This window comes from Henckelia pumila, chromosome 4 (assembly GCF_033568475.1).
Source record: "Henckelia pumila isolate YLH828 chromosome 4, ASM3356847v2, whole genome shotgun sequence".
In the NCBI taxonomy this organism is placed as follows: domain Eukaryota; kingdom Viridiplantae; phylum Streptophyta; class Magnoliopsida; order Lamiales; family Gesneriaceae; genus Henckelia; species Henckelia pumila.
Window position 1 is genome coordinate 141,580,678 of NC_133123.1, and position 144,179 is coordinate 141,724,856.

At 35.6% G+C, this 144,179-nt stretch overlaps 7 protein-coding genes across 12 annotated transcripts; 3 read left to right on the plus strand and 4 right to left on the minus strand.

Moving 5' to 3' along the window:
* Positions 1-41,780: 41,780 nt before the first annotated feature.
* On the minus strand, positions 41,781-42,662 carry LOC140861916 (uncharacterized). Its single transcript, XM_073264917.1, has one exon. The coding sequence runs from the start codon at positions 42,660-42,662 to the stop codon at positions 41,781-41,783; it is 882 nt and encodes a 293-aa protein (XP_073121018.1).
* A 2,835-nt stretch (positions 42,663-45,497) lies between these two features.
* Positions 45,498-48,125, plus strand: LOC140865857 (FBD-associated F-box protein At2g26860-like). 5 transcript variants are annotated; one of them, XM_073270680.1, is made up of 5 exons: positions 45,498-46,122; positions 46,326-46,368; positions 46,456-47,354; positions 47,425-47,568; positions 47,660-48,125. In XM_073270680.1, exons 3-5 carry the CDS (start codon positions 46,473-46,475, stop codon positions 47,948-47,950), a joined length of 1,317 nt encoding a protein of 438 aa, XP_073126781.1. In that variant the 5' UTR covers positions 45,498-46,122; positions 46,326-46,368; positions 46,456-46,472; the 3' UTR covers positions 47,951-48,125. The 5 variants fall into 5 exon arrangements, with proteins under 5 accessions (XP_073126781.1, XP_073126782.1, XP_073126779.1 ...); XM_073270681.1 differs by having other exon boundaries at positions 46,461-47,354; XM_073270678.1 differs by having other exon boundaries at positions 45,498-45,895.
* A 7,599-nt stretch (positions 48,126-55,724) lies between these two features.
* LOC140861917 (uncharacterized) lies at positions 55,725-60,886 on the minus strand. Its single transcript, XM_073264918.1, has 3 exons — positions 60,679-60,886; positions 59,580-60,533; positions 55,725-56,437 (listed from the first exon to the last, which is right to left on the minus strand). The coding sequence occupies exons 1-3, from the start codon at positions 60,884-60,886 to the stop codon at positions 55,725-55,727; spliced, it is 1,875 nt and encodes a 624-aa protein (XP_073121019.1).
* An 8,478-nt stretch (positions 60,887-69,364) lies between these two features.
* On the plus strand, positions 69,365-73,337 carry LOC140863385 (eukaryotic translation initiation factor 3 subunit B-like). Its single transcript, XM_073266779.1, has 11 exons — positions 69,365-69,602; positions 69,722-69,959; positions 70,154-70,300; positions 70,447-70,575; positions 70,890-71,018; positions 71,089-71,172; positions 71,248-71,366; positions 71,503-71,701; positions 71,796-72,325; positions 72,458-72,566; positions 72,765-73,337. Exons 1-11 carry the CDS (start codon positions 69,481-69,483, stop codon positions 73,095-73,097), a joined length of 2,139 nt encoding a protein of 712 aa, XP_073122880.1. The 5' UTR covers positions 69,365-69,480; the 3' UTR covers positions 73,098-73,337.
* A 6,453-nt stretch (positions 73,338-79,790) lies between these two features.
* LOC140866564 (probable calcium-binding protein CML41) lies at positions 79,791-80,594 on the minus strand. Its single transcript, XM_073271582.1, has one exon. It carries the CDS (start codon positions 80,519-80,521, stop codon positions 79,919-79,921), a length of 603 nt encoding a protein of 200 aa, XP_073127683.1. The 5' UTR covers positions 80,522-80,594; the 3' UTR covers positions 79,791-79,918.
* Positions 80,595-81,632: 1,038 nt separating this feature from the next.
* On the minus strand, positions 81,633-85,859 carry LOC140860742 (uncharacterized). 2 transcript variants are annotated; one of them, XM_073263747.1, is made up of 10 exons: positions 85,745-85,859; positions 85,568-85,602; positions 85,235-85,286; positions 84,999-85,163; positions 84,192-84,280; positions 83,642-83,816; positions 83,340-83,468; positions 83,116-83,271; positions 82,539-82,633; positions 81,633-81,843 (listed from the first exon to the last, which is right to left on the minus strand). In XM_073263747.1, exons 2-9 carry the CDS (start codon positions 85,579-85,581, stop codon positions 82,598-82,600), a joined length of 816 nt encoding a protein of 271 aa, XP_073119848.1. In that variant the 5' UTR covers positions 85,582-85,602; positions 85,745-85,859; the 3' UTR covers positions 81,633-81,843; positions 82,539-82,597. The 2 variants fall into 2 exon arrangements, with proteins under 2 accessions (XP_073119848.1, XP_073119849.1); XM_073263748.1 differs by lacking the exon at positions 85,235-85,286 and having other exon boundaries at positions 85,745-85,857.
* A 25,732-nt stretch (positions 85,860-111,591) lies between these two features.
* LOC140861918 (vacuolar lysine transporter YPQ1-like) lies at positions 111,592-115,934 on the plus strand. Its single transcript, XM_073264920.1, has 12 exons — positions 111,592-111,824; positions 112,078-112,120; positions 113,065-113,091; positions 113,243-113,332; positions 113,424-113,536; positions 114,555-114,747; positions 114,847-114,930; positions 115,069-115,158; positions 115,266-115,286; positions 115,423-115,481; positions 115,663-115,753; positions 115,836-115,934. Exons 1-12 carry the CDS (start codon positions 111,592-111,594, stop codon positions 115,932-115,934), a joined length of 1,143 nt encoding a protein of 380 aa, XP_073121021.1.
* The last annotated feature ends 28,245 nt before the right edge of the window (positions 115,935-144,179 follow it).

Below are 144,179 nucleotides of genomic sequence, written 5' to 3' on the forward strand. Positions count from 1 at the left end.
TAATGGGCCCTAAGGTGTTAGTGGCCTGCATTATAAATAAGTTATTTCAGTACAGAAATTACACACAAAAGGTCATTATTTTGAGAGCAATTTTTCGAAAACCCTAGCCTCTCAAAACGTTTTTTTTGGCCGCCCCCTCCCTACTCTGTCAGAGAAAATTCCGGTCTGTGATTTTGAATCGCAGTAAGGAATAACGAATCAAATTCGTGTATTCTCTTCGCAGAAAACTTCTGATAGATTTTCTAGTGCAATCTATCAGAGGGATTAAACCTCTGTTCGTGGACCTGATTGAAGGCGTTCATCGGTTCCAGGGAGAGACAACAAGAGCAGAATTGTTCTGTTGGTGTCCATTAATCTCGTTGCGAGATTTGAGGTAAAATTTATTTAATTGTTATTTAAATTTTACACACACATAATTCAATCGATGAACGGTTGATACCCATACCATGGAAACGTTCCATGAAAAATTTTTTAAACTTCCGCTGCACCGGGTATCAATCGTAATTGGTCTGGGAACTCGCCAGTTTTCCAACAGTGGTATCAGAGCCAGGTTGCTCAGATCAATCGATTGAATAATCAATTGTACAAAATTTTTGAGTCTCGGTTTATGAAACAAAATAAATATTTTTAATAAAAAAAAATTTTTTCGGGGCAAAACCCGGGCAGCGATTGGATCGCTGCCCGGTGGGGCAGCAATTGTTGCTGCCCCGGGCGGCGCACGGCGCCGCCCAAAGGGGGCGCACAGCGCCGCCCAAGGCGGCGACCGTCGCCGCCCAGGGCGGCGCACGGCGCCGCCCAGGGCAGCGCTGTGCGCTGCCCAGCGCAGCGCTGGGCGCTGCGCAGGGCAGCGCTCGGCGCTGCCCAGGGGCGGCGCTCGGCGCCGCCCAGCGCAGCGCTGGGCGCTGCGCAGGGCGGCGCTCGGCGCCGCCCAGGGCAGCGCACGGCGCCGCCCAGGGGCGGCGCCAGGCGCTGCCCTAAGGGGGCAGCCGGGCTGCCCCCGGCCCGCGCCCCGGGTGCGGGCCAACCCGGGAGTGTCCCGGGTGGCCCGCGGGAAAAATTAATTTTTAATTTTTATTAATTTTAATATTTAAAATTTTATTTTTGGTCCGGTCAAAAATTGTTTTTGATTGGTTCACGAGATTTCGGATCGAATTGTTCGAGTCCGTAAATTTTAAAATTGATTTTGGATAAATTTGAATTTTTGGAAAATTTTAATATTTTATCCGTAAATTGAATTTTGAAATCAATTATTTTGGTACAATTGATGATAAGATATGATCTTATGATATATTAGATAAAATATGATTTTATTTGTAAAATTGGATTTTATAGATAAAATATGATTTTATTTGATATGGAGATAAAATATGATTTTATATGTGAAATGTGATTTTATATATAAAATATGATTTTATCTTGTTTAAATTTGAATTGCCACAGCATGTTATCCAATAAATTAATTTTGAATTAAATGTTATTGGATAAGGATGATCGATTGCCATGACCAATTTTGTAGGTGTATGTTAGGAATTTACATTTTGTCTTTATTGTTGTTGGTTTTATTAATGGGCCTGGTTTATGGCCCGATATGAATGTCATATGTAATAAAAGTGGGCTTGGTTTATAGCCCGTTCCCACCCCCTAAAAATGTATCCCCTACTTGTCATTGTTATTTAATTGTAAATACATTAGATTTAGTGGGAGATCAAGATTTGAAGATGGTGGGCCCAGCAGACAATGAAGACTGAAGAAATGTAAATTGGAAGCATATGTAATAGGATTGCATTTGCATACTGCATATTACCTAGGATTGGACTAAGACCCGTGATTGGCAACCACGGGTCAATTAGAAATGGAATCGATCATCCTATATAATATGTGATATTATGATTGTATGCATGTTTAGACATAAATTGCATGAATCCGGCAATGCATGCAATAAATTAAAATGATGAGACAAATATTTTTATAAATAAAATCCCTCATTTTAAATATGATTTAAAATTTATATCAAGATAAATAAAGGAAATTTAAATATTGTTTAAATGTTCCTACCTTCCATCAACGGTCAATGTATGTGATGCTACCCGCGGATACGGTCCGGCTCATATTATTGGGGGGGCCCGTTCGTCGGAAAGCTGTACATTGGATCGACAAATGTTGTAAGTTGGGTGGAACTCCCATGGGATCGGCTCATATTATTGGGGGATCCACATGGCGACCGTCCATCACAACTTAATATTGATGGGTCATCTTGACATGTCACTTTAAACGGCGTCATATTATTGGGCCCTTATTGGACATGAGGTAAATACATGGGGGTTGCTTTGGAAGCAATTGGGCTCTACCTTTTGAGAATTATGGTTGGCTGATATTATTCGGGACCATAAGTTTGTCAATTGGACTCCATGTTCTCACTAAGGAAAAAGTTTCCCGTTTTCACTAGAGGGTGGTGAAATCGTTAAAATAGTGGGAGTGAGATTCATAAAATTAAATTCGCCTATTTTATGTCTTAGTAAATTGTTAAACAATCATTGATATATGTCTGTTTTTCCTTTTCAGTATTTCATACAATGAATTCGCGAAATCCTTTATTCTCGATCCTCGAACAAAACAAGCTGACTGGCGCCAACTATACGGAATGGTTCCGGAAGTTGAAGATTGTCTTAACTTCGGAGAAAATGCTCTACGTGTTAGAGAAAGCACCTCCGAAGGAAGCACCAGCTGACATAAGTCCGGAGGAATTGGCCAAACTTGATGCATGGTGCGACCATGACATCAAGACCAAATGCTATATGCAAGCCTCGATGTCTGATGAACTCCAGAGGCGATTTGAGGACACGGTGAATGCTGCTGACATTCACACGCAACTCAAGGAACTTTTTGGGGCTCAGTCGAGGGCTGAAAGGTTCTCTACTGTTAAGGAGTTGATGACGTGCCGCATGCGTGAAGGGACTTCGGTCCGTGATCATGGGGTACGAGTGATTTGGCTCATACAGAAGTTAGCGACCCTTGATTTGGTGTTGGAGCATGAACTCAATGTGGACTTGCTGCTTCTATCTCTTCCTTCTTCATTTGATGGATTCGTGATAAATTTTAATATGAACAAGATAGAGGCCACCCTTGAAGAGATGGTCAATATGCTCGTTACATATGAATCCACACTTAAGAAGGATAAGCCAGCTTTCTTGGTGGGCTCCTCATCTTCTGCTAAGAAGGGGCCAAGTATGAAGGGCAAGAAACGTTCTGCCCCACCCAAGAAAGTGGAACCCGAGAAGAAGCAAAAGACAAAGGCTTCAAACGATGGAAAATCCAAGGATGTTTGCCATTACTGCAAGAAGCCGGGTCATTGGAAGCGCAACTGCAAGGAGTATCTTGAGCAGTTGGGAACTGCAAAGGGTATGTTCTATATCGAAATAAACATGTCACTTAATACAACTTCTTGGGTATTGGATACCGGATGTGGATCTCACATTTGCAATGATTTGCAGGTGATGACAAGAAGTCGCAGGCTTAGAATGGGTGAGACCCAGCTGAGGCTCGGGAATGGTTCCAGAGTTGAAGCTACGGCCATTGGAGATGTTTGTTTGATTTTGCATAATGGTTTTAAATTATTGTTGAGAGATGTTTTATTTGTGCCAGATTTAATTAAAAACATTATTTCTATTTCTATGCTTGATAGAGATGGTTATTCTTGTAATTTTGTGAATGGGATTTGCAATATTTACAAGAATGAATGTTTAATTGGAAATGGACAACTTGAAAACGATCTATATAATTTAAAACTAAAAGACGTTCCAGTGAATTGTATTGACAAACCGGCGACAACAAACAAAAGGAAAATCGATAGTCAAAACCCGGCAAACCTTTGGCACGCTAGACTAGGTCATATTTCCTCAAGGAGGATGAACAAGCTAGTGGGAGAGGGCATGTTTGATATGTCTGATATTAACTCTCTACCTACTTGTGAATCCTGCCTAAAAGGGAAAATGACTAAATCTCCTTTTAAGGGGAAGCCTGAGCGTAGTCAAAATCTGTTGGATTTGATCCATACAGATGTTTGTGGTCCATTTAGAGTAGGGACTCAACATGGCCACACCTACTTCATTACCTTTACTGATGATTATTCAAGGTATGGGTATTTATATTTAATGAAATATAAGTCTGAAGCATTTGAAAAGTTCAAAGAATTCAAGGCTGAAGTAGAAAACAAGCTAGGTAAAAGTATTAAAGCACTTCGATCGGATCGAGGTGGAGAATACTTGAGTACCGAGTTTTTGGACTATCTGAAAGAGAATGGGATTCTCTCTCAGTGGACTCCTCCTATGACACCACAGCTTAATGGTGTATCGGAGCGTCGTAATCGAACTTTGTTGGACATGGTTCGATCTATGATGAGCTTCACTGAGCTTCCACCTTCGTTTTGGGGCTATGCGCTTGAAACGGCGGTATTGTTGTTGAACAACGTCCACACTAAAGCAGTGGACAAAACACCATACGAGTTATGGAATGGCAAAGCTCCTAAGTATTCGTACTTGAGGATTTGGGGATGTCCTGCTTACGTGAAGCGGACAGTGGGAGATAAGTTGGATAGTCGATCCAGCTTGTGTTATTTTGTGGGGTATCCGAAGAATTCAATCGGATATTATTTCTATTATCCTGCTGAAACAAAGGTGTTTGTTTCTAGGAATGCCACCTTCTTGGAGAAGGAATTCTTATTGGATAAGAAAGGCGAGATGATGGAACTCGAAGAAGTTCGAGAAGAACCCGAAATACAAAATAACGATCCCACACCTCAGGAACCATTGCTGGACACGCCTGCACCTAGAAGATCCGAGAGGACTTCTAGACCTCCAGTTCGATATGGTCTTCTTCTTGAAGAGGGTCAAGATGAACCCGACATTGGATGTGATCCAAGAAGCTTCAAGGAAGCAATTTCTGATGCGGATTCGAATTTATGGCTTGAAGCTATGCAATCAGAATTGGATTCGATGCATACTAACCAAGTCTGGACTTTAGTGGATCCTCCCGATGGAATTGTTCCAATAGGGTGTAAATGGATCTACAAAAGAAAGCTTGGGCCTGATGGTAAGGTATTGACCTACAAGGCGCGATTGGTGGCTAAAGGTTATACTCAAAGGCAAGGAGTTGACTATGACGAAACTTTTTCACCAGTTGCAATGTTCAAGTCCATAAGAATCCTTATTGCCATAGCTGCATGGTATGACTATGAGATATGGCAAATGGATGTGAAGACTGCTTTTCTTAATGGAGACATTAAGGAAGAAATCTATATGAAGCAGCCTGAGGGGTACACATCCATGGGAAGCGAGCATAAGGTATGCAAGCTTCAGAGATCAATTTATGGTCTAAAACAAGCATCAAGAAGTTGGAACCAGAAATTTGATGAAACAATTAAAGACTTTGGTTTCATCAAGAACCCGGAGGAACCTTGCGTGTACAAGAAAGTAGTTAAGGATGCTGTGACATTCTTAGTACTTTATGTTGATGACATCCTACTCATTGGGAATGATGTAGGGATGTTGCAGTCAACAAAGATATGGTTATCAGGTAGATTTTCGATGAAGGATTTGGGTGAGGCATCCTACATTCTTGGGATACAGATCTATAGGGATAGATCTAAGAGAATGATAGGACTCACTCAATCAACCTACATCGATACCATATTGAAACGGTTTTCAATGGATGGGTCCAAGAGAGGACATCTACCCATGTGTCATGGAGTTTCTCTATCCAAGTCTATGTGTCCCAAGACTGATGCAGAGATAGAGAATATGACACATGTACCATATGCGTCAGCTATAGGTAGTATCATGTATGGGATGATATCTACCAGACCAGATGTAGCATTTGCTCTGAGTGTCACGAGCAGATATCAGTCTAATCCTGGTCAGATGCATTGGAAAGCCGTGAAGGACATTCTTAAGTACTTGCGAAGGACTAAGAATATGTTCATGGTTTATGGAGGACGAGAACTCAAACTGGAAGGCTATACCGACTCTAGCTTCCAAAGTGATGTGGATGACTCGAAGTCAACCTCTGGATTTGTGTTCATGCTCAATGGCGGTGCTGTCTCTTGGAAGAGTTCCAAGCAGGACACCACAGCGGATTCCACCACTGAGGCTGAATACATTGCAGCATCAGCTGCTGCTAAAGAGGCCGTTTGGATGAGGAATTTCGTCCAAGAGTTGGGCGTCATTCCTGAATTTGTTGGTCCAGTCCCGGTGTACTGCGACAACACGGGTGCCGTTGCTCAAGCAAAGGAACCAAGGTCTCATCAAAGATCCAAACACGTACTGAGGAAATACCACATAATCCGGGAGATTTTGGAAAGAGGAGACATCAGTGTCGAACGAGTGGCCTCTGCAGACAATATCGCTGATCCACTTACTAAGCCTTTACCAGGACCATTGTTTGACAAACATCGCGAAGCAATGGGTCTACGTAGTATGACTAGTTGGCTATAGGGCAAGTGGGAGATTGTAAGAGTGGGTGCCCAGTGAGCCAACTGTGTGGCTATGGGCTTTGTTGACTCTTTGTATAAACAATCTTTTGTTTAATATTATTTACACTTTTATGGCAATGACTTTATATTACTTCATATTGTTATATTGTGATATACTATTGTTGTTTTGATAAAGACCTTGAATATACTATAGTGTATGTAAGATGTGGTAGAACATGGAGATGTCTATCATGAAATACATCTTATAGTCACTGTATATTCTAAAACCGTTCCTAGTCGATTGAGCCGTCCGATAATAAGGATAAGGATCGCTCGAGTTTGAGACTAGCATTTGCGATGCGGAGTACCACGTTTCATTGGTAGGGAACATGGAGATATTCGAAGCATGCAAATGGATATTCATAGGATGAATAGTCGAACTACCCTATCCGGACTTTCCAAGTGGTTATCACTTATCGAGTGGATAAAGTCCGCGGTTTTGGTTGTACACCATTAGTCCTTACGACTTGAAACATCATGGAGACTCTATATGCTAGTACTGTGCTTTGACTCGTTTACCGACTCTGAGGGGGTCATCAGGTGTCGAGATTGGGTACAGTTACGACACATATAGGAGTCAATGCATTGTTGTCAAGGATTCACCACATACTTGCGAGTGTGGATATCCTATGCGATCTGAGGAGATATTAGTGTGACAAATCTCTGGCCAGAGTACTTGATGTGATTTAAGAAATGGTTTCTTAGTAGCACATGCGATGTCACTAATTTGATCTTCAAGATGCATTGCATAGTTATCGAATCTTGAGCGACTCTCGATATACCAATGGTTGTTGATTCGATCGGGATATATGGATGAAGGGACCGTACTGTACGCTAACCAAAATCTACTGGTTCTTGTAGGCACTATCAGTGATACCTAGGGAATCATGGGGCGATGTTGCTAGGCGCTTTACCATGATTCGTTGGGCAAGTCGGAAAGTGTTGTTCCGAGTCACAAGGAGTTGTGAGCCCACGGCTAGCTGTATCCCTGAACCATTGAGGGTCACACAGTGTAATGGAGTTTTAATCCCCGTTGAGATAGTTAAATTTAAAGAGTTAAATTTAATGAACTAAGGAGTTGGACTTCTTAAATAAGAGTAAGGGAGTAGGATTTCCTAAAATGACATAGGGATGGACATTTTTGGAAACCACTGAATTCGGATTCAGGAAAATTTATTTTGACTTTAAAACGTGCAGAAATGGTTTCTGTGCACATTGGTGAAATCGTTTCATCAATCGGAGTCACGATGAATTTTATATTAATTTCTGAACGAGCGGGCTTTGCTTGTCGGGCCCCAGCTTATGACTAATGGGCCCTAAGGTGTTAGTGGCCTGCATTATAAATAAGTTATTTCAGTACAGAAATTACACACAAAAGGTCATTATTTTGAGAGCAATTTTTCGAAAACCCTAGCCTCTCAAAACGTTTTTTTTGGCCGCCCCCTCCCTACTCTGTCAGAGAAAATTCCGGTCTGTGATTTTGAATCGCAGTAAGGAATAACGAATCAAATTCGTGTATTCTCTTCGCAGAAAACTTCTGATAGATTTTCTAGTGCAATCTATCAGAGGGATTAAACCTCTGTTCGTGGACCTGATTGAAGGCGTTCATCGGTTCCAGGGAGAGACAACAAGAGCAGAATTGTTCTGTTGGTGTCCATTAATCTCGTTGCGAGATTTGAGGTAAAATTTATTTAATTGTTATTTAAATTTTACACACACATAATTCAATCGATGAACGGTTGATACCCATACCATGGAAACGTTCCATGAAAAATTTTTTAAACTTCCGCTGCACCGGGTATCAATCGTAATTGGTCTGGGAACTCGCCAGTTTTCCAACACAAGAAAGGCAAAAGATAATAAATAAAATCTTTTTCAAAATAGGATGATTTTAAGAAATAAAATATTCCTTTCAATATGAATCTCCTCTAATTCCTCTTGTTCTCTTTGGACTGACTTCAATTTGAAGTAAGCACCAATAGGTGTGCTAACTTCCTTAGCTTCTGCCATCTTGAAGAGTTTAAGTACTTTATTTATATACTTTTCTTGAGACAAAGACAGAATTCTCAGCTTCCTATCTCTCCTTATCTTTATTCCTAAAATTTGTTTTGCTGCCCCAAGGTCCTTTATTTCAAATTCAGAATTAAGTTGATCTTTTAGCTTCTGAATTTCCTTAAAGTCTCTACATGCAATAAGCATGTCATCCACATAAATCAACAGATATATGTAAGACTGATTTTGTAACTTCCTGAAGTATACACAGCTGTCATACTTTGATCTCATGTATCCTTGGTGTAGCATGAAGTCATCAAAACGCTTATACCACTGTCTAGGTGACTGCTTTAGACCATAAAGTGACTTTTGCAGCAAACAAACTTGTCCAGCTTGTGAATTACTTTCAAAACCTTTTGGTTGAGTCATCATGATCTTTTCTTCAAGATTTCCATGTAGAAAAGCTGTTTTAACATCCAATTGCTCAAGTTCCAGGTCTTGTATTGCTGTGATTGCTAACAAGATCCTAATGGAAGAATTTCACCACAGGAGAGAACACTTCATGATAATCAATCCCTTCCAACTGTGAGAACCCTTTTGCAACTAACCGAGCTTTGAACCTTGGACCTTCAACTCCTGGGACTCCTGGTTTCCTTTTAAAAATCCATTTACAGCCTATCACCCTTTTGTCCTTTGGTTTATCAACCAATGTCCATGTATTGTTTTTGATCAATGATCTGTATTCATCTTGCATGGCTTTTAGCCAATGAGCACTATCTCTACACTTCATTGCCTCTTCAAATGATGTTGGTTCCTCCAATTCTATCAGGTCTGCCACATTCAAGGCAAAAATAGTATACTCAGAAGATGCAAATCTAGATGGCAGCTTTATTTCTCTTCTGATCCTGTCTCTAGTCAGCATATAATCATCTAGATTCTGATCTTGACTATTATCCACACCATGTTCTTCTCTGTTTATGTCCTCTGCATCAGTGTCTTGGTGTCAATACTGATCTTCTGCATTGCTTATTTCATAAAAGTCTTCTGGTATATTAAGATCAGCTCCACCTTCTTCCATATTCTTTTCCTTTCCTTTAATTTTTGACTGAGAGTTTTCCTGAAAATTCTGCTCAGCTTGTTTGGAGCTGGCTAATTCTGAGATATGCTCTTTAGTTTTATAAAACTCAGATTCATTAAAAATAACATCCCTACTTATGATGCACTTAAGCTCATCTAAAAGCCACACCTTATAGCCCTTTACTCCAGTAGGATAGCCCAGAAAAATACCCTTCTTAGCTCTAGGATTAATGTAAGGCTCGGGATTAATTAAAAATTAATCCAAATTTAATTTGATTTTAATCCGAGTATATTTCATTTGAGAATATTTAGAGTTTCGATTTAAATTCTAATATTCTTACATTATTTAGGATTAAAATTGAATTAAAATAAGGGCTGAGGACTGAATTGCAATTTACGAAGTTCTAGGGACTAAATTGCAATATGGGCTGAAGTTATCTGATTTTAATTATAATTATCAGCATGATACGTGTATGAAATATAATTTCTTCAGCAAAGTTGAACAGAGATCCGAGTTCCTTCGTTTTTGTTTGAAATTGTGATCTTCAATTTGCTGTAACTTTTGCTCCGGTTATCCGATTTCGATTCCGTAAATTGTTCTGGAATCCTTATGAAAAGGGCTTCGATCTTGTGTAATTTTTATGTTGTATTATTTGGATTTCGAAATCAGTATGGAGCAGATATCAGATTTTGAGTTCTTGATTATGTTTATCAACGTATATGCGATTCTATGTCGAAACCGAATTGAGAAGTTTGTATTACATGTATCCAATCTTGATTCCAGCATGTTAATCGATTTTTATAGCTATTGAGATGAGGATTTTAATGATTTATCAGTTGGTTATTGAGTTGAATATACGCATGATTGGGTTTTGAAGTTAGAAATAGTTTCGGGATTACGTCGGTTACCGATTTTCAATCGCTACGCCGTTTAATCGAGTTTTTGGACTGTTTTGATATTCGATAGCTAAGCTGAAACACTTATCTTGATGATGTGAATGTTATAGAATTTTATTCTTCAGTTTCAGTTGAGTTTGGAAGGCCAACGACTCGAGACAATGACTTTGAACCGAAGAAAGTGGATTGAGGTTTGAAATGCAATTGATTGACGATGTTATGATGTTTTCGACTCGTTTTTGATACGATTGATTGAAATGAAGTTTGATATATGTGTTATGATTGTATCTTTCAGATTTGAAGAGTTCAGAATCGAGATAAACGAAGGTATAATGACGACATCACGAAGTAGGGACTTTGAAACTCAAGAACGACTAATCTTGAGTTGGCCCGCAAAAACCGCATACTTGTTTATGTTTTTGATTTGATTGTGATGTTGTCGATCCATCTCAGTAGTGGATCTTTATATTCGAGTTGATATGATTCTATATTGAATCGATTCTATGCCAAGGTTGCGGTTAACCTTATTTGCGAGTCGTTTACGAACTCGTTAGATGGATATCCATGTCAAGATCATTTACGAATCTTGATGGCACGAAGTTATATGAATCAATTCTTATTCGAAGCGTTAATTTACTCTATTTGTTGAGTCGAGTTTTAAATAGAGTCGATATGATTTATTTAACGCCTTCTATATGTTGGTTATACTGAGAATATTTTCTCACCGGAGTTTATCCGGCTGTTGTCTTGTTTTGTATGTGTGCATGACAACAGATGGGGCAAGAGCTGATCATCGATGTCATTGACAGCTGGGAGAGAGTCTAGCATGTGAGGACTCGGGTTGTAGATGATGTCTTGAACTTTAGAAGCACTAAACCTTAGTTATGTTGGTTTTGGATTACATGTATGACACTTGAGATAATTTGTGTCGTTTATCGATCTTTAGCGACTTGTTTGATGTAATAAATGCATGTATTGATGTTCAAGATTTCAATTATGTATGTATGTATATTTCCAGATTTTATAGCATGTGTAGAATCCATGTTGTTGAAGATTTATGCTTTGAACCAAGCCTTGACAGCAAAAACACTTCTGCAGAATTTTTGGAATTTGGAGGCCACTCGATCCGCAGAAGTTGACGGATCGAGCGAGCCTTGTAATTTTTCAAACAGAGAATTTTAGTTTTTGGCTCGCTCGATCCGCAGAAGTTGACGGATCGAGCGAGGCCAAATTGTGTTCCATCCGAGAGTTGAGCAATTGTGCTCGCTCGATCGGGTGTTTTTCACCGATCGAGCGAGACACTGATTTTTTTTTTGAAAATTTTTTTTTGCTTTACTTTGCTCTTGGTTTCTTAATTGATGTTTAATGAATGTTAATTGTTCATTAATTGCCCTAAGATGAGATTAGCAACCCGAGGTCCCCACAACAGGTGGTATCAGAGCATAAGTTTCTTGGACTGAGATTAGATGAGCGGGGTAGATCGAGTCTTCTATTCTGATTTATTTATTGCTTTCATAATTGTATGGTATATGATTGATTGATTACAGATATTAAATTTTCACATGATGCTGTGATAATTTGCGAAGAATATGCTATACAATGGTTTGAATTACATGCTATCTGGTTATTTGATTGACGTACTAGCATGTATTATGAGGATGAATCGAAACTCGATCTTTTTTTAAGGCAATGTGGACTGCAATAGACTTGTTGTAATTGAGATTGAACTATATACTAATATGTTTGATTATCAGATATGCCTCCCCGACCAGCACCGAGAGTTAGAGAGACGTTGGATACGAATCAGTCTGAACAGACGAATGCTGCACAGGTCCCAGTGACAGTGTCTGAACATGGACAGGGTAGTACTTCTACTGATGAGTTCAGTGATGCTAATCCGATGGAGAAACTTCTGAAACGATTCCAATCATTCAAACCACCGAAGTTGCAAGGAACTGAGAATGCTATAAAGTGCGAGAACTGGTTGGAAGATATTGAGCAGTTATTCGAGTCTATTGATTATACAGATGATCGTCGTGTGAGACTGGTAATTCATCAACTGCATGGTATTGCCAAGAGTTGGTGGATAGCAACGAAGAAAGCATTGGAAGATCAAGGTACTGTTATTACCTGGTCTGTATTTCGAACTGCTTTCTACCAGCGTTTCTTTCCTGTGTCTTATCGCAAGGACAAAGGAGCAGAGTTTGCAAGTCTGCAACAGGGGCAGTTGAATATCGAAGAATATGTTGCAAAATTCACTAGCCTGTTGAAGTTTGCTCCACATATTGCTGTTAGTGATGAAGCTCAAGCCGATCAATTCATCAATGGCTTGAATCCTGATGTATTTACACTTGTGAATTCGGGAAGACTGAATACCTTTGCTGATGCTCTAAATCGAGCAAAGGGTGCAGAAGCAGGGATATTGAAATAACGAGGAGCATCGTTTGTGCCACAGCCAGTGAGACAGTCCCAAGAGCAGCCACAGATTCCACCGCCACCTCGATTTGAAGCTGGAGGTAGCAGAAGTGGAAAGAAGAACTTCTTCAAGGGCAAGAGTAAACAGTTCAAGAGATCTGGTGGTAGTAACTCTTCGAGTTTAGGTAGCTCCCGACAGTCTAGAGCTGGACAGAAGTCTGAGGTATATTGCACCAAGTATGGTGGACTTCATACCAATGAACAATGCCGAGGTGTATTTGGAAGCTGCCACATATGCAACAAGGTGGGACACTTTGCGAGAGTGTGTCCACAACGAGGTCTTGAGGGTGCACAAGGTGCGGGATCATCGAGACCGTTAGGTCAATCTACATCTTCTGTTCACTCTTTTCAACCACAGCCTGCAGCACCGAGTAGAGGAGGAGGTCAGACTGTGAATCAACCTCCGAGGCAACAAGCACGAGTGTTTGCATTGACAGAAGAGCAAGCACAAGCAGCACCGGACGATGTGATTGCAGGTAGCTGTTCTCTTTATGGTTATCCTGCTTATGTCTTATTTGATACTGGTGCGTCGCATACCTTCATATCTGAACAATTTGTTGCATTGTATTCATTGCCTGTTGAGTCATTAGCTACTGTACTGTCTATATCTTCACCGTTGGGAAAAGGTATAGTATCAGTGAAGTCTGTTAGAAACTGTGTACTACATTACAAAGTTAATGAAGTTGAGCTTGACTGTATTGTTCTTGGTTTATCTGATTTTGATTGCATAATCGGTATCGATATGCTAACCAAGTATAGAGCAACAGTGGACTGTTTTCAGGAGATTGTGAAGTTCAGACCTGATATGACTGATGAGTGGAAATTCTATGGTAAGGGATCACGAGCCAGAATTCCTTCGATATCTGTTCTTTCTATGACTGATTTGTTACATAAGGGAGCAGAGGGATTTTTGATCTATGCAGTTGATATAATGAAGTCTAGTCCGAAATTGACTGATATACCGGTGGTGAGTGAGTTTTCAGATGTATTACCTGATGAGATTTCAGGATTGCCACTATACAGAGAGGTAGACTTCGGTATTGAATTGATGCCATGTACACAACCGATATCTAAAACACCTTACCGTATGGCACCAATTGAACTGAAAGAACTGAAAGACCAACTCGAAGATTTGTTGGCCAAAGGATATCAGACCGAGTGTATCCCCATGGGGTGCTCCGGTATTATTTGTTAGAAAGAAGGACGGATCGATGAGATTGTGTATTGACTACCGGAAATTGAACAAAGCAACGGTAAAGAATCGATATCCTTTACCTCGTATCGATGATTTATTTGATCAATTGCAGGGATCGTCAGTATATTCGAAGATTGATCTACGATCCGGATATCATCAACTGAGGGTTAGAGACGAGGATATTCCTAAGACTGCATTTAGAACCAGGTATGGCCATTATGAATTCATAGTCATGCCTTTTGGTCTAACGAATACACCGGCAGTTTTTATGGGATTGATGAATAGAGTATTTCAATGATATTTAGATGATTTTGTGATTATCTTTATCGATGATATTTTGATATACTCTAAGAACCTGTGTGAACATGCTGATCATCTCCGAACTGTATTGAGAATATTAAGAGAAGAGAAATTGTATGCCAAGTTATCCAAATGTGAGTTTTGGTTGCAGCGAGTTATTTTTCTTGGTCATGTAATTTCAGGAGATGGCATTTCAGTGGATCCGAGTAAGGTAGAAGCTGTGATCAGTTGGCAGAGACCGACATCTGTGCCAGAAATTCGAAGTTTTATGGGCTTAGCTGGTTATTACCGTCGTTTAATTCGAGATTTTTCATCGATAGCGAAGCCTATTACACAGCTTACACAGAAGAATGCACCATTTATTTGGTCTGAAGCATGTGAAAGAAGTTTCGTCGAACTCAAGAAGAGATTGACTACAGCATCGATTTTGAAAATCCCTACAGGTACTGGTGATTTTATTGTTTATTGTGATGCTTCTCACCAGGGTTTGGGATGTATTTTAATGCAGAAAGAACATGTTGTCGCATATGCTTCTCGACAACTGAAACCACATAAAGTCAGGTATCCGATTCATGATCTTGAATTGGCTGCAATTGTCTTTGCATTGAAGATCTGGAGACATTATTTATATGGCGAGAAGTTTGAAATCTTTTCTGATCACAAAAGTTTGAAGTATCTGTTCTCACAATCTAAATTGAATATGAGACAACGACGATGGCTTGATTTATTGAAGGATTTTGATTGTGAAATCAAATACTATCCGAAAAAATCTAATGCAGCAGCGGATGCCCTAAGTAGAAAGGTATGTTCTTTATCCTTGTCTACGATAGGTGTATCTAATTTGATTGAAGATTGTTGTATTTCGGGATATGTATTTGAGACAGATAGAAGGCCGATGAGAGTGTATGCAATCAGTGCTGAGCCAGAGTTATTGATTCGTATCAAAGAAGCACAAAAAGCCGATCAGAATGTGCACAAATTGATTGAAATGATTCGATCAGGACATCAGTCTGAGTACAAGGTTAGTGACGATGATATCTTGTATGTGAATGACCGAATAGTTGTTCCCAATATTGCAGATTTGAGACAGAATATTTTGAAAGAATCCCATTGCAGTCGCTATAGTGTTCACCCTGGAGGCAGAAAGATGTACAACGACTTGAAGATTCAGTACTGGTGGAAACAAATGAAGTCTGATGTGACTGAATTTGTATCTAAATGTTTGAATTGCCAACAGGTAAAGGCTGAAAGAAAGAAACCAGGTGGCTTATTACAGAGTTTATCGATTTCTGAATGGAAATGGGACCACATTTTCATGGACTTTGTAGCGAAGTTGCCACGATCATCTCGAGTATGTGATGCTGTTTGGGTGATCATCGACAGATTGACGAAATCTGCGTGCTTTATTCCTTATCGAATGACTTATCGTCATGATCAAATGGCGGACCTCTATATTCGAGAAGTGGTAAGATTACACGGTGTGCCAAAGTTGATTGTATCTGACCGAGATCCGAGGTTTACTTCGCACTTTTGTCATAGCCTACAGGAAGCTCTAGGTACGCGTTTACATTTGAGTACTACTTATCATCCTCAAACTGACGGTCAATCCGAACGAACTATTCAGACGCTTGAGGATATGCTCAGAGCTGTAGTACTTGATTTTGGTGTTACATGGCAAAATTCTATACCACTTGTGAAATTTTCTTATAACAACAGTTATCAGACGAGTATAGAGATGACACCATTCGAAGCATTATATGGAAAAAAGTGTCGATCGCCTTTGTATTGGGATGATGTTTCTGAGGTACCTGAGTTAGGGCCAGATATGATCAGACATATGACTGAGAAAGTGAAATTGATACAGCAGAGAATGAGAACAGCGCAGCATAGACAGACGAGATATGAAAATGTACGACGACGGCCGTTATCTTTTGATCAAGGAGATAGAGTGTTTCTGAAGATTTCACCGTTCAGGGGCACAGTTCGATTTGGCAAACGAGGAAAATTATCTCCGAGATATATTGGGTCGTATGAGATTCTCGAGAAGATAGGCAATCTAGCTTATCGACTCGCTCTTCCTATGTCTTTATTTGGAATACATGATGTTTTTCATGTATCGATGTTGAGGAAGTATATATCTGATGCATATCATGTGATTCGATCTGATGAAGCTGAGTTGGATGACACTCTTAGCTATTTCGAGCAACCTATTCAGATTCTTGATAGGAAGACAAAGCAACTCCGAATGAAGACTATTCCATTGGTGAAGATTCAATGGGTTAGACACGGAGTTGAAGAAGCAACGTGGGAAGTCGAAGATGATATGAAGCAATGTTTTCCTTATCTATTCCACTGATGTGAGTTCTTATTCAGTTTTCAGTTATTCTTTATTCTTATGAGCATGCAGTTGCATATCTATACTGTTTATGAATTCGAGGACGAACTCATGTCTTAGTGGGGGAGAAATGTAAGGCCCGGGATTAATTAGAAATTAATCCAAATTTAATTTGATTTTAATCCGAGTATATTTAATTTGGGAATATTTAGAGTTTCGATTTAAATTCTAATATTCTTAAATTATTTAGGATTGAAATTGAATTAAAATAAGGGCCGAGGACTGAATTGCAATTTACGAAGTTCTAGGGACTAAATTGCAATATGGGCTGAAGTTATCTGATTTTAATTATAATTATCAGCATGATACGTGTATGAAATAGAATTTCTTCAGCAAAGTTGAACAGAGAGCCGAGTTCCTTCGTTTTTGTTTGAAATTGTGATCTTCAATTTGCTGTAACTTTTGCTCCGGTTATCCGATTTTGATTCCGTAAATTGTTCTGAAATCCTTACGACGAGGGCTTCGATCTTGTGTAAGTTTTATGTTGTATTATTTGGATTGTGAAATTAGTATGGAGCAGATATCAGATTTTGAGTTCTTGATTATGTTTATCAACGTATATGCGATTCTATGTCGAAACCAGATTGAGAAGTTTGTATTACATGTATCCAATCTTGATTCCAGCATGTTAATCGATTTTTATAGCTATTGAGATGAGGATTTGAATGATTTATCAGCTGGTTATTGACTTGTATATACGTATGATTGGGTTTTGAAGTTAGAAATGGTTTCGGGATTACGTCGGTTACCGATTTTCAATCGCTACGCCGTTTAATCGAGTTTTTGGACTGTTTTGATATTCGATAGCTAAGCTGAAACACTTATCTTGATGATGTGAATGTTATAAAATTTTATTCTTCAGTTTCAGTTGAGTTTGGAAGGCCAACGACTCGAGACAACGACTTTGAACCGAAGAAAGTGGATTGAGGTTTGAAATGCAATTGATTGACGATCTTATGATGTTTTCGACTCGTTTTTGATATGATAGATTGAAATGAAGTTTGATATATGCGTTATGATTGTATCTTTCAGATTTGAAGAGTTCAGAATCGAGATAAACGAAGGTATAATGACGACATCGCGAAGTAGGGACTTTGAAACTCAAGAACGACTAATCTTGAGTTGGCCCGCAAAAACCACATACTTGTTTATGTTTTTGATTTGATTGTGATGTTTTCGATCCATCTCAGGTTGTGGATCTTTATATTCGAGTTGATATGATGCTATATTGAATCGATTCTATGCCAAGGTTGCGGTTAACCTTATTTGCGAGTCGTTTACGAACTCGTTAGATGGATATCCATGTCAAGATCATTTACGAATCTTGATGGCACGAAGTTATATGAATCAATTCTTATTCGAAGCGTTAATTTACTCTATTTGTTGAGTCGAGTTTTAAATAGAGTCGATATGATTTATTTAACGCCTTTTATATGTTGGTTATACTGAGAATATTTTCTCACCGGAGTTTATCCGGCTGTTGTCTTGTTTTGTATGTGTGGATGACAACAGATGGGGCAGGAGCTGATCATCGACGTCATTGACAGCTGGGAGAGAGTTTAGCATGTGAGGACTCGGGTTGTAGATGATGTCTTGAACTTTAGAAGCACTAAACCTTAGTTATGTTGGTTTTGGATTACATGTATGACACTTGAGATAATTTGTGTCGTTTATCGATCTTTAGCGACTTGTTTGATGTAATAAATGCATGTATTGATGTTCAAGATTTCAATTATGTATGTATTCATATTTCCAGATTTTATAGCATGTGTAGAATCCATGTTGTTGAAGATTTATGCTTTGAACCAAGCCTTGACAGCAAAAACTCTTCTGCAGAATTTCTGGAATTTGGAGGCCGCTCGATCCGCAGAAGTTGACGGATCGAGCGAGCCTTGTAATTTTGCAAACAGAGAATTTTAGTTTTTGGCTCGCTCGATCCGCAAAAGTTGACGGATCGAGCGAGGCCAAATTGTGTTCCATCCGAGAGTTGAGCAATTGTGCTCGCTCGATCGGGTGTTTTTCACCGATCGAGCGAGACACTGATTTTTTTTAAAAAAAAATTTTTGCTTTACTTTGCTCTTGGTTTATTAATTGATGTTTAATGAATGTTAATTGTTCATTAATTGCCCTAAGATGAGATTAGCAACCCGAGGTCCCCACAACAGGTGGTATCAGAGCATAAGTTTCTTGGACTGAGATTAGATGAGCGGGGTAGATCGAGTCTTCTATTCTGATTTATTTATTGCTTTCATAATTGTATGGTATATGATTGATTGATTACAGATATTAAATTGTCACATGATGCTGTGATAATTTGCGAAGAATATGATATACAATGGTTTGAATTACATGCTATCTGGTTATTTGATTGACGTACTAGCATGTATTATGAGGATGAATCGAAACTCGATCTTTTATGAAGGCAATGTGGACTGCAACAGACTTGTTGTAATTGAGATTGAACTGTACACTAATCTGTTTGATTATCAGATATGCCTCCCCGACCAGCACCGAGAGTTAGACAGACGTTGGATACGAATCAGCCTGAATAGACGAATGCTGCACAGGTCCCAGTGACAGTGTCTGAACATGGACAGGGTAGTACTTCTACTGATGAGTTCAGTGATGCTAATCCGATGGAGAAACTTCTGAAACGATTCCAATCATTCAAACCACCGAAGTTGCAAGGAACTGAGAATGCTATAGAGTGCGAGAACTGGTTGGAAGATATTGAGCAGTTATTCGAGTCTATTGATTATACAGATGATCGTCGTGTGAGACTGGTAATTCATCAACTGCATGGTCTTGCCAAGAGTTGGTGGATAGCGACGAAGAAAGCATTGGAAGATCAAGGTACTGTTATTACCTGGTCTGTATTTCGAACTGCTTTCTATCAGCGTTTCTTTCCTGTGTCTTATCGCAAGGACAAAGGAGCAGAGTTTGCAAGTCTGCAACAGGGGCAATTGAATATCGAAGAATATGTTGCAAAATTCACTAGCCTGTTGAAGTTTGCTCCACATATTGCTGTTAGTGATGAAGCTCAAGCCGATCAATTCATCAATGGCTTGAATCCTGATGTATTTACACTTGTGAATTCGGGAAGACCGAATACCTTTGCTGATGCTCTGAATCGAGCAAAGGGTGCAGAAGCAGGGATATTGAAATAAAGAGGAGCATCGTTTGTGCCACAGCCAGTGAGACTGTAACACCCGGAAATTTTAATACGTAAATTCGCATGCATAATTAGGGTAAATTAATTTTAAAATAAGGGTTAATTGAATTTATGTGTTATTATGTGATTTATATGCATGATTTAAGTTATTTTAGCATTTAACCCAAAATTAGTGATTTTTGTGATTTATAGAAATTAATTGGTTTTGATCGCGTAGACGGGACCGTGGACGGACGAGATACCAAAATATTTAGCCAAAAATATTTTATGAGTTTTACGAGCCTTAAAATAATATTTTAAGGTATTTTGTCAAGAAAATTTTAGTATTTAATTATATATTTATTTAAGGGTTTATTTTTAGCAAAAATAAGTCATTTTATTGACTTTTATTAATATTTAAAAATTCCCAAAGTTATTATTTCGGGATTTTGGTTTAATATCAGATTTATTATTAATTTTATTAGTTTAAAAATTTATATTTTATGCCATATTATCTACCTAACTATATTATATTAATTAATATTCCTTTTTAATTCTATTTAATTTATTTAAAACCTAAACCTACCCTACCACTATATGATTGAGCCGATAACTCTTCTTCCACCCTCCTTCACGCCTCCATCATCTTCCTTGACAGAAAACTCCATAGCCGATCCAACCAAGCTCCACCTTTGAAGATTTTTGGTCCGTTCGTCGTCCCGGAGTCCCGTAAACGCATCGTTCGTTGTCAAATAATTATCAAGGCATGTTTAATACTTCCTTTCAACACCATATAAGCTATGTACACTTTCTTTCTGTCAGATTCATACGTTTTGCACTGATCTTTGTGATTTCATAAGAGATTGTTGGATGTTTTTTTTATGAAGAGCAACCTCACGTTTCCATGTTGTATGTCATTGTCTCACGTTTTTCTTGCCATGGGAGGGTCCAGCCGGTGGTCAGGCGTGTAGGGGCTTGTGTGAGGGTCTCTAGGGTCTGGTAGGCTAAGTGGTTCGAACCAAGAAGGGGCAGAAACGAAGCTGGGCTAGCTGGAGTGGCTAGTGGCGCACAGTTTAGGGTTATGGGGAAGAGGGGCTCGGCTGGTCATGCTAGGGCATGAACCAGCCGAGCACCTGTTGGGTTCGAACCGGCAGGACCCTGGGAAGGTCCTGCCGGCGGCGGTCCGGCCAGTAGTGGCCGGACCGAGGCGGCAGCAGCTCCTGAAAGGCTGCTGCCCGAACTGCACGCGCAGCATGGGAAAGGAGAGGAGAGGGGATCGGGTAGGTGGGTTCTGGGTGGTTCCGGGTCGGGTCAGGGTAGTGGGTCGGGTCAGTAGGGTCTAGGGTCGGGTCAGGTAGGTCCGGGTCCGGGCTAGGTGGGCCGGGCTCGAGTATTTTAATTTTAAAATGTTTAATGGTTTAAATGGGTTTTTGGGCCATTTAATTAGAAATAAAATTATTTGGGCTTCCAAATAATTTTATTTGGGCTTTTTAAATTATTTTTAAGTTAACCCAATAATTTTATGAGCCCGTGGGCCCATCGGAATTTTTGGGCTAGTCAGCGATTTTATTGGGTCAGTCTAGGAATTTTTATGAATTAATTAGTTATTGGGCCTAAATATTTTTATTTAAGCCCAATAACATGTAAGTATTTTATTTTAGTAAAAATTATAATTTTTAAAATTAGTTATTTAATTATGAGCTTTAAGTTAGTTAACAGGCTTTAAGTCAGTTAAGGGGTTTAGTAGAGAGACCAGCAGTCTGGACCAACCCATGAAAATAAACTAAGTCCGGAATATATATTTAATTATTTTTATGCATGAAGTCTATTTTAAGTAAAAGTATATTTATTATTAAAATTAATTAAATATATATTACGGACATATTTTAAGTGCATGCATACATGAAATATTTTATGATGTGTTTATGATTAAGAATTGAGCATGAAAAATATTTTTATGGAAATTGAAGTGATGTGACAGCATAGAAGTGGGTTCTACCACTGACACAGAGGTAGTTCTACTACCGGCATAGAAGTGGGTTTTACCACTGGCACAGAGGTAGTTTACTACCAGCATAGAGGTGGATTTATCCACCGCCACGTACGATGGTTCTTTAGACTGATCAGTCGGCACAGTTATTAGTCACATTCATGGATATGACCATACACAGTTTTTATGTTTATGACATGCTCAATTATGTTATGTATGATGAAGAAAGTTATGTTATGTATAAGATTTATGATTAAGCATTTATGTTATGAAAAATGTTTCCACGCATGCTCATTTACATGTATATGTATTAGTATTTACGTGATGCATTATTTTTAACCTTGTTATAAAGGATTAGACATGTTGAGCCTCTAGGCTCACTACGCTTATATGGTGCAGGTGAGTATGATGTAGCTCCTACCGGTGGCAAGGACGTATGAGCGAGCATGGCAGTGGCCCCGTGACCGTCTCGCTAGGATTTTATTTATGCATGAGTTATTTATTTAGGATATTTTTATGTTTTCAGTGGTTATGATTACTTATTGATTTTTCATGATTTTAGTAGACATAAGCTATAAATTTTTATTATAGACATTATTTTATCTATTGCATGACTCAAGATTTTATCAAATAAATGTTTATTATTTTATTAAGCGAGTTATTATTTGTAATATTATTTTTAAAGTTTATACATATATGTATGGGCGTATATGTATATAGTATAGTATAAAAAAAAAAAAAAGTTTTTCCGCATTTAGTAGTTCTAGGGCGTTTCAATTGGTATCAGAGCACGGTCCTCGGAGGGTGTCCATCTGCCACGTGAAGCTCAGAAATCCTGCTACTGGTCTGTAAGTTTTAAATGTTTTAATAAGATTTAGAAGGAGCATATGTATTAATTTTAAGTATTTCATGTTCAGTAAGACTTTTGAAACCCTTAGTTATGCATTGCGATTTACGTAAAGAAATATGTGGTGGTGCAGAATGCCTCCCAGACAGATTCCGTCGAATTTCGAGGACGAAATTCAATTTAAGGGGGGGAGAATTGTAACACCCGGAAATTTTAATACGTAAATTCGCATGCATAATTAGGGTAAATTAATTTTAAAATAAGGGTTAATTGAATTTATGTGTTATTATGTGATTTATATGCATGATTTAAGTTATTTTAGCATTTAACCCAAAATTAGTGATTTTTGTGATTTATAGAAATTAATTGGTTTTGATCGCGTAGACGGGACCGTGGACGGACGAGATACCAAAATATTTAGCCAAAAATATTTTATGAGTTTTACGAGCCTTAAAATAATATTTTAAGGTATTTTGTCAAGAAAATTTTAGTATTTAATTATATATTTATTTAAGGGTTTATTTTTAGCAAAAATAAGTCATTTTATTGACTTTTATTAATATTTAAAAATTCCCAAAGTTATTATTTCGGGATTTTGGTTTAATATCAGATTTATTATTAATTTTATTAGTTTAAAAATTTATATTTTATGCCATATTATCTACCTAACTATATTATATTAATTAATATTCCTTTTTAATTCTATTTAATTTATTTAAAACCTAAACCTACCCTACCACTATATGATTGAGCCGATAACTCTTCTTCCACCCTCCTTCACGCCTCCATCATCTTCCTTGACAGAAAACTCCATAGCCGATCCAACCAAGCTCCACCTTTGAAGATTTTTGGTCCGTTCGTCGTCCCGGAGTCCCGTAAACGCATCGTTCGTTGTCAAATAATTATCAAGGCATGTTTAATACTTCCTTTCAACACCATATAAGCTATGTACACTTTCTTTCTGTCAGATTCATACGTTTTGCACTGATCTTTGTGATTTCATAAGAGATTGTTGGATGTTTTTTTTATGAAGAGCAACCTCACGTTTCCATGTTGTATGTCATTGTCTCACGTTTTTCTTGCCATGGGAGGGTCCAGCCGGTGGTCAGGCGTGTAGGGGCTTGTGTGAGGGTCTCTAGGGTCTGGTAGGCTAAGTGGTTCGAACCAAGAAGGGGCAGAAACGAAGCTGGGCTAGCTGGAGTGGCTAGTGGCGCACAGTTTAGGGTTATGGGGAAGAGGGGCTCGGCTGGTCATGCTAGGGCATGAACCAGCCGAGCACCTGTTGGGTTCGAACCGGCAGGACCCTGGGAAGGTCCTGCCGGCGGCGGTCCGGCCAGTAGTGGCCGGACCGAGGCGGCAGCAGCTCCTGAAAGGCTGCTGCCCGAACTGCACGCGCAGCATGGGAAAGGAGAGGAGAGGGGATCGGGTAGGTGGGTTCTGGGTGGTTCCGGGTCGGGTCAGGGTAGTGGGTCGGGTCAGTAGGGTCTAGGGTCGGGTCAGGTAGGTCCGGGTCCGGGCTAGGTGGGCCGGGCTCGAGTATTTTAATTTTAAAATGTTTAATGGTTTAAATGGGTTTTTGGGCCATTTAATTAGAAATAAAATTATTTGGGCTTCCAAATAATTTTATTTGGGCTTTTTAAATTATTTTTAAGTTAACCCAATAATTTTATGAGCCCGTGGGCCCATCGGAATTTTTGGGCTAGTCAGCGATTTTATTGGGTCAGTCTAGGAATTTTTATGAATTAATTAGTTATTGGGCCTAAATATTTTTATTTAAGCCCAATAACATGTAAGTATTTTATTTTAGTAAAAATTATAATTTTTAAAATTAGTTATTTAATTATGAGCTTTAAGTTAGTTAACAGGCTTTAAGTCAGTTAAGGGGTTTAGTAGAGAGACCAGCAGTCTGGACCAACCCATGAAAATAAACTAAGTCCGGAATATATATTTAATTATTTTTATGCATGAAGTCTATTTTAAGTAAAAGTATATTTATTATTAAAATTAATTAAATATATATTACGGACATATTTTAAGTGCATGCATACATGAAATATTTTATGATGTGTTTATGATTAAGAATTGAGCATGAAAAATATTTTTATGGAAATTGAAGTGATGTGACAGCATAGAAGTGGGTTCTACCACTGACACAGAGGTAGTTCTACTACCGGCATAGAAGTGGGTTTTACCACTGGCACAGAGGTAGTTTACTACCAGCATAGAGGTGGATTTATCCACCGCCACGTACGATGGTTCTTTAGACTGATCAGTCGGCACAGTTATTAGTCACATTCATGGATATGACCATACACAGTTTTTATGTTTATGACATGCTCAATTATGTTATGTATGATGAAGAAAGTTATGTTATGTATAAGATTTATGATTAAGCATTTATGTTATGAAAAATGTTTCCACGCATGCTCATTTACATGTATATGTATTAGTATTTACGTGATGCATTATTTTTAACCTTGTTATAAAGGATTAGACATGTTGAGCCTCTAGGCTCACTACGCTTATATGGTGCAGGTGAGTATGATGTAGCTCCTACCGGTGGCGAGGACGTATGAGCGAGCATGGCAGTGGCCCCGTGACCGTCTCGCTAGGATTTTATTTATGCATGAGTTATTTATTTAGGATATTTTTATGTTTTCAGTGGTTATGATTACTTATTGATTTTTCATGATTTTAGTAGACATAAGCTATAAATTTTTATTATAGACATTATTTTATCTATTGCATGACTCAAGATTTTATCAAATAAATGTTTATTATTTTATTAAGCGAGTTATTATTTGTAATATTATTTTTAAAGTTTATACATATATGTATGGGCGTATATGTATATAGTATAGTATAAAAAAAAAAAAAAAGTTTTTCCGCATTTAGTAGTTCTAGGGCGTTTCAGAGACAGTCCCAAGAGCAGCCACAGATTCCACCGCCACCTCGATTTGAAGCTGGAGGTAGCAGCAGTGGAAAGAAGAACTTCTTCAAGGGCAAGAGTAAACAGTTCAAGAGATCTGGTGGTAGTAACTCTTCGAGTTTAGGTAGCTCCCGACAGTCTAGAGCTGGACAGAAGTCTGAGGTATATTGCACCAAGTGTGGTGGACTTCATACCAATGAACAATGCCGAGGTGTATTTGGAAGCTGCCACATATGCAACAAGGTGGGACACTTTGCGAGAGTGTGTCCACAACGAGGTCTTGAGGGTGCACAAGGTGCGGGATCATCGAGATCGGTAGGTCAATCTACATCTTCTGTTCACTCTTTTCAACCACAGCCTGCAGCACCGAGTAGAGGAGGAGGTCAGACGGTGAATCAACCTCCGAGGCAACAAGCACGAGTGTTTGCATTGACAGAAGAGCAAGCACAAGCAGCACCGGACGATGTGATTGCAGGTAACTGTTCTCTTTATGGTTATCCTGCTTATGTCTTATTTGATACTGGTGCGTCGCATACCTTCATATCTGAACAATTTGTTGCAATGTATTCATTGCCTGTTGAGTCATTAGCTACTGTAGTGTCTATATCTTCACCGTTGGGAAAAGGTATAGTATCAGTGAAGTCTGTTAGAAACTGTGTACTACAGTACAAAGTTAATGAAGTTGAGCTTGACTGTATCGTTCTTGGTTTATCTGATTTTGATTGCATAATCGGTATCGATATGCTAACCAAGTATAGAGCAACAGTGGACTGTTTTCAGGAGATTGTGAAGTTCAGACCTGATATGACTGATGAGTGGAAATTCTATGGTAAGGGATCACGAGCCAGAATTCCTTTGATATCTGTTCTTTCTATGACTGATTTGTTACAGAAGGGAGCAGAGGGATTTTTGATCTATGCAGTTGATATAATGAAGTCTAGTCCGAAATTGACTGATATACCGGTGGTGAGTGAGTTTTCAGATGTATTCCCTGATGAGATTCCAGGATTGCCACCATACAGAGAGGTAGACTTCGGTATTGAATTGATGCCAGGTACACAACTGATATCTAAAACACCTTACCGTATGGCACCAATTGAACTGAAAGAACTGAAATACCAACTCGAAGATTTGTTGGCCAAAGGATATATCAGACCGAGTGTATCCCCATGGGGTGCTCCGGTATTATTTGTTAGAAAAAAGGACGGATCGATGAGATTGTGTATTGACTACCGGCAATTGAACAAAGAAACGGTAAATAATCGATATCCTTTACCTCGTATCGATGATTTATTTGATCAATTGCAGGGATCGTCAGTATATTCGAAGATTGATCTACGATCCGGATATCATCAACTGAGGGTTAGAGACGAGGATATTCCTAAGACTGCATTTAGAACCAGGTATGGCCATTATGAATTCATAGTCATGCCTTTTGGTCTAACGAATGCACCGGCAGTTTTTATGGGATTGATGAATAGAGTATTTCAAATATATTTAGATGATTTTGTGATTATCTTTATCGATGATATTTTGATATACTCTAAGAACCTGTGTGAACATGCTAATCATCTCCGAACTATATTGAGAATATTAAGAGAAGAGAAATTGTATGCCAAGTTATCCAAATGTGAGTTTTGGTTGCAGCGAGTTATTTTTCTTGGTCATGTAATTTCAGGAGATGGCATTTCAGTGGATCCGAGTAAGGTAGAAGCTGTGATCAGTTGGCAGAGACCGACATCTGTGCCAGAAATTCAAAGTTTTATGGGCTTAGCTGGTTATTACCGTCGTTTCATTCGAGATTTTTCATCGATAGCGAAGCCTATTACACAGCTTACACAGAAGAATGCACCATTTATTTGGTCTGAAGCATGTGAAAGAAGTTTCGTCGAACTCAAGAAGAGATTGACTATAGCATCGATTTTGAAAATCCCTACAGGTACTGGTGATTTTATTGTTTATTGTGATGCTTCTCACCAGGGTTTGGGATGTATTTTAATGCAGAAAGAACATGTTGTCGCATATGCTTCTTGACAACTGAAACCACATAAATTCAGGTATCCGATTCATGATCTTGAATTGGCTGCAATTGTCTTTACATTGAAGATCTGGAGACATTATTTATATGGCGAGAAGTTTGAAATCTTTTCTGATCACAAAAGTTTGAAATATTTGTTCTCACAATCTAAATTGAATATGAGACAACGACGATGGCTTGATTTATTGAAGGATTTTGATTGTGAAATCAAATACTATCCGGAAAAATCTAATGCAGCAGCGGATGCCCTAAGTAGAAAGGTATGTGCTTTATCCTTGTCTACGATAGGTGTATCTAATTTGATTGAAGATTGTTGTATTTCGGGATATGTATTTGAGATAGATAGAAGGCCGATGAGAGTGTATGCAATGAGTGCTGAGCCAGAGTTATTGATTCGTATCAAAGAAGCACAAAAAGCCGATCAGAATGTGCAGAAATCGATTGAAATGATTCGATCAGGACATCAGTCTGAGTACAAGGTTAGTGACGATGATATCTTGTATGTGAATGACCGAATAGTTGTTCCCAATATTGCAGATTTGAGACAGAATATTTTGAAAGAATCCCATTGCAGTCGCTATAGTGTTCACCCTGGAGGCAGAAAGATGTACAACGACTTGAAGAGTCAGTACTGGTGGAAACAAATAAAGTCTGATGTGACTGAATTTGTATCTAAATGTTTGAATTGCCAACAGGTGAAGGCTGAAAGAAAAAAACCAGGTGGCTTATTACAGAGTTTATCGATTCCTGAATGGAAATGGGACCACATTTCCATGGACTTTGTAACGAAGTTGCCACGATCATCTCGAGGATGTGATGTTGTTTGGGTGATCATCGACAGATTGACGAAATCTGCGTGCTTTATTCCTTATCAAATGACTTATCGTCATGATCAAATGGCGGATCTCTATATTCGAGAAGTGGTAAGATTACACGGTGTGCCAAAGTCGATTGTATCTGACCGAGATCCGAGGTTTACTTCGCACTTTTGGCATAGCCTACAGGAAGCTCTAGGTACGCATTTACATTTGAGTACTTCTTATCATCCTCAAACTGACGGTCAATCCGAACGAACTATTCAGATGCTTGAGGATATGCTCAGAGCTGTAGTACTTGATTTTGGTGTTACATGGCAAAATTCTATACCACTTGTGGAATTTTCTTATAACAACAGTTATCAGACGAGTATATAGATGACACCATTCGAAGCATTATATGGAAAGAAGTTTCGATCGCCTTTGTATTGGGATGATGTTTCTGAGGTACCTGAGTTAGGGCCAGATATGATCAGACATATGACTGAGAAAGTGAAATTGATACAGCAGAGAATGAGAACAGCGCAGCATAGACAGACGAGATATGCAAATGTACGACGACGGTCGTTATCTTTTGATCAGGGAGATAGAGTGTTTCTGAAGATTTCACCGTTCAGCTTCGATTTGGCAAACGAGGAAAATTATCTCCGAGATATATTGGGCCGTATGAGATTCTCGAGAAGATAGGCAATCTAGCTTATCGACTCGCTCTTCCTATGTCTTTATCTGGAATACATGATGTTTTTCATGTATCGATGTTGAGGAAGTATATATCTGATGCATCTCATGTGATTCGATCTGATGAAGCTGAGTTGGATGACACTCTTAGCTATTTCGAGCAACCTATTCAGATTCTTGATAGGAAGACAAAGCAACTCCGAATGAAGACTATTCCATTGGTGAAGATTCAATGGAGTAGACAGGAGTTGAAGAAGCAACGTGGGAAGTCGAAGATGATATGAAGCAATGTTTTCCTTATCTATTCCACTGATGTGAGTTCTTATTCAGTTTTCAGTTATTCTTTATTCTTATGAGCATGCAGTTGCATATCTATACTGTTTATGAATTCGAGGACGAACTCATGTCTTAGTGGGGGAGAAATGTAAGGCCCGGGATTAATTAGAAATTAATCCAAATTTAATTTGATTTTAATCCGAGTATATTTAATTTGGGAATATTTAGAGTTTCGATTTAAATTCTAATATTCTTAAATTATTTAGGATTGAAATTGAATTAAAATAAGGGCTGAGGACTGAATTGCAATTTACAAAGTTCTAGGGACTAAATTGCAATATGGGCTGAAGTTATCTGATTTTAATTATAATTATCAGCATGATACGTGTATGAAATAGAATTTCTTCAGCAAAGTTGAACAGAGAGCCGAGTTCCTTCGTTTTTGTTTGAAATCGTGATCTTCAATTTGCTGTAACTTTTGCTCCGGTTATCCGATTTCGATTCCGTAAATTGTTCTGGAATCCTTACGACGAGGGCTTCGATCTCATGTAAGTTTTATGTTGTATTATTTGGATTTTGAAATCAGTATGGAGAAGATATCAGATTTTGAGTTCTTGATTATGTTTATCAACGTATATGCGATTCTATGTCGAAACCAGATTGAGAAGTTTGTATTACATGTATCCAATCTTGATTCCAGCATGTTAATTGATTTTTATAGCTATTGAGATGAGGATTTGAATGATTTATCAGCTAGTTATTGACTTGAATATACGTATGATTGGGTTTTGAAGTTAGAAATGGTTTCGGGATTACGTCGGTTATCGATTTTCAATCGCTACGCCGTTTAATCGAGTTTTTGGACTGTTTTGATATTCGATAGCTAAGCTGAAACACTTATCTTGATGATGTGAATGTTATAGAATTTTATTCTTCAGTTTCAGTTGAGTTTGGAAGGCCAACGACTCGAGACAACGACTTTGAACCGAAGAAAGTGGATTGAGGTTTGAAATGCGATTGATTGACGATCTTATGATGTTTTCGACTCGTTTTTGATACGATAGATTGAAATGAAGTTTGATATATGTGTTATGATTGTATCTTTCAGATTTGAAGAGTTCAGAATCGAGATAAACGAAGGTATAATGACGACATCGCGAAGTAGGGACTTTGAAACTCAAGAACGACTAATCTTGAGTTGGCCCGCAAAAACCACATACTTGTTTATGTTTTTGATTTGATTGTGATGTTGTCGTTCCATCTCAGGTAGTTGATCTTTATATTCGAGTTGATATGATGCTATATTGAATCGATTCTATGCCAAGGTTGCGGTTAACCTTATTTGCAAGTCGTTTACGAACTCGTTAGATGGATATCCATGTCAAGATCATTTACGAATCTTGATGGCACGAAGTTATATGAATCAATTCTTATTCGAAGCGTTAATTTACTCTATTTGTTGAGTCAAGTTTTAAATAGAGTCGATATGATTTATTTAACGCCTTTTATATGTTGGTTATACTGAGAATGTTTTCTCACCGGAGTTTATCCGGCTGTTGTCTTGTTTTGTATGTGTGCATGACAACAGATGGGGCAGGAGCTGGTGATCGACGTCATTGACAGCTGGGAGAGAGTCTAGCATGTGAGGACTCGGGTTGTAGATGATGTCTTGAATTTTAGAAGCACTAAACCTTAGTTATGTTGGTTTTGGATTACATGTATGACACTTGAGATAATTTGTGTCGTTTATCGATCTTTAGCGACTTGTTTGATGTAATAAATGCATGTATTGATTTTCAAGATTTCAATTATGTATGTATGCATATTTCCAGATTTTATAGCATGTGTAGAATCCATGTTGTTGAAGATTTATGCTTTGAACCAAGCCTTGACAGCAAAAACTCTTCTGCAGAATTTCTGGAATTTGGAGGCCGCTCGATCCGCAGAAGTTGACGGATCGAGCGAGGCTTGTAATTTTGCAAACAGAGAATTTTAGTTTTTGGCTCGCTCGATCCGCAGAAGTTGACGGATCGAGCGAGGCCAAATTGTGTTCCATCCGAGAGTTGAGCAATTGTGCTCGCTCGATCGGGTGTTTTTCACCGATTGAGCGAGACACTGATTTTTTTTTAAAAAAAAATATTTGCTTTACTTTGCTCTTGGTTTCTTAATTGATGCTTAATTGCCCTAAGATGAGATTAGCAACCCGAAGTCCCCACAATTAAGCTTACCTTGATTAGCATGAATGTATACTACACAACCAAATGATTTAAGATGTTTATAATTTGGTTTTATACTGGACCATTTTTCTTCTGGAACCTTAAATTCAATGGCATAGGAAGGTGATAGATTAATCAAATAACAGGCAGTGAAGGCTGCCTCTGCCCAAAATTTAGGTGGAAGTCCACTCTCACTAAGCATGCACCTTACTTTGTTCATGATAGTTCTATTCATGCGTTCTGCCACACCATTTTGTTGTGGTGTATAAGTACATGTCCTATGTCTAGCAATGCCATTCTTAGCACAAAATTCATCAAACTCATGGTTGCAAAATTCCAACCCATTGTCTGTTCTTAGAGTTTTAATTTTATTTTCAGATTGATTCTCAACTAAAGTTTTCCATTCCATAAATTTACTAAAAGCTTGATCTTTTGTTTTTAAGAAGTAAATCCAAACTTTTCTGGAATAGTCATCAATCAAAGATATAAAATATTGACATTTAGAGAGTGATAAGGGTACCTTAGAGGAGCCCCAAAGATCTGCGTGTATATATTCTAGTGGAGATTTTATTTTGTGAGTTGCTATGTTGAACCTTAGCCTATGTGTCTTGCCAAGAATACAGTTCTCACAAAATTCTAGTTTGGTGATCTGCTTGGATTCCAGAAGGCCTTGTTTAGATAGCTCCTGTAGACCCATTAGACTCATATGTCCGAGTCTTTGATGCCAAAGAAGTGTACTGTTCTTATCTGATGTGATTACATGGGTTTCTGATGACAAGGTGGATCCTTGAAGGACATAGAGGCCCTGCTTTAGAATTGCTTTCATAATAACCAGTGAACCTTTAACTACTTTGAGAGTGCCACCTTGTGCTTTGTAGCTTAGACCCTTCTGATCTAAGGTGCCTAAAGAGATTAAGTTCCTCTTTAGGTCATGTATGTACCTCACATCGGATAATATCTTCACTGATCCATCCCACATTTTTAACTTCACTGATCCAGCACCTTGAATTTTACATGATTCATTATTTCCCAGTAGTACATAACCTATTTTTGTCTCTTGAAAATCTGAGAACCAGTCCCTTCTAGGAGACATATGATAAGTACATCCTAAGTCTAGAATTCATTCTTCTTTAGGGTCATCAGTAGAGATTGTTAGGACCTCAGCTTCCTCATATTCTTCCAACACATTTGCTGCATCAGTAGCAGGGGATGTTTCCTGTCCTTGATTGTTTTTTCTTAAAGGGCAAAATCTTCTTATATGACCTTCCTTCTTACAACACCAGCATGTTCTCTTTGGTCTTGACTTTGATCTCGATCTTGATCTCCATTTATTATTCGAACTCTTCCTCTCAACAGATCTTCCTCTCACAGTTAGACCTTCACCAGCAGGCTTTTGAAGTTTACCATTTGCTTTTAAATCCAATTCTTTAGAGTAGGCAGCCCCTGTCACTTCTTCAAGTGTGAGAGTTTCCCTGCCATACTTCAATGTATCCCTCAATTGGTCATAGTCTTTTGGTAGAGAGTTCAGTAAGAAGATTGCTTGATCTTCTTCATCAATCTGTACATCCATGTTTTCAAGATCTGATAGCAGCTTAGTGAACTCATCAACATTCTCATCAATTGATTTGTTTTCATCCATCTTAAAGCTGTAAAATTTCTGTTTCAGATATATTTGATTCGGCAAAGCTTTTGTCATGTATAATTGCTCCAGCTTAGTCCACATATCAGCTGCAGTCTTTTCCCTTACAACTTTCCTGAGAATTTGATCACTCAAGCTCAGGATAATCGTATTTCTTGCCTTCTTCAATATATCTGGTTTGTTTTCTGTGGTACTTGTGATTTTAGATTCGCCTTGCAGAGCCTCATCTAATCCTAGATTGCCTAGATGAGCTACCATCTTTTCCCTCCAAAGATTGAAGTCATTCTTCCCATCAAACTTCTCCATCTCAAATCTTGACGTGGGCATTGCTAAAGAATATCCCTGGCCAGTAGACATCCTTATCCCGAAGTCCTCAAGAGAATAAGGGGTTGAAGATTTTTCCAGTAAATGAGAAGAAAATAAATCGGCAAGATCAAACCCTCTTTGTGCCCAAGACCAGAATCTTGGGCTCTGATACCACTTGTTGTAATATAAACACCAGAGAACAACCGATCCACAGAAAATACTAATCACACAGCCGCAAGAGAAAATGCACAATCTCAGAATAAAGAACTCACGCAGAAATAAGAACAAGAACACAGAGAATTACTTGGTTCGGATTATCAAATCCTACAACCAAGGTTCTGGGATTCTTCCCATATGAATTCACTATCACAAAACAGTGTTCCAATCATTACAACTCTCAATTAATCACAACTCACGCTTTTGACAGTTGTATCTGTCGAATACAATTTGAATCAAATCCACCGAGATACAATCTCCAAGTTTCCAGCTCTATCTTGATCTGCCTTTTAGCCAAGCTCTTGTTGTGATTCAGAGAAAACGATTATCGAGAGAATTGAATAGCATTCGAAGCCCTCTTCTTGATTTTAACTCCTTTCTTGTAAGCTCGAGATCAAACCCCTTTAAACTTAATCCTGCTAACTAACGGCCCATAACTAACAAACCCTTTAATCATAGCCGTTAGATCAAGTTTTAACTCAAGAGTTGATCTAGACCGTCCAAATCAACTAATGCAAGTCAACAGAAAAGTCTTCACATATTCTAATATCAATTTAAAGATAATATCAAATCTTGGATTCATAAGATATTGTCCTTATCTGTTGATGATCTTCATGTGCCCGAGAGTAGTGGAAGGTTCCAGATATTGGACCCTTCTTGGGCTCGGGTCGGGCTCCAACCGTACCAGTTAGGGCTCAAGCCCATGTATTCATGATTACGATCTTATTCCCTAACAGGGCCATTTCAGACTGGGCTTCTCATAAAATAAGACTAAATGGGCCTCAAAAGTGTATTTCCAAAAATATGGATTATTGGGCTCGGGTCGGGTTAGACCCGTATATTTTTTAGGGACATCAATAGTACCTCCCCCTACTGGTCTAAAGAAGTATGAAATTTAAACCATATAGTCCTCTGACCGGATCCCGAGCCCCATATATCGTGCTTGTAATGTAATATACCACAATGTGTTTTCTGTGAACGGTCCGGATCTCGATCCTTGTCATGTGCTTTCTCTGGATGGCTGAGATCTTGCGACGATACGATTTTCAAGAGATTCCCTGAGTGACGTGGTTCATCCCGGACCGCTGATCGGGATTATCATCCAACGGTCGAGATCAATCCAATCCTTCTATAAAATAGGATAGTAAAAATTTCATTTTTCACTTTTTACAGCGTGGGCGTTACTCTGTCAAAATTTCGAGAGCTCACCCGACCCGTGCCGCGACGACCGATCCTCACTGGTGCCTTCCAAACCTTATTACCTTTTTTTTTTCCTTCTGTGTAAGTTCTATCCTTCCTATAAGAATTAAGATGTCTTCCCCAGACGAGAACATAGTCCGGGAAATGATAGCCTTTATAGAGGGTTCTCCTCCCCCTGATATGCCCGAGCGTAATGACTCTTCGGGGTCAGACGCCGACCCGAGCCCTTCTGAGACTCGGGAGGCAAAAATGCAAAGGCTTTATGCCCTTAGGTCTGACGAAGCTCAGTTGCGAGAAGAGGGTAAACACTGGTTTGAGGTTCTAGCTTCCCATTTAAGTCCAGACATGGGCCCGATCATCAGGGACAGATCGGGAATGCCTGACACTTATGAGCTCATACTTCCCGGTCGACGAGACCGGGCTCACAAACCCCCCACGGGTTTTTTAAGTTTTAGTTTAGACCAAGTCAAGATGGGTCTTAGGTTTCCCATCCCCGAGATGATCTTATCCTTGTGTCAATATTTCTGTATATGCCCGAGCCAGCTGACCCCTAACTCCTTTAGTTCTATCCTCTCTTTAGGAGTTTTATTTTGCTTTTTCCGAGTTCCTTTAGATGTAGGGAATTTTACCAAATTCCTTCAAATTAAGAAAACAGCCCCGGGTCGATTTTATATTTCTATCCGATCCGAGTACAAATTTTTAAAGGGAAAGCCGAGCTCTCATAAGGGCTGGAACAATAGATTCTTTTTTGTTCGTTCTGAGCCCGAGCAACCTTGGAGGTGTCGATCCAACTGGGCAATGAACTTTACTTCCCCTGATTTTCCTGCCCAGCCCAGCCACAATTTCACCAAATTCCTTGCTACCCTATCTGAAAAAACCTTTCACATCGAGAGCCTAATCAAAGAAGACCTACTTTGCAAGTATGGCTTTTGTAGAAAGGGGATAGAGGTCCAGGGTGACTTAGGTGGGAACACTTAACCTTTCATTCACCTATTTCTTTATATTCTCGTGCACTCGTATTAACTTTGTCCCTTTTTTCTTTTCTTTTTTTATTTACAGACGAAAGAATAATCGAAGCTGAAATGACGGCTGACTTCTGGGCTGCAGCCAAGAGGTTGAAATGAAAGAAATCCGAGGCCTCTGCGGAATCTGCCACTGAATCCGATCCGCATATTCCCGAGCCATGATCCAAGAAAACTTATAAGCCAGTTCGGGGGGATGAAGCCCCTAGTAAGCTTGAGCCCATTCTTCCGTCCAGTACCACTGTTCATGGAAAGGGAAAAAATAAAGCATTCATTGATCTCAGCTCCCTTCCCGAGCACATGGAGTGAGGTGATCCCCACCACCCCTATAGCCCAGGGATTTCTTTCTTTGCCCGGCCAGATCATCCTGGGAGCTTGAATATTGTGCAGCACATGGTCTCTACAGAGGACCTAGAGATAGTTCGGACGATGCCGGATAAAGAGGCTAAGGAATCTCTGGCCTTGGCCCTCATGCAGGTAATTTTTGGGTTAATTATAAACTTGAAAAATTACTTTTATCCTTTTTCCTATAAATAATACCTTATATTTCTCTTTCTAGGTCGTGGTCTGGTCGGGGGAGATTACTGCCCACTCCTATAAGGCCCGTACTGACCACTCTTTAAACCAAGATGCCTTGGTGAAACGAATAGCTGCATTGACTGGGCAGATTCGTGATATGAAAGCTGCTCATGACCAGGAGGTGTATGATATGAGGTCGGATATTGAGACAGCTCAGGACGGGTGGGATGAGGCCAAGAAGCGTATTACCGAGCTCGAGGCTGCTCTAGCTGCCAAGGACCAAGAGTTCGAGGTCGGATGGTTTAAAAAGAAGAAAGATTTTATCAATTCCTCTGATTTTGCCGACCTTTGTGCTGAGAAGAATGTGGCCTTCATTGAAGATGACTTTAAGGGGTGCCTAGCTCAGATCCGGGCTGAGGGTTATTCTGAATCCAAGCATCCTTTCTCCTCCCTTGAATCTGCCAAGGCCCTGGATGACTTGCCTGACGAGGAAGAGAAGTCCGAGCAAGAAGAGCCTGTGCAGGAGGGAGAAAAGTCCGAGCAGAAGGAGGGTGCTGCCCCTTAGTTTTCCTTTTTTCTTTTTGAAAACAATGTTTGACAACATTCTTTTCAGACCCTGTGTGGTCTTTTCTTTCTTGCCCACCCCGGGCCATGTACTCTGTTTTGCCAAACAAAATTAGACTTAGATCGGTTCATTAATTCCCAATCTCCAGAAAAGAATGAGTTCTTGGTTAGATTAATTACCCAATTTGAGACTTTGGTAAATGCTCAACTAATTATGAAATAAGTTCCCTCGCAAATATTTAAATAATTGGTAAGTATGAAATGAATTCCTGAGTTGGAACTAAGTATAAGATTTATTCCCGATCTGGAAACTTAATAAAATTTTACTAAGTATAATATTGTTGCCCGAGCTGGTATTATGGAAAAATTTTGCAAAGTATAAAAGTGATTCCCGAGCTGAAATTATGACAAACTTTTGTAAAGTATAAAAGTGATTCTCGAGCTGGAAATCTATGATAATTATTGAGTTTTAATTTGATTACAAAATACGTGGTAAGTGCCGAGCTGGTCGGGCTTTAATTTGACCACGTATGACGTGGTGAGTGCCGAGCTGGTCGGGCTTTAATTTTGACCACGAATGGCATGGTGAGTGCCGAGCTGGTCGGGTTTTAATTTGACCATGAATGGCGTGGTGAGTGCCAAACTGGTCGGGCTTTAATTTGACCACGAATGGCGTGGTGAGTGCCGATATGGTCGGGCTTTAATTTGATCACGAATGGTGTGGTGAGTGCCAAGCTGGTCGGGCTTTAATTTGACCACGAATGGCGTGGTGAGTGCCGAGCTGGTCGGGCTTTAAATTGACCACGAATGGCGTGGTGAGTGCCGAACTGGTTGGGCTTTAATTTGACCACGAATGGCGTGATGAGTGCCGAGCTGGTCGGGCTTTAATTTGACCACGAATGGCGTGGTGAGTGCCGAACTGGTCGGGCTTTAATTTGACCACGAATGGCATGGTGAGTGCCGAACTGTTCGGGCTTTAATTTGACCACGAATGACATGGTGAGTTCCGAGCTGGTCGGGCTTTAATTTGACCACGAATGGCGTGGTGAGTGCCGAGCTGGTCGGGCTTTAATTTGACCATGAATGGCGTGGTGAGTGCCGAACTGGTCGGGCTTTAATTTAACCACGAATGGCGTGGTGAGTGCCGAACTGGTCGGGCTTTAATTTGTGATGTTTGACAAAAATATTTGGTTTTTTCATTAATAATTTCCCAAAAAAACATATCTTAAAAAGAAAAGAAATAACAAAATAATCTAACTACTACTACTATCAAATTTAAAAAACCCAAAAATAATAAAATAAATCACAACCATTTACCCTCATGAGGCCTGGTGATGCAACAGGTCTGATCGGCCCCCTAAGAGTAATATTTCTTCAAGTGTTGAGCGTTCCATGGCCGTTTTCCTTGTTTCCAAGTGCATCTTCCAAATAATAAGCGGTCACTCCTGACTTTCCTATCACCTTAAAGGGTCCTTCATACTTTGCATCCAGCTTCCCTCTCTCTCCATGGTGTTGAATTTTCCTCATAACCAAGTCTCCTTCTTGGAAAGCCCGAGGGTAGACCCGTTTATTATAGGCTCGGGTCATTCTTTTGCGATAAGCTGCCAACCAAACTGCTGCTCTATCTCGACTTTCTTCAACTAGGTCCAGGTCCATTGCCCTTAGCTCATTGTTGTCAAGGCCATAGGCGATTATTCGAGCACTTTCTTGTCCAATCTCGGCCGGAAGGACTACCTCAGTCCCGTACACCATATTATACGGTGTCTCATCCGTTCCGGACCTTGTTGTAGTTCGGTAAGACCATAATACGGATGGAAGTTCATCCACCCATTTTCTCTTAGCTGAATCTAACCTGGTCTTGAGTGTTTGCACAATAGTTCTGTTAGTAACCTCTACTTGTCCATTCCCTTGGGGGTAAGCAACAGATGTAAAAATTTGTTCAATTTTCATCTGTTTACACCAAGCTTGGACCTTGGAGCCGCAAAACTGTCTTCCATTGTCCGATATGAGTCTGCGAGGTATCCCGAACCGGCAAACAATATTTTTCCATAAGAAATTCAAGACTTCTTTTTCTGTGATTTTGGCCAAGGGCTCGGCCTCGACCCACTTTGAAAAATAATCAACTGCCACCAACAAAAATTTCCTCTGACCCGTACTGATTGGGAATGGCCCAACAATATCCATCCCCCACTGATCGAAAGGACAGGCGGCTACCACTGCCTTCATAAACTCTGCGGGCCTCCACTGTAAATTAGCATGCCTTTGGAAATTGTAGCATGAGTTGACCAGGGCAGATGCGTCCTTCTTCATGGTGGGCCAGAAAAACCCGGCCAGTGGAGCCTTCCTAGCTAAAGCTATACTTCCCAAGTGATTGCCACAACAACCTTCATGTATATCTCGTAAGACATAATTAGCCTCGTCTGGGCCAAGACACTTGAGAAGAGGTTGGGAGAATGACCTCTTGAAAAGTATTTTATCAACCATCACAAAACGTAAGGTTCTTCTCTTAATTTTCCAAGCCTTCTTGTTATCATTCGGAAGCTCATTCTTGATTAGGTATTTGTGTATGTCATACCTCCAATCTCCTTCTAATACATCCGTTATTATGTTATCTAGACTTTCAAGTTGAGATATCATTTCTTTTCCCTTCAGCCCGGGGTCCGATGGTTCCCCTATTGAACTTTCCAGACGGGCCAAGTGATCGGCTTTTGTGTTTTCAGTCCTCGGGATCAACTCCATAGTGAGCTCGGTAAAACCTTCCTTGGCTTTGTCTAATTCTTGAGCATATTTTATCATCTTTTCACTCTTGGTTTCAAACTTTCCCTTGCTCTGTTGTATGACCAATTGTGAATCTGAATAAAGGGTAGCTCGGGATACACCCAGATTCCGAGTAGCCTTTAGTCCGAGCAATAGGGCTTCATATTCTGCTTCATTATTAGATGCTCGGAAATCCAACCTTATTAAGATGTTGGTTTCCTCGCCCCAAGGTGATATTATCACAATCCCAACCCCGCTTCCTGTTTGACAAGATGATCCATCTACAAATATCTTCCAATGGTCTTCTTGTTCTAACTGAACAGTCTCTGCCAAGAAATCAGCTAGGGCTTGAGCTTTGATGGCAGTACGGGGCTCAAACTTTATGTCATACTCACTTAACTATGTAATCCACTTGATCAATCTTCCGAATGAATCTGGGTTGGCCTCGATTTTTCCTAAGGCGCTGTTGGTAAGAACAGTGATCGGATGTGACAAGAAATAGGGCCTTAACTTTCTGGCGTAATAACTAGGGCCAGAGCTAACTTTTCCTGTGTCATGTAGTTAAGCTCCGCTCCTTTCAAGGCGTGACTGACAAAGTAGACGAGTAGATGAGCCACCCCCTCCTTCCGGACCAGGACCGAGCTAGCAGCACGGGGTGTGACCGCTAGATACACAAAGAGCTCTTCTCCCTATACCGGTTTGTTCAACACCGGTAGCTTTTTTAGATATGTTTTCAACTCCTGAAAAGATTTTTCGCTTTGTTCATCCCACTCAAAGTTTTTAGTTTTTCTGAGTGCTTTGAAGAAAAGAAAACTTTTATCCGCCGATCTTGAGATGAACCGAGCCAATGCGGTAATCCTTCCTGATAACCTTTGTACTTCGTGAATATTCTTAGGCGATGTCATAGAGATAATGGCTTGAACTTTTTCCGGATTAGCTTCAATTCCTCTCCTTGTGACCATGTACCCTAGAAACTTCCCGGTTTGAACCCCAAATGTGCACTTGCTCGGGTTTAACATTAGTCGATATTCGCGTAGTGTCTGGAATGTCTAATTCAGGTCGGCAATGAATTGTTTAGCTGTTCGAGTCTTGACCAGAATGTCATCCACGTACACCTCAATATTTTTGCCTATCTGTTGTTTGAACACCTTTTCCATTAATCTTTGATAAGTGGCCCCAGCATTTTTGAGCCCAAATGGCATAACCACATAGCAATAAGTTCCTGTGGAGGTGATAAAACTTACTTTATTCTGATATTCCTTGGCTAGGGAAATTTGATGATATCCCTGATAGGCGTCCAGGAAGCATAACAACTCATGCCCAGATGTATAATCCACTAGCTGATCTATTCGGGGCAAGGGATAGCAATCCTTTGGGCAGGCCTTGTTCAGATTCCGAAAGTCTACACACATGCGCCATTTACCCGAGGACTTGGGTACCAGGACCACATTTGATAACCAGGTCGGAAAGTATACTTCTTGAATGTGTCCAGCCTTCAAAAGTTCCTCAACTTGCCCCTGAATCACAGCGTCTTTTTCGGGCCCAAAGTGTCGTTTTTTCTGAATAATAGGGCGATAGTCCCGTATAACATTTATCTTATGCTCCATTACTTCTCTCCATACTCCCAAGAGATTAGATACGGACCATGCGAAGGCGTCTTTGTTCTCCATTAGACACTGTATTAACTGCTCTTTAAGAGGGGCTTCTAGCGCCCGAGAAATCTTGACCGACCCGGTCGGAGGGCAAATCAAAATTTCTTCTCACTCTTCTTCGGTAGTAGGAGGGGTATCTTCTTCCAATAAATTTACTTGTTCCCGACCTATAGGCCCGGGTCGGTCATCATGATTAATTTTGACTGCTTTTTGTTCTATCCGTACCTCTTCTACGTAGCACTTTCGAGAAATCTTCTGATCTCCTTGAACCTCGCCAATTTCATTACCCACAGGAAATTTGAGCTTTTGATATAATGCTGATGCTACGGCCATGAAGATAGTCATGACCGGTCTTCCCAAGATAACATTGTATGCAGAGGGTGCATCCACGATAATAAAGCTGACAATCCGTGTTTTACTCGTACGGTCCTTTCCCAAAGTGAGCGATAAATTGATCAATCCAGTAGGTCGGATGGCATGGCCGGTGAACCCGAACAACGACGTCACCATTGGTTCTACCTTATAATCCCCTAAATCCATCTGATTTATGGTTTCTTGGAATAGCACATTGACCGAGCTTCCCGAATCAACAAAAATCCGGGCCACATCATAATTAGCGACCAGAGCTCGAAAAACCAGTGCGTCATTATGATTAGTATCTGACAAGCCTTTAAGATCATCTGGGCCAAAGGAAAGGGTCGTGCCTATCCTAACCACCTGGTCGGCTATTTCCATGTTGCTCAATTTCCGACTGCTTGTCTTCCTTGCCCTATTGGAATCTCCATCAGTCGGTCCCCCAGATATCATGTTGATGATACCTTTTGCGGGAGGGGGTGGTCCTTGATTATTCCCAGGTTGATTTTGATTCGAACACTGGAAATTTCCCTGTGGCGGCTCAGGTCGGGGTCTTGGTGCATACTGATCGGGGCCTTCGCGATTCCTTTTATTTGAGGGATATCCTCCTTTTTGTCTTGTCAACCTATCCTTCATCCCTGGCTCCTGTTGAATTATCCTCCCAATCTCTTGCTCCAGCTGACGACAATCATTAGTATTGTGCCCTTAATCATTGTGAAAATCACAATACTTATCAGATTTCGGCCTGCGAGGCCCCTGCTCACTCCACGGAGGCCTCTGTAGAAGTCTCTTTTCTTCACATATTCGCATGGCCTGAATCCTACCCATCCTTAGCGGGGTGAAAGAGGTGAATTGTCCCAGGAGTTCGGGTCGGGGAGATGGTCCCATCCTCCGAGGTATGTTAGGGATCCTGGTGTTCTTCGGACTTGGTGGCCTGTCCATCCCACTATTCAAATGGGAAACTTGCACCTCCTCTAGATTCACATATTTCTCGGCCCGAGCAAGCAGTTCATCGTAGGTAGACGGCGGTTTTTTGATAAGAGATTTAAGAAAATCCCCTGTAGTAAGTCCTTGGGTAAACGCACTGATGAGCAGATCAGTAGTGGCAGTAGGTACTTCAAGGGCCAAGGCACTAAATCGACGAATATATATTCGCAAATCTTCTTGACCTTGCTGTTTGATAGCAAAAAGACTGAGAGTGGTTGTGGGGTGCTTCTTGCTACTAGCAAAATGGTGTAGAAAGGCTCTGCTGAAATCTTTGAATTCCATGATATCTCCTAGACGCAGTAGGTTGAACCATTGTTGTGCTGGTCCTATCAAAATATTGAGGAAGACCCGGCACTTGATCGGGTCAGAATACTTATGCAATAACGCAGCATTCTCAAAACGGGACAGGTGCTCTTCCGGGTCTCCTTTCCCATTATATTCCCCAACATGAGGAAATTTAAAGTTTTTGGGGAGTTCGGACTCCAATATTTCAGCAGAGAAAGGAATATTCCGAACTGGCGTGGCTAGATATCCTGACTGCTTCTTCTTCAAGAGCTCCATCTCTTCTTTCAATTTCCTGATCTCCTCTAATTTCGCATTCTGATCTGGTGGTGGGGGAGGGAGATTAGCAGCCCTTGCAGCCATAGCCTTTTCAACAGCGGCCACAACCATTTGTTCCATCTGTGCGTCTACTCCATTCGTGCCAACCATCTTAACTCTGTTTCTTCAAATTCCCACGGACGGCGCCAATTGATGATGTCGATTTTTTCCTCCGGGTTTGGTCTGGTAGAGCGGATCTCCAAATCCTCCACAAACTGGGTCGGGTCGGGCACGACGGATTTCTGCACAGACTGAAGCCAAGTTAGGGGACGCTGAAGGTGTTTTCGGCGTGACCTCTCTGATGCCTAAGTCAGTGCTCGAAAGTGAAAGAGCTTGACAAAAAGTAAGAACAAAGAGAATATGTGTGCGTGAGTGTGTGAACAAGAAGTGAATAGAAGAGATTAATGAATAAATCATGAACCATACCTGTATTTATAGGGGCTTGAAGGGGTAGGTTACCTTGTCAAGGTAGAACATGTGTTAGAGTAGGATTCTACTCGGGTAAGAGCCCTGACCAAGTAAGATTCTAATATCAATTTAAAGATAATATCAAATCTTGGATTCATAAGATATTGTTCTTATCTGTTGATAATCTTCATGTGCCCGAGAGTAGTGGAAGGTTCCAGATATTGGACCCTTCTTGGGCTCGGGTCGGGCTCCAGCCGTACCAGTTAGGGCTCAAGCCCATGTATTCATGATTACGATCTTATTCCCTAACAGGGTCATTTCAGACTGAGCTTCTCATAAAATAAGACTAAATGGGCCTCAAAAGTGTATTTCTAAAAATATGGATTATTGGGCTCGGATCGGGTTAGATCCGTATATTTTTTAGGGACATCATATTTATAGAAACTGAATAATTGTTTAACTAAACTTTTTAAGGTGGAATTAACCACAAAAAATTTCTTGATATATGTGCTCTCTAATTACGACAATCATTTTAAAATCAATTTAATAATGAATTTGAATACTAAGTTATATAGTAACCAAGTTTTAGCTTCGTAATTAACCTTTTTTTATGATGATATATTTTTTGAAGTATTCCCCCATCATATTATTATATTCTGAATATGCCAACTATTGGAATGCCATTTGACTTTATTAATTTTTCTAATCGCTCGATATATACCTCTACACGGTTACTGAACGCACATTCTTTTATATATAATTTTTGAACCATTCTTTTAAATATATAACTTCGAAATTCATTTATCGTACTTTTTAATGCATTTCTAGTTTTCTTCGACAAAAAAAAGTACTAAAAGCTTAATTAAATAAGTTAGTGACAAAATTTGAAAACCCAATCATGTGTCGTAAAATAACACGAGCATCCGAAAATCATACGTACAGGAAATATAATCATTTTCTAGCTGATCAAATAGTGAAAAAAATGGGCCAAAATATTTGGGAATTTCATTGGATATATATAATCTGTCGGTGGGACCGTGGGAGAAGTGAAATGAATAAGCAACCCACGTAAGAGAGTTTTGCAAGTCCACATCCTCATTAATTAGGTGGAAAGACTTTTGGAGGGGGTAATTATTTTGTCTACCAAAATAAAAAAATCAATTTCAAGAAAACAGAACATATTGGTATTGTTTATCGAGAAAACAAACTAATAAATGGAATGTCGCCAATCACATCGTTTAAATGGAATTTATATATATATATATAAATAATATTACCATACTTTTTCAACATTCAAAATTTTATCTTCGTCCCCTTAAAAAAAAATCTATCTTCATTTGTTAAATAATAGCTTACATAAAAAAATTTAATTTTTGTAGACCCAAGCACTGCCAAGCACGTGGCTCAGACCCAAGTGCTTTGTAAGCTTGGGTTTTCCTAATTAAAATAGAAATAACTCCCTCCCTTTAAATTCCCCGTTCCTTTTCAATCCTATAACCTAATTCTTCGGAGTGAAGCTGACGGCAAAGGATTAAGCACAGATCCGCCACCGTCGGCGTTTGAGGAGCTGAAGTGTGCACTCATTGTTGAGTTCGTCGCGGGCGTTGGTCTCGGAACTTCATCCTTGTCTACTACCCAGCTACACCAAAACATAAAGAACCACCCATGCAACATATGGCAAAGGATTGCGTAGATTCGCCGCCGTCGGCATTTGAGGAGCTGAAGCGAGCACTCATTGATGAGTTCGTGGCCCACTGGAATCCCGTGGGCCTTGGCTTGGCCTTCATCCTTGTTTACTGCACTTCTTGCATCTCAGATACACCAAAACATGACGTGCTACCGCGGAGACAGACGGCAAAGGATCGATGACGAAGGTCCGTCTCATTTAATTTTTTTGAGTTAAAATTACTTAGTTTTTTTGCAAAATTCGTTTCTTTCCACTAGATACAAGAGAGTATTTAGCCGCTTAAAATTTTTAAAAAAAGATTATTTTCATATTAACCTTCTTTTCAAATCAAAACCCACACTGAGGGTCTCGTTCCATTTTGTTCATTGCATTCTCGAGGGTCTATCCATTCCTGTTCTCCATTCTTGAAGAAAGGTACGTGAATACATGGGATTTTTTTTCCTTTCTTCCTCATGATCCTTCAAAAACTTTCTTACTCTGATGAATTTTCTTGAAAACCCTTCTTTTTTATCGATGAATAATTTTTGGAAACCCTACCCCTGAAGAATTTCTTGTGTCTACGCTTCATTTTTTTGAATGGGAATAAGGTGATACTATTCTACCCTATTCTTGAACAGGGGGTCTACGCTGCTGCATTCTTTCCACTGGTCTTCTGTGCAGGTATTATTTGATTCTTTTTTCTTTCAGTGAAATCCCATTCTTGATTCTTGATCAACTAACTTTTCATTTTCTCTGATTAAATAATAGAGCAGGCTGCCAATCAAATGATCACCACAATTTCTGGTCTGTCTGAAGATGACATATGTTGTATTCTATCCATGGCTCCAACTGTTGATTCTGTACGCACTTCAATTCTTTCGAAAGATTGGGTGCCCAGATGGAGATGGACGCTGCGTATCAATATTTCAGACTCCAGCTTGTTTACTAATTCTTCCAATAGGTTGAATAGAGTCTTAGAATTTGTGACTAGTGCCATCCGCCTAATTCCTACTTTCTCAGAATTTGAACTACTACTTTATGATAGTCAGTATAGCGCTGAGCAGATTAGGAATTGGATGTTAGAAGTGTTGCAAAGAGATATTGTTAGCGTTCGTATAAGATATCGTGGTGAAACTGTGGAGTTGCCTCCCGGCCTTTTCCATTGCAGGACTTTACGCAAACTGAAATTGGAGGTGACTTCGCATTTTCTATCCCCTGCCATTGGTAGTTTTGACAATTTAAAAACACTAAAACTATCTCGCATCGACATAATATCAACCGAGAATCCCAATAACCTCCAACTTCAGTTTCCTATGTTAAAGAAACTTTGCCTAGATGATTGTAACTGGGTAAATGCTGCTTCTGTGGCGATCAGAGCTCCTGCCTTGATCAAGTTCCGAGTGAGGCAGTTTTTGGTGCCTCCTCCGGGCTCAGTTTATCTTCTAATCCAGATTTTAGCACCCAAACTCGAACTCTTTGAGTTCTGTGGGTACCTCTTGTGGCGTATGGACCTACTACAAGCGTTGTCCGTCAGCACCTTAAATATTTCTCATCGCGGTATTAATGGTTCTCCAGATTATTTGAGTTGGAATGCATCCTGTACCCAAAGGATCTTGAGTCAATGTTTGATGGTGAGGAGTTTGAAATTAGAAGGTGAAGTCGTGGAGGTATGTATGTGAATAATGAACTTCATTGTGTATTTTTCATAAACTAATGACGTTTAGTTATTTGTGATAGATGATGTTCAAATCTGGACAGGTGCATCAGCTTCGAGAATTGAATTTGTTGAAACACTTAGAATTTCACTCAAGTTGCGACCCGAAATCCTTTTTACAGTTTCTGGAGGTCACGCCATACATAGAGCATATTCGTTTAACTGTGGTAATGTATTTTCTAAATCGTCACGGATCCTTTACCATTTCTATTTTTTGTGAGAACATTTGTAAAACTTTCTTATTTTTTTGGTTGACAGTGTGGCTGGGATACTTTTGATTACGATTCATTGGAATCTCTGCCTTCGTGTGTGGTTTACCAGCTGGTTGAAGTGGAGTTTCTTGGGTTCAAGGGGACAGCTCCCCAATGTCTTCTAGCATCTTTTTTTCTGGAAAACGGCACAGTGCTGCGCAAAATGTCGGGTCTTTATAGACAAAAACGAGAAGAGAGACACGAAGAGCGGACTCTTTGGGAGGAATTGAGAAAGCAGAGTTTTTGGGAGGAATTGAAGAAGAAGTCTACCCATGTTGATTTTGATGTTGGAGAATGATTTCAAATTTTTGGTTGAAACACGATGTTTTGGTTTTAAATTGAACGTCTGTGTTGATGTTGTGGATAACAAAACATTATGGATGTTAATTTTTTTTTTTTTTTTTTTTTTTGTTGAGATTGAGAATGTTAAACTTGTTACCTAGGCACTCTATTCTTAGTTCTATTTGGTACTTGGTGAGCAATTAAAAAACTTATTCCGATATTCCAATGTTATTTTTGTTCTTTTTTTTTTTTTTTTTTTTTAGTAGAAACTTTTATTTATAAATTTGTATCTTTATTTGACTTAAATAAAACCTAAACAGAACATAACAAGTTGATCACGTTTAATTTTTATGTGTGCGTGTGCTTTAGTTTTTTTTTTTCCCTATCGCAATAGTACATGCGATGCGTATACATAAAATAAATTATAGATTGTGTTATGTTTATAAACATATAAGTAAAATTTATGATACCACATCATCTACATTTTCAAAAAAGATAGTTTTAAAGCGACAGTAACATATTAAATACAATATTATCACTCTCTCACGTCAAATATAATAGAAAAAGATTATATAATAATGATCCAAAGTCGCATCCAAAATAGCTATGCGACATCGTTCGACTATTTTTGGTTTGCTGAACACCGTAAGAAAAAAAATCCGTTCATTTGTGATTTGTGTGTTTTTTTTTAAGCAAATACAGAATTATTACTTATTAGCTTATGTAATTTGCTCGAGATGTTCAGATATTAGATATCAAAATTGATCATCGGTCAAGGAAATATTTTTTAATAACTATTACGTACGTGTTGCATAAAATTAACATTAATTGATTTGTGCACAAACTTTTTTTTAATTAAAATTAGTATTCCATCCGTGCGATGCACGGTATGTTATTTTTATTAATTAGTTGTGAAAAATGAGGGTTTGAATAAATAATTAAAATAAAAATAAATTAAGGTTGAGTTTGGATAAAAGGATTTAAAATCTATAAATTTAAATTTATCTTCATTGTTTAGAAAACTTACACACACACACAAAAATTCAAAGTCATCTTTATATTTATTTACACTAATGTTTTCATAACTGAATGCTGATCGAACCGGTCTTCTTAAAAAAATGATCCGACCGATCGTACACTATAATTGAGTTAATTACAACGGATTTCAAATCCTTAGAATATTGGAATCATTTGAAATTCATTGTGGTTAGAGTATGTTTGACAGATCTTATAAGCTCTTTAAATTTGATGAGATGACTTTTTTGAAAAATTTTGTTTCACCCCTACTTTTCTAGAAAGGCCTTATTTTATTTTAATTCCCCATATGTTTGTATATTTTCTTAAATGTCTTCCATCCATTTTTCACATTAACCTAAGATAATAATAATTGTTTTATTTTTAATATAGACATTTATGATAAAATTCTAAAATTATTTTTGTGTATGTGTAATTACTTACATTACCTTCATAGTATTATATTTTTTTGCTAATTTTAACAATAAAAAAGATCTCATGATATTAAATATATCAACAACTTTAAGTTGTTTAAAATTAAAATAAGTTATTCAAACACCTCAAGAGCTTATTTTTTAACAATAAGATCTAACAGTTTAAACGCTCTTATAACAATTTATAAGATCTTACAACTTATAAATTTGATACATGCAATACTTGTAGTATATAAAACAATTAAGGAGAAATTATTTTAAATGTTAAAATGAATTTTTTTAGTTTTTAAACTTTAAATACCAAGATAGAGAAATAAAATATAAAAAATGCTAATATAATATATATCACGTGAAAATTTGGTAAGATGATACAGTGTATAAAATGTTCTTATATTACTATAATAAAAAATTAATATGAAAAGTATGTAAATTATATAAACAAAAAAAAATAATATGATAATGAAAAAATTATTATTTATCGACTTATATGCATGTGATATGAAATTTTTTATACTTTCGACTTTCTAACACCGATTGAAATTTACAAAACATGAAAAATAAAATAAAATCTTATTTTATAAATTTTATAATTTACTCATAACATATAATTATTTCAAAATAACCACCATATCAAAAGTAGAAATTAAATTTTGTTTGATCATAAAAAAACTATTTTAAATTTTGTTTAAACACAATTATATATTTTTTATGTAATTCGATTAAATAGTTTATCACTTGTAATATATTTTTTTAAATCTCTCTTAGCAAAACAAGTAAACAACGCACCTATTAAGTAAAAATTGAATTTTACTTGATCACGAAAAAGAATATTTTTAATTTTGTTTAAATTCAATCGAATTTTTATTTATATTTTAAAATATTTATATAAAATAGTTTATCACTAATAATATCAAATATTTTTTTAAAATATCTGCTATGTAGATCTATATATGCATCAAAACAACCACTTTATTGAAAGTAAAAATTAATTTTTTTAATAAATAAAAATACTATTTTAAATTTTGTTTAAATTTAATCAAATTTTAATCTATATTTTAAAATTTTTAGATTAAATAATCTATTACTAATAATATCATCTTTTTATAAAAAAATCAGTATTATCATAATATATAATTTTAAATTCGTTCATATCTTTATTTGTATTTTTAAATTAAATGATAATGTGTGAGACCCCGTTTTCTAATCGTCTAATCAAGGACTAATCAATCGCTAAGCATCAATAAACAAAAGCTAAAAGAAAAGAATTTTTTTTTTTTTTGAATAGTGCTCCGCTAGATCGGTAAGATCTTACCGATCTAGCGGGCAAGAAATTCGAAACTCACTGCCCAACAAAAACCATCGCCGCTCGATCGGTATGATCTTACCGATCGAGCGGGCAAGAGATTACAGAGGCAGAAACTCAGCAAAAAGGCCTCCGCTCGATCGGTAAGATCTCGCCGATCGAGCGGTGATAGTCCTGGGGCAAAAATACAGAATAAAACTTGACCAAACTCAAACTAAATCATACATACTCCAAACAACATTCAATACAACTTCACAAGCATAATATAATACTCAAGTTTTTGCCCAAAATACCAAAACAAGTCGAGTTCTATGATGGAGTTCAAACGACTCAACAAAACTAATACAAGTTCGATAGACTCGACCCTACAACACGGTGTCTCACTTCTATCTTCTCACCCCGAGCTAACCCAAATGACTTGGTCCAGCTCCTGATCCTCCTGTTGCCAAGTACACATACAAACAAAGACAACAACCGGATAAACCGGTTAGAAATATAATTTCTAAGTAAAAGAGACAGACATGCAATAACAAATAAACACCTCAGATTGAATTGTAATAATCAATAACAAATCAAAATGAGAATGAATGAATGCATGACTTCAAAACTCGGGACTATCAAATCAGATAATCGAAATATCAATCAGTATTCGGTTGGGATCCCGGGGCCAAGTCTTCACAACAACTCACCGACACACCCATTCGGGGTGGATGTCGCTCAACTCAACCCCTAGACTTTAGAGCAACTATAAAAAGTATTCTGGCACTTGAAAAAACTCGAAATCCAAAGCCACTTCGATATAGCTCCCTAAATCGTCTAATTTCAAAACGAATCGAATAATCGGCTCAATATGAATGCATGTGTAAACAAAATAAATCAATCAAGTTCACACAATCAAATAAACATGCAGTATGTGATTTTTGGGGCTCGATAATCAGTCGAACTCGAGTATTCAACCCCATTCGAATCAATGTCATCTCTTACCTTTCGAGTCCGCCGATGATTCAAATCTGAAAATAATAACGAACTCAAATAAATAATCAATCGAATCACAACAAAACGAAACAAATAAACTCAATCAATATACCGTCTTCAACTCTCGATTCAATTCAACTTCCAAGTTCGATCCAAACCCGAAACTCCAATCCAAATCTGAAAATGAAGATCATACGGATTCGGTGTCAATCCAACAACTCAAACAAACCCGGAATTGAACCAAACAAACAACCGATAAACCAAAACTCGATTTCGACGGCATAACGGCTATAAACGGTCAAACCAAAAATCATCAACAACATCAAACCATTCCAAACAATCCATATCATCTTCCCAACCAACCAATCAATCAAAAACCAACCAAAATCCAAAAATATCCAACAACCCCATTTTGGAATTTAGCCTCAAAAATTCATATAAAGTCCAAACTTCGTTCTTTTTCCAAACGATTTCGAATACACGATCTATGCTAGCTCAAGGACAACATACTCCAAGATTATCAAATTCTGACAACTCAACAAAAATCAAAGGATCGTAGCAAAACCCTCGTTGCGGTGATCGTGAAACTCAACTCGGAATCAAAATCTAACGGGCGGATCGTGCGAATCGGACGGAAGAAAATCTTGGAGACTCGCCTCTCATGGCTTCCAGATTCAGTACATACGAAATGGAAAAGGGAGGAGGAAGGAAATGAGTGATGTGATGGAGAGGATGGCAACTTGCTTGTTATAATAATAAAAATCCAACTTTTGCATTTCAGTCCTTTATTTCTCCAAGTTTGCAAAATGACCCCCCTGCGAATATCAATACGATTCTTAGTTACTGAAAACTATGATTATCTCGATTAAACTCAATTATAATAAAATCGGGGCATTACATAATGTCTCTACCATCTTTAGAATTAGAAATAAATTTTGAGCAGACATTAGTTTTTTTTATTTTTAATAGATTTGTATGCTTTTATGTATAGATAGTATTATCATAATATATAATTTTAAATTCGATTATATATATATATATATATATATATATATATGGTCAAAACAACCAATATATTAAAAATAAAAAATAAATTTTGTTTGATAACAAAAAATACAATTTAAATTTTGTTTAAATATAATCGTATTTTTATATTATAAAATTTTTAGATTAAATAGTTTATCACTAAAAATATCATCTTTGTTTTTAAATATGTTTTGTGCATATATATACATACATATAAACAAAACAACCATCCTATTAAAAAAAAATTAAATTTCGTTTGATCACAAAAAATACTATTTTTAATTTTTTTAAAAGTTAATTTTTTTTATCTATAATTTAAATTTATAAATTCAATAGTCTATGATAATAATATCATTTTTTTAATCTCTGGCATGTATATGTATATATGCTAAACAATCACTCTATTAACCAAAAACTAAATTTTGTTTGATAATAAAAAATACTATTTTAATTTTTGTTTAAATTCAACCTTTATTTTAAATAAAAAATTAAATTTTTTCATTATGAAAAAACTATTTTAAATTTTGTTTAAATTTAATCGTATTTTTATCTATATTTTAAAATCTTTAGATAAAAGTGTCTATCACTCGTAATATCATTTTTTTTAGATTTCAATATTATATATATTTATCTAGAAATTTAAATTTAATATTATCTTTATTTGTATTTATGCATTTACTACTTTTTGAATGAAATTTTGAGCGGAAAAATTATAATTTTCATTTTTTAAGTATATTATATTTTTTTGTTTATATATATATATATATATATATATATATATATATTTTTCAATTTCGATACATGAAAAAATAAGAAATTTCCTTTAGCATTGCAAAGATAATAAGGAAACAATTATATTGTTTAATTGGCAAGATTATCTTGAAAACGTGTATAATCCTTATTTCAACATATATCTTTTAATATTTAACCAATAATTTTTAATTTTAAGAAAAAATATTAAGAAAAGTAATTACAGCTTGTATTTCCTTTTTTAACCAAACATTTAGGCGGAAACTTTCTAATTTTGGCTACAACTCTGCTTTTATATATACTAGTATTTCACCCGTGCGATGCACATATTATATTATGTGTATAATATAATTAAATTGGATTAAATTTAAATTTTGAATATAAAAGTAAAATATAAACAAATTTTAAAAAATAATTATTTGTATGTACTAAAAGATATTAATTATCATCAAAAGATAAGAAATATATAAAACATATATTGAAAATGATTTAAAGTGATTGTTAACTTAGAATCTTAGATTAGTTAATATAATCATCTGCACAAGTATAATATTAATTCAACAATGTTTTATTTGTTTGCAGGTTATCGATTTAGAAGGACTACTTATATCTTATCAAGAAAGTTAAGTTTATGGTAGATAATGCATTTTTATTAGAGAAAATTTATTGATAAATATCTACATATCATTTTAAGTTGATGTTTATCCATCTATATATCAATTTCACATGCACATAAGCATAAGGAGTTGGATAACAGAATGACATATGAAAATGATGCGTAAGGACAATTTTTTCATCTTGTATTTCAAACATTAAATATACGGTATGAATAACTCAAAATTTCAATCCCGAAAAGTAAATTAAAAGTATAAGTAATTACTTTTTGCTTGATTGTTAGTTTTTCGTATCTTGTTGCCTATCACCGTAGATTTTTTCGGTCGCTTCATAGTAATTTTGTTTGAATATTCTTCGCTATATCATTGCGGGAGCATTATAGCCGATCTTGATTTTTTTTTATTATGATTATGTGATAACTGCTTATGAAAATATGTGAGTTTGAATTTGAGCTTTTGTTTTGAATTTCTCGAAATTGTAATTCGATGGTAAATGTTTTCAAGAATAATGTAAGAGGAGTGATTTAACTATATATGATCTATATTTGAGAAGATGACTTACAGGATTGACTCATTAACTTATATTTTTATTTTAAAAAAATTATTTTGATTTAAATATATTACAATTTTATTATAAATTTTTAAACTTAAATTTGTTAATCTAAATTTGGAATATGTCCTAATTGTTGTTAATTGATTGAAATTAAATAGGGCATTTAGTTAGATTTAAGTTACGAATTATTTTTATTGATTTGATAAATCTTTAATTGATATCCTTTATTAAGAAAGGAAATATTGCTTATTTTTTCACAGTTTCTTATAATTTTACATTTAATTTTCCAATTTCAGGTTTTTTTAATCTTTTGTGGAATTTACTTTATTTGTCCGCAAAAATAAAAAGTAAAATGTGTATTTGTGTTAAATATATAATAATTAAAATAAGAAATAATTTATATTGATTTTTTTAAATATTTGATATGTAGTTCTATATTTAAAAAACTAAGACAAAGATCATGGTATTGATTCACAGAATTGTTTGTTTTTCAACATTATTACTTTTTTACAACCATAATTAGTAGATATTATTCATAAGCTACCGTGTTATAAATCTTTACCATTTTTTCATAATATTAATTGTTTAGTGTCGAGTGTTTAATTTTTTTTTTTATGTATTATTAAGTTATTTAAAGTCTAAAATTTATGTGTATGTTTACGGTTATGATTGAATCCCTAACTTGTATAATTTTCGTATTTTAATTGCTAAGTTGATTGGCCGGTAAAAAATTATAACAATATTTGTATCAATTTTAATTAACTTGCATTTTTTAAATCTAATATAATATGAAATATCTCATACTTTAAAGATTTTTTTTGACAATGAATTTTTATTGTTGAATTTTAAATTAAATTAAAGAATCATAATGATGAATGTTTTGATTTAATTTGTTAGTCAATACCGTGTATAAAGAAAGTAAATATGTTCGAAAATTTTGTTAGGTGATAATATTGATCATATTTTGTTGTAATTATTGCATTGATTTTTAATATGTTTTTTAATCTATTATGGGAGGTATTATATTTGCATGTATTTGATTGAAACTAAAATATGTATTTATGTAGAGATTTAAATTAAATTAAATATTCATTTTTTTTTCGAAACCAACAGAAATAACATTAAACCAAATCCTGCAAAATTACAGAGGAAATAAAAGTAGGAGAGGACGTAGCCCTTCCTAACAGACCAGACATGGAAATCGCTTTCCTAGCCAAAGCATGAGCAATCTGGTTCGCTGATCTATACACAAAAACAAATTGACAAGACGAGAAATCCCCAGCAAGGATTTTACAATCATCCACTATTAAGCCTAATATAGAAGAATCAGACTCTGAAGAATTATTCAGTGCTTCAATGACCAGCAGAGCATCAGATTCAACAATGATATGAGAAAAGCCTAAGCTTTTAAGCCAACTAAGAGCTTCTCGTATACTCAAGGCTTCTGCTAGCATGGCGTTAAGGTGTCCCTGCAATCTACCATGAGTAGCAGCTATCACTACCCCATAAGTATTACGAAGAACGCAACCATAGCCAAAATGAGAATAATTATCTATCACAGCAGCATCAACATTACACTTCAAAACATTTTCAGGAGGCTTTTTCCACCTTCGAAACCCAATCTGTGAAGTAGAAGAGGAGGGTTGAGCACCCACCTGCTTAACCATTAACCATTGAGAGTGGATATTAAACGCCGATTGGAAAATAACAGTAGCTAACTTGCACCTCCCATTCCAAACCACATCATTTTTATTTTTCCAAACACACCACAAAATAGTTGCTGCTAAACCAATCTTGTTAAGCTCACAATTGTTAGCTAAATGATTCCACCAATCTGAAAAAGACAACATAGAATAAATATTGCTACTTATTGGAGAAATGCTCCAGACATTTCTTGCAAAAGGACACGACAACAGAGCATGAAAATCGTCCTCTGGTTCATCATGACTAAGTGGACACCACTCTGCCACCTCCACCCTACGACGCTGCAACGCTGCAATGCTTTCAAAGTCGGCAAACAAGAAGAAAGAATTCTCCAAATAAAGTTTTTTATTTTTGCCGACACATTCAGTTTCCAAACCACCTTCCAATTGATACCATCTTGATTAACGTTTGATACTCCTGCTGTAAGGCCCGAAAATATTAAGTTTTTAATTACGGGATTTACGATTTAAATTCCGAATAAGAGAGAAAAGATGAATTTAACAATGTATGGAAATTAGAGATTTCAATTTCGGGTCAGAAATATTTAATTTGAGGATTTTCGGATTTTAAGATTTTAATATCCGGAATTCTTAAATTAAAAGATTAAAATTATTTGCAATTGATATTTATGAAATTTAAGATGTGAATTCTAAGATTATAAATATCAAATATTTAATTTGAGGATGAAATTTGAACAAGGACCCATTTGCAAATATTGAGCAATTCAAGGACTAAAATGCGATAAGGTCCGAAATGATTTAATTTTAATCCAAAAATATTTAATTTGAGAATTTTAAGAATTTAGAATTAAATTCTATTATTCTTAAATTATTTAGGATTGAAATTGAATTAAATCGCTTGTTCGGGGACTGAATTACAATTAGGCCAAGTTCAGGGACTAAACTGCAAATAAGCTAATATATATCCAAGCAATTCACGTGGGAATCAGATTGTTTCAGCCACACTTCATAAAGTGGCCGAGAGTTCTGAAAACAATAATCCAAAGCCATTTTTGTCCCTTTAAACTCCGATATTTTTTGATCCGCCCGGTAGAATTTCCGATTGAGCATATATTTGCGATCACAGCTCCGAGTGCTACGTTTTGACATAAGTTTTATAAAGTTCTACCATGTTTGAATTTTAAGTTGTTGTTAGAATTATGATTTGATTGTATATACATGTTCTAGCATATACGACGATAGCATATTTAAGACGGATCGTGAAAAGATCGTCGTTTGAACATGTTTTAGAATTTAGAAAGATTTGTCAGAAATCTGATTTTTAGGGGATGACATTCACGTGTTATGCTGCTGGAATTGATGATGTTTTGTTGTTAAGATGATGATCATATTGATGTTTAAGCTTTTGAAAAGATCGAAATCGTACCGTTACGCCGCCGGTTCAAGATTTTGACTTGTTATGCATTCTAAATATCTAGAGCTCATATTCAAGTTGATTATGGAGGAATTGACTATGAGATTATGTTTAGAATGAAGATATAATGATATTTGTATCGAAAAATTTATCGGACTCGAATAGTTGCGACGTTGGTTTGAATTCTAATTGTCTTAGCAAGATTTGAACTGAATAAGCTCTAAAGAATCATCGATTCAGATTGGAACTTGATTTTTAGATATGGTATAATCTATTTCAGATTTGAATTAAAGATTATCGAAGTTGAATCGACGATTTCGAGTTCGAATGACTTGAAGTGTTTGAGATTGAATCAAGAACACCTTCAATTAGCAAAGATTGAAATGAGCAGAATTTGATGACAGATTTGGGCAGCTTGTAGTTGATCAAGAAGTGCAAGAGTGTCAGATATGTTATTCAGAATACAGGTATGACTAGACATTAATAAGATGGGCAGAATAACTCGAGATTGTTTTGATTATCAAGTTGCCTAAAATCACATACATACATATTTAAGTTATGCTATTTTTTACGTTTACATAAATGGGATAGATTATTCAAGATAGCTATTTTCTTGAATTTCCAGAATATTTATGTAAATGTTTATTTGTCTTCTTTGATTTATAGTATTTTCTGTATTGAACATGTTTTATGTATTACATGTGATACTTACAGATTTGTCGGTATCGTTGAATGATTATATGTTCATATAATTATATGATTGATGTGTTCAAGGTGTTTTATAGAAGTTAATGCATATAGAACATGTTGCATTCATCTTGAACTCCAGCCAGTAAAGCACAAAGGGTTGAAAGGCCTAGAGTGCATATGACGTTTGGAGGGCTGTAGTTGAGTGGCACGGAATGTAGACTTACTTCCAGAGCCAGAAGACTCACTATAGTTGCACCAAAGTCAGAGGAAATGAAGTATTCAACTTCACCTCGATTGGGTGAGTTGGTGTTTGTTGAAGATTTTATTTCCTCGGGATCCCAGAACTACGATTTATTGATATCAGATTTGATAGCCTATTCCTTGGCACATGCATTGCATTTATGCATTAACCTAGAGATTTCTATGGTTTAGAATATGTGTTTATAAATGCTAGCATGTTATGTTATTATGTAACGTTCATGATATGAATGAGTTATATGCTTAAATGATGTATATGCATGTTATTCATACTGAGATTTATTCTCACCGGAGTTATCCGGCTGTTGCTTTGTTTGTATGTGTACATTGCATCAGGTTGGGGCAAGATCAAGCTAGAGTTGGCTTGGATAGCTTGAGAAGAGAGATAGCATGTGGTGATTCGGGTTATAAGCAGATGACATGTAATTATGATTTGGTAACATGTTAGAAAGCAAGAACCTTTGTATAGGTTTTTTTATCAAGTATTGATTTATACTTGAGAGTTCATGTATTCTAGATTATTTGCTATTAGTTTGAATGCATGTAAAGTATCTAGCATGATGTTGAGAAGTTTATATGAAGTTTGTATGAGTTTTGGAATCACATTGTATAACAAAGATTCATTTTATTTTTCTTCACAGGGTGCCCGCTCGATCGGGTAAACTCCACGGATCGAGCGCGGCCTGTGATTTTCCAAAGCAGAGAAGTGAGTTTTTGGGCTCGCTCGATCGGGTGATTTCCACCGATCGAGCGAGACCAATATGGATTCAGACCCGAGAGCTGGACTTTCTTGCCCGCTCGATTGGGTGAATTTACTGGATCGAGCGAGGTGCTCAGTTTTTTAAAAAAAAAAAATTTAGCTCTTGGTTTGAATATTCTTTTATTGTTCGATTAATTGTTTATTAATCGTTAATTGCTCTAAGATGAGATTAAAAACCCGGTCCCCACACCTGCATTCATTAAAGTCTTGTACCCACTTTTAACAGAATATTCACCAAGTTTCTCCTCCTCCCACATCCACTTATCATCTCTCTCATGATGGCTTAATGGAAGAGAAATTATAAGCTGCTGGTCTCTCTCCGAGAACAAATCCCGCACAATATCCAAATCCCAAGCTCCATTTTCTGCGACACGCAAAGAGCCAACTGTTAAATTAATCAAATCTGGGTGACCCCCTGAAGAAATAAAAGGATTAATCTTATCAGGAAGCCAAGGATCCTTCCAAATGCAAGTCTGTTTCCCTGAACCGATACGAATCCTAGCCCCTTGTCTTAATAAACCTTGCGTGGACCAAATACTTCTCCAAACATAACTTGGATTATGCCCAATTTCAGCATGTAAGAAGTTGCACTGCGGAAAGTAACGAGCCTTAAGAACTTGAGAGGCTAGAGCACATGGTTTAGACAACAATTTCCATCCTTGCTTGGCTAACAGAGCCGTGTTAAAATCATGCAACTTTCTAAAACCCAATCTACCATCCTCCTTGCGCCAATATAATTTTGTCCAGCATTTCCATCGTAAACCTCTTTCATTCTGTCCCGACTTAACCCACCAAAACGAATTCATCATTCGCTCTAATTCATCACAAAGATTGATAGGAAGGGAAAAAACACTCATCACATAAGATGGGATGGCTTGAACTACCGCTTTTAACAGGATTTCTTTTCTAGCTCGAGACAAAAATTTATTTCTCCACCCATTCATCCTTCCCCAAGCTTTTTCCTTGATAAAATCAAAGACTTCACGTTTGTTTCTACCAATGAGAGAAGGGAGACCCAAATACTTACCATGGTTGGTAGTATAATTTACTCCAAGAACCTCACATAAAGTGTTCTTCAGTTCATTTGAAACATTGGCACTGGACGAGATAGAAGATTTGTCAAAGTTCACCTTTTGTCCTGAAGCTGCCTCGTATTAGTTTAGACAGTCAATAATACAAGTGGTCTCTTCCAGATTGGCCCTGAAAAAAAAAAAGATAACTATCGTATGCGAAAAATAAATGTGAGATCGCCGGAGCCGATCTCGCCACCTTCATGCCATGTAAGTTACTTCTTTGAACAGCTATTTGCAGAATTGAAGTTAGTCCCTCAGCACAAATAAGAAACAAATACGGTGAAAGAGGATCACCTTGACGAAGTCCTCGCTGAGGAATGATGGGGCCAATCTCATAACCATTATTGATCACTTTATACTTTACAGATGTAATACAAAGCATCATCAAATCAACCCACTTGTGGTGAAAACCAAATTGTAGCATCATAGCTTTTAAAAAATCTCATTCAACTCTATCATAAGCTTTAGACATATCAATTTTGAGAGCTGCTTCCCCACATTTTTGTCCTATTTCGCTTTGTAATGTTATTTACAAAATTTTTTCTAAAGTACTAGCCAACAGAATGAAGAAGGTACTGGATTCGATTATCTCTGAATCTCAAAGTGCATTTACTCCCTTCAGTTTTATTTATAGATGTTTTGAATCGTTTATTTAATTAATAGGTTTTATATTTAAAGTTATACATTCTTTATTAATAATTAATGCTCACCGTTTACACTATTTTATCTATTTGTATTTTATTAATTTAATTATTTGAAAATTTTAATTTAACCAATATTTTTTAAATTTTTAAAATTTAAAATAAATTAAGTGATTATTTTATGTACGGTACTTTTTATATGTAATTATTAAATCTTCTAAATCGGTTATATTATTAAAGAAATATATTAATTAATAAAAATTTTAAATATTAAAGAATTTATTTATATATACAAATTACTAAAATTATTGAATTTGTATATATTAATTGAGAAAATTTTAAAATTATAATTTATTATTATTATATTTGTAGTATTTATTTTTTTACATTTTAAAGTGTAAATTTTTAGCAAATAAAAACGTTATAAACTATGCAATTTGAGTTATCTTTATAAATAATATATATATATATATATATATATATATATATATAATATGATGTATGGAAATAATTAAACAGTTCGAAACATTTAGAACATAAATAGAAATACGTTGTCTTAGTTTTCCTTTTTAAGCTAATTATTTTTGGCGGGATTTTACTATATTTGACAAAAACTCAGTTATTATATATATATAAGGGAGAATAAAACAGTAAAACAAATACGTCTATAAATTTACGTAAACAATCAAACAACAAATAATATTTCATACTCTCCATAATTCTTTTTCTAACAATTTTTAGACAAAAAATTCAGACCCCACAAAATCTTAGCATATATATCTATCAATAATATATGACAAATACCTTGTGTGAGATCGTCTCACGGGTCATGTTAGTGAGATGGACTTTTACCCGATTTGGATCAAACCCGTTTTTTAACCCATTCAAAGTATCTTCGCGTTCTCAATCGCTTACTCCATCATTTCTCTAATTTCATCTCTATTTTTCTCAATCGGTTCCAACCATCTCGAGAAACAAACTCGAGAAATCTCTTACTACATTGAAGAACGAAGATTGTTGACATCCACTGAGAAGATCACTCCTACATTAAAGAAGGAAGAGTAAATATCTTGGTCAAAGTTTTCTTTTTTTAAAAAAAATAATCTGAAATCGATCTATGGTGACCTGGAAAATATTATTTTACGCATTAAATAAATTGTACAACTTCCATTTTTGGCTTTCGTAAATCAATTTGTAAATGCCACAAGCAATTGTGTCCCGGTTTAGCAACGTGTAATAGTTCACAAATTCTAACCTTAAAGTTTACTTGCTTGGATTTGAGTTTTTAATTAGTGTGTGTTCTTGTTCGTTGGTGTTTTTCTTCCACTCGACACACTATTGATTGTGGCATTTGTGATGGGTTTTGTTTTGCTTGGAAAAGGTAAATTCTAGCTATCCAGCTTTGGTCACCACCTAACCTCTCTGACCCCGAGAGAGCTACCTGCAACTGCCCCATGGAATAGGGCATCCAACCAACAGAAAACAAATTGAAGTGAGCCTAACATGCTCAGTACGAGAGTATGAGTATATAGTATTATATGTGCATGAATGCAAGTGAACTGAGTACCAAGACACGAGGTCAAGAATATCTGATCAAGAACAAACTTGGTCCCTGGTATGTGCCACGCTGAGCCGTCGATACAGGAGGTGACCGACATACCCAAAAGCCCTGATGGTGACGTAACATAAGTCCACGTGTCCAACCAATATCAGTACCTGATACGAGCTCATGTGTCCAACTAATATTGGTGACCTGACACGAATCTATGTGTCCAACCATGTTATTACAGGGTAAATATTCCAATACCGGATATCACAATGATTCAGGCTCAATATGCTCATGTATGAAACATACAGTCGTGAAATGTTGTATATAAAAACATATAAAGCATGCAATCACATATTTCATGCAAACACATAATACATGCATACTCAATCTGGATATCTCGAATAATACTCCGTACCTTTCTAAGGCATATCCTAGAAGCTCCTCCTCTAGGTCCAAGCCTACCATGCGGCACTACATCATAAATAACCATGCATTATCTATCATGCCAAAGATCACCTATTAGGCTCTAAAATCCTTAATTAAATTATACCCTACTCCCTATTTCATATAGGGAACCAAAGCCATACCTTCGTGCATCGTCAGGCCTCTAATGACGCATGGCCCAGAGCCTGGGCATAGCCTAGCTACGATCCCTGGACACCTCGCCAGATCTCTACCTCCTAGCCGCTACTGTGGACACTGTTCGCTATATATAAAATACTAAATTCCAACTCCAACTCCAACTCCAACTCCAACTCCAACTCTAAAAGAAAAAGTTTTGAAGCCCTTAAAATAGAGCGATTATCGAGAGAGGAGAGGAAATTAGATTTCAAAATGAGGGATACAGATCCCTATTTATTGACCTCGATCGAAAGCTCCGATCGGTGCATGCATGCGACGTGTCCAACGGCTACGATCGAAAGCTCTGATCTGCACTTTGGAGGTTTCGATCTTTTGCATGCAGCTACGTATACAAATCCTCATGCCACATCCCGGCTGATATAGATCGGAAGCTTCGATCTCCAAACAGAAGCTCCGATCGTATTCAATGCTCCGAACTTCCAATGTAGCTTCCGAACTGTTCGGAGGCTTCGATCCTGAGTTCGGAAGCTCCGAACTGTTCTTAGCCTAAAACTTCATATTTTATCCTATTAATTCCAAATTAAACCCTTAATCCATGTTTAACCATTATTTTACTCAATTAATCTTGTAAAATGGAGTCAGACTACTACATTCTCCTCCTACTTAAGATATTTCGTCATCGACAATCTTAAGTACTAAATGTAGTAACATACTGAATACACATCTTTTATTCAAACTGAACATTTTACAAGATATATTTGAAATACAACAATTTAAAATAACTCTGGATAATCTGTATGCATACGACTCTCAAGTTCCCAAGTGGCCTCCTCAGTACCTTGGCGTTGCCACTGAACTAGAACAAGAGGAATGGTCTTGTTGCGTAAAATCTTATCATTATGACCTATGATACGCAAAGGTCTTTCCATGTACATCACAGAATCAAGTGAATCTATTTTCGAATCAAATTCAACATTTGATGATATTACTTCAGCTTAATCAAAAGGGCATTGTTGTCATTAAAAATAACATTTATATTATAAATATAAGAAAATTCAACAGACCCTTAAACTTAAAAGACAATTGTGAGAGAGTCATTTTTGCAAATGACCCTTGCTGATTCCTGATAAGCGTATTGAGAGGTGGTTTTTTGTGACGTGGTCTTTTATGTTTTTATTTAGGGGAGTTATAAATATGAAGATTTAGAAAAATAGGACTCTCAACAAATTCAATTTAAAAAATTGGAAGATTTAGAAAAATAGGACTCTCAACAAATTCAATTAAAAAAAAAGGCCATAATTGACTTATTCTTTATTTAGTTTATGTAATTACTTCAATACCCTTAAGGGCTTCTCTTCAAAAGCGTACAAATTTATTTAACCAAAAAAAAAAAGTGAGAATGAACATAAAAAATAAACAAATCAAACCAGTATTTATATAAAAATTTAAATAAAAATAAAAGTGCATAAATAGTATCATATACATGTTTATATTGACAAATGAGCAAGTATGTGTTTAGCAAGTAAACATATACTTTCAAGTCATTATTGGAAGACATATGATAAATGATTAAAAGTTCGAATAAGAGATGAATCAATTATTATGCTAAATACATTAGCAAAAAATTTAAAAATAAAAATTGAAGAAACAAAATTCGTAATACTTATTATATATCACATAGAATCAGGAATGTATATTAAAATAGGAAATAACTTTTTAAGACAATATCTTCCATTTACACAATTCAAATATTACATAACTTTAAATAAAGGATCATCAATGATTTATATTCCTAAAATACGAACAACATTTCGTGTAGGAAATGAAGGATTTACGAAGAATTTTCAATAACGAAATACAAACCCAATAGAATTGAAAATTGAAAATATTTTAACAATTAATCCTGAAAAAAAAATCATGAAGAAATTTCATGATATTTGTTCTGAAAACCCTCAAGACAAGATTAAGAAAAGAAAACAATTTATTACTTCAATAAAACTTAAAGACCCAAATATTACAATTCGTGAAGCACCGAGAAGATGCAACATGGATGATGTAAAAATATTCAAAAAAGAGGTTTAAGAATTATTCAAACTTAAGATAATCATTCAAAGTAAGAGTCCACACTCTTCGCCAGCCTTTTATGTCAGTAAAAAATATACTGATAAGAAAATAATGGTAATTGATTATCGAAAAATGAATAATGCAACAATTATGGATGAGTACTATATCACGAATAAGAATGATTTATTATCTTACATAGGAGGAATGAAATATTTCTCCTGTATATGCTGTTGTAAACAATATTTTTCGTCTTCTATTTGTAATCCTAGATAATTTTTTTTCGTTTTAAACAATTGTGTTTTCTTTTCAGAAAGTATAATTTCATCTTTATGACAAATTTCTAGTACTTTCATGAGGTCTTTATAATGTTGATTTAATGTTTCTGAGTAAATTAATATGCCATCTATATAAACACAACAAAAATCTAAATATGTTTTAAAAGTTTCATCCATATATCTTTGAAAAATATCTGGGGCTTGTTTAGGTCCGAAAGGTAATACTGTCCATTGGTATTGTCCCTTTGGACAACTGATTGTTGTAAGTAATTGTGTTTGGGAATCTAGCTGGATTTGCCAGAATCCTGATTTACAATCTAGGCTGGAGAAATATTTCATTCCTCCTATGTAAGATAATAAATCATTCTTATTCGGGATATAGTACCCATACATAGTTGTTGCATTATTCATTTTCCGATAATCAATTAACATTATTTTCTTATCAGTATATTTCTTACTGACATAAAAGGTTGGTGAAGAGTGTAGACTCTTACTTGGAATGATTATCTTAAGTTTGAGTAATTCTTGAACCTCTTTTTTGAATATTTTTACATAATCCATGTTGCATCTTCTTGGTGTTTCACGGATTGTAATATTTGAGTCTTTAAGTTTTATTGAAGCAATAAATTGTTTTCTTTTTTTAATCTTGTCTTGAGAGTTTTCAGAACAAATATCATGAAATTTCATCATGATTTATTTTTCAGGATTAATTGTTAAAATATTTTCAATTTTCAATTCTATTGGGTTGTATTTCGTTTATGAAAATTGTTCGTAAGATCAGATTTTGGTTGAATTTTGGTTACATCATTCTTAATAATCATATTGATCCAGATATTTTGGCATCAAAAGTGTTAACAAAGTTAGCATAATCAAAATGTTAACTATATTTTTTTTATGATATATAATTGGTCGAATCATGTTTTTTTTAATTTACGAGAAATAAATAAATGCATGAACAACTACGAGCAAGAAAGTTAGTAGCATTTACTAAAATATATTAAAAGAAATGTACGTACCTGGCACGAATTATTCAGTAGAGCTACTGCAAACATACATGATATAAGAACAGGGCCATCCCATGGTTCCACATAGGAGCAGAGAAATATTCGTAAAAGGACTTCCGATGAGGATTCATGTTCTTATCATTCTGCCAAGCTTCAGGAATCATCATCATTATAGCTTCAGGGAGACTTCTACCATATCGAACCAAAATATTTGCAGTATGACACAGACACTTCGGTTCAGTGAATTGTGAAAAAATTATTAATTGCGAGATGAACACATTAAAAGCTATTTTTAGAAGCAAATGTGGGAAGAAAAGATTTTGGCAAATATACAACCTGAATCTGACAAGCTAGCATCTACAATAGGTAGAAGCTTCTTCATCTCCGTCTTTGACAAGCCAAGCTCCTTGCACTTTAAAGACCTTCACGAGCTTTCATCATACAGGAAAGAAAATAAAAATACCAATGACTTTCTCACTCGTGTTTATTATCGAAATTCTATAAAATGCCAAATCACATCCACAAAATCAAAAAATAGTTTCTTAGATAAAATGTCATCCTTGTACTTGAACATAAATTTATATGGAATCAGACTGATAAGTGATAAAAAAAAAAAAAGCAGACTTAGAAAAGCTACCATGGGAAAATCCGTGGTTTCATACGCAACAAATAACTACACTTATCTACGTTGCAATTTGGATAACAACACGACAACAATATCCAAGGTCTACTTTGTTCCCAGTTTCGTGGCATACCTGTTCATGTTTTACATGGATTGGATATTTCCTGATTAGAGTGGCCTAAAGGATTTGAGTGCCCCTGATTTACTATAAAGTCTTTTTCTCTGCCACTAAAAAATAAACAAAAAGAAAAACTTAAACAAAGCAAAAAAAAATTCAATGATCAGTATTTCTTTTTTCCTCTTCTAATATATATATATTAATAAATTCGATCATGAAAACTATAAGCATTGATTTTGGATTGTGAGATCATCCACGAGTGGATCATCACAATTTTCACACACTTACACAATCACAAATTCAGTTCACTTTAAAAATAACGTGACAACCACAACACTACACTTCTATCACCAGATTGACTAAAATTACACTCAAACAGACCAATAATCACTCAAAACAATGCCTTGAAGAATTGTAACTAAACTCATCCAATGGGAGGCCAAAAAAATGCACTAATAAAACTAGAGATCTACAAATCACACTTAACCCCAACAAAAAGAATAAAAAATTCAGTGTACGTGCATACTGATGAAAAATTACCTAAAAGAACGAAAAAACTCCACAAAGCTCAGGCGAAAATGGCATTTCAAAAACAAAAGCATCACAAATTAAAAAATATATATTTGGTAAACAATCACAATTATCCGCCTCTTTCCTCACCACATCGAGCACCGAATCGATCAATTCGGCTCCCTCAGTATAATGACCCTTCGCCCAGTTGTTCCCTGTCCCAGACTGTACGAAAACGAAGTTATTAGGTTGGAAAATATGCTCGTACGTACCAGATCTGACGCTGTCCATGGTCCCCGGGATCCAAATCCATGAGCACGACGCTAGCAGAAAGGAAGTAGGACGACCTGTTTTTGGCGATCGATCGGCGGCTAGGGCGCCGTATCTGACCTGGATCGAAGGGGAGACGGGTTGGGGCTAGGGTTTGGGTTTTCTCTTTTCTTTCCTTTTCATTCTTCACGCGTGTAGGTGTATATAGGTTGTGTGTGTATGGGTATATATATATATTATATTTTATATATATATATATATATATATATATATATATATATATATATTGCCTAAAAAAACAAAAAAAATACTAAAGACAACGGTTTACAAAAAGTGTTGTCTTAGACTACATAAAGCAATGCAAAAACACAACGGTTAAAAAAAACCATTGTCATAGAGCTCAAAAAACGCGCACATAGACAACGGTTAATTAAAACCGTTGTCTTAGGTCGTAAAAAACCGTTGTCGTTTTTCATTAAAATACGGTTAACGACAACGGTTTTTGTGAAAACCGTTGTTAAAGACCAAAAGACAACAGTTTGTGTATAAACCGTTGTCTTTTTAGTGTGGTTAATTCACATATTTGTTGTAGTGAATCCTTCATTTCCTACACGAAATGTTGTTCGTATTTTATGAATATAAATAATTGATGATCTTTTTTTAAAGTTATGTGATATTTGAATTGTGTAAATGGAAGATATTGTCTTAAAAAATTATTTCCTATTTTAATATACATTCCTGATTTTATCTGATATATAATAGGTATTACGAATTTTGTTTCTTCAATTTATATTTTTAAATTTTTTGCTACTGTATTTAGCATAATAATTGATCCATCTCTTATTCGAACTTTTAATCATTTATCATATTTTTTCCAATAATGACTTGGAAGGATATGTTTACTTGGTAAACGCATACTTGCTCACGTGTCAACATAAACATGTATATGATACTGTTTATCTCTTTTATTTTTATTTGAATTTTTATATAAATACTGGTTTGATTTGTTTTATTTTTTATGTCCATTCTCACCCTTTTTTTTGGTTAAATAAATTTGTACGCTTCTGAAGAGAAGCCCTTAAGGATATTGAAGTAATTACATAAACTAAATAAGGAATAAGTCAATTAAGGCCTATTTTTTTAATTGAATTTGTTGAGAGTCCTATTTTTCTAAATCTTCCAATTTTGTTAATTGAATTTGTTGAGAGTCCTATTTTTCTAAATCTTCAAATTTTTAATTAACTCCCCTAAATAAAAACATAAAAGACCACGTCCCAATAAACCACCTCGCAATACGCTTATCAGGTATCAGCAAAACCCTAAAATTCTTTACTCTATCGTCTCTGCCTTTTCGAGCGTCCCAATCCTTGTACTACATCTACCATGGCGGATGTGATGTACATGGAAGAAATTCACGCCACCGCGAAACGCCTCGGCATCGATTTGTCTTTCATCAATCTGGACTCCATCCGTCTCCCTCCTGATGATGATTTAGGAATTATCAGGTAAAATGATTTATTACATGAGTTTAAATTGCTCTAATTGTTTCTGTTATTTTATTCTTTCGGGTGAGCGTTTGTTGTTGAAATGTTTAATGTTTGATTTTGGCGACTATGTGTTACAGCGATGATGAAGATTTGAAGCAGGGGAAGTCTTCGGAGTTCGAGGAGGGTTTTGGGAACATAATCGTGGTGGATAATTTACCTGTGGTGCCTAAGGAGAAATTCGATAAATTGGAAGAGGTCGTGGGCAAAATTTACAGTCAGATTGGGGTTATTAAAGAAGATGGTCGCTGGATGCCCATCGATCCTGACACTCAGAAAACCTTAGGATATTGTTTCATTGAATACAATTCCGCACTGGTACGCTCATTCATGTATTTCGAGTAATATGTTTTTGTTTAAAAAATCTATTCTTGCTATTTCTACTTGTAGCTTTCTTATTAAGCTTGAGGTTCATCTATTAGAGGATTTTAATCTTACGAAGTTGATGGAACGTATGAATTTATGTTTCCATGAGCAATTTTTATTGTCTTGAACTTGTTTGTGCTTCATAGGAAGCTGAATTAGCTAAGGAGAAGACACATTTATACAAGTTAGACAGATCCCATATATTTGCTGTCAACATGTTTGAGGACATTGAGAAATTTATGAAGGTTCCAGAGGAGTGGGCACCTCCTGAAACTAAGCCTTACACACCAGGGGTAGAATTCTGCCCTTCTACGCACTCTTTCACCTTTGATTTTTTTTTAAAAAAAAAACATAAAAGCCTTGAAAGCTTTAAATAAAAACTTACAGGACAAAAGATTCTCAGATGTTCATACTTATGTGGATGACATGTTTTCTGCAGGAAAATCTGCAAAAGTGGTTGACGGATGAAAAGGCCAGGGATCAGTTTGTGATTCGTGCTGGCTCAGACACCGAAGTTTTGTGGAATGATGCCAGGCAGTCAAAACCTGAGCTTGTTTACAAGAAAACCGTAAGCGGTGTTTCAGATTTCTGTTTGTGTTATAGAATGTGAATGTCATTCCCATTCCCATTGTTTTTGTTTTGTGTTTTCTTTTGTTTTTTGAAAACAATTGAAATGCTATTCCCACTGTTTTTGGTATTTGTTTTTGGAAACAATTGGAATGCCATTCTGCCAATGCCATTTTGTAATTTCTTGTTGGATGACTGCATTTTTCCCACACGTCAATTGTTATGCAAATCCATGAAAACAATATGACTAGCTTGTCTTTCGAGAACTATATTCTTTTTTCGTTTCCATTTATTTACGATCTCCTCTTGGTGCAGTATTGGACAGAAAGTTTTGTGCGGTGGTCTCCATTGGGGACATACCTGGCCACAGTACATAGGCAGGGCGTTGCTGTTTGGGGTGGTGATACCACTTTTAATCGATTGATGCGATATGCTCATCCTCAGGTGGACATTTATTCTTCGGAGTAGATTACACATTTATGTGGAGGTGTAGCTTTAATTGCGTGAATTGCAGGTAAAACTGATTGATTTTTCTCCCGGAGAGAAATTTTTGGTGACCTGCAGCAGCCATGAACCAAGCAACCCTCGCGATACTCATGTAAAATGTCTCGCTCTTGTGTTTATTACTTAGTTTACTCATTTGGTGCCAGGGCTGACATTATTGCCTTTACAGCGGGTTGTTATAAACATTTTTGATGTGAGAACTGGAAAAGTCAGGAGAGATTTCAAAGGGAGTGCAGATGAATTTGCTATTGGTGGAGGTGTTGGTGGTGTATCTTGGCCGGTTTTCAAGTAAATTTAGCAAGATTATTTTTTTCCCCTTTCGCGTTCTATCCTTATTTATAGACTTGTTGGCCCTCCTTCACATAGAATATATATTCTCTTGCACCCGGATAATTTCTCAATTTTTTTGTTCTTTATTTTCCAGGTGGGGTGGTGGAAAAGATGACCAGTACTTTGCCAGGATTGGGAAAAATGTAGTTTCTGTTTTTGAAACTCAGACCTTTAGTCTCGTTGACAAGAAATCTATGAAGGTTGACAGTGTTATGGACCTCAGTTGGTCACCCACAGATGCCATTCTTGCTCTCTTTGTTCCTGAACTTGGAGGAGGAAATCAGCCTGCAAGGGTAAGCCCGCAAATGCGTGTGCTAGACATTTGTTTTAATACTCTGTCGTGTTTATTGTGCATTTATGTTTTTCTCCTGTACGAATCATTAATAGGTGAGTCTCGTACAAATCCCAAGCAAAGATGAGTTGAGACAGAAGAATCTCTTTAGCGTCAGTGATTGTAAAATGTACTGGCAGAGCAATGGCGATTACCTTGCTGTTATAGTTGATCGATACACAAAAACCAAGAAAAGCACATATACTGGCTTTGAGCTTTTCAGAATCAAAGAACGAGACATACCAATTGAGGTACTGGAGCTGGAAAATAAGAGTGATAAGATAATTGCATTTGCTTGGGAGCCGAAGGGCCACAGATTTGCAGTTATCCATGGTGATAATCCGAGGCCAGATGTTAGTTTCTACTCAATGCGCAGTGGTAACACAGGCCGTGTGACAAAGCTCATTACTCTGAAGGGCAAACAGGCAAATGCTCTCTACTGGTCCCCAGCTGGTCACTTCATTATATTGGCAGGATTGAAAGGTTTTAATGGGCAATTGGAGTTTTACAATGTTGATGAACTTGAAACCATGGGAACCGCTGAGCATTTCATGGCAACAGATGTTGAATGGGACCCAACAGGAAGGTAACAGTTGAGATGATTGTCAACCATTTACATTACCTCTCGCGGAACATCTTTTGTTTTGTTATTGAATCTGTTGTGTTTCAGTATATGCTAAATAAATTTATGGGACATCGGTTGTTTCCTTTCCGTTAGATATGTGATGACAGCAGTTACATCTGTTCACGAGATGGAAAATGGATTCAACATTTGGTCTTTCAACGGAAAGTTGCTATATAGAATACTCAAGGATCATTTCTTCCAAGTTAGTTCCCTTCCTTTTTTTAATACGGTTGAAACAAGTTTCTTGTTGGTGGAAATTTAGTAATTTACTCTCCATAAATGTTGTATCTCAAATAGACGGTAAATATATATCAGTTAATAGGTACCTTCTTTCGAGCTTTCCTTGTATGAGATGCCAGTTGCAACTGGACATTTTGGTAATATTATAGATTTATTGCAGTTTTTGTGGCGCCCAAGGCCCCCATCCCTTTTGAGCGCTGAGAAGGAAGAAGAGATCGCCAAGAACTTGAAGAAATACAGCAAGAAGTATGAAGCAGAGGATCAAGATGTTTCTTTGCTGCTGGGCGAGCAGGATCGAGAGAAGAGAAAAACGTTGAAGGAAGAGTGGGACCGGTGGGTCAGTGAATGGAGGCGATTCCACGAAGAAGAGAAACTCTACAGGCAGGAACTGCGAAATGGTGAAGCCAGCGAAGAAGAAGAGGAATATGAGGCCAAAGAAATCGAAGTTGAGGAGTTATTGGATGTTTCGGAGGAGGTGATTTCCTTCGGCTAGGTCTATCCGAGCATTGTCAAACCATGGACTCTCTAGAAGTGTTTTTTTTTTTTAAGGAAAACTTGTAATTTTATTGATCATAATCATCTGTTACAAGTCTAACCAACCACGAGAAAAACTCACCATTCATCCAAACAAAAGATGATTGAGAGTGAGAAGCAAAAAAAACAATGTGATGTGCTACATAATTTGACGAGCGGTAGACATGAATAAAATCTGGTATAGCATGAACATTGCACTTTTCTTGATCTTTGTAGCACACACTCCCTAAACCCTTCCCTAAACCCTAACACTGTGTTTGGATCACGAGAATTGAACGGGATTTGGTGGGATTTGGAATTGTAAATATCGTTTCAGTGTTTGGTAATTTGGGATTTCAAAACGGGGTTGGTATTTGATGGGATTTTATGGGATTTCAATTAGTTAAGTGAAATTTTGACAAAATTGGTCGGATTTTACGGGATTTCACGGGATTTGAGTTTATAAAACAATAAAATTATTTTTAATAATAAATTCATATACTTTACTTATATATTTTAAGTTTTTTTTATAATTTTTTTATAAAATATCATTTATCCAAAATTTATACTATCAAATTCCAAAATATATTTTAACTTTTTGTCAAACAAAAAATAGAATTTCAGTTCCATGGATTTTAAAATCCAAATCCAAATTTCATTTTTTAGACATTCAAACAGACTGTAAAGCAAACACATTTGTGAAAAAAAAAGAAGGGAGAATGAGTCGTAGCCCAGTTTTTTTTGTGTAGCTGTAACTATGGGTGCAATCGAGTCGAGCCGAACTCGAATAACATACTACTCGAGCTTGAGCTCGACTCATATGTAACTACTCGAACTCGAGCTCGATCGAGTAGTAAATTTTGTACTCGAGCTCGAGCTCGAGCTTGAAAATTATATATATATATAAATAAATAATATATGAATAAATAAATAAATATAATATTATATATATATATTTTTGAAATAATAATATTATATTTATTAATAAACAAATAAATATATAAATAATATAAATAAATAAATAAATATAATATTATATATATATATTTATTTATTTTATATTTTTTTATATATGTGTCTTATCGAGTAGCTCGCGAGCTACTCGAGCACATAGATTTAAAGCTCGACTCGAGCTCGATTGTATGCTCGAGCTCGACTCGAGCTTTGACCGAGCTACTCACAAGCTGCTCACGAGTAGCTCGATTCGTTTGCACCCCTAGTTGTAACTGCTTGCACAACCAATAAGGAATTCATAGCAATCTGGACATCCTCGAAATTTCTATCGTAAACAAGTTTTACCCCTTCTAGAATAGCTAGTAGCTCACCATGTACAAGTGAGAGGGGTTGATTAATTTGTTTACCAAAAGCCAATAATAGTCTTCCGTGTCTATCACGTAGCACTCCACCAATGCTATACCGATCCATATTCTCGTTAACACAAGCATCAATATTAAATTTGAGCTTACTCTTAGCTGGAGTTTCCCATTTTGTCTCACGATGTATTCTCAATTCTGCATCATGGATAGCTACCTTTTTCCTAGCCTTTCGAAATTCTGTAAGCAAAGGAGAACTCCAAGATATGGCTGTTGGCAGTGGGTTTATGCCATCTCCATGTATAAATTTCTGTCTTTCATTCTTGGGATATTCCTCATTGTGGAACATTTCTTTCAGGCTTTGGTCTAAAAAAAGAAAAAGAAAATTCCTCAAATTTTGAATCATTCTTTTTGCGCTGTAACCTATACGAACTCTCATTAATCGCATTAAAGTTTCACATAGTAATTATTCATACAAATATACAATATAATCAACATCATGTTTGCTAAAGTTTGAATTCTCAAATTGTGTAAATGAGAGCTCTTGCTATAATGCATTTGGAATTTTTATTTGCATTAAAAGTTTCTCAAATTGTGTATTGACATATTCTCTGATACTTGGATTCCAAATTTGTTTTCACCGTTGGGCGCCCCTTCGATTCGATGGATGCCTACCTCTAAGGTGAATCGTCTGATTTGTAATGGAGAATGGGATCGGGAGTTTATTGCTGATAATTTTAATCCCTTTGTGGCGGATTCCATTTTCAAAATTCCCTTGCCTTCGAGACCGTCGAAAGATACCCCATATTGGAGGTATGATGCAAAAGGTAAATATTCGGATATAGATTGCAAAGGGGGCTGTTTCAACAACTGGAGAAACCAGTTATCTCAGAAATTATCCAAGAATCTAGATCGACAAATATTGTAGCACATTTTCTTGCTTCTTTTTCTTCTTCCTCCCCTTCACCCTTATCTGGGTGAATGGTGAGTTTTCTTATTAGTTGGTTGAGCTTGTATCGAATGATTTATCTTAATAAAATGTTCACAAGTTTGCCTTAAAAAAAAAAAAAAAGTTTCTTGGTCTGGTTAAGTTTCTCGGTGCTCTATGAATTTAGTACATGCTAGCACATGATGGCCACGGTCCGTACCATGTGCATGCAAGATCTATGGGCTCAAACATCTCGGGTGAAAAAAGTTTGGGCCTTTAGATGCACCCTCCAAGCAGTAGTATCGACCATTTTGAATTTGTCGTCTTATATATAGTCGCGCATAGCTAACCCATTGGCTAAACTAGTGATTTTTTGGTCGTCTTTATAAAAAAAAAAAAAAAAAAAAAGAAAAAGAAAAAGAAAAAGAAAAAAGAATTCCATCAAATATGATGGCCATCGTGGTTGATTCAAAGTTGGGAACATTAGTTTAAGGGTTGTATAAGTCAAGAAGAAATGACAGTGTTAAATAGTTAACACACATACGAGAGTCTAATAAAAGAAATTGATCAATATAATGAAACTGTGGAAAATTTGTTAGGACAAATATTGGAAAATTGGTGGTGAATGAGATAAATGCTCATTGTCTCACGTCGATACGTCGATAAAATGTGGGAACATATGTCTAAATATATAGCCTAAATTGAGACAATGGGTTGGGCCCCAAAGGGTACCCATGTTTGTTAAGAGGAGCGGACTTAGTCTAGGCTAGGTTCGAACCATTAGCCACGCGCCGCCACCGTCCGACCGGCCGGCTCGGGCGAGGGCTTGGCTTGGCTCGCTGTTTTTGATCGTGTGGATTATTGATTGATTGCAATTGGTTGAAATTTTCGTTACATGAAACTCATGAGAAACACTCCTTATCATAAAATATTTAAATGAATAACCATCAGTTAATTCTGAGGCAAGAATAAAATCTATATATACTTGTCTTCATAGGTAACTTCTAAACTGCATGATGCTGAAATTCAAAAGACCCACTGTGAACACGAGAATTAGATGAAGTAGAAGTTAAAACAAAAAAATTTAAAAAAAAAAAACATTTTCTCAAATAAAGCTAGCAGTAAATTAATTTGTACCAACAGCATATGATGCAAATATATATATTTTGCAAACATCAAAATAGCTTTCGAAACTAGAACATAAAGAATACGACACCATAATTGTTAAAAAAAACCATTTTTTTTCCTGAGAACTTATCGAGATATTTGGAGACGTGGTTAATTCTATGATTCTGTCCATAGTTTCATGCTTTAACACTATTCTTAACTTGCAGACTAGGAAACACATATATACCTAAAACTAACATCCAAGGTGTATATATACTTATATTTATTGATGGTAATAAATATTGGACACTAAAGTCCATGAACTGTACAAGTACTCAAGATCGACGAAATATGAATTAAACACACTGCACACAAGTTCTGAAAAAATGTGAAACGCCGTCCGGCGATAGAACCCGGGTCGTCCGGGTGACAGGCGGGGAACTTCACTTGCGATAAATTATATACAACAGAGTAGAACATAATTAATAGTCGATAGTTATTATATGAATATCCATCGATAAAATATATATAGCGTCGGTATTATGCGTGATGATGCGGACTTCAATTATCCAAGTTTACAAACCGAGTATTATGAGTATTATGCGTGATGATGCGGGACATCGATGCTATATACAGAAATGTATGTGAAATATATTTTAGAAAAACTGCAGTTTTGGTCCTATATGTTTTTTGCTTTGCGATTTTGGTTCTTTATATTTTTATATTTCAATTTTAATCTTGCATGTTACGATTTTTAACAATTTCAGTCTTTTTTTTTTTTTCAAAAATGCTTACGCAGCACTATACACGTCAGCTCCACATAAGCGCTACATTGATGCCACATCAGCGCTAAAAAAACTAAAATTGCCAAAAAAATAATGAACTAAAACTGAAATCTAAAAATATAGAAGACCAACATAAAAAGTGACAAACCTAAAAACAATTTTTCCTATATTTTATTTACATGCCTCGATGTTTATGAAAACATGAAATAATACCACAAATAATTTAGAAGCAAAATAAATGTACACACAGGCACATAAACCTTTACTTTTCCTTTGAAAATATTTAGACTTCACATCAAACCATCGCAAAGAATGACAACTCAACTTTTAACTTTACACTTCAAAAATAAACATTTTCTCGCGACCTATGACTCAGAAACTTTCATCTGCTTTCTTTATGGTGGCCTGATCAAACATTATACAAGGATATTCAGGTTTGAAGGGGCATTATGACCCGAAGGCCTTATCCAACACTCCGTCTTTGGAGAGACATTATGACCCGAATGCCTCATCCAATACTCCGTTTACCTTATTTGGCGGGGTATTAGGACCCAAAGACCTTATCCAACACGCCGTCCACTTTATCGTAACTTTACCACAAGCCATAAATTTTTTTTCCTCACCTCAACCTTTACACAAAATTCAAACCCAAAACACATCGCAAAATTACACAAACATAAACAAAATCTCATACACACGCACACACACCAGCACACAATACACCCACTAGAACCTCTAATACGCGCACAAAACATGCAGAAAATTAAACACACACACATCACATATAAACACACATGCACCCACACGGACACATTCTACACACGCACACCTCACGCATACACACACACAACCAAATACACATGCACACACGCACTTTATATTCACCGTATATGGGTATAATACACGTATACGCACTGTATGGCCTCCAAAATCTCACTTTTTTGTTTGGATAAAATCTATATATAAATCATGTATTTTGCATATCTCATACACATACATTTAGATAATAAAAAAATACAATAAAAATAATTTGAAATCTATATGACTTCAACAGTACATGAAAGAAACGAGTTTTTACTTGTCTTTCATCGAAAAACAGGCGATCTGGAGAGAGTTTCTTTGGATCGAAGATTAACCGAGACGCGAACGGATCAAAAATCTCAAGCTTGAAGAACCCTAGTCGCTCCTCACTTTTGTCTCTCTCATTTTCACGTCTGATTAGAGATGTCAATTTGGGTTTCGGGCCAACCCGCCCCGCCATTACAAAATGACGGGTTGGGTTGAAGAATTGATTGCCCGTTTAGAGGTGGGCCAAAACGGGCTGGCCCGTTTGGGCCGCGGGCCAATGCAGGGCGAACAGACCCGCCAATTTTTTTTATTTTTTTAAATTTATATTATAATTAATATTTTAAATATTTTATGTATGATTGATAATTAACAATTTATATTGTTTTAAATGTTTTATATATGATTATAAGTTCTAAATAACTTATATAATTTATTATAATCTATATTTAATTGATTAATTTAAAAAATCTATATTATTTATAATAATTTATTTATTTTGAATGAATTTTTAAATATGTATATTATTTATAATTGTTTATGTATGATTTTTTTAATTTTTTTCTTATTTTAAATTTTTTTTTGTTATTTATTTATTTTTTGATAGATTGGCTCGCCCAACTCACAATCCATAACGAATTGGGTTGGGCTGGGATATTCCCAACCCACCATCAATTCGGGCCGCCCCGCCTTGCCTGATGGTGGACCGAGACGGGGCGGGACGGGCCGGCCCGAATTGACATGTCTACGTTTGATTCCTTTCGTTTTTTTGTTTTGTTTTGTTTTTCTTTTTATTTTCCTTTCCTTTTTCTTTTTTTTCTCCCTTTATTTTCTAATTTATTAAATTTAAGCCCCGTGCTGGCGTGCAACATAATTAAAATTTTAAATAAAATTTCCTACCAACCTAGTCCAATAAAGATAAAAGTTCTAGTATTCTACTTACTCATCAACTAAATAACCAAAAATAAAATAGCTTAATACTTCGATTCATGTCTAGGTATCTATTCACTTGAAAGCATCCAAACATCTTAATCCAAAATTCAAAAAATCTCAAAATCACGTTAATATTAGGCAAAACCATAAACTTTAAAATTTAACACAAAATATCAACATTTAAACTACATTCAATTAAATATCATACATATAGTCTCAATCGTTTAATTTTCCGGGCGTTACAATTGATATGTTGAATAAGATCTGATGCTGTATGCTCATGTTGATATAATCGAATTTCATTTTCCATTTAATTTAATTCACCTGCCCAAGCTAATATATGCGATTATAGTTTTAGTGGGAAGCAATAATGGTTTTTTAATTTGTGGAATAACGCACGAAACATATTTGCGATTTAGCTATTGTAGCTAGCATTCGTTAATTCAAAATTTTAAATATATGATCATTTCCACTAATTATTTTTTTTCGGTCTTTTTAATAGGAGTAAAACACAAACGAATTTCAAATATTTGATTAAAACAAGACTCAAAACTTTTATTAAGCAGTTTTTCGAGTCGCATGAAATTAATCAACAAAGTTTTAACAAATCCTAATTATAACAAATCATAATTACATCCATCGTACCATATATATATATATATATATATATTTAACTCATCATCTTCTGAAATTCATAAAAGTCGAGAGCACCATTTCCATCAAGGTCGTAAGTCCGAATCATGGCTTCGCATTCTTGATACGATTTCACGTCCCCGAGGCGCCGCAGAACGCCGCGCAACCCCTCCGGCGTAATGAAACCGCTTCCCTTGTCAACCTCGTACACTTCAAACGCCCGTCGGAGTATTACAACCTTATCTTCATCGCTGTCTCGTAGCTCCGCCATACGCACGAACTCCCCAAACTCTAGCCGCATGGAATCCTCGCCGCCGCCGCCGCCTCCTTTTCCCTTGGAGAACTCTCGTATGATTTTCTTCGCCTCCTCGTCCGACACCGTATCTCCCACGGACGAGAAATAATTCCTCAGCTCGTTCGCAGAAATCTTGCCGTCTTTGTTGGTGTCCAAGTACCCGAAAACCCGCCAGTACTCGTCTTCTTTGGACGTGATCGCCACACCTCCGCCACCGCTGCTTCCGCCGCCGTCGTCTGCGGGGCATTCAGTCGATGGACGGAGTCGGCCCGGCAAGCGTAAGCGGAGCTTGAAATCAGCTTTTGTGCCCATCAATGAACTTTTAATTCTCGAGATCATCGCCATTGAATTAATCAAAAGTCGAGAATATAGATTCTGTATTTCTACGGATTTATATAGAAATGGAAATCCAAATGATAAGTTGGGGAATTATTAATGGCCGAACAATTCTTCTTGTAACGTAAGGAATTGGGTTGGCAGGCCAGACCGACTTTGAGAAATTGCATGGCAATTTCCTCCATTTTCTTTGATATATATATGTGCATGAATCATGATTAACTAAAAGAGGTAAGAGTTTTTATTATTGTTTCTTATTTTTGAAATAAAGTAGAGTTATTACGTTTTACCTTTTATAAATCAAATCCGAAGCAGTTGATCCATGGAAATTTACAGGAAATTCTTCCTTTTCTTTTCTTTTCTTTATTTTATTTTTTATTTTTTTAATTTTTGGGTTTCCTTAAAAAAAAAATGTAATAATTGATATCCCACCCCCACCTTCTCTCGTTCGGCGAGAATTTTCCAAGAAATTTCCGAACATATCTGGGCAAACATGAAAAACTAGTTGATTAGGTATTTAGGTTCTTCTTTATTGCAATAAAAAAAGTGTAAGATTTATTTATTTGCATTAACTATTAATAATAATCTCCCCGTCTCATTCCTTTAGGTTGAATTTTTCTTTTTCATTTGTTCCAAAACTAAAGTCTAATTTACATGTTTAAAGTTATCTTTGCACTATTCTTTTACTAATTTAGTTACCTTTAATGAATTAATATCATTAACTACTTCTAAATTTTTTTTATTTCTATAAAAATATTCATTAAATAAAGATAAAATGATAAATTTTTTTTAAAAAAAAAAAAATTTACTGTCACAAATACTTTTTTTAATTTGTGTGAAAACACAAACTTACTCATTGATATAGGAGGAAGGGAATATTAACAAGATGTTGATTTCACTCATAACAATAATAAATTACTCTACACATGCATGACTAAACTTCTCCGTTTCAACAGTCTAGTCAAAACGAATCTTGTTAAGATTCGCAAAACAAGAACACCGATTTAAGATGTAATATGTGAAACATTAATTTAAGATGTAATTAGTACAAGCAAGGGACGATAGTTAAATTAAAATTGTTTAAAAATTGTAATGAGAGCCAACGAAAGACGGACAAGGATAAACACCACCACATAATTACATAAATAGTAATATGCAAGTTCCACAATCAGGTTGAATCCAGTGTACCTGACATAAAAACGCTGCAATAAAAATTATAATAGGTCCCTATAACTCTCTGACAATAAGTAGAACCGGTCTAATTACCAAGCCCAGATCAGATTTACACCCCACCATTACCAGCAGAGCCTTCGGTGAAGACACTTTCATTCCTTGCACATTTGACCCAAAAAAAGGGTAAGAAAATATTGCACAACATCCAAACGAATGTAAACATATTCAATTAAAAAAAACGTGTTAAACTAAAATAAAAAGGTCATTTACTAGGAGAATCGAAAATTTTACCAAACATCTACGCTCATACTACCAAAAAGCCACACAATCACATTCTCATCATCGAAATTCGTAAACAAATAGCACCACCTATTTTTGGTTACACAAATAGCACAACTTTTAACAGGGGAGAAAATCACATAATGTCACACTAGTAGAACACGACTCCAACTAAAATGATATCTTAAAGCTATAGATTTTTACATAAACATTTTCAACTAACGACATACATCACATAACATATTGATCAATAAAACAAGTGACTCCCACACAAAAACAATCTTCAAAAGAATGCATAATTTCATCCCATCTTCATAGGCAATATCTCAGTGATGTATTTAAAAATGGGGATTTACCAATATTTGTGAAGTCCACTGAAAAAACCGCATCTATTGATAAATCTCAACTTTTAAATGGACTGAGAAATAATCAACTAATGGCAAACTACAAACATCACATAAGGTAGTAATGGACAGAACATATGATTTTCAGCTAAGAAAAATGTAAGACTAGAATACATAAATACTCAACCAATGACAAAACAAAAGAATGAAAGAGGAACACATTGTGGTACCATGGGCGGGTAGTGAGGGGAATGATCTTCCACACTTAGGGTGTCTCGGGATAATATTCCTAGTGCCCAGCTGGTATAATAATTTCTTCATCATCCTAAAAATATATAACCAAAGTTGTATCCAAACTTCATATGCAAACGGGAAAAAAAACGATAAATAAAATACATTATAGTCATTGATGATGAAAATATATTCCTCTTTTGCCTCTACTCAAACCTACTCTTAGCAATCATGGCTTTGATATATGAAATATGCTTCAAACTTAGTTGAAGGCTCCAATTATGCTTAGAGGGTAGCCTTGTTCTAGCATCACAAAACATCAATCCCATCACAACTCACAGAATATTCAAGCATTCACTTAAGAAACAATCTATCACAAGAATAAAATTCCATTTGATTACGACAATTAGAACATGCTGAGTCGCTGACCAGCATGACGCATAACTATGCTTTGTCTTTTATGTTAACCCTCTACATTTCATCACTTGTAGATACTGACTTCTGATAGACAAATTCACGAAGTAAATTGAAACAATAACAAAAATTGAGTAGGACAAAATGTCGAGGATGCTACACCTTGATCTCACAAAGCAAAACTTCACTCGGACCGCCAACAACACCTCGAAAAAGACGGCGCTCAACGCTTTCATCACTTCGTGGCCAAAATGTCAAGTAGGCATACATAGAAAGTAGGTTGAGCTTGACAACCTTCTCGAGATAGAAATTCTTTTGCTGTAAACCCAAATGACCAAAATCATTAAGCTTATTACACAATAAAGGCTATCAAATAATTGTCTAACCTTTTTCTGATTGTAGACATTTAAGGCCTCTTTTGCCCAATCCCTGGCATAACGGTCATGATCCGCATAAAACTGTGTAACGCCTCCACCGCATTGAGCTTTGCGTGGGTCCATATAAATGTCACATAGCTGTGAACAAATTTAAAAAAGGTTACTTTTTGACATTCACACCTAAATAAAATATGAAGTATTAACCCAAATAACTATCAAGTAATAATACAGCAAAAAACTTGCAGAGAAAGTCTACTTTCCCTATGTCATTGTTTCGAATCACATCTTGTAGAAGGCAAAGAACAACATACTCTGCGTAGGTCTGACAAATCAGGATCTTCCACTGACCGATATCCTGCAGATTTACTATACAATTCAATCGTACTCAGGTATACATTACCTTCACCAACAGCCAAGCCATCATAAGCATCAACCACATCACAAGCATCAATCACACCATCAGAAGAGTAATTTGGAAGGCCAAACCTTGCACATTTATCCAAAAAAAAAGGCCAATAAGAGAATGTCACATGCATGAAGGCACTCCCAGAAAGAAGTGCAAACATATCTCACTAAAATAAATAATTAAAAAAAAAACATTTAAGAGAGAATATGAAACATTCATTAAACATCTAAAGCTCGAAGCCTCGAACTACCAAGGCACATCATCAAATTAGAACATGTCCATTTCCGCTCACGGCGATCTTAACTGTGTAACATATAATAAATACTCAAAAACACAGATACATCACATGACATATTAATTATCGGCACATATGATCTTTCAAATTAGACAATCTTGAAGCTGAAATGCATAAACTCAGCTACCGACAATAATAAAATAGGAAGACATTAAAGTACCATGCACAAGAGAGGTGATCTCCATCTCTTGTAGGTATGCGAGGTGGACATTCGATGTGGTATTCTGGGATCAACATTTCATGGCCATCCTAAAAATTTACAACAGAACTTAACATCCAAACTTCATGAGCCAACGAAAAGGCGCATAATGATAAAAAGTTAGCATTTGATGATTCCGTAGTTTTCCTCTTTCACCTATTCAAGCCTAATCTAAAATTATGGCTTTGATATATGCTTCAAACTTGGTTGAAGGCTCCATTTATGGTCAGAGCTGTAGCCTCGTTCAAGCGTCACACGACATCAATCCACAACACAAAGAATATTATGTATTCAATCATTTAATTAAAAAAAATCACACCGCAACGAATACCTGTCCATTTAACTACAACATTTAGAACTTTAAAACTAACATGATCGTTATATCTGCTTTGTCTTCTATGTTGCCTCTCTCCAATTCATTCATACCTTATAGCCATTGACTTGACTCTTTTGATTGACAAACCCGTATAGATATCGTCAAATTAACACAAGTGATGGTCCCCTATTTCGAAAGCCAAAAAGAACTAGCAAATCCAAATTCAATAACGAACAAAGGAATTTCATCTAGGTTTGAATTAGTGAGCCTGTGTGGGCCGTGTGGCTACACTGAAGATGGGTTTTTCAAGATAGCAAAGTTTAATTTGGCATCACTATAAGCACGAGACTTAGCCTTGGTCATTCAAATAAACCAGGAACAAGGGTGGTATTAACTCGTCAGTTGAAACAATAACAAAAATCGAGTAGGACAAAACAGCGAGGATGGTACACCTTGATCTCACAAAGTAAAACTTCAATCCCATCAATCTGAGGATTAACAACAGCTCGGAAAAAACGGGGATCAGCACTTTCACCACTCTTTGCTCGAAACGTCAAGAAGGAAAAATCAAAAACTTGGTTAAGCTTTATAAGCCTCTGGAGATGGAAATTCTTTAGCTGCAACAACCCAAACGAACAAAATCATTAAGCTTATTAAGCAATCGGGGGATTTAAATAATTTGTCTAACTTGTTCCTCGTTGTAGACGTTTAAGGCTGCTTTTGCCCAATCCCTGATCTCACTGAAATGATCGAAATAAAAAAACGTGCGCCCTTAATCAAATGGAATTGTACGTGTGTCAAAATAGGCATCACATAGCTGTGGACAAATTTAAACCAAGTTTAGTTTACGACATTCGTGCATAAACATGGCACGTGTAAAATAGAGCCCCAATTAACAATCAAAAAATAAAAACAACAACAGAACAGTAAAAGCTTGCGGAAACGTTATCTTTCCCCAATTCTGTGTGGGGAAGAGCTACAAGGAACGAATAATAGGAGTAGAGAGCACAGAACAACGTACACGACGTAACTCATCACGACGCATCGCACGAATCCCTGCAAGATTAGGATCCCAGTCAACTTTCGGAGTCAATTTGGCCCCAATCCCAATCAACCCACGGCAAGCTTAGCATAAATTCAAGACAGGAAGTAGAAAGAAAAAGAAGAACAAAACCAAAAAATTATCGCCATCTCTTACCTGGTTCCGCCATCGGTCCTGCTTGCGGAAGGAAAATACGAAGAGAACGAAGTGAAATACAAGTGCGATTGATCTAACCCTACTAACTAGTTCCGCGTCCGGTTCTCAAGAGCGGCTTTTATTATTATAAATATAAACTAGCATCCAAACACATGCAAATTGACATAATATATAAATGTTATATATTTATTTTATTTTAAATATTTGATTTGAAAAAACAAAGATAGTGGGAAAAGATGGTGGGAGATAAAGATAATGGGTTTAATCGTTTGATTTGAAGAAACAAAGATAGTGGTAGAATATAGTGGGAGATGAAGATAGTGGGGTTGAATTGTTTTTGTCCATTTTATCCAACAACAATGAAAAGACAAAGGTATTTTCGAGGGTATAAATGTAATATTATAATGTAATATTATAACAGTGTCATCATTTGCATAAATGTAAACACACACATTAAAAAATATTAACAAAGGCAATAAAATCAAAAAACAAACAAACAAACAATAATACTCGCTTGAAATTAAAAAAAGTTTGAGTATAATTTTTGTGTTGGGTTGAAAACTATATTTTACCTAGATTTGAAAAATAAGACATACTATTTATAAGTATTTAATTTAATTTCAATTTTTTAAATCAAAAAAATATTAAAAAAAACCCATAACACTATTTAATTACTCTAATACACCCAACCTTAATAAATAGTAAGAGATTATACAATAGTATATTATGTTATATTATATAATTGTCCTGTTAATTAATTAATTTGTTGGATTTTGTATTTCTCAAGTGGACTAGAAAAGACAAAAGATATGATACTAGGCCTTTCACTTTAGGCTATGATTTATTTTCAATTAAAATTAAAGGGGACAATTCCTAAACATATCCCTGTATTTTTTTCATTTTCCGTATTATATCCCTTTCATTTTTCATGTTCCAAATATATCCCTGATTCATTAAATAATTTTTTGAATTTGTCCTTAAAACTAAATAATGTCCATTCTACCCTTTATTTCCCTATTTAAAATTTAAAGGCTTAATCCCATCATGCTTCCGTCAGTAAATTAAAGCAGAATACCTCTTTGACCACACTGTTGTCGGGTTATGTCCACCGGGTTTTACAGGTTGTTCCTCACAACCAAACCACGCGATCGCAACTGATGGTTCCTGACACAGACTCCTTCAGCAGCAGCCAGCACAGTCCTATTTCATTTTCTACCTTAGGGCATATAGTAAAAGCTTAATTTTTTAAATAAAATAACATGATAGAGAAGAGCTTCGAAAATTTATTCAGACAACATATTATTACATAAATCAACCTCCTTTGAAGAGGAGGAGATAACTTGTTTAGCTACTCATAGTAGCCTTGTTCTTGAAATACATAAAAAAAAAAACTTAATACAATAGAAAGAGAAATATTACAATGTTTTATTTGTAAGAAAACTGAAGAAAATGATCGATGTCTTCAGCTTCCTTAAAATCCTGTATTTATAGCCGAAGTTCCACTCGTTTCACCGAGAAACTTCAGGAAATCTTACAGCTGTCTTGAATTCTTTATGCCATTATTGATGGCATCTTTTACTAGTGGGAGTCACATGCCCGATGGTATCTTTTACTAGTGGATGAGTCACATGCTTGACTTTTTATTTTGGATTTATTCTCCTCACATGTCTTCTTTATTGTTGTCGGGGCATCTTTTGCTTTTGCAGTGGGCCCTTGGGAAAACGCGGTTTTGGTGGTCCCTGTCCACTTTTGCTTGTCTCGGAAAAAATTTTTCGATCCGTTCGGGGTTTGAAGGTTTTTTCGAATTCTGGCTCCTTCTGGTTTGGACATTTTGGGCAGATATTCTCTGACCATCTTCTGATATGAGCCATGTTACAAAATTTTCGGCGAGTTTCTTTACTCCCCGGCAGCTTTGTTGTTCCACAAAAAGTTTCTCTTCTTTTCGAAGAGTTCTTCCGCAAAAGCCGTAGTTTTTTCTGTCATTGTGTTTAACAGGAATGATCCGTTCACAGAATTTTGATAAAATTTGAACGGAAACTTGACCTTATCCATCTCGGTGAGACAAACCCAAATACTCCATGCCCGTCTGGTTAAAATTTTATTTTCTCCAAAGGTGGACACCAATGGTATTTTTTCAGATATATGATCCTTGATAAATCTTTGATTATTCATTTCAGGTCTTTTTAGCTTGATGAAATGAAAGGGCTCGTGTGATCCTTTTCCTGTTGGTTCTGGAGCTGCACTAAAGAAGTATAACTCGAGCACATCTCCTCTGAACAAATGATCATTATTTGCCCATGTTTCTTGGACTGCTTCCTGAATCCATTTTGGTAGTTGTGATATTTCCTGGAAGCCTAGTGAAGTTGTATAAACTGAGGCTAGAGCCCCAAATTCATACCATAGCTTTACATCCTTAGGATTGACATTGTTTTTTAGCCAAACCCTTGGATATATTCCTGCAACATCAATCCTGCAAGTGATCGGGTTGATTTTACTTCTTGTACTTAATTTCTCCCATCTTTGTTGATAAACCTGAAATGGAAAAATTACATTTGGGTTAGTATCAATCTTAGATTTGCCCTTGTCAGTGAGGGGCCTAAGATTGATCTCTTCCTCTTTTACCCCAGAGGCGGAGGGTTGACTTGATGAGTTATCCTTATCAATTGTTGCTTTATCTAGATCATCAAAAGCTGATGATAGATTAGCGCTTGTTTCTTGAGTATTAGAATCCTCAACATATTATTTTACAATCGGTGGTTGTATTTCTTGATTTTGAGAAACCAGTGGTTTTTCTATGGCACACATAATTGGCCCTTGAATAGCAGCCCATAGTTGAGTTTGAGCTTGCATACATCCTGTGATTCGATTAGATACTTTGATCCGATCAGCTTGTTGTAACCTGCCCGTCATATCGGCACTTATGACAAGCTGGTTGAACTTGGTTTGAAGCAACTCAAGGTGTTCCCTGAGATGCCTCTGCATTTTCATGATGGAATCTACGTCACTGCCTTCCATCTCTTGTTAAAAAATATGCAAGAATATTTTCATGAGATTTAATAATAAAAATATCAAAATATAATTTTGACATAAAGCTTGCCATCTTAATAACCTAGCCTTCTCAGGTTTAGATTCAATCTTATTCCTTAGGAAAGCTTTTACCTGAGTGTTATCAACCTTCAAAGTGAATTTTTTAGCAAGTAAAAATAATGGCCATTTTTCGAAAGCCCTTTTAACTGCATAAAATTCTTTTTCGTTGATATGTCATCTGATAGCCTCATATTCTGAAAAAATATCGCTATAGTATCTGCATGATATTTCTCCATCCGGAGTGATCTTAGTAAGAATTGTTGCCCACCATTCGTCACTGACATCTGTAAATAACATCAAATCATCTTCATCCACGGGTATAGCCATTTTTGGGAGATTCTTACATGTCTCCTTTAATTGGTTCACCCCTTTAGTATGTTCATCGGTTCATATAAACTTTGCATCCTTTTTTAACAAAGGACTAAACACCTTTCTATACATTTCCAGATTATTTATGAACATCCCTGCAAAATTAACTACTCCTAGAAAACTTTGGAGTTGTTTTACATCTTTGAGTTTATTTGAAAAATTCTTTACCTTTTCCACAATATGAGGTTGTAGAATTATTCCAGTTTCATCAATCTCAATTCCAAGGAATTCAATTTTTCTTGTTGCTATGACTGCTTTCTTTTCAGATAAAACCAGTCCTTCTTGTGTACAAATTTTAGAGAAAATCTGTAAATGTTTAATATGTTCATCTATGTTTTTTGATGCTATAATATTATCATCAATATAAACAAACATGAAGTTGAAATAATCTTTAAAAAGATTATACATCTTTCTTTGAAATATTTGGGGTGCATTAACCAATCCCATAGGCATAACTTCCCAGATATAATGTCCTTGTGGTGTAGAGAAGGCTGTGAATTTCTTACTGCCTTCTTCCATTCGAATCTAGTAAAATCCAGACTTACAATCAAATTTTGAGAACACTCTAGCATTTCGTACACAACTAATTAGATGTTCTCTACTGGGTGTGATGTACCCATCAAACTCCAGGATTTTATTAATACCTTGGTAGTTAATAACTAACCTGGGTTTTCCTCTTTTTATTTCACCATGATTTCTGACCAGAAAACCTGGGCTGTTATATGGTGAAACTCCTTCTTTGATTAGACCAAGGTCCAAATGTTCCTTGATAATCATTCTCATATCCCTTTGATCTGTTATGTTCATTGGGATAGGTTTATATCTGACAAATTCATATTCTTTGCCTTCCTTTAGAGTAAGACTGACTTTGAGTTGATTTCTATCCCATCATGCCAAAGGATGCTCGTTGTAATTTTCTTTGAGCCTTTTTTTGATATTTTCAAGGGATACCTTATTTTCTAACTCTATATCTCTGTGATTTAGAGTTACTTTGAGAAGCTCCATATCCTCTGTTTGGAGTTCTTGTTCTGTTGTTATTTTCAACACGGTTTCTCCAAACCTTCTTGGATCTTTCATTTTTGGGTGAAAAAGTTGTCCTTTATCACTAATGTAGCCAAAAATCACTTGTACTCGACACGTTGCTTCCGCAAAGTTCGGAGTATGAATAAGTCCTTGTACGTTCCCTTGGGAGATCTTCAGTGGGTTGTTCCTACGTCACAAAACAAAGTCAGAGGAGCCGGGAGGGTTCCCGGCGAAGGCGCTCTGACGCTCAAGTCAGCGATTACTCAATGAATAATAATCGAGAGTAGAGCGATATAGTGCTTAAGAAAGTGTGTACCTTAATAATGAGGTGACTTGAGCTATTTATAGATATTCGGAGAGTTCCATGGGCTTGAGCCTCTTATGGGCTTTTATAGAATTCAGAGCCTGCTTGAATTAAATATATATAATATTTAAATAAGCTTGGGCCTCAAAAATATTTGGAGTGGACCTTCATGATTGGGCTCAGGCCCATTTGAATTTTTAGGTGTAACCTATCATAGGCCCCCCACTCTCGGGCATGTCGCGTGTGTGGAGAGGTTCGAGAGTAGAATTTTTACCGGAGTATTGCCAGAAATTTAGTTGCCGAGAACGAATATTGTTTGCCACTGCGAAAATTACGGGGATCGACCTGCCCGGTCAGGTCGCGGGGATCGACCTGCCCGGTCAGGCCCCCGAAAGCTCTTCAGATATGGAGAAACCATGATGGAGAAATCGTATTAGGACTGTGATACAGTGGAATTAAAATCCTGGTAGAATAATAATAATCACCATGTAATTGGATAGAATCAAAATCCTACTAGAATATTAATTGTAGAATCCCAGTAGAACTCTATCAACTACGGCTATTATAAATTCAACACCAAAGTATGTTTACCACAACGTTCTAACCCAATAAATTTTTCTTATTTGTGTTTGCAGTACTCGTTCCGCTTATTAAAAATAATCAAAGGGAAAGAGGTAATCAGTATGTTAGGTATCAATTTCCACCACTTGATTTAAAAATTGATATATGTGATATTTATTTATTCTCTATCACTTTGTTTTATTATCTGCTTCACGCGCGAACTTCTCCATATCTATACTGTTTGTCATATGTATGTGTTTATGGTGCGTATATGCATGTGTATCATGCCTTCCACTCCATTGGTTGTCCTCGGCTCCCACATCTATGGCCGAACCTTCGGCGGCGTTCGATGAAGAGATGGCAAGGTATGGCGACGAACGTGGTGTTCTTCATAATCCAGCCATGGAGTTGCGTTCCGGATACGTGAACGCGCCCAGATCTGGATGTGATTGTAGAGGGAAACGAGTCGGTGAGGCATGGTGGCGGGTGATGTCCCGGCGAAGGATTCCCGTCGACGTTCCAGCCATGGACTAGCATATAAGCTGTCCAAATCTGGACTCAAAAGGAAGAGAGTCTGCGAGGCACGGTGGCGGGAAATATCCCGGCAAAGGATTCCCGTTGATGTTCTAGCCATGGATTAGCGTATAAGCTGTCCAAATCTGGACTCGACGGGGCTAGTGGAGACGGGGGTGGCGCTGCACGGTTGTTGGCTGATCGAAGATGATGATGCGTGGCAAGGATCGATCATTGATGGCTTACCGATGAGACCTGCAGCTGATGAGATGTCGTCGAAGACGCGGTTGATGGTGGTGCATTTGTGCCGAGACGATGGAAAATGATGGCTTATGGATACACACGCATATACATAGGATATACATATTCTGCAATATACTTAATAATTGCAATAAAGCTTTGGGTGTTAATATTTGTTAACATTCTTGAGTTGATTTACATGCTATTATTTTTTGGTAAAATTTATTTTAAAAATCATTGCAGGGCATCCTTTACGAGGTAAGGTACTTTCGGTGTTGTTTGCTAACCGAGATACTTATCCCTCGTCGCCCCCCGGGGTCTCGCGATGACTGTGAAATTGACGAGTTTCTATCTCCCTTGAGTTATTTGAATTCTTGCGATAATAGTAGTTCCCAAGAGTCTTTGGGAGGAGTGAGCGAGCGTCTTCTGGACGAGTCTGAGATTTTAAGCCCATTCCAAGAACTTGAATTATCATCTAGACATATTCTTAAGATTCCAAAAAATGGAGATTCATGTCAAGAACCGCCTCCGGGATATTTTACTGTATATCTGGAGTACTTTAATTTTGGTTTCTCGCTTCCTCCTCATGCCCTTTTGATAGAAATTGTAGATAGTCTTGGGGTGAGTTTAAGTCAATTAACACCAAGTGCGATTCTTCTTTTTACGTGCTTCCTATGTAGAGTGAGCGAAATTAAAATGTCCCTAACTATAGACTTATTTTATGCGCTCTTCTCGTTGCGTCGTTCCATGCCGGGTTCCTATACTTATTTTCTACCTCGCGGAGATTGTAAGTTTTTATCTCGTTGTCCATCTCCGAAAAGCAATTGGAGAAAAAAGTTTGTTTATGTCTGGGATTATGGTTGGGAGGTTCCCATAGTATGGAGTCCGGGCCACCGGAGAATTATTTTTAGCAAAACTCATCGTGAGTTGCAACTTGAATGTCGCTCCTTAGGTCTTTTCAAAAAGTTGGTTGATCCACATACTTTGCTTGCTGGTATTTGATTTTTCATTCTCTTGCATGCTATTGTATTTTTTTCTTTAAATAAATGTACCTTGCTCGGTGTAATTTGAGAATTTATTGTATTTATTTATGTATTATTCTCCTTGTTTTTTAATAGGGAAAAAAATAAGTTTGGCGGAGGTCCGGGCGTGCATAGAGAAAAATGAGAAAGATGCGTCAAAAATGCTAAGAAAAGACTTCACAAAGGAGCGAGCTATCGTTGGTTCTCAAGAGCTTCCCCGGAGGAGAAAGTCTCCCGGGCCTTCAAATCATGCTCAGCGTTCTGGCCCACCATCCAAACGATCTGATGTGCATGACAGAAATACTGGCGGCAAAAGAAAAGATGTGGCAACTGCACCTGACATTGATGCACGCAGTAAAAAGGTTGAAAATTCAAGAGACCCAAAGAAAAAACGTGAAGACGAACGAGTAATTGATCTGAAAGCTCTCGAGGGTCGTCACTTATTCGTGGAAGGGGTGAACCATAAAAATAATGCTGGATCTTTTTGGGATTTGAAAGATTCAGACATTGGTTGGAGAACGGGAGCGGACCTGATTGGAGATCATGATAGGTTGCATCTACTACCACAACCTACCGAAGTGTTGACTCGGTCTCTTGCTTCGTTCGCCTTTCAGGTATATTATTACTTGCTTGTTATTTATTATGATTTGTTCATAATAAATAATTTTCTTTATCTATGGGTATTTACAGATTTTATCGCTTGCTCACACTTTTCAATTTCGAGAAGAAAGGTCTCGAAATTCCGAGAAAAAATTTGATGACGAGCTGACGTCCTTAAGAGGTGAGTGCAAAAGACTTGGCGAAGAAAACACTAAGGCTCAAGATGATTTTCTCAAGTCGCAAAAGGAGCTTGAAGAAAAATCCAAAAAGTACGATGCATTGTGCAAGGAGATGGAGGAACTTAGAGGGAAATATTCTCGTGAATCGGAGACCGATGAGATTTTTCTCAGTTCGTCAATAGGCAAGAATCTCTTGCGAAACACCGGAGAAAAAGCAATTGAAGGCTATCGAGAATCCACAGCTTTTAGAGATGAAGTGATTCAGCGGGCGATTGTTATTCATGATGAAGTTGTTGTGGATTGTAGCCAAGAACTACGGGATACTAAACTAGTTCCGGAGGAAATTATTATGATGATTCACCCTAAAATTCCGGAGCCTAGAACTGCAAGAGTTGAGGATGACTCGGATCCTCCCTTAGGGAATTTATTGGGAGGACTGGGTGATGAGGAGATGATCGAAGCTTTGTGTTCGAATTTTTAGCTTATACAATCAATAATGACGGTGTGTGTCGAAGCTACATGGAGTCTACTCTTTGGAGCCGTGGAGCAGCTTAGCTTTATTATTTCTTGCCACTTTTGGGCAAAATTTTTTTTGTAACAAATTCAAAGTCATAGACTTTGTCTGTTCTTTTTGAGTAAGTAAGCAGTTGGTGGAGGAGCAAAGAAAAAACAATAATTCCTTTATATATATATATATATATATATATATTCAATTTTGTCGATTATCATATCTCTTTTGCATTTTGAATTTGCTATTGCATACTTGTTTGATGAATAAAATATTATTGCTTTAATATTGGAGTACTTGGGAGGGGATCAGTCTCCCAAGATTTTGTCTCATGGGGAAGTCCTAAACCCACTTAGTACGTGGTGAGGTATCCCGGGACTTGTAATATTATTATTTCGTCTTGACCTCTTACAGCGTCATAATTTCAAATGTCCCATGGGGCTGTCCAAGCCTCTTATTGTTGGGAATATTTTTTTATGATTGCTAGGGTCTATGATGTTTACATCGTAAGTAAGCGTTAGTATAGGAGAGGGGATATGATAAGCTTTCGACAAAGTGATCTGCTTGTATAACAAAATAATCATATTAGTTGAAAACTACATAACAAAATTGTAGTATCAAAACATAAAGAAAATATGCTAGTAACAAAAAAGGTAGATTTAGCCTATTATTGGCGAGAGTTGCAGTTTATGCATAAAACTTCTTCAGGTTGGCCACGTTCCAAGGTCTGGGAAGTATTCTTCCATCTGAATGTTGGAGGCGATATGTTCCCATCTTCACAATCTCAATTACTTTGTACGGGCCTTCCCATTTTGGGTCTAATTTACCCACAGGCTTCAAGATGTCGGATTTTCTCAAGACCAGGTCTCCTACTTGGAAAGATCTTGGTTTGACTCTGTCATTGTATGCTTTAGTCATACAAGCTCGATATCTCTCGGCTCGTGTCGAAGCTTCATCTCTCAGTTCATCCACCAAGTCCAATGAAATTCGGAGGGCTTGGTCATTCCCAGATGAAGTGTACTGTTTCACTCGCCATGATTGCTCTCCGATTTCGGCAGGAGCCATAGCTTCCGCTCCGTAGGCCAGGTTGAAAGGAGATTCTCCAGTTGAAGAGCGTGGAGTGGTTCGATATGCCCATAGAACACTTGGCAACTCATCCACCCATTTTCCTTTGACATTGCCTAGGCGTGTTTTGAGGTGCTGTAGAATGGTCCGGTTGGTGACCTCGGTTTGCCCATTTTCTTGAGGATTCCCTACAGAAGTGAAGAACTACTTGATAGAGAGTCCTTTGCACCAGTCTTTTATCTTCGCTCCAGAGAATTGAGTTCCATTGTCTGAAACCAAGGTTTGAGGAATGCCAAATCTGCATACTATATTCTTCCATAAGAAATTGATTACACCTCTCTCGGATATTTTGGCCAATGGTTCAGATTCGACCCATTTGGTGAAATAATCCACAGCAACTATCAAAAATTTTCTTTGTTCGGTAGCAGGAGGAAAAATACCTACCAAATCCATTCCCCATTGAGCAAAAGGTAGAGGACTTTCCAGGGGTTGTAAGATTGTAGCCGGCTGGTGATGGAAGTTAGCATGCTCTTGACATGGGTGACAATGTTTCGCTAACTCAATAGCGTCTTGCTTCATCGTTGGCCAAAAGTACCCTTGGCGCAATGCTTTCCCCGCGAGAGCTCTGCCAGCTAAGTGATTTCCACATATTCCTTCATGAATTTCACGGAGCACATAGTTTCCCTTAGCTGGCGTTAGACACTTTAGGTAAGGTGAAGAGAATCCTCTTTTGTACAGTTCTCCGTCAATGATCGTGAACCGAGCAGCTCTCACTCTAAGTTTTCGAGCTTCGACTTGGTTAGCAGGTAGTTTTTCCTGCTTCAAATAGTCGATTATTTCATCTTTCCAACTAGGTTCTTCGCTGTCAGCACAGAAGATTGTAACATCACTTCCATCAGTTTTTTCCTTGTCATAAGTTAGGAATGTAATTTCTCTATTATCAATGTTGGCCAAGGAGCTTGCTAACTTGGCAAGGTGGTCTGCTGACTCATTTTCTCCTCTAGGTATCTGCTTTATATCATAGCTGTCTAAACGCGAGAGAAGCTCATTCACTTGAGTGAGGTATTCAAGAATTTTATCTTCCTTCGCTTCATAATTTCCATTAACCTGACTGACAATAATTTGGGAGTCACTGTGTATCGTCAGTCTTTTTGCTCCGACCGACAGGGCCAATTTAATTCCCATGATGGAAAGCTTTATATTCTGCCTCATTATTCGTTGCAGGGAATAGAAATTTGACGGCATATTGAAATTTATCTCCCTGTGGGCTCTCCACAACTATACCTGCACCGTTTCCTGTAGAGGTTGATGATCCGTCGACATAAACCATCCATGTCTGAGTGGAGCTTTCTTCTTGAGTTACTGTCATCTCTACTAGAAAATCAGCCAGAATTTGTGCTTTAATCGCTGGACACGGACGATATTCAATTCCATATTGGCTCAGTTCAACAGCCCACTTAACCATTCTTCCTGATGATTCAGGACTCGAGATAATTTGTTTGAGAGGATGATTGGTGAGTACAATTATTGGATGAGATTGAAAGTAAGGACGTAGTTTTCTCGCTGCAGTTACCAAAGCCAGTGCCAGTTTCTCGATCTTTGTATATCTTAATTCTGCCCCGTGTAAAGTTCGACTGATATAATAAACTGGTTTGTGCTCACGTCCTACTTCAGAGACCAATACTGCACTTACCGCCTCCGCAGATATTGCCAGATAAATCAACAGGGTGTCACATTCGTTTGGTTTTACCAACAACGACGGAGAGGTCAGATGCACTTTCAACTCGTCAAATGCTTGCTGACACTCTTCTGTCCATTGAAAACCTTTCCCACTCCTCAACATTTTGAAAAATGGTAAACCCTTGTCTGCAGATCTTGAGATAAATCGGTTGAGGGCGGCCAAACGTCCTGTCAACTCTTGGATGCCTTTTACACTCTTCGAAGGATTCATGTTTAAAATTGATTTGATTTTTTCAGGGTTGGCCTCTATTCCTCGTTCTGACACCATATAATCGAGAAATTTGCCTCCTCATACACCAAAAGTGCATTTATCCGGATTAAGTTTCATCCTGTATTTTCTAAGTATACTGAAGCATTCCTCAAGATCTTTCAAGTGATTAGATGCTTGAATACTTTTGACGAGCACGTCATCTATATAAACTTCCATGTTACGCCCGATCAAGTGTTCGAACATGGTATTTACCAGACGTTGATAGGTAGCTCCAGCATTTTTCAACCCAAACGACATTACATCATAACAATAAATTACTCGATCAGTGATGAAACTTGCTTTTTCCTGGTCTTCTGGCGCTAGGCCGATCTGATTGTATCCTTGATATGCATCAAGAAAAGTGAGCAGCTCGCATCCTGCTGTCGAATCGACTAACAAGTAAATTCGAGGGAGTGGAAACGGATCTTTGGGGCATGCTTTGTTGAGATCAGTGAAATCTATACACAAACGCCACTTTCCTCCCGGCTTCGGTACTAAAACCACATTTGCAAGCCAATCTGGGTATGAAACTGGCCTGATGTACTTTGCCGCTAAGATTTTCTCCACTTCAGCGGCTATATGCCGATTTTTCTCTGGACCAAATGATCTTTTTTTTTTTGCTTCACCGGTCTCATTTTCGGATCAACACGGAGGTGATGAAGCGCATATTCATGAGTTATTCTTGGCAGATGCTCATCACCCCAAGCAAACACGTCCAAATTGCGACCAAGAAAATTTTTCAACTTCTCTTCCAATTCAGGAGGTAATTCGGTCCCGATTTTCAGTGTCTTCTTGGGATTACTCGGTACGATTTCTACATGCTTTAGATTTTCGGTTGCTGTTATTCTTTCTTTGCTCTCGGCTTCCTCATCCACCAAGTGTATTCCGTTTTCACGTAAACTTTTACCAGGTTTCGGTGCTCTTTTCTCACTAGAAACTTGTCTTTTACGATTTATTGATGAACCCCGTAGTGTCACCGCATGACACTCTCTGGCTAGACGATGGTCACCAATGGCTTCTCCTACTCCTCCTGGAGTCGGAAACTTCGGCTTCATATGATATGTCGATCCGATGGCTTGGAATATATTGAGACTTGGTCGTCCCAATATCACATTGTATGCAGATGAAGCCTTTACTATAAGAAATTTCACCATCTTAGTAGACCTTTTGGGGTAAGAACCCAAGGAAAGAGGAAGCGTTACTTCTACCAAAGCTTCAACTATTTCTCCGGAAAATCCAACTAGTGGAGTGTTGACTGGAGCTAACTGTGCATTACTAATACCCAACTTCACGAATGCATCATAAAAAATTATGTCGGCTGAACTTCCTGAATCCACTAGAATTTTCTTTACCCAAAAATTGGAGATTGTGGCTGAGATAATTAAAGTATCATTATGAGTGCCCCGAGGGTTCTCCAGATATTTGTCACTGAATGATAATCCCTCTCAGATGGTTCCAATTTCATATATCGACAAGGATGTGGGGCTAGATAAATTGTTGGTTCCTTTTGCTGCCCGCAGAAGAGCTTTTCTTGCATTATTCCAGCTAACAAATCATGGTTCACGTGTAAGACTTCGTGCACCGCATGAGTAAATCGCCGAACATAGTCCCTCAAACATTCTCCTTCTTTTTGAACGACTGTGAACAAATATGCTGCTGTTTTTGGGTATTTTTTGTTAATTGAGAATTGCTGGATGAAGCAGTCAGTAAGTTTCTCCAAATTGGCAATAGATCCAGAGGGTAACTTGTTGAACCATGTGAGTGCTCTTCCTGATAATGTTGTTCGGAAAATTTTATAGTATGCAACATCTGTGATATCATACAAATCCGCTTTCGCATAGAATTTGTTAATATGGTCTTGGGGGTCACTCATTCCATCGAACTCAGGTAAGCTGGGGATTTTGACTCCCTTTGGTAATGCTTCAGATAATATGTCATCAGTGAAGGGGCTTCGACGTGACGGCAAAATTGCGGACATATTCTCTCCAGTTACATGTGTGCGAGATCCATCCTTTCGAGCTGGATTAGTGATCTTGTTTTCACCAGAAATGTCATGAACTGTGTGAATACTTGCTTCACCGTATTTCTGAGTAGTATTTTTCTTGGTCCCCCCTTGATCTTTATCATTCACTTTAGACTTATATTTATTTGGGTCTCCGTTATTAGGGTCCAGAGATGACGAGCCTTCAGTCTGAGCCTTTTTCTTGCTGCTTTTGCGCTTGCGGGTTTCTAGGTACTGAGCAACTGCATCTTTTGCTGCGAGTGCTGCTGTGTTTTCCATTAGCGCAGTCAAGTCTTCACGGGTGAGAGTAATACTCGGCGGCGCATTTTCATTGTTAATATTTCCTTGAGACATTTTTGAAGTAATATGTGTTCTCAATGACGTAGTGAACGGTTTCCCACGGACGGTGCCAAGCTGATGTAGCCAAAAATAATTTGTACTCGACACGTTGCTTCCGCAAAGTCCGGAGTATGAATAAGTCCTTGTACGTTCCCTTGGGAGATCTTTAGTGGGTTGTTCCTACGTCACAAAACAAAGTCAGAGGAGTCGGGAGGGTTCCCGGCGAAGGCGCTCCGACGCTCAAGTCAGCGATTACTCAAGGAATAATAATCGAGAGTAGAGCGATATAGTGCTTAAGAAAGTGTGTACCTTAATAATGAGGTGACTTGAGCTATTTATAGATATTCGGAGAGTTTCACGGGTTTGAGCCTCTTATGGGCTTTTGTAGAATTCAGAGCCTGCTTGAATTAAATATATATAATATTTAAATAAGCTTGGGCCTCAAAAATATTTGGAGTGAACCTTCATGATTGGGCTCAGGCCCAGTTGAATTTTTAGGTGTAACCTATCAATCACCATGCTGGCTGCGAAATATTATCGGTATTTGTCGATAAAAAGCAACCTTGAGTCGTTGAACGATAATTTTATGATCACAAATTGTAGTGAACATAAGTCTTCTTGACTCATTGTCTTGTGTGTACTTCTTAAACATTTGTAGGAAGCTATTTCCTAACAGGATATCAGCTCCTGTATCATGGAAATAGATTGATGGTGTCTTTACCTTGTACCAATGTGTTTGACCTGCTCCTCCTATAAGGATCTCTGCTTGTTTTATTCCCTTGCAAAGAATTAAAATTTTTCGAGAGAAATCTCGTCCAGCAATTTTTGGCAATTCTTCTTCACATTATTCAGGGAAGACTCCTCTTTTTGCTGTACAAATTCCTGCTCCCGAGTCAATATAAGCTGCAAAATATTCAGCCTTATATTGTTCATACAACATCCCTATTGGAATGTGTATGGAGAAAGGACTTGTTGTCATTTTTTAAAGGGATTATTAAATGGCCCCGCCATTTTTAATAGACTGTGTTGTAACTCAGTAATCCGATTAAGACTATTTACCTTTAGTTTTCCTAAGGCCTCAGAAGGTAGAGTATGGTTACTCATTTCCACTTCTTCAATGTGTTCTAGTAAATCATGTTCATGACTTACTAATTTCAACAATTGCTTCTTCCTCTGTTTGTAAACAGAGTTTTCGAATCTGATTAAGGGATTGTTCTTTATCCAATTCTCTTGGTTTTCCATCTCGTAGAATTCTTATTGAATCCTCCAAGTCTTTTCTTTTGCCATAAACTCTATTCCTTTTTCAAGGCGTTTCCATGGTTTATGGTCCTCCAGAAACTCTAGGCCAAGAATGAGCTGATCCACTTCTTTTCCTGGAATTCCACAGATTTGAACTTCCAATTCTCCAATATTTATTAATCCTTGGTAAGTTCCTGTTACCTGCTGCTCTAAATAGTAAATCGAGTTACAAGGAAATTGGTTCCTGTGACTTGTAATTTCGAATACTATTTTGACTTCTTTCCATCCTTCTGGAGATCTAAGTTTTCCTATTATTGAAAACTTCTTTTCTTCTGGTGGAATTTCTTGAATAGGAGATTTTTCCCGCCTTCGACTTGTCATTCGGTCACCTTGGAAAGATAACCTTCGGGGTTCTATTTTTAGATCTCTGTATAGAACCGGTTTATCTTGTATTTGAATGTCTGTTTCCTGAATTAAAGGAAACTCGATTCTTTCCGGGTATATTGCTTGAGCAAATTTTCCAAAGATTTCTGGAATTTCAATAAACTCATTTCTAATAAATAATTCAGAATGGCGCGTATTAGAAAGAGCATATGAAATTTGATAAGTAATAGAATATAGTCTATTACCTTCTTTCATTAATATTTTTTCCTTGAAGTTTTGATGCAACGTCAAGGCTCGACTAAAGTCTATGTCAGCTAAATTGTAGGCTATTCTTGGATAAATAACTCCTACAATTTTTTCTGCACATAGATTTCCTAAGATCGTACCCAGAACAACATCTTGGATATTTCCCATTCTTTTATCACATACTACGATATCTATGGGTGAATCTATTCCTTTTTTAAAAGTTGCCTTGATCATTATTTGGATTGCTCCAATATGAATCCAAGACATCGTTCTTGCTACCTCAATTTTCAGCTTTTGCAATTCCTCTCTTACTTCTTCAAAAGGAATTAACTGCATCTCTATTTGATTACTTGTTAACTCCATCGGGATTGCCATTTCCCTTCTGGATACTTTGTAAATCAAATGATGTCTTCTTTGTCTTAGCCCTAGGTTGCCTAAGACCCTCTCTACTTGTCCTGCCGAAAATCCTTGGTACTTCTGTAATGTTGGATTTTCTCTCATAATCCTTTGGACCATATTATGAGATATCGTGGTTTGACTAAAAAATCCAGCCAAACTCTCATGTATTTCGTGTCGAAACACTTTTTCTTTATTCTGATTCATCTTCAGATTCATCTTGGCTAAACAATATCTCTTCTTCGTATATACTTTCATCTGAGGGGATATCTTCAAATTGATATACTTGGACTAGATCTTGAAAGAATACCATATCATCCATATCTGGTGTTGCTTCAAAGAGTTTAACTCCCTTTTTCTCATTTTCTGGACATTTTGTAGATATATGTCCCCTTGCTCCACATGTCCAGCAGTTGCAATCCTTGAAACTTTCACTTGCTCTCGTATGAGTTCTTCTGAAAGTTCTTCTAGATGGTGTTCTTCCCCTGCCTTGTGATGAGTTTGTTGCTGGGAATGTTCTTGTAGGTCCACTTCTTCTACCTGATCTATAAGATCTGACCTTTTGTTTGGACCAAAATGTTCTTGGTTTCCAAGAACTTTTCATTCTTTCATTGTAGGGATTATTTCTGAATTTCTTTCTTTTAAATCCCTGTGATTTATTCCCTATAACTGTAGGGAGATAATTTTCTCTACAACATAGAGGAGTATGCTTGTTAATACCCCTTATTTTCTTGTAGTTCTTCTGTAATGCTGCCATATGACACCATTCCGCCAATTTTCCTTTCAAAAAGGAGGCGCATCTTGCCAAAGTATCAAGATTACCTGAAACGTATTATTTTATCAGCATTTCTCTCCAGGGGCTTGGCATTTTTGCGAAAAATAGCTGAATGACTACATTTTCTTCAACTCCCGAATTCCATCTGTATTTGGTGAATAACATAATATATTCATCAACTAAACATATATCATGTAACTCGAGGCTATACAGAGTTTGAGTATATCTTCTCTTTTTCTCTGTATCTTGATTATTGAAATAGTCTACCCATATGAATTGTGCTTTAAAAAGGGTGGCCATTCTTCCTCTAATCTCGCTAAGTGATTCTCCTGCTAAGATTGATTCCTTGGTTTCTGGCATGGTCATTTCCCAAGCTATCTTGACAGATCCCATTAGACTCATTTCCAGAAGTTTGATAAATCCTTCTTTATTGAGATCTAAAGTTCCTGCTGCTATTCTCATGGCTGATGTCCAATCATCTAGACCTGGCCACGGTCCGGGTCCGGTCCGGGTCCGGGTTGGCATTTAGCCAACCCTTAACCGGCCCGCCAATGGCCGGTTCCAGTCCGGGTCGGTGAACCGGCGGTTCCGGTCCGGGTCCGGGTCCGGTTAACCTCCGGTTCAGGGTCCGGGCTAACCGTGCCATTTAAAAAAAAAAAAAATTCAGCGCACCAGCGCTGCAATGTCAGTGCTGGGGTGCTGAACCTTCGAATTAAATTCGAAGGTTCAGCGCCCCAGCGCTGCACCTTCGAAATTTAATTTTTTTTAAATTTTTAAACAAATTTTTAATAAGACATATTCTTTAATTAATCTCAATCAAATATTTCATATATCCATAATAAAATCTATTACATTTATTAAATAAACAATATATTAGAATTTCAACATCTTAATATCTTATGACTTAATATTACAAATCTATTACATTTTATTCTACTTCACTCGCATTTCCTCCCGTCGTAGTTCCGGATGTTCCTTCGGTATCATCTTGGTCTTTTTCATCACTTTGAATATGTTGTGTTCGAGTAGCGGCTTTTGACCAATCATTGAGCAAACATTGGGCTTCCAAGTTTTCCGATCTTAAGCTAGAACGTCTCTCGTCCAATGTATTTCCTCCAATACTAAATGTTTGCTCCACTGCAACTGTTTAAACCGGACAAGCTAGAATTTCTTTTGCCATTATAGCCAAAATTGGATATATTTGTGTTTTTTGCGACCACCATCTCAAAATGTCGAAGTTTTCCTCATCTGTATCACTAAAATCAAAAGTAGTGGTAAAATAATTCTCAAGTTCCTGACTGGAACTTGAGGATCCTCGTGGACGTTTCGTCCGTTCCCTTAATAAAAGTTGTGTTTTAGTAAGTTTAGAAGAAACATTACTAGTTGCAGTGGATTGTGTTTCATGTGAAACAATTTGTCCATCATATTTGATGTTATATTAATTATAAATATCAAGTAAATGAGTTTTAATATTAAACAAAATCAATGAGATAGAAGGAATCGTTTCCGCAATAGGCTCCAAAGATTCATAATATAATGTTAACATGTCGCTTAAGCCATCTAATTTAAGTCTAGGATCTAAAACAAAAGCACATAAAAAAATTTCAGAAATGAGCAAAAACTATTTTTCTCATTTTGATTTCATGACGAGAATACATTGAGATAAAGCACTATCATTAGAATTAACATGTTCATGAAAAATACATGCAATGTTGCAATAATGTGTTAAAACTAAATATGAAGTAGGGTAATAAACACCGGATAATTGGTCACTAGCATCATTAAAAACTTTTAAAATTTCACAAATACTAGTGCATATGTTCCATTGATTTGAAAACAAATAAATATCACGAGCTTGAACAAATTGATGAAAAAATGTACATAATAAATCTTTATATTCAAAAGAGGATAATAACAATTTATATGTTGAATTCCAACGAGTTGGAACATCTCGTGCAAACCGCTTAGGCTTCATACCATTTACTCTACAAAATTTTCCCCATTGCTTCATAACTTGGGGGTGCGTCCATAAATAATGAATAGCGTTTCTAATTAGTTGAATATGTGTGCCTAAATTTTTTAGCCCATCTTGAACACACAAATTTAACATATGACATGTGCATCTAATATGAAAAAATTTGCCACCTAGTGATGGTTTACATATTTCAATAAGCTCACTAATACTAGAAATATTTTCACTAGCATTATCAAAAGACATTGAAAAAACTTTGGTAGTTAGAACATATTCTTCTAAAATAACAAATATAAGTTGCGAAATATTTTGTGCCGTATGTGATTCGTTGAAACATCTATATGCAAACAACCTTTTTTGAATGTTCCAATTATTATCAATCCAATGACATGTAATACCCATATATGAACAACTTTGCCAATGATCACTCCAAATATCGGAACACAAAGAAACTTTATTATTCAAACTATAAAATTCCTTAATTAATTATTTCTTTTGATCAACGACTAACTTTTTCATTGTGCGTTTGAGACTATTTCTTGGAATACGTCTAATAGAAGGATTTGCACTTGTATAAAGCCAATTTTCAAAAGATAATTTATCGCTAAAACTAAAAGAAAGTTGTTCAACCGCACAAAATTTAGCCGTTTCTTCTCTAAATCTAGCTTCGTTATATTTAAATAGTTGAGATTCATTACCCGATTGAGAAGAGAATGCCGGAATTTGAGTTTGACCACGATCAATACCAATTTCCACCGGATGATTTTCTCGATATGCCGCGTCAAAGTTCCATAACCACCTCCTTGTTTAAATTTGTAACATTTTGAACAATATTTGCATTTGGCTTGCAAATCACCGGAGGGAAGCGTCACCTTGTCGAAGTGTTTGGTGAAGATATCGGATGTCGGGTGAGGCGCCGCTCGAGTTTGTCTTTGAGAGGCCGCCGGATCGTTCATACTTTCTTGACTTGCATGATGACGTGGTGGTGGTGGTTGTTGTTAAACTTGTTGTCTTTGTTGCGCCTCTTGTCGAATTTCTTGAATTTCATCATCGGAATATTCAAGATCAAATCCATCGACATTGAATTGAGGATACTCGACCTCGGGTGGTATGATGCTCTTTTCCTTTCCTTTTTCTTTGTCACCCCTACGACTTGATCCTGCTCCGGACATTTATAATTGTATAAATATGAAAATAAATCAACAATTGACAATAAACAATTAATCGAAACTTGATATTTTTGATAATTCAAGAAATTAAAAGGAATTGAGAATAGAGAGAATGAAGAGAGAATTGTGTAAACAAAATGAAAGGAGGTTGGGGGTATTTATAGATAAAAATTAGGTTTTTTTTAAAAAAAAAATAGCCGGTTGACCCGACGGGTCAAGCGGGTCGACCCGCCGGGTCGGGCGGGTCGACAACGGCCACAAGATCGTGGCTGTTGATCTCAACGGCCAAAAAATCGTGGCCGTTGAATGATCCAACGGCCACTTGCTAGTGGGCGTTGGATCTGGGCGCCCTGATGGGCGCCACGTGTCCAACCCGGCGGGTCGGACCCGTGCAACCCGGCGGTTTGACCCGCCAGGTCACCGGTTTTCCTAAGGGAAAACCGGGACCGGACCGCCTAGTGGCCGGTCCAGTCCCTGTTTCGGGTCGGGCCCGTTGACCCGGTTAACCGGCCTGTTGACCACGGGCCGGTTTCGGGCCCAACCCGGCCCTTGGCCAGGTCTACAATCATCTATGAGATCTTCTCTGTTTTTGAAGTCCAGAACATCCAGGTTTAACATAACCCCATAAGGATGTATCGGGTCTAAAACGGTTTTTCCATAAGGAGTTTGATGTATTGGTATATTACTCCTTCTTTGATCTGGTTCCTGCTGAATGTGAATTTTCTCCAACATGGAACTCACTATGTGGTTCTTCTGTTTTAAACACATATCTCGGGGGATTCCCTATGGGTTGTTCACCCTCAGGAGAATTCATTTTTAGATCTACCACTTTAAGATTCGAAAAAGAATCCGCAAGATCTTGTAGATCCTCGAGATTTAATCTTTCTAAAGTAGTCATCAGATAGTATTTTTCTCTGATACTGTCTTTATAAGATTAATCATCAATTCATCATCAGTTAAAGGTTTTTGAATCATTTTGATTTTACCTTTCTGATGTAACAGAGGTTCGGTACCCAAACGAGAGTGGTAACCTTCATCCTGTATTTCCCTTTCTAGAACCAAAAGTATGTTCTAGATTTATAATTTTAGTTTGAAGATCCTTTATAGTTACAAGAATTTCTTCTTGTTTTTTAAGGATTTCTCCAATATGCCGAGGTATTTCATACAGCTGATTACTGTAATACTGTACCGTCTTTTGAATTTCTCTAAGATCTCCGAAGAGTTTAGAGGAATCTGGTGTGATCTCTAGAAATTGAGAATTAGAAATCATATTTCTTAATATCTTCAGAGAGTATAAAAGACCTAAGTCTCTTTAAGTTCTGTTGTAAAGAATCTATTTTAAATAGATTCACTTGTTTATGCGATTTCATATAAATGAAATCCTTCTGGTTCAAACTCTCGTTTGAATCCATGGTTTGTTGAAAATCTCTTCTTCAACAAAGAAAAGTATGATTTAATGAATAATATAAAGTATGAATAAAATTACCTAGGCTCTGATACCATTTTCTGAGCCAAGAGGAAATATTAATTATAAATATTAGAATAAGGGTATTATAGATAATTTTTAGTTTGAGAGACATATTAAGGAAACTATTTTTTAAATAAGGGACATAATTAGGAACGAATAAAGTGTTAGTATATTTTTGGAAAAGTTAGGAAACTTTAAGGACGTATTTGAGTTTTATCCCAAAATTAAAGTGTTGATTTGTTGAAAATAATAATAATAATAATAATAATAATAATAATAATAATAATAATAATAATAATAATAATAGTATTTATGTCCACAAAGGCGTGGTTTGATCCGAATTTTGTGGATGTTCTGCATTCTCAAGTACGATTGTGAATGTAGGAAAAAATTAAAATCTAACTTCTAAATTGCAAGTATTTACTACAATTAAATAAATACATTATTATGCCGCGAAGAATTGAAATAGACATATTTAGAGACACTTAAATGAAGAAATTTAGATCTTGAAATTCAATGTCGAAAAAAAGAACAAAGTGCTAGAATTTGAAAGTTTGCAAGTGTTTTAGTGACTGAGAGCTCGATTAATTAGGATTTTTCTCTATTTCTCTTTTTTGTTTTGAATTCTCTCTCTCGCTATCTCTAGTAGTGTGGTTTACTTTAGTGACCAAACCCAATGTGCTATCAATCACTTGACAAAGTTCACGCTTAATAAAACATAATCATAATAACCTTAACATTAAATTATTATAGACTCAAATTGAAAATTGGATATTAATCATAAAATCCATATACGACCATGTCGAACAAATATCCAAAATAAGTTATAAAAATAAACCTCCTACCAATATGTGTCTTGACTAACCAACGTCATGCTCGTCTGACCGCACAACCTGAGATCTGCCTCATCCCATGGAGTATCCAAGATAAAGCAAGGATGTAATGTATGGGTATACAAACTTATGTGCAATGAATTCTACATGAATTGGATATTAGGATCAAATTTGGCATATCGCTCATTCTAGCATGAGCTTCATCAATGTGTAGCTGATAGTAACGTCTTCACAAACAAATCTCATCATTGAGACAGAGATCTACACGTCCAAACGAAGCCTTAGTGTTTGATATATATTTATAAAAAGTTTTTATAAAAAGAGATTTAGGTTCTGTTTGAATATATATTTATAAAAAGTTTTTAAAAGTGCTTTTTTTAAAAAAAAATTATAAAATGTTTTCAAAGTTGTTTTAAGAATAAATATGTGTTTGGAAAACTATACTATAAAAAATATTTTAACATCACAAAAATAATGTTGTTTATCTTTATTTTCCATAGTCGCATTCTAAAAATATTTAAAAATACCTCTCGAGTGTTCTTAAAAAACTATAGTTAGAGAAAACTTTTTATAAATTACTTCAATGTGTAGCTGATAGTAACGTCGTCGCTAAAAAATCTCTAGTAAACAATTGAAAAACATCATTTAAAAAATTATTATTCAAGCTTCAAAACGGTGATATGTTATTCAATAGATTTAGGTTCTGTTTGGATATATATTTATAAAAAGTTTTTATAAAATTGTTTTTAAATTTTTTTTTATAAAATGTTTTCAAAGTTGTTTTAAAAATAAATATGTGTTTGGACAACTATATTATAAAAAATATTTTAACATCACAAAAGTAATATTATTTATCTTTGTTTTTCATAGTTACATTCTAAAAACATTTAAAAATACCTATCAAGTGTTCTTAAAAAACTATAGTTAGAGAAAACTTTTTAAAAAATACTTTTCAAAAAAATTTTATAAAAAAATTGTCTAAACACATACTTTAAATTTTTTTACTTATAAAACACTAAAAATATTTTAAAGTACATGTTGAACGAAACCTTATTTTTCTAATTCGACTCAAACCCAAAACTGCTGTAGCCAAACGGCTGCGTAGATAGGTGACAAGCCCATTACACTTGAAATGGGTTATGAGGCTGTGGATCAGCAAATATTGAAGTGGGCTGGCAAGATAATTATTCATACCGATCAAGCCTATTAAACAATTTGGGATACAAATATACGTGTAGGAGAAGAGAGAAGTCATCTCGAGCAACACCCTCGTGTTTGAATACTACACTAGTACTCAAATTCATGTGTGTGTGATTATATAGCCTAGTTTTTAACCAAAAAAAAAAAGGAAAAAAAATAAAGAGAAAAATAGATTATGAAATTTAAAAAAAAATGACATTACCATATATAAATATCTACCAAAATCATATAATATTTTTGTAATTAAATAGCTATTAAAGGAATATTAAATTATTTATGGTAAATTTGACACTGTGATTATGGACCATGACATTAAAAGGTCTAAATTTTAATAATATATATATATATATATATATATATTCAATATTCATTTTATATGATTTTCTTATAATGCGGAATTGGTCTAGCTATAGAATTAATTTTTTTTCTAAAAAAAATTTTCCATTACTAAGGTATTCATATATATACGGATATACACCACATTTAGGTCGCCATTTATTTATATGCTCATATTTTTAAAAATTAATTAAGGTATTCCAATATTTTAAATATCTAAACATTTATGTTTTTTTAATTATGCCACTAATCTATACCATCACACTAGCCTTATGAACAAGTAAACGTCCTCACTTACAAATTAAATATGAACTTGCTTAACAATGTGTTCTCCATAATCATAAAATTATTAATAGAAAATTAACTAATTAAAATCAAAATATTTCTACGCTCTATAGTGAATCAATGTTTTACCAAAGTCTATAATACAATTTTTCAGTATTAATAAAATCGGCTCGTTGTATTTGGTTCAAATTTGTCATTCCACATCAATTTTTATTTTTATTTTTATTTTTAAAACCGATCAAAATCATAATTGATTGAAACCAGATCATCTTGCTGATCACCACAACTTACCTACAATGGCGAGTCATTGCACCAAAATAAATCATGCGACAAAGACAAGATAAACCATTAAATTACCTTATCAGTTTCGACATGGCTTCCGAAGCTCTAGGTTTAGGAATATAGCTCGCCTCATTCATTGTATCTGGACATATTCCAGGAATATCCATGTTTCGTAAATATTTTTTAATACAATTAACTTTCATCATTTTAGTACGTGAACATTGTATGTGGACATATTCTCGGGAATATCCAAGCTATATATCATTATTATTTGTTTTTTTTCCATTTTTCCATTTTTATGAATGATTTTGGCCAAGAATATGTTTTGCACATTCTTAATACCTAATTATAAGACCAACATATACCATGGACTTGTCCCTTTCAAAAGCTTGAAACTTTCTTGACCAAAGCATAAATATAACGTGTGATTTTAATTTTAGGGGATGAATGTAGGATCAATTTTTAATAATAAAGACGATTAGTTTAATTCGGTGCATTTTTAATCAACCAATGATATACAATAGGATGCCGCGCAGCGATAGCGTTATAATGTGTGGTCTCTGTCCCATGAAGTAATTATAGTGTATAGCAATGTTCAAAAATATTTTATTTATATATATATATGGATAATATATATACATTATAAGTTGTTATATATATGTATAATAAATTTTACACAATTTTACTGCTAATCAAATGTTTTCTTTAAATTAATGTGTCATTTAAATGTATCCCAAGGACCTTGGTTAAAAAAAAAAAAATCTCCAGTACATCAAAAAATTACACCATTGAATGATTCCGCAGTGTGTGGTCAAAATGTGATATAAGGAGATGTTCGAAAGTTGTCCACTGTACGGTTTAGGAATGTGGTCATAGTGTCATACATTTGTACTCTTTGTGAAATATATACAAATCCGATCATATACGCGATTAGTTTATATACATATATAATATGAATGATTAATCATATGATTTATGGTGTATATACGAGGTAGGGGTGAATTATGTCATCAAATTATAATTTTGTTGATATAATTGAACTTCTCTTGTAATTTTAATAAAAACATAACTCTATTAAATGTGATGATGAATACACAGATGCCTACTGCTTATTACCATGCAACACGTGTGCAATTTGTGATAATCAAGATCATCATCGTATGATCAAACACAAGTGATTTTTTAATAGAAATTTGTTTCACTTTTGATATTAATATATGATTTCATTATTAGTTGAAAACAATAAACGACAACATGCATATAGACATATATAGATATATATATTTTGATTGATTGCAATTTGCAAGTAAGAACTAGCTAAGATACAACCTGTACGTCCTTCATCATCATCATCATAAATATATAGTATATATATATATATATATATATATATATATATATATATATATGTTCTTGTGACCATATTCATTAAAACCTAAAAGAAAATATATGTGTTAGAAATGAAACCCTTGAAGCTTTCATACTGTGCAGCTGAGAAAAAACCTTGTATGAGATGGATCGAAGATATTTTCAAGGATTGTTTGTGTAACATCAACGATGAAATCTCGTTCGCTTTTGGTGTACTGGGCTTAATTTCTTGGGCAGTCGCAGAGATCCCACAGATTATCACCAATTTCTCCAACAAATCCGCCAATGGTGTGTCTTTGGCTTTTCTTTCCACTTGGATTATTGGGTACGTGAGCTCCCGTACTTGTATATATATACATATAAATCCCCTAGTTAAATTCATTCATGCTCTCGTTTTTGTCATGCATTAATATATAATAATTATTATATGTTGTAGGCATAGTGCGATTCTATTAACTATATCATATATATATCACTGTTTCATATATAACTCTCAAGTTACTCATGTAAAATCTGAACCAAACACGGGATCATATAGATTAATGTGAATCCTCTCTTGATTTCCTTGTTTAATGCAGCGATGTGTTAAATCTCGTGGGCTGCATTCTGGAACCAGCAACGGTGATTTTCTGGCTTTTGCTTTTACTGCTTTTTGGTAGAGCCACACGAGACGAAACAGGGGAACAAAAATTAATTAATGGAAAAAATACACGGACTCGTTTGGACAACCACTTTAAAAATATTTTTTTCTTATAAATTAAAAAAAAAAACTTAAATGATGTGTTTCTACAAGATTTTTGTATAACGTTTTGAAAAATAATTTAAAAACTTAAATATATAATAATTGAGAATGTGTTTGTCGTTTTACGATTTCGGTTCTCAATTTTTTCATATTTCTGTTTTAGTCCTACATGTTCTGATTTTTGGCAATTTCAGTTTTTTTCTACGAAAATGCTTACCTGACATTGTACACGTCAGCTCCACATCAACACTGCATTGGTGCCACATCAGCGTCACATCGAAAAAATGACTAAAATTGCCAAAAAAATAAAGATAGCGGACTAAAACTTAAATCTGAAAATATAAAGGACCGAAATCGCAAAGTGACAAACATACAGGACCAAAAAAAACAAATTTTCCAAAATAATTTAGATATGTTTTATGATGTTTTTGGAATTGAAAGCATGATAATATGAAATAAAACATACTATTTTTTATTAATTGTAAACACGTTTTCATAGAATAATTGTTCAAACTCATGTTTATTCTTAAATAACTTTTAAAACATATTATAATTTTTTTAAAAAAAATTATTTTTATATAAACATTTTATAAGTGTAGTCCAAACGGAGCCACAGTTCTTTATTTATTTTCATGTTATATTTCCTTTTCTTAAATGGTCCCGGTACACTCGTATGTTCTCACTTCTCACACCACCTAGAACCTGCAGGGTTCATCCGGCTAGTAATGATTTTATAAGAAATCATATGTTAAAAAAATCGAGTTGCCTGAAAAATTTTATTACTGAAAAGTACTCATCCATGTTTTTTGATAATTTGATGCAGTTACCCACCCAGTTCTACACTGCAGTGGTAAGTCGTCTTTTTCCTCAAATTAATTCTAATTATTACATATTTTTGGGACGGGATTTTTATTCTATGGAAATGGAAAATTAATGAGTTAAAAAAGAACTGGGTCGTTATTATTATTATTATTATTATTGTTATTATTATTATTTTGCAGCTCTATACGACCGTGACTGTCATTTTAGCAATACAATGCCTATATTACAACCATTTTTGCAAGTGGTCCAACAAATCTGAATTACACGGCGTACGTACGTAGACATAAAATATATATAATTATAATGTGTAATATATATACAGGTTAGTTTTCATAAGCGATCTACTTTATGATTTTGCAGGGTAAAGAGGAGACCGAACCTTTACTCTCTAAAAGTCAAGACAAAAGTTGCAAAACTACAAAAAATAATGTTCCCGTCGATGTACCTTATTACGAGAGGAAATTCTACTTTACGTAAGTACTAGTGACAATTTATTTGTCTCTAAAATTAATTTTGTACTGATCATTATAATTAATTATAATTAATAAACAACGTAATTAAAACTGTTAAGAATAGTCAACCAAAGTCCCACATTGGAAGATTATTAGGAATGGTCAACCAAAGGCCCACATTGGATGACCAAAAAAAGTCCCACATTGGAAGTTTAAGTAAAAATATTATGGATTAAAATATGAAATGATATCTCCATTGGTATGAGGCCTTTTGGGTGGGTTCCCAAAATCAAAATTATGAGGGCTTGTGCCCAAAGTGGACAATATCATACCATTGTGGAGATATCTGAATTCCATTGACCTAACAAATGACGCCATCTGTGGGAAACGAGTCATGGTCTTGATAAAAAACAAATGTTGGGTGGGATCCTCGGAAACTCATGGAGAAGAAGTTTGAGACCCTGATTAAAGATCCGTGAAAAAGCTCTCGAGGGACGCTTTCGGAAATTCATGTAAGGCGTGTGCTGCAACGCATTGAAGGTGAGTAGACTCGATTGGAGGGACGGATTGAGGGGAGGTCTGGTGGAACTTCGTTTGAGGGGAGGATTGTTAAGAATAGTCAACCAAAGTCCCACATTAAAAGATTATTAGGAATGGTCAACCAAAGACCCACATTGGATGACCAAAAAAAGTCTCACATTGAAAGTTTAATTATATGTATAACATCTCTATATTTTAAATTTCAAAACTGATTTCATAATATTCAAAGATTAATATATAAATATTAGTGTTAGATAGAACTATATATTACACATCATATGGTACTTCAAACTAAGGATGCAATTCAACATTCTTGTAATATATATCCCGCATTTAATTTGATTCATTAAATAATAGTTATGATATTCAATTAATTACCTTTCAATTTATCATCTAACGGTTATTAATTATATGTATAATAACATCTCTATATGTAAATTATTATCAAATGAATTGTGGTTGCAATGCATTCTAAAGAAAAAAAATCCGATGAATGCAGGTCAGCAAGATCCTTGGCAGGAAGCGATACGCCTCCGACGAGATCGTCTTCTTACATAAAAGCAAGAAGTGGACCTCCTGTTCTGGAACATGATGATTCTTCATCTGAAGAAGACAATGACAATGAATATGTCAATATTCCATCCCCGAAAAACAAACATGTCGTCGCGCAGCCTCGACCAATTCCACGTCCCGTATGTATATATATTCGATGCTCATAAACATCTAAGTCGATCTAATTAAAATTTATTTCAAAATACAGATTTTAACCTTTCCCATGATCATTAATTCAGGTAGTGTATGGAACTTTTGCTGCTACTTCGGCAAATCTTCCGCGCTTGAGCAAGGCTTTCAGGGAAATGGTTCGCGGCGAATACGTCCTATCTGCTGGGATCATATCACTCCAGGTTTCTTGTGCTCATGATATTCACTTGATACAATATTATTCACTTATATTAATTAATTCTCAAAGATTTTAATTTGCTTCAATTATGACACTAGTGAAAATTTGACAGGAATATAATGAAAATAAGTATGGACAATTGTTGGGATGGGTGATGGCAGCCATTTACATGGGCGGAAGAATACCACAAATTTGGTTGAATGTAACTGTTTAACCAATTAATTTAAATATTGTTACATATATATATATATATATATATATATAGACTGTTATATTCATATAAATAAAATTTGAATATTTCTTTTGTAGATCCAAAGAGGGAGTGTGGAGGTACGTTATTGATAGAATTGTCAAGTATTTTTCAGACCATAGATAAATAATCTTCTTCTGTACGAAATATATATATATATATATATATATATATCTATCTGAGGCTTTATATTACTTCATGTATATGACGAGACAGGGATTGAATCCTCTAATGTTCGTGTTCGCGTTGGTCGCCAATGCTACATATGTTGCAAGGTATATATGTCCCCAAGAAGTCATGTGCTTAATTATATTGCATATATGTTCAGAATTATAGAAGGAAAAACTGTTATAGATAAAACTTTTTGGTTCTCTCTCTTGGTTATTTTAACATATTGAGTACATAAATGAAGCATTATTATTAATGTTGTTATTGTTTTGGATATCGTAAATGCAGCATATTAGTGAGAACTATCGAGTGGAAGTTGCTAAAAGCAAACATGCCCTGGTTATTGGACGCAATTGTTTGCGTCGCACTGGATTCTTTTGTATCCTTTGCTGCATTATTATTATTATCATTTTTTTCGTGTTTGCAAATTTTAATTCGTCGTCCTTAAATGATTGGAATAGATAATAATTCAGTACATCTTCTACAAATATATCAAAGCAAATAAAAGCCAGCATTTGGAACACCACCTCTACCGCGACTATGTTGAAGCAGATAAATGATATATATCCACAATTTAGTTTGTATTGTATTGTTCACTCATTGATTTATCTTACTCATGTTGAATTTAATTTAAACTTATTTGAGATTGTGATTTGTAACTATATATGAAGTACCCCGCATCATGTATTGAAATTAGCTCCAATAATATGTGACTCATATTTAATTTGGGCCAAGATTGAGTGTGCGTGTTGGGTTATACTTATTCAAGGACTGATTGAGATTCTTTTTTGAACGTTTGGAATGTATCTCATAATTTCTAAGGCGTAAATGCATGTGATGCAATGTCTCATTTCAAACACCGGCGATTTTCACCAAAAACACAAACTTACGTACGTAAATCGAAGATTGCATGTAAATGTCAACTATATTAACGGTGCATAGATGTATTTGATTCATATTCGAACTTATAAAATTTGAGTTGTATCCAAAGATGTTCGAACATTTTTCAAAACGAGTTCGGATAAAAATTATTTTGTTCGATATGCGACCTTAATATTTTATTAATATATAATGATATAATAAATGTATATATATATTTCGATCGGATCAAAATTATTTTGATGTTACCTATTTTAAACCATGCAATGTAGGTGAAGTGATTAATTTATATGCTGAATGACATTAAATTTAGAAGGTATGTATCCGAAAAATTAAACATTAGTCCGTCTAATTGGAAATGGGGCGGGACGAGGACCGGGATGCCTTCCTCATCCCCATCTCAATCCACATCCACATCTTCGAATACAAAACATGTCCTCATCCTCGCCTCATTCTCTGTTATTTTTAATCTTACGAATACCCGCGAAAAATTAATCCACATCCCGTCCACATAAGGTCATACCCAAATACATATATATATTTATATTAGTTTTATTTTTATAATTAGTCAATTTTATTGTAAAATACATAAATAAATTTTTTTGTAAAATATTTTGAATGTAAATTAAAATTTAAATGATCACATAATCATAACATATAGTGGGAGTAGAGTGTGTGTACAATTTAAGTTCACACTCCACTGGTTCTTGTCATCTCCTCAACATCAAAGAGCTGTCCATATATAGCAACAATTTTTGTCATCGAAATACTTCACATAAAGTATGATATGAAACTCGTGTATTGGGATGGAACACAATACCACACATGGAATGGATCATGGTATTTGATATTGGCAAGTTGTTTAATCGTATATATCGTAGGTTGTATCATGGCATCTCTAGTGCCATAGAAATACACATGGTTCTTAAAAATGAAGCAAATACTCATGTTGAACATATATTGGCTTACTGTATTTTATGTGGCTTGAGAGCCACAAATTTGTTTCGAAATCCAAAACTTGGAGATTATTTATGTAAATTTGATCTCATGGTAAGTGTTTATTGATTAACGCATGTATAATATTAGTTAAGTGGTTATAAAATATAACTTATTAATTAATTTTTTACATATATTTAGATTTAAAATTATATATTTTATATATTTAGGAGTGAATGACGTAGTTTCTTTTCTGAATCAAGAATTCCAAGTATCTCATTACGCAAAATGCTATGGTGATAGCTATGGTAATGAAGTTTTTTTAGTGATGCATATATACTTTTTTACTGCTTTTCTGTTACCTATTTTAAACAATGCAATGGAGAGTTAATTATTTTGGAGTTGAAAGGATATATTTGCAGTAATGTTTACTGTTTTTTTGTTGTTACCTATTTTAAACCATGCAATGGATAGTTTATTATTTGACAGGTGAAGGGATGTAGTTTGTTGAAGTATGCTTCTATCAGATTGAATGAGTATAGAGAAGAGATCGGATCGAATAGTACAGATCAGATGAGCTCGGGGATCAGATGAGTTAATGGCCAGATCAAATACTGGGATCAGATCGAAGTGATGGTCAGATGAGTCTTCGGATGAGTTCATGCAGATAGATTGCTCGAGTATTATGACTTGGTTAAGAAGTCAGATGAAGTGTCCGAGAAAGCTATACGCTTGCAGGCAGATCGATGCAGATCGAAATACGAGGGCAGATCAGACTGATGAATGAAGGCTTATCGGGCTGGACCATGTTGAATTTATAATTGGGTCGTAAGTTACTGTTGACCTAAAGCCCAAGATAAAAGTCGGTGTAATTCTCTATATAAGCAAATGGAAGATGACCGCAACGAGAAAAAATAGAAAATCAAAATTCTTCAGAATATATTGTGAGAGAAGAAGGAGAGATTTCGGAGGAGAAAACTAAGCGTAGATTGTGACGAGAAGATTCAAGTATCAATAGCTTGAATCGTGTCTGTATCTAGCTTGATAGTTTGTCTGAGTCCATTTCTGTAATAAGCTCTGTTCTTGAGCTTGTGTTGTTCTGTTGGTGATTAATAAAGTGTGTGTGTGTTGCTCTCCCGTGGACGTAGGCAAATTCATTGTCGAACCACGTAAATACTTGCGTCGTTTAATCGCTTTCGCGTGAGTTGGTTGATTGATCTGTGTGCGTTGGTTTTATCTGCTTTCTGGGATTATTGTTCTTATCTGTGTATTTCGTTTGCTTGGTGAATTCTCGATAACCAAATTTTGGATTGATTCCTAACAAGTGGCGCCGTCTGTGGAAAACTAAGCAAAGATGGTGGGATCAATGAAGTTTGATATTGAGAAGTTTACGGGCAAGAACGATTTCTCGCTCTGGAGAATTAAGATGCGTGCAATCCTGATACAACAAGGATTGGTGGAAGCTCTTAAGAAGAAGGAGGAGATGTCCGATGAGATAAAGAACAAGGATGAATTGCTCGAGAAAGCACACAGTGCAATTATTCTCTGTCTGGGTGATAGACCTCTTCGGGAGGTGGCCAGAGAAGAATCTGCAGCGGCGGTGTGACTTAAACTCGAAAATTTATACATGACGAAATCCCTGGCTAATCGTCTGTATATGAAACAAAGATTGTATTCCTTTGTGATTAAGGATGAGAAGAACCTTGAAGATCAGATCGAAGAATTCACCAAGATATTGGATGACTTGGAGAATATTGAAGTAAAGCTTGAGGATGAAGATCGGGATTTGATACTTCTGAATGCTCTTCCTAAAGCATATGAAAATTTCAGGGATGCTTTGCTATATGGAAGAGAACAGACGATAACATTGGAAGAAGTTATGTCTGCTATTCAATCCAAGGAACTTCAGAGAAAATTGAACACAAACACTGAATCACATGGAGAAGGTCTTATGGCGAGGGGCAGAAGTGATAAGAGGACACTAGTGGGAAATATAGGACAAAGTCTAGATCGAAGAGTCAAGAAAGATACCAGAACAGAAACTTGGGTAATATGAAGTGCTATGCCTGTCAGAAGGTTGGACATCTGCAAAGAGATTGTCCGGAAAGGAAAGGGAAGCAACATGAAAAACCCAAGGATGATGGTACTCTGGCCGTAACTACAAATGGATATGACTCAGCAGAAGTATTGGTGGTTTCTAAAGGTGATCAGAACCACAAATGGATATTGGATTCAGGATGCTCCTTTCACACGTATCCTATAAGATCTTGGTTTGAAAAATTGGAGGAATCAGATCAGGGCATGGTACTGATGGGGAATAATCAATCATGCAGAATAAAGGACTCTGAAAATATCAGAATAAGGATGGGATTGACAGAGTACTCACCAAGGTGAGGTATGTGCCCGAGTTGAATAGAAACTTGATATCATTGGGAACACTTGATGCTCAGGGATATTCATTCAAATCAGGAGCAGGCAGTATCTCAGTGTCTAAAGGATCTCTGGTTGTTATGAAGGCTGTCAAGAGGAACCTCCTGTATGTACTACAAGGTGAAATTATTATTAGAAGTACAGCAAGTATTCAGGAATAGCAAGACAGAACCAAGCTATGGCATCTGAGGCTTGGACATGTAAGTGAGAAGGGATTACATGAACTGTCTAAACAGGGTCTGTTAGGTGGAGACAAGATCGAATCACTTGAGCTGTGTGATAGTTGTGCTCTTGGTAAATCAAAAAGAGTATCGTTTGGTCAAGAAAGTCACACAACTGAGCAACCATTGGCCTACATTCATTCAGATCTATGGGGTCCTTCTCGGACAGAAACTCGTGGTGGAGGCAGATACTTCATGTCTTTGATAGATGATTACTCAAGGAGAGTATGGATATTCATCTTAAAGACTAAAGATGAAGGATATGATAAGTTCAGAGAATGGCTGCTGGCAGTTGAGAACAAGAGTGATCGAAGAGTTAAACACCTGAGAACAGATAATGGGCTGGAATACTTATCAGATAAGTTTGTCAAGCTATGTAAGGAGAAATGCATTACTAGACACAGAACAGTGGCAGGAATGCCACAACAAAATGGCCTGGCAAAGAGAATGAACAGAACTCTTCTGAAAAGGGTCAGATGTATGTTGATCAATGCTTCTCTTCCTAAGTCCTTCTGGGGAGAAGCATTATCTAATGCGTGCTATTTGGTCAATAGGTGTCCATCCAGTGCGATTGGTTTCAAGACACCAATGGAGAAGTGGAGTGGAACACCTGCAGACTACTCAAACTTGAGGGTATTCGGATGTCTTGCATATGCTCATCTGAAACAGGACAAGTTGGAAGCAAGGGAAGTCAGATGTATATACATTGGGTATCCGGATGGTGTGAAGGGTTATAAGGTTTGGAACCTGGAATCAAGAGGTCCAAAGTGCTTCAACCCAGGGATGTGAAGTTTGATGAATCCAAACTGGGATATAAAATGAATACAGATGGAAATAACAGTCAGATCAGTGTGAATGATAAACTACCGATTGAGGTGGAGTCTTCTGTGCTAGATGAAGGGTCAGAAGAGATTCAAGATGAGATTGTGACATCAAGAGATCAAACATAGGATTTGAGCACTTACAATCTTGCAAGGGACAGAACCAGAAAGGAGATCAGAGCTCCTAAGAGGTTTGGTGAAGCTGATCTGGCTTGGTATGCACTTACAGTAGCTGAGGAGGTGGAGCATTCAGAGCCAAATACTTATGATGAAGCTATGGCGAGTAAACAGAAAAACAAGTGGATTGAAGCTATGAATGAAGAGATGAACTCACTTGAGAAGAATCAAACCTGGAAGTTAGTAGACAGACCGAAGTATCAGAAGACATTGGGATGCAAGTGGATCTATAAACAGAAGGAAGGAAATCCTGGTACAGATCAGATCAAGTATAAAGCAAGATTGGTTGCAAAGGGTTTTGGTCAAGTAGAAGGGATATATTTTAATGTGGTCTATTCTCTAGTGGTCAAACATTGTTTCATCCGGATTATGTTAGCATTGGTGAACCAGCTCAACTTGGAGCTTGAGCAGATGGATGTGAAAACTGCGTTTCTACACGGTGACCTGGAAAAAACCATTTATATGGAACAACCAAAGGGCTTCATACATCAGAAAACCCAGAACAAGGTCTGCTTATTGAGAAAATCATTGTATGGGCTGAAGCAGAGTTCGAGGCAGTGGAACAAGAGGTTTGATGAGTTCATGATTGATATTGGTTTTGTGAGAAGTCAATATGACAGATGTGTCTATCTGAAAAAGGATAAAAGACAGGTTATCTTGTACCTACTGATTTACGTTGATGATATATTAATTGCAAGTAAAAGTAGGACAGAGATATCATTCTTGAAACAACATCTCAACACAGAGTTTGAGATGAAAGATCTGGGTGAAGCGAAGAGAATTCTGGGCATGGACATATTGAGAAACAGGAAAAGACAGGAGATTCATCTGAGTTAGAAGAACTATTTGAAGAAGGTTGTTCTGCGGTATAACATGAATCAAGCAAAATCTGTCTTGACCCCTCTGGGACAGCATTTGAAGCTATCTGCGAATCAGTCACCTGAATGTGAGGAAGACAAGATGAAGATGGCTGGTATTCCATATGCTAGTGGAGTGGGGAGTCTCATATATGGAATGGTGTGCAGTAGGCCTGATCTGGCATACGCAATCAGTGTTGTGTCGAGATTTATGGCTAATCCGGGAACATATCATTGGGAAGCTCTTAAGTGGATTCTCCGATATCTCATAAACACAACTGGGTAGGGGTTTAAGTTTGAAAAATAGAAAGATGAAATTGATCCGGTAGTTTGATATGTGGATTTAGATTTTGCTGGGAACTTAGACACGAGAAAGTCGTTGACTGGATATGTGTTCACCTTTTATGGCACAACGATCACCTGAAAGTCAAATCTACAGTTAGTGGTTGCTCTTTCTACCACTGAGGCAGAATTCATAGCTGTCACCGAGGCCATAAAGGAAGGATTGTGGTTAAAAAGGGATGATAGCAGAGTTGGGTGTAAAACAAGATCAAGTTGTAGTACACTCTGACAACCAAAGTGCAATACACTTGACGAAACACAAAGTCTATCATGAATGATCGAAACACATAGATGTGAAGATGCATTTTGTGAGAGATGTTATTGAAAAAGGATATGTGATCCTTGTGAAGATAGCATCAGAAGAAAACCCTGCAGATGCTATGACGAAGTCACTGCCGTATGCTAAGTTCAAGAAATGTTTGGACTTAGTTAATGCTGTGATTGGAAATTAGCCAAGGCGGCTAGGATGGAGAGCAGCATTCAACCTGAAAGAATCAAGGTGGATATTATTGAAGTATGCTTCTATCAGATTGAATGAGTATAGAGAAGAGATCGGATCGAATAGTACAGATCAGATGATCTCAGGGATCAGATGAGTTCATGGCCAGATCAAATACTGGGATCAGATCGAAGTGATGGTCAGATGAGTCTTCGGATGAGTTCATGCAGATAGATTGCTCGAGTATTGTGACTTGGTTAAGAAGTCAGATGAAGTGTCCGAGAAAGCTATACGCTTGCAGACATATCGATGCAGATCAAAATACGAGGGCAGATCAGACTGATGAATGAAGGCTTATCGGGCTGGACCATATTGACTTTATAATTGGATCGTAAGTTACTGTTGACCTAAATCCCAAGATAAAAGTCGGTGTAATTTTCTATATAAGCAGATGGAAGATGGCCGCAACGAGAAAAAACAGAAAATCAAAATTCTTCAGAATATATTGTGAGAGAAGAAGGAGAGATTTCGGAGGAGAAAACTAATCGTAGATTGTGACGGAAAGATTCAAGTATCAATAGCTTGAATCGTGTCTGTATCTAGCTTGATAGTTTGTTTGAGTCCATCTCTGTTCAAAGCTCTGTTCTTGAGCTTGGGTTGTTCTGTTGGTGATTAATAAAGTGTGTGTGTTGCTCTCCCGTGGACGTAGGCAAATTCATTGCCGAACCACGTAAATACTTGAATCGTTTAATCGCTTTCGCGTGAGTTGGTTGATTGATCCGTGTGCGTTGATTTTATCTGCTTTCTGGGATTATTGTTCTTATCTGTGTGTTTCGTTTGCTTGGTGAATTATCGATAACCAAATTTCGGATTGATTCCTAACATAGTTATTTGTTGCATGACATTAAATTTAGACGATATGTATCTGCTACATTAAATATTAGTCCATTTTATTGGAAATTTTAGGGGGACGGGGATGTTTTCTTCATCCCCATCCCCATCTCCATCCACATCCCCATCTTTGAATACAAAACCTGTCCTCATTCCCGCCTCATTCTCTGTTATTTTTAATCGTCCTCATACCCGCGGGGACTTAATCCACATCTCGTCCACATACGGCCATAACAAAATATTTATTTATTTATCTATTTATTAGTTTTATTTTTATATAATTGTAGTCAATTTTATTGTAAAATACATATAAAAAAATTGTGTAAAGATTTTGAATGTAAAATTAAAATTTAAATGATCAAATAATCAGAACATATATTGGGCGTGGAGTGTTTGTACACAATTTAACTTCACATTCCACCGGTTCGTGTCATCTCCTCGATATCAAAGAGCTGCCCGTATATAGCAACAATTGTTGTCATCAAAATACTTCACATAAATTGGCTAACAATATATATATATATATATATATATATATATAATAAACTAATAAATAAATAAATAAATAAATAAATATTTTGGTATGGCCGTATGTGGACGGGATGTGGATTAAGTCCCCTCGGATACGGAGATGATTAAAAATAGGATGAGATATTTTTTGTATTCGAATGTGAATGGATGTAGTTATGTAAGACACTGAAAATATGAATATTAATTACGAAATTAGAGATTTAAATTTCGTATTTGGAAAAATATTCAATTGGGAATTTATGGAAATTAGAGATTTAATTTCTGAGCCGAAAAGATTTAATTTTAGAATTTACGGGTTTTGAGAATTAAAATTCGGGATTCTTAAATTAAAAGAATAAATATCCTAATTGAATATTTGTGGGATTTAAGATTCAAATTCCATGTTCCGAGAATTAAAGGATTTAATTGGAAGAAGAAACTCGAGCAGGGACTGAACTGCAAATATCGAAGTTTCAGGGGCTAAACTGCAAAATGGAATTTGACTTGATAACAAGAGATTTATTTTACACTTTTCATGTGTATATCTTCCCTTCAGCAGTAGCAAGACCGAGAGAGAGATTAATGAAGGTTCTAAGGACAATTTGCAATTAGCCAAGACTTTAAGGGCCAAAGTGCAAATTTGGGCCATTTTAAATGGATTACACGTGTGATGTGTATAAATTGCATGAAATAGAGATTTCCATCAGAATTTCAGCCAAAAAGTCGAGAGAGGAGAGAACAAGTTCTGAAGCTAAGTTTCTTCCTTTCAAAAATTCATAGAATTCGATCCGGCCGGTAGAATTTCAAACTGATCGTATATTTGCGATCACGGCTTCGAGTGCTACACTTTGACGTAAATTTGGCTAAATTCTACCGTGTTTAAATTTTGAGATATTGTTAGAATTAAGATTTGATTGTATAAATGTGTTCTAGTATATACGACGATAGTATAATTAAGTTGAATCGCGAAAAGATCGTTGTTTGGGCATGTTTATCAATTTTTAAATATTTTTGATAATTCTGATTTTTGGGAGCTGCATATTTCGAAATTTAAGGATGATTTTAAGTATGATGTTGGACTTAGATGATTGATATGATGATATTATTGTATTTGGAAATATCAGTTTCGATCCGTTATGCCACCGAATTGAAGATTGTGAATTGGTATGAAATTCTGAAAATAAGGGGCTGCCATTTTCGAGATTTAGCTTTTAAGTTAGTGATGATATGTGATTTAAGATGTTGTTTGAATGATGTTTAATTGTTAGTATAGTTGGTTTCGAATTGATATGCCGTCAAATGGATTTTCGGTTATTGGAACAAGATTCGAAGTTGATGAACTTTGATGAGTAGAAAGGAATTTGAGCAATTAATATTGAGCTATGTTTTATGACATTTCAAAATAAGCTTGAAGGACATCGAAGTCGAGTCGACGAGTCCGAATTGATTGAAGTTGATTCAAAGTTGGATCAATTAACACCTTGGACTAGCAATGGTTGAGTGAGCAGAATTCTGCACAGCTTATGTTTGATCAAGTAGTGCAAGAGTTTCAGAGGTTTGAGTAGGTATGATTCGACATTAATTCGACAGGTAGAATAACTCGAAAACGTGATGGTTTTCGAGTTTATTAAATCACATACATGCATGATTAGGTGTTCTACTTAATCTTATATGATTCTATGAATTACTTGACTTAGTTAATTGATATATGAGTTGTTTGCTTCCAACATGATTTCTTGTTGAGATATATGATGGATAATTTATTTGAGATATTTTGAAGTGTTGAGTTGTGGTAGATTGATTATAGAGTTGAGAGTAAACCCTTTGAGCCACAATTCTTTCGAAACCTTGAAAATAGAATCGAAAAGAAAATATTGAACGTGGTGAACTTATATGCGAGAGGCTAGAGATCTGACTTGATTTCTTTTGCCACGGTTCTCAATATAGTGTTCACAGTCCAGGGAATATCAGATTTTACCACCCCACCGCGGAGAGTAGGTGGGAGGCTGATTTTTTTATGGCCTGATTATATTCCCGGGATCCCAACGATATGAATTTTTAAATTATTGATTCTGTAAGACTTGAATCCTTTAACCTTAAACCGTATTCGAGTCTTTATGATATTGAATGAGTTTATTTGAAAGACATCCGGCAGGTAAGGTATAAGGAAATTGTTGATTGTAATAGTAAATTACATGATTGAGTTATTTCTATTTGATTTATATAGATGTCTTTCATACTGAGATTTATTCTCACCGGAGTTATCCGGCTGTTGTTTTGCTTGTATGTGTGCATTGCATCAGGTTGAAGAATATTCGAGTCGGACTTGTCGTGGAATGAGATATTGAGAGATTAGGGTGGAGACTCGGGTTAAGAATAGAAGTTGCTGTCAATTGATGTTTTAAGCTACCTGAAGTTTGTATATATGCTGTCAAACCTTGTATAAGTTAGTTGTTGGAAGTTTAGTTTCAATACTTATATGCAACTTATGAGTTTGATGTATTGCATTGTAGAAACTTGTACAAGTTAAGGTTTGAGTTGGTATGCATGTTATACCTTGTAGCTTGCCTTTAAATCATTCTAGTATGGAATTGAGATGCTTAGATTATTTCAAGTTCTTTATATCTTGCATAGGACAGCAACAGCAGATTCTGAATTTCTGCACAGGACCTTCTCGCTCGATCGGTTGACTTTAACCGATCGAGCGAGGCTATGTGAATTGCGGGCAGAAAGTTTCTGAATTTGTGCTCGCCCGATCGGTGAACTTTTACCGAGCGAGCGAGGCCTTGATTTTTTTTTTTTAAAAAAAATTTATTGCTTTTGCTTTCAAGTTTAATTTGTTTGCTTGTAAGTTATTAGTTTAATTATCACTGTAATTCTGATTGAATGTCGATAATTGAGATTAGCACCTGAGGTCTTCACAAGTTATTTGTTGAATACCATTAAATTTAGAAGGTATACATCTGCTACATTTAATATTAGTCCACCTAATTGGCAATTGGGGGGTCATGTTAAACATATATTGGATTACTGTATTTTATGGGGCTTGAGAGCCACAAATTTGTTCTGAAATCCTGAACTTAGAGATTATCTTTTTCAATTTGATCTCATGGTAAGTGTTTATTTATTAACGCCTTGTGAATATTAGTTAAGTGATTAGAAAATATAACTTATTAATTAATTTTTTTAAAGGTAGTTAGATTCAAAATTAGATCTTTTATACCTTTAGGAGTGAATGACGTGGTTTCTTGTTTGAATCAAGAATTCTCAGTAATTGGGGTTCACTTGGTCTATTTTGATATTCCGGCATACTCTGAGGTAAGTTTCTCAAAAGAAAATTTTTAATTGTATTATAATTTTTTTAATTTTTTATTCGAAGGATTTCTTATTGGGCCGTTTACTTTGGGTCAGACAATGCACATAAACCAATGAGACAACAAAGTTCTCTTTTGGTGCTTGATGCTTTCAAATTGAATGTCAACAGTGTACTTCGACAGTATCTCGTTACACAAAATTGCTATGGTGATAGCTATGGTTATGGAGTTTTTATGGTGATGCCTATATATATACTTGTTTATTATTTTTCTGTTACCTATTTTAAACGATACAATGGAGAGTTCATTGTTTTGGATGTGAAATTATATAATTCTAGTAATGTTTAATGTATTTTGCTATTACCTATTTTAAACCATGTAATTGAGGTTAAGTGATGTATTTATTTGATGAATGACATTAAATTTAAAATGTATGAATCTTATAAATTACAAATTAGTCCGTCTAATTGAAAATGGGGCGGGACGAGGACGGGGATACCTTCCTCATCCCCATCTCAATCCACATCCACATCTTCGAATACAAAACATTTCCCCATCTCCGCCTCATTCTCTGTTATTTTTAATCTTCCCCAGTCCCGCGGGGAATTAATCCATATCCCGTCCCCATAAGGTCATACCCAAATATATATATAGTTTAGTTTTATTTTTATAATTAGTCAATTTTATTGTAAAATACATAAATAATTTTTTTGTAAAAGATTTTGAATGTAAAATTAAAATTTAAATGATCACATAATCAGAACATATAGTGGGAGCAGAGTGTTTCTGTACAATTTAAGTTCACACTCCACCGGTTCTTGTCATCTCCTCGACATCAAAGAGCTGCCCTTATGTAGCAACAATATGATATGAAACTTGTGTATTGACATGGAACACAATACCACACATGTAATGGATCATGGTATTTGATATTGGCGAGCTGTTCAATCATTCGTATCGTAGGTTGTATCATGACATCGCTAGTCCTATAGAAATACACATGGATCCTAAAAATGAAGTAGATACTCATGTTGAGCATATATTGGCTAACTGTATTTTATGTGGCTCGAGATCCTCAAATTTGTTCCGAAATCCAGAACTTGGAGATTATTTATGTCAATTTGATCTCATGGTAAGCGTTTATTGATTAACGCATGTAGAATATTAGTTAAGTGGTTACAAAATATAACTTATTAATTAATTTTTTTACATGTATTTAGATTTAAAATTATATATTTTATATATTTAGGAGTGAATGAGGCGTGGTTTCTTGTTTGAATCAAGAATTCCAAGTAATTGGGGTTCATTGGTCTATCCTGAGATGCGGGCATACTATGAGATAAGTTTCACAATTAAATTTTTTTAATTGTATTAATATATTTTTTTAATCCTAAGATTTCTTATAGGCCCGTTTACTTTGGACCACAAATTGCACAGAGACCAATGAGACAACAACATTCTGTTTTGGTTGTTGGTGCATACAATGTCAAAGTGTAATTCGACAGTATCTTATTACACAAAATGGTATGGTGATAGCTATAGTTATGGAGATTTTGTAGTAATGCCTATATATTTTTTTACTGCTTTTCTGTTACTTATTTTAAACAATGCAATGGAGAGTTAAGTGTTTTGGAGTTGAAAGTATATATTTGCATTAATGTTTACTGTTTTTTGTTGTTACCTATTTTAAACCATGCAATGGAGAGTTTATTATTTTGAGAGGTGAAGGAATGTAGTTATTTGTTGAATTGAATTAAATTTAGAATGTATGTATCTGCTACATTAAATATTAGTCCATCTAATTGGCAATAATGGGGGTGGGTACGGGGACGCTTTCCTCGTCCCCATCCACATCCCCACCCACATCCTCATCTTCGAATACAAAACCTTACCCCATCCTCGCCTCATTCTCTGTTATTAATAATCGTATCCGTACCCGCGGGGACTTAATATACATTTCGTCCACATACGGCCATACCAAAATATTTATTTATTTATCTATTTATTAGTTTTATTTATATATATATTGTTAGTTAATTTTATTGTAAAATACATAAAAAAAATTTGTGTAAAATATTTTGAATGTAAAATTAAATTTTAAATGATCAAATAATCAGAACATATATTGGGCATGGAGTGTTTGTGCACAATTTAACTTCACACTCCACCGATTCGTGTTATCTCCTCAATATCAAAGAGCTTTCCGTATGTAGCAACAATTGTTGTCATCGAAATACTTCACAGGAAGTATGATATGAAACACGTATATTGGGATGAAACACAATACCACACATGAAATGAATCATGTTATTTTGATATTGGGGAGATGTTCAATCATCTGTATAGTTGGTTGTATATGACATCTCTAGTAATATAGAAATACACAAGGATCCTAAAACTGAAGCAGGTACTCATGTTGAACATATATTGGATTACTGTATTTTATATGGCTTGAAAGCCACAATTTTTTTCTAAAATCCTGAACTTGGAGATTATCTATTTCTATTTGATCTCATGATAAGTGCTTATTTATTAACGCCTGGTGAATATTAGTTAAGTGGCTAGAAAATATAACTTATTAATTAATTTTTTTTAAAGGTAGTTAGATTTAAAATTAGATCTTTTATACATTTAGGAGTGAATGACGTGGTTTCTTGTCTGAATCAAGAAATCCCAGTAATTGGGGTTCACTTGGTCTATCCTGATATGTCGGCATACTCTGAGGTAAGTTTCACAATTGAAATTTTTTAATTGTATTATTATTTTTTTAATTTTTATTTGGAAAATTTCTTATTGGGCCGTTTACTTTGGGTAAAACAATGCACATAGACTAATGAGACAACAACATTCTCTTTTGGTGGTTGGTGCTTCCAAGTTGAATGTCAACAGTGTACTTCGACAATATCTCATTACACAAAATTGTTATGGTGATAGCTATGGTTATGGAGTTTTTTTATGGTGATGCCTATATATATACTTGTTTCTATTTTTCTGTTACCTATTTTAAACGATGCAATGAAGAGTCTATTGTTTTGGAGGTGAAATTATATATTTGCAGTAATGTTTACTATTTTTTGTTATTAGCTATTTTAAACCATGCAATGGAGGTGAAGTGATGTATTTATTTGTTGAATGACGTTAAATTTAGAAGGTATGTATCTGATAAATTAAACATTAGTCCGTCTAATTGGAAATGTGGCGGGAAAAGGACGGGGATGTCTTCCTCATCCCCATCTCAATCCACATTCACATTTCCGAATACAAAACATGTCTCCATCTTTGCCTCATTCTCTGTTATTTTTAATTTTTCCCATACCCGCGGGAAATTAATCTACATCCCGTCCACATAAGGTCATACCCAAATATATATATATATATATATATATATATATATATATATATATATATATATATATATATATATATGTGTTTTTTTTTTATAATTAGTAAATTTTATTGTAAAATAAATAAATAAATTTTTTTGTAAAAGATTTTGAATGTAAATTAAAATTTAAATGATCACATAATCAGAACATATAGTGTGAGTGGAGTGTCTGTGTACAATTTAAGTTCACACTCTACGGGTTCTTGTCATCTCCTCAACATTAAAGAGCTGTCTGTATGTAGCAACAATTTTTGCCATCGAAATACTTCAGATAAAGTATGATATGAAACTCGTGTATTGGGATGGAACACAATACCACACATGGAATGGATCATGGTATTTGATATTGGCGAGATGTTCAATCATATATATCGTAGGTTGTATCATGGCATCTTTAGTGCTATAGAAATACACATGGTTCCTAAAAATGAAGCAAATTCTCATGTTGAACATATATTGGCTTAATGTATTTTATGTGGCTGGAGAGCCAAAAATTTGTTCGAAATCCAGAACTTGGAGATTATTTATGTAAATTTGATCTCATGGTAAGTGTTTATTGATTCGCATGTAGAATATTAGTTAAGTGGTTATAAAATATAACTTATTAATTAATTTTTTTACATATATTTAGATCTAAAATTATATATTTTATATATTTAGGAGTGAATGACGTGGTTTCCTGTCTGAATCAAGAATTCCAAGTATCTTATTATGCAAAATGTTATTGTGATAGCTATGGTTATGGAGTTTTTGTAGTGATGCATATATACTTTTTTACTGCTTTTCTGTTACCTATTTTAAATAATGCAATGAAGAGTTAATTGTTTTGGATTTGAAAGGATATATTTGCACTAATGTTTACTGTTATTTGTTGTTACCTATTTTAAACCATGCAATGGAAAGTTTATTATTTGACAGGTGATGTATTTATTTGTTGGATGACATTAAATTTAGACGATATGTATCTGCTACATTAAATATTAGTCCATCTTAGTGGCAATTGTAGGGGGACGGGGATGCTTTTTTCATCCCCATCCCCATCTCCATCCACATCCTCATCTTTGAATACAAAATATGTCCTCATCCCCGCCTCATTCTCTGTTATTTTTAATCATCCCCATAACCGCAGGGACTTAATCCACATACCGTCCACATACGGCCATACCGAAATATTTATTTATTTATATATTTATTAGTTTTATTTTTATATATATTGTAGTCAATTTTATTGTAAAATACATAAAAAAAAATTGTGTAAAAGATTTTGAATGTAAAATTAAAATTTAAATGATCAAATAATCAGAACATATATTAGGCGTGGAGTATTTGTACACAATTTAACTTCACATTCCACCGGTTCGTGTCATCTCCTCAATATCAAAGATTTTATATGCATTGCGTGAAGGAATGTAGTTATTTGTTGAATACCATTAAATTTAGAAGGTATGTATATGCTACATTTAATATTAGTCCACCTAATTGGCAATTTGGGGGGGGGGGGGGGGGGTCATGTTAAACATATATTGGATTACTGTATTTTATAGGGCTTGAGAGCCACAAATTTATTCTAAAATCCTGAACTTAAAGATTATCTTTTTCAATTTGATCTCATGGTAAGTGTTTATTTATTAACGCCTTATGAATATTAGTTAAGTGATTAGAAAATATAACTTATTAATTAATTTTTTTAAAGGTAGTTAGATTTAAAATGAGATCTTTTATACATTTAGGAGTGAATGACGTGGTTTTTTGTCTGAATCAAGAATTCTCAGTAATTGGGGTTCACTTGGTCTATCTTGATATTTCGGCATAGTCTGAGGTAAGTTTCACAAATTAAAATTTTTAATTGTATTATAATTTTTTAATTTTTTATTCAGAAGATTTCTTATTAGGTCGTTTACTTTGGGTCAGACAATGCATATAAACCAATTAGACAACAACGTTCTTATTTGGTGGTTGATGCTTCCAAATTGAATGTCAACAGTGTACTTCAACAGTATCTCGTTACACAAAATTGTTATGGTGATAGCTATGGTTATTGAGTTTTTTTATGGTGATGCCTATATATATATGTATGTATCTGCTACATTAAATATTATTCCATCTAATTGGCAATAATGGTGGTGGGTATGGGGACGCTTTCCTCGTCCCCATCCACATCCCCATCTTCGAATACAAAATCTCACCCTATCCTCGCCTCATTCTCTGTTATTAATAATCGTAACCGTACCCGCGAGGACTTAATATACATTTCGTCCACATACGGCCATACCAAAATATTTATTTATTTATCTATTTATTAGTTTTATTTATATATATATTTTTAGTCAATTTTATTGTAAAATACATAAAAAAAATTTGTGTAAAATATTTTGAATGTAAAATTAAATTTTAAATGATCAAATAATCAGAACATATATTGGGCGTGGAATGTTTGTGCACAATTTAACTTCACACTCCACCGGTTCGTGTTATCTCCTTAATATCAAAGAGCTGTCTGTATTTAGCAACAATTATTGTCATCAAAATACTTCACAGGAAGTATGATATGAAACACGTATATTGGGATGAAACACAATACCACACATGGAATAAATCATGCTATTTTGATATTGGAGAGATGTTCAATCATCTGTATAGTTGGTTGTATCATGACATCTTTAGTAATATAAAAATACACAAGGATCCTAAAACTGTAGCAGATACTCATGTTGAACATATATTGGATTACTGTATTTTATGGGCTTGAAAGCCACAAATTTTTTCCGAAATCCTGAGCTTGGAGATTATCTATTTCTATTTGATCTCATAATAAGTGCTTATTTATTAACGTATGGTGAATATTAGTTAAGTGACTAGAAAATATAACTTATTAATTAATTTTTTTTGAAGATAGTTAGATTTAAAATTAGATCTTTTATACATTTAGGAGTGAATGACGTGATTTCTTGTCTAAATCAAGAAATCCCAGTAATTGAGGTTCATTTGGTCTATCTTGATATGTCGGCATACTCTGAGGTAAGTTTCACAATTGAATTTTTTTAATTGTATTATTATTTTTTTAATTATTTTTTGGAGGATTTCTTATTGGGCCGTTTACTTTGGGTCAGACAATGCACATAGACCAATGAGACAACAACATTCTCTTTTGGTGGTTGGTGCTTCCAAGTTGAATGTCAACAGTGTACTTCGACAGTATCTCATTACACAAAATTGTTATGGTGATAGCTATGATTATGGATTTTTTTTTTATGGTGATGCCTATATATAGAGCCGTCAATTTGGGTTAGGCCCGCCGGGTTGGCCTGGCCCGCCATATAATTTAAGTGGGTTGGGTTGAAATTTTTTCAACCCAAAAAAAGGTGGGCCTAGATGGGCCAACCCATCAAGGCACGCGACCAGCGCGGGTTGGCCCATCGTTGGCCTGGGTTGGCTCGCGGGCCTAGAGAATTAATAATTTATTTTTATTTTTATTGTGATATATGTGTTTTTTAATAAAAGTTGTGAATTTATTTTGTTTTAATTATTTTATATAAAATTTACACACATGAAATCAATAATTAAAATTATTATTAATGTGTTTCTATTAATATTTATTTATGAAATGATATTTATAATTAATTATAATAATCTTATTTATTTTTATTTGTCGTGGCCAACCCGCGGGCCGGCCCGCCTAACCCGCAACCTATCTTGGGTTGGGTTGGGTTGAGGATTTCCAGCCCGCCAGGATGGTGGGTCGGCCCGCCATCGACCCGCCAAAAGGTGGGTTTTTGGTGGGCCGCCCCGCCCCGCCGCGGGTTGGCCCGTTTGACAGCTCTACCTATATATATAGTTGTTTACTATTTTTCTGTTACCTATTTTAAACGATGCAATGAAGAGTCTATTGTTTTGGAGGTGAAATTATATATTTGCAGTAATGTTTACTGTTTTTTGCTATTACCTATTTTAAACCATGCAATGGAGGTGAAGTGGTTGTTGAATGACGTTAAATTTAGAAGGTATGTATCTGATAAATTAAACATTAGTCCGTCTAATTGGAAATGAGGCGAGAAAAGGACGGGGATGCCTTCCTCATCCCCATCTCAATCCACATTCACATTTCCGAATACAAAACATGTCCCCATCCTTGCCTCATTCTCTGTTATTTTTAATCTTTCTCATACCCGCGGGAATTTAATCCACATCCCGTCCACATAAGGTCATACCCAAATATATATATATATATATATATATTAGTTTTATTTTTATAATTAGTCAATTTTATTATAAAATAAATAAATAAATTTTTTTGTAAAAGATTTTTAATGTAAATTAAAATTAAAATTATCACATAATCAGAACATATAGTGGTAGTGGAGTGTCTGTGTACAATTTAAGTTCACACTCCACGGGTTCTTGTCATCTGCTCAACATCAAAGAGCTGTCCGTATGTAGAAATAATTTTTGCCATCGAAATTCTTCACATAAAGTATGATATGAAACCCGTGTATTGGGATTGAACACAATACCACACATGGAATGGATCATGGTATTTGATATTGGCGAGCTGTTCAATCATATATATCGTAGTTTGTATCATGGCATCTCTAGTGCCATAGAAATACACATGGTTCTTAAAAATGAAGCAAATACTCATGTTGAACATATATTGACTTACTGTATTTTATGTGGCTGGAGAGCCACAAATTTGTTTCGAAATCCAGAACTTGGAGATTATTTATGTAAATTTGAATTCATGGTAAGTGTTTATTGATTCGCATGTAGAATATTAGTTAATTGGTTATAAAATATAACTTATTAATTAATTTTTTTTTACATATATTTAGATTTAAAATTATATATTTTATATATTTAGGAGTGAATGACGTGGTTTCTTGTCTGAATCAATAATTTCAAGTATCTTATTACGCAAAATGTTATGGTGATAGCTATGGTTATGGAGTTTTTGTAGTGATGCATATATACTTTTTTACTGCTTTTCTGTTACCTATTTTAAATAATGCAATGAAGAGTTAATTGTTTTGGAGTTGAAAGGATATATTTGCAGTAATGTTTACTGTTATTTGTTGTTACCTATTTTAAACCATGCAATGGAGAGTTTATTATTTAACAGGTGAAGGGATGTAGTTATTTGTTGGATGACATTATATTTAGACGATATGTATTTGCTACATTAAATATTAGTCCATCTTTGTGGCAATTTTAGGAGGACGGGGATGCTTTCTTCATCCCCATCCCCATCTCCATCCACATCCCCATCTTTGAATACAAAACCTGTCCTCATCCCCGCCTCATTCTCTGTTATTTTTAATCATCCTCATACCCGCGGGGACTTAATCCACATACCGTTCACATACGGCCATACCGAAATATTTATTTATTTATCTATTTATTAGTTTTATTTTTATATATATTGTAGGCAATTTTATTGTAAAATACATAAAAAAAATTGTGTAAAAGATTTTAAATGTAAAATTAAAATTTAAATGATCAAATAATCAGAACATATATTGGACGTGGAGTGTTTGTACACAATTTAACTTCACATTCCACCGGTTCGTGTCATCTACTCAATATCAAAGAGCTGCCCGTATACAGCAACAATTGCTGCCATCGAAATACTTCACAGAAATTGACTAACAATATATAATAAACTAATAAATAAATAAATATTTTGTTATTGCCGTATGTGGACGGGATGTGGATTAAGTGCCCTCGGATACGGAGACGATTAAAAATAGGATGGGATATGTTTTGTATTCGAATGTGAAGGGATGTAGTTATTTGTTGAATACCATTAAATTTAGAAGGTATGTATATGCTACATTAAATATTAGTCCACCTAATTGGCAATTTGGGAGGGGGGGGGGGGGGGTCATGTTTAACATATATTGGATTACTGTATTTTATAAGGTTTGAGAGCCACAAATTTATTCTGAAATCCTGAACTTAGAGATTATCTTTTTCAATTTGATCTCATGGTAAGTGTTTATTTATTAACGCCTTGTGAATATTAGTTAAGTGATTAGAAAATATAACTTATTAATTAATTTTTTTAAAGGTAGTTAGATTTAAAATTAGATCTTTTATACATTTAGGAGTGAATGACGTTGGTTTTTTGTCTGAATCAAGAATTCTCAGTAATTGGGGTTCACTTGGTCTATCTTGATATTCCGGCATACTCTGAGGTAAGTTTCACAAAAGAAATTTTTTAATTGTATTATAATTTTTTAAATTTTTTATTCGGAAGATTTCTTATTAGGCCATTTACTTTGGGTCAGACAATGCACATAAACCAATGAGACAACAATGTTCTCTTTTGGTGGTTGATGCTTCCAAATTAAATGTCAACAGTGTACTTCGATAGTATCTCGTTACACAAAATTGCTATGGTGATAGCTATGGTTATGGAGTTTTTACGGTGATCTCTATATATATACTTGTTTATTGTTTTTCTGTTACCTATTTTAAACGATACAATGGAGAGTTCATTGTTTTGGATGTGAAATTATATAATTCTAGTAATGTTTACTGTATTTTGCTATTACCTATTTTAAACCATGTAATTGAAGTTAAGTGATGTATTTATTTTATAAATAAAATTAAATTTAAAAGGTATGAATTTGATAAATTACACATTAGTCCGTCTAATTGGAAATTGGGCGGGACGAGGACGGGGATACCTTCCTCATCCCCATCTCAATCCACATCCACATCTTCGAATACAAAACATGTCCCCATCCCGCCTCATTCTCTGTTATTTTTAATCTTCTCCATTCCCGCGGGGAATTAATCCATATCCCATCCCCATAAGGTCATACCCAAATATATATATATATATAGTTTAGTTTTATTTTTATAATTAGTCAATTTTATTGTAAAATACATAAATAATTTTTTTGTAAAAGATTTTGAATGTAAAATTAAAATTTAAATGATCACATAATCAGAACATATAGTGGGAGCGGAGTGTTTCTGTACAATTTAAGTTGACACTCCACCGGTTCTTGCCATCTCCTCAACATCAAAGAGCTGCCCTTATGTAGGAACAATTTTTGTCATCGAAATACTTCACAAGAAGTATGATATGAAACTTGTGTATTGACATGGAACACAATACCACACATGTAATGGATCATGATATTTGATATTGGCGAGCTGTTCAATCATTCGTATCGTAGGTTGTATCATGACATCTCTAGTCCTATAGAAATACACATGGATCCTAAAAATGAAATAGATACTCATGTTGAGCATATATTGGCTAACTGTATTTTAAGTGGCTCGAGAGCCTCAAGTTTGTTCCGAAATTCAGAACTTGGAGATTATTTATGTCAATTTGATCTCATGATAAGTGTTTATTGATTAACGCATGTAGAATATTGGTTAAGTGGTTACAATTTACATGTATTTAGATTTAAAATTATATATTTTATATATTTAGGAGTGAATGAGACGTGGTTTCTTGTCTGAATCAAGAATTCCAAGTAATTGGGGTTCATTGGTCTTTGCTGAGATGCGGGTATACTATGAGGTAAGTTTCACAATTAAATTTTTTTAATTGTATTATTATTTTTATTTTTTTAATCCTAAGATTTCTTATTGTCCCATTTACTTTGGACCAAAAATTGCACAGAGACCAATGAGACAACAACATTCTGTTTTGGTTGTTGGTGCATCCAATGTCAAAGTGTAATTCGACAGTATCTCATTACGCAAAATGGTATGGTGATAGCTATAGTTATGGAGATTTTGTAGTAATGCCTATATATTTTTTTACTGCTTTTCTGTTACTTATTTTAAACAATGCAATAAAGAGTTAATTGTTTTGGAGTTGAAATGATATATTTGCATTAATGTTTACTGTTTTTTGTTGTTACCTATTTTAAACCATGCGATGGAGAGTTTATTATTTTGAGAGGTGAAGGAATGTAGTTATTTGTTGAATGAGATTAAATTTAGAATGTATGTATCTGCTACATTAAATATTATTCCATCTAATTGGCAATAATGGGGGTGGGTACGGGGACGCTTTCCTCGTCCCCATCCACATCCCCATCTTCGAATACAAAACCTCACCCCATACTCTTCTCATTCTCTGTTATTAATAATCGTATCCGTACCCGCGAGGACTTAATATACATTTCGTCCACATACGGCCATACCGAAATATTTATTTATTTATCTATTTATTTGTTTTATTTTTATATTTATTGTTAGTCAATTTTATTGTAAAATAAATAAAAAAAATTTGTGTAAAATATTTTGAATGTAAAATTAAATTTTAAATGATCAAATAATCAGAACATATATTGGGCGTGGAATGTTTGTGCACAATTTAACTTCACACTCCACCGGTTCGTGTTATATCCTTAATATCAAAGAGCTGTCCGTATTTAGCAACAATTGTTGTCATCGAAATACATCACAGGAAGTATGATATGAAACACGTATATTGGGATGAAACACAATACCACACATTGAACGAATCATGCTATTTTGATATTGGATAGATGTTCAATCATCTGTATAGTTGGTTGTATCATGACATCTCTAGTAATATAAAAATACACAAGGATCCTAAAACTGAAGCAGATACTCATGTTGAACATATATTGGATTACTGTATTTTATGGGCAGGAAAGCCACAAATTTTTTGCGAAATCCTGAACTTGAAGATTATCTATTTCTATTTGATCTCATAATAAGTGCTTATTTATTAACGTCTGGTTCATATTAGTTAAGTGGCTAAAAAATATAACTTATTAATTAAATTTTTTAAAGGTAGTTAGATTTAAAATTAGATCTTTTATACATTTAGGAGTGAATGACGTGATTTCTTGTCTAAATCAAGAAATCCCAGTAATTGAGGTTCATTTGGTCTATTCTGATATGTCGGCATACTCTGAGGTAAGTTTCACAATTGAAATTTTTTAATTGTATTATTATTTTTTAATTTTTTTTTGGAGGATTTCTTATTGGGCCGTTTACTTTGGGTCAGACAATGCACATAGACCAATGAGACAACAACATTCTTTTTTGGTGGTTGGTGTTTCCAAGTTGAATGTCAACAGTGTACTTTGACAGTATCTCATTACACAAAATTGTTATGGTGATAGCTATGGTTATGGAGTTTTTTTATGGTGATACCTATATATATACTTGTTTACTATTTTTCTGTTACCTATTTTAAACGATGCAATGAAGAGTCTATTGTTTTTGAGGTGAAATTCTATAATTGCAGTAATGTTTACTATTTTTTGCTATTACCTATTTTAAACCATGCAATGGAGGTAAAGTGATGTATTTATTTGTTGAATGACGTTAAATTTAGAAGGTATGTATCTGATAAATTAAACATTAGTCCGTCTAATTGGAAAGGAGGCGAGAAAAGGACGGGGATGCCTTCCTCATCCCCATCTCAATCCACATTCACATTTCCGAATACAAAACATGTCCCCATCCTTGCCTCATTCTCTGTTATTTTTAATCTTTCTCATACCCGCGGGAAATTAATCTACATCCCGTCCACATAAGGTCATATCTAAATATATATATATATATATATATATATTAGTTTTATTTTTATAATTAATCAATTTTATTATAAAATAAATAAATAAATTTTTTTGTAAAACATTTTGAATGTAAATTAAAATTTAAATGATCACATAATCAGAACATATAGTGGTAGTGGAGTGTCTGTGTACAATTTAAGTTCACACTTCACGGGTTCTTGTCATCTCCTCAACACTAAAGAGCTGTCCGTATGTAGCAATAATTTTTGCCATCGAAATACTTCACATAAAGTATGATATGAAACTCGTGTATTGGGATGGAACATAATACCACACATGGAATGGATCATGGTATTTGATATTGTCGAGCTGTTCAATCATATATATCGTAGGTTGTATCATGACATCTCCAGTGCCATATAAATACACATGGTTCCTAAAAATGAAGCAAATACTCATGTTGAACATATATTGACTTACTGTATTTTATGTGGCTGGAGAGCTACAAATTTGTTTCGAAATCCAGAACTTAGAGATTATTTATGTAAATTTGATATCATGGTAAGTGTTTATTGATTCGCATGTAGAATATTAGTTAATTGGTTATAAAATATAACTTATTAATTAATTTTTTTACATATATTTATATTTAAAATTATATATTTTATATATTTAGGAGTGAATGACATGGGGCTTGAAAGCCACAAATTTTTTCCGAAATCCTGAACTTGGAGATTATCTATTTCTATTTGATCTCATGATAAGTACTTATTTATTAACGCATGGTGAATATTAGTTAAGTGGCTAGAAAATATAACTTATTAATTAATTTTTTTAAAAAGGTATTTAGATTTAAAATTAGATATTTTATACATTTAGGAGTGAATGACGTGGTTTCTTGTCTGAATCAAGAAATCTCAGTAATTGGGGTTCATTTGGTCTATCCTGATATGTCGGCATACTCTGAGGTAAGTTTCACAATTAAAATTTTTTAATTTTTATTTCGAGGATTTCTTATTGGGCCATTTACTTTGGGTCAGACAATTAACTTAAACCAGTGAGACAACAAAATTCTCTTTTGGTGGTTGGTGCTACCAAGTTGAATGCCAACAGTGTACTTCGACAGTATCTCATTACACAAAATTGTTATGGTGATAGCTATGGTTATGGATTTTTTTTATGGTGATACCTATATATATACTTGTTTACTATTTTTATGTTACCTATTTTAAACGATGTAATGAAGAATCTATTGTTTTGGAGGTGAAATTATATATTTGCAGTAATGTTTACTGTATTTTTGTTATTATGCAATGGAGGTGAAGTGATGTATTTATTTGTTGAATGACATTAAATTTAGAAGTTATGTATCTGATAAATTAAACATTAGTCCGTCTAATGGGAAATGAGGCGAGAACAGGACGGAAATGCATTCCTCATCCCCATCTCAATCCACATTCACATTTCCAAATACAAAACATGTCCCCATCCTTGCCTCATTCTCTGTTATTTTTAATCTTTCCTATACCCACAGGAAATTAATCCACATCCCATTCACATAAGGTCATACCCAAATATATATATATTTATATATATATATATATATATATATATATATATATATATATATATATATATATATATTAGTTTTATTTTTATAATTAGTCAATTTTATTGTAAAATACATAAATAAATTTTTTTGTAAAAGATTTTGAATGTAAATTAAAATTTAAATGATCACATAATCAGAACATATAGTGGTAGTGGAGTGTCTGTGTACAATTTAAGTTCACACTTCACGGGTTCTTGTCATCTCCTCAACACTAAAGAGTTGTCCGTATGTAGCAACAATTTTTTGTCATCGAAATACTTCACATAAAGTATGATATGAAACTCGTGTATTGGGATGGAACACAATACCACACATGGAATGGATCATGGTATTTGATATTGGCGAGCTGTTCAATCATATATATCGTAGGTTGTATCATGGCATCTCTAGTGCCATAGAAATACACATGGTTCCTAAAAATGAAGCAAATACTCATGTTGAACATATATTGGCTTACTGCATTTTATGTGGCTGAAGAGCCACAAATTTGTTAGCTATGGTTATGGATTTTTTTTATGGTGATACCTATATATATACTTGTTTACTATTTTTATGTTACCTATTTTAAACGATGTAATGAAGAATCTATTGTTTTGGAGGTGAAATTATATATTTGCAGTAATGTTTACTGTATTTTTGTTATTATGCAATGGAGGTGAAGTGATGTATTTATTTGTTGAATGACATTAAATTTAGAAGTTATGTATCTGATAAATTAAACATTAGTCCGTCTAATGGGAAATGAGGCGAGAACAGGACGGGAATGCATTCCTCATCCCCATCTCAATCCACATTCACATTTCCAAATACAAAACATGTCCCCATCCTTGCCTCATTCTCTGTTATTTTTAATCTTTCCTATACCCACAGGAAATTAATCCACATCCCGTTCACATAAGGTCATACCCAAATATATATATATATATATATATATATATATAAATATATATGTATATATATAAATATATATATATATATATATATATATATATATATTAGTTTTATTTTTATAATTAGTCAATTTTATTGTAAAATACATAAATAAATTTTTTTGTAAAAGATTTTGAATGTAAATTAAAATTTAAATGATCACATAATCAGAACATATAGTGGTAGTGGAGTGTCTGTGTACAATTTAAGTTCACACTTCACGGGTTCTTGTCATCTCCTCAACACTAAAGAGCTGTCCGTATGTAGCAACAATTTTTTGTCATCGAAATACTTCACATAAAGTATGATATGAAACTCGTGTATTGGGATGGAACACAATACCACACATTGAATGGATCATGGTATTTGATATTGGCGAGCTGTTCAATCATATATATCGTAGGTTGTATCATGGCATCTCTAGTGCCATAGAAATACACATGGTTCCTAAAAATGAAGCAAATACTCATGTTGAACATATATTGGCTTACTGCATTTTATGTGGCTGAAGAGCCACAAATTTGTTCCGAAATCCAGAACTTGGAGATTATTTATGTAAATTTGATCTCATGGTAAGTGTTTATTGATTCGCATGTAGAATATTAGTTAATTGGTTATAAAATATAACTTATTAATTAATTTTTTTACATATATTTAGATTTAAAATTATATATTTTATATATTTAGGAGTGAATGACGTGGTTTCTTGTCTGAATCAAGAATTCCAAGTATCTCATTACGCAAAATGTTATGGTGATAGCTATGGTTATGGAGTTTTTGTAGTGATGCATATATATTTTTTTACTGCTTTTCTGTTACCTATTTTAAATAATGCAATGAAGAGTTAATTGTTTTGGAGTTGAAAGGATATATTTGCAATAATGTTTACTGTTATTTGTTGTTACCTATTTTAAATCATGCAATGAAGAGTTTATTATTTGACAGGTGAAGGGATGTAGTTATTTGTTGGATGACATTAAATTTAGACGATATGTATCTGCTACATTAAATATTAGTCCATCTTAGAGGCAATTGTATGGTGACGGAGATGCTTTCTTCATCCCCATCCCCATCTCAATCCACATCCCCATCTTTGAATACAAAACATGTCCTCATCCCCGCCTCATTCTCTGTTATTTTTAATCATCCTTATACCCGCGGGGACTTAATCCACATACCGTCCACATACGGCCATACCAAAATATTTATTTATTTATCTATTTATTAGTTTTATTTTTATATATATTGTATTCAATTTTATTGTAAAATACATAAAAAAATATTGGGTAAAAGATTTTGAATGTAAAATTAAAATTTAAATGATCAAATAATCAGAACATATATTGGGCGTGGAGTGTTTGTACACAATTTAACTTCACATTTCACCGGTTCGTGTCATCTTCTCAATATCAAAGAGCTGCCCGTATATAGCAACAATTGCTGCCATCGAAATACTTCACACAAATTGACTAACAATATATATATATATATATATATATATATATATAATAAACCAATAAATAAATAAATATTTTGGTAT

Bases quoted from the DNA above. Each gene is read 5' to 3' on its own strand.
- LOC140860742 (XM_073263747.1), bottom strand. The intron at 83,817-84,191 runs GTACTTTAATGT...TAAATGTGCAAG, and splicing joins GATCACCTCTCTTGTGCATG to GTTTGGCCTTCCAAATTACT. The intron at 83,469-83,641 runs GTATGTTGTTCT...ATTTGTTCACAG, and splicing joins ATTTGTCAGACCTACGCAGA to CTATGTGACATTTATATGGA.
- LOC140861917 (XM_073264918.1), bottom strand. From the start codon at position 60,886: ATGCTACAATTTGGTTTTCACCACAAGTGGGTTGATTTGATGATGCTT. The intron at 60,534-60,678 runs GTAACTTACATG...AATACGAGGCAG, and splicing joins GCAAATAGCTGTTCAAAGAA to CTTCAGGACAAAAGGTGAAC. The intron at 56,438-59,579 runs GTGTGGGGACCG...TGTCTTTTTCAG, and splicing joins CAAGACTTTAATGAATGCAG to ATTGGTGGAATCATTTAGCT.
- LOC140863385 (XM_073266779.1), top strand. From the start codon at position 69,481: ATGGCGGATGTGATGTACATGGAAGAAATTCACGCCACCGCGAAACGC. The intron at 69,960-70,153 runs GTACGCTCATTC...TGTGCTTCATAG, and splicing joins TTGAATACAATTCCGCACTG to GAAGCTGAATTAGCTAAGGA. The intron at 70,301-70,446 runs GTAGAATTCTGC...TGTTTTCTGCAG, and splicing joins CTAAGCCTTACACACCAGGG to GAAAATCTGCAAAAGTGGTT.
- LOC140866564 (XM_073271582.1), bottom strand. From the start codon at position 80,521: ATGGCGATGATCTCGAGAATTAAAAGTTCATTGATGGGCACAAAAGCT.
- LOC140865857 (XM_073270678.1), top strand. The intron at 46,369-46,455 runs GTATTATTTGAT...ATTAAATAATAG, and splicing joins TCCACTGGTCTTCTGTGCAG to AGCAGGCTGCCAATCAAATG. The intron at 47,355-47,424 runs GTATGTATGTGA...TATTTGTGATAG, and splicing joins TAGAAGGTGAAGTCGTGGAG to ATGATGTTCAAATCTGGACA.
- LOC140861916 (XM_073264917.1), bottom strand. From the start codon at position 42,662: ATGAAGGATAGGTTGACAAGACAAAAAGGAGGATATCCCTCAAATAAA.
- LOC140861918 (XM_073264920.1), top strand. From the start codon at position 111,592: ATGAAACCCTTGAAGCTTTCATACTGTGCAGCTGAGAAAAAACCTTGT. The intron at 113,537-114,554 runs GTAAGTACTAGT...CGATGAATGCAG, and splicing joins GAGAGGAAATTCTACTTTAC to GTCAGCAAGATCCTTGGCAG. The intron at 115,482-115,662 runs GTATATATGTCC...TCGTAAATGCAG, and splicing joins AATGCTACATATGTTGCAAG to CATATTAGTGAGAACTATCG.